The 144,179-nt window shown below is 34.4% G+C and overlaps 1 long non-coding RNA gene, 1 other non-coding gene and 1 pseudogene across 2 annotated transcripts; all 3 read left to right on the forward strand.

The window, feature by feature from the left end:
- Positions 1-65,010: 65,010 nt before the first annotated feature.
- On the forward strand, positions 65,011-65,126 carry LOC123596521. The gene has a single exon (XR_006711698.1). It is a non-coding gene; the product is annotated as a U5 spliceosomal RNA (small nuclear RNA).
- Positions 65,127-75,618: 10,492 nt separating this feature from the next.
- On the forward strand, positions 75,619-76,221 carry LOC123583463 (annotated as a pseudogene).
- Positions 76,222-86,018: 9,797 nt separating this feature from the next.
- On the forward strand, positions 86,019-104,714 carry LOC123583470. Its single transcript, XR_006704885.1, has 3 exons — positions 86,019-86,098; positions 100,220-100,228; positions 104,631-104,714. It is a non-coding gene; the product is annotated as an uncharacterized LOC123583470 (long non-coding RNA).
- The last annotated feature ends 39,465 nt before the right edge of the window (positions 104,715-144,179 follow it).

Genomic DNA, 144,179 nt, shown 5'->3' on the forward strand with positions numbered 1-144,179 from the left:
GCAAGGTAAGGCAGGAAAACAGCTTAAGATTGGCTGGTCTGAATAATGTCTGTGGGCTCTGGGCTAAGTGGTAGTTTCTAGTAGTCTGGTTTCTGGCCATGGGCTGATTTAGGGCAGGGGAAGTATTGGTTTGGTATGAGAGAGTTGAATACAGGAGATGGTAGAAGAAAAGGATATACACTCGGGATTAATTGGTGTGAATATGAAAGGCCTGTCCATAGGAAATTGATAACTTGAGAATTAACTGGCCCTTAGAAGAACAGTTTCTTTCCAGCCAATTAGGCCCATCAAGGTAGCGAAGCATTATAAAACATAGAAAAAAAAATTGTGGTTAATATATTCTAACCAGCTTGGAAAGATTGGCTTGATCAGGTAGCCAAGAGGACATAAATGTACCTCCTGAAGGTTTTTCCTTTGAGCTTTCCCAAAGCTAAGATTCCTGTAACAGATATTGACACAGATATTGACTGAAGCTAGACAGTCTAACCTATTCTAGCCCAGCCCCTTGGGTGCTTGCATGTTGATGTCTCTTAGTTCTCCATTATTGTCCTTTACTCCCTCTTGCTGCATCATATCATTAGCTTTTACTATTTTTTTTAAAGTTTATTTGTTTATTTTGAGAGAGAGGGTGCAAGAGAGTGCACACAAGCTGGGTAGGGGCAAAGAGAGAGGGAAAGGGAGAGAAAATCCCAAGCAGTCTCCATGTTCAGCACAGAACCTGAAGCAGGGCTTGATCTCACGATCCTGAGATCATGACCTGAACTGAAATCAAAAGTCAGACAGTTAACCAACTGAACCATCTAAGCGCCCCTCATTTGCTTTTAAATAAGCCTTATACAAGTATGTTTTGTGGAGTCTAGTGGGTCTTATCAAACATGAGAAATAAAGTCATTGCAGCTCCACAGCACGTTAAATAATGCATAAGATAATATAAGTGAACTTGAAAATATCCAAACTGAGGCTCAAAGAAAAAAAAAATGAGACAATTAAAGACCCTCAGTCACATGGGGGAAAAAAAATCAAGCAATAAATGAAGTGATTGTGTAATTGGAGACCTTGAAAGAGAGAAGAAAGGGGTAGGGGCGTTCAGAAAACAGCAACAAAAACAACTTAAATACTGGTTTAAATTTTTTCAAGTTTAATGAAAAAAAACAACTCAAAACCAAGAGGCTCAGTGAAACTGAAATAGGACAAAGAACAAGACACAATATATTTGAATTAATGGAAAATTGGTAATAGAGAAAATCTTAGAACTCAGAGATAGATTTATATGATCCTGGAAATAAAAGATAAATCTCACAAACTTCTCAGAAACAATCAAAGACGGAAGAAAACAGAATTGTCTTTAAAGAGTAGAACCAAACAGGCAAACAAAACTCAATAGTTAACCTGTAACTGTATATCCAGCCAAATAATCTTTAGAAAATGAGGTACATTAAGAATATTTTATGAAAAAATAAAGCTTATAAAATTCATCGTTAGCTACTTTCACTATAAGAAATAATAAATCTTGTTCTTTAGGTGAATGAAAAATACTACCAGTGGAAAATTAAATATATCCAAAAGAATAACAAGAACTAGCAAACATGTAAATATGTAGGAAAAGATATAAAAGTCATTATTGTAATTTCTGAAATTTTCAAATGGTAATTGACTAAAGAAAACAACATATTATGTGATTTGTAACATAAGTTGAAGTGACACCTCAGGACAGGAAGGGAGATCTGAGGAATATATACTATAGTAATATTAATCTAGAGTCTGTTAAGTTAAAGTTGCATCTTGCTGAGCCCCAGAAGAAAATTCCTATAAAATAATGAAAGAGATACAGTAAATAACTCTCAAATGGAACACTAACTCAGTCCAAACAATGTTAGGGGGAACAAACAAACAACAAAAAAAAAAAACCAAGAAACCAACCAACCAACCAACCAACCAACAAACAAAAGAACAAAGAATGGGTAGAGAAAATTAGAAACATATAGCAAGAGGGTAGACTGGAACCCAAACCCAGAGACAATTAAATTAAATTTAAATGTTCTAAACACTCCAAATAAATGGTAGGTTGTTAAATTGGATAAAAAGCAAGACCTAGCAACCTGCTGTCTAGAGGACACATGTATTAAATATAAACACATAACTATGTGAAAAGTAAAAATATGCAAAAAGTATAAGATGTTAAAAATTATCTTAAAAAGACTTGGGGGGGGAGCTATACTAATGTCAGACATGCATTCTTCAGATCAGAACAAAACATATTTGTAAAGAGAGACATTTTGAGTATAAAAGTGATAACTCACTAAAAAGAATATACTTAAATATGTATGTACTTCTTAAGAGTTTCAAAACTTATAAACCAATGACTGATAGAACAGAAAGGAGATATATTATATCCACAATGATAGTTGAAAGGTGGAACTCCCATCTGAAGTTAGAGAGACTGTAAGTGCACATGGAATATTAATCTATATAGACTGTATGTTGGGCCATAAAACATCTCAATAAATTTCAAAGAAATAAAAAGAAAAGAAACAAAATATAATAAGGTAAAATAAAATAAAATAAATAAAATAAAATAAAATAAAATAAAATAAAATAAAATAAAATAATATTCTCTAACCACCAAAAATTAAATAGCCTAAAATACCCACATAGTGATCAGTTAAATAATAATTACACCTAGATCATGGGCCAAAGAACAAATCACAATAAAAATTATAAATTATTTAAAAAAATTTTTTTAATGTTTATTTATTTTTGAGAGAAAGACAGTGTGAGTGGGAGAGGGGCAGAGAGCAAGGGAGACACAGAATCCAAAGCAGGCTCCAGACTCTGAACTGTCAGTACAGAGCCTGGCATGGGGCTGGAACCGACAAACGGTGAGATCATGATCTGAGCCGAAGTCAGACACTTAACCGACTGAGCCACCCAGTGTCCACAAAATATTTTTAATTGAAAAATAAACATCAAAATTTTTTGCATTCACCTAAAAGCAGTGCTTCAGGGGTAAGGGTGTATGTATGTGTGTGGCGGGGGGGGGGGTGCTTTTTTGTGTGTATGTATAACACTTATAATTTTATTTATTAAAAAAATTTTTAAACATTTATTTATTTTTGAGACAGAGAGAGACAGAGCATGAATGGGGGAGGGTCAGAGAGAGAGGGAGACACAGAATCTGAAGCGGGCTCTAGGCTCTGAGCTGTCAGCACAGAGCCTGACGCAAGGCTCGAACTCACAGACGGTGAGATCATGACCCCAGCCGAAGTCAGACGCTCAATGACTGAGCCACCCAGGCGCCCCAAACATTTATAACTTTAAAAATAAATATATAAAATAAAAATTACTTATATTAGTAAAGAAGAAATATCTAAAATCAATGATCTATATTTTATATTAGGAAGGCAGGATAAAAAGAAAGTCAAATATATGAAAGGGAATAAATAATAAAATAATATGAATAAAAATAGATGACTTGTTAAAATAGATTTTTAAAAATATTAAAATGGATAATTTTCTGATTAGACCATTTCCAGTTACCCAGGATCTTTGCAAAATTTAAGCCTTAATTTTTATATATTTTCTGTAACTGCTCTCATGCCTATTACTTTACCAACTGTATATTATCTTTGGGAGAAGTATTCAATTTTTATAGGCCTTGATTCTCTTAAATACATTTGAGACATTCTGATTTAAATTAATGGCAAAAAAGAATAAAAAGTCACACCAGCAATATCAGAGAAAGGAATCATCTAATTGGTCCTGCAGATCTACTGAACAACTTCTTGCTACTGACTTTACTTAGAGAAATGGACATAGAAATGTAAATTTGTGCAGCCCCTCCTGAAAGAGGGTGGTAATTCCTCACAAAATGAAAAACAGAACTAACATATGAACCAGCAATCCACCTCTGGGTATTTATTCTAGGGAAATGAAGTCCCTATTTTGAGAAGTTATCTGCACCCCTTGATCACTACAGCATTATTTTCAACAGTGATGCCATGGATGCAAACTAATTGTTCATTGATATAGGAATGTATAAAGCAAATGTGATATATATGGTTAATAATTACAGTGGCAATTATGCAGCCATAAAATAGAAGGAAATCCTGATATTTGCAGCAATATGAATAGACCTTGAAGGCATTAGGCTAAGTGAAATAAGTCAGAGAAAGACGAATAGTATATGTTCTCACTTATATGTGGAATTAAAAAATAAAAGCTAAAACAACCTCAACATGCCATAAATAGAAGCCAGTAAATAATTATATGTCTAAAACCTACAGTCATAAAGATCCTAGATATACTATTTAGTGGAAAAAAAGTGCAGAACAGTGTGAAACCATTTGTGTAAAATTTTAAAAGGATATGTATCTTTTTCTTATTTCTTCTTTGGACCCATATATAAGAAAGTACTAACAGTTGCAGGCACACCTATCTGGCTCAGTCAGTGGAGCATGTGACTCTTGATCTCTGGGCTGTGAATTTCAGCCCCATGTTGGGGGTAGAGATTACTTAAGAAAGTACTAATAGTCACCACTTTTGGAGAGAGAGATTGGAGATTTAGGAATCAGCAGATAGAAAGAGTGCATATTGTATTATTCCATTGATCTGAAATTATAGAACAGATGAAATTAATGTAATATGACAAAGTAAAGTAGATGGAGGAGGAATTGGGTGGCAGCTATCTCTAAGGAAATATAAGGGAATTTTGGGGGACGATGAATACGTTCCATATCTTAGGATGGTAGTTACTTAATTATGAGTATTTGTCAAAATATATCAAATTGTAAACCCAAAATATTTGCATTTGACTGTGTGTCACTTATACCCAAATGAAGTTGATATGCAACTTATTAAAGATGTCCTATTTATTTAAGAAATTTGATACTGTTTATAAATGTCATAATGTCACCTTGAAGACTGACCAATTACAGAAAAACCCATAAGATAAACTATTGATTTATCACTTATCTTAGGAAATAAATTGCATTTTTATAATTTCCTAAGGATGTAGGTGTTTTTTGTTTTTTTGTTTTTTTGTATCTACTAATAGATATTTTGATGTTCCTCTGGAAACATAAGAAACACAAGAGCCTATTTGACAATCTCAAGAAAGCCTCCTATAGTAGAGTAGTGCTTATTGCTGTTTTATTTTATTTATTTATTTATTTATTTATTTATTTATTTATTTATTTATTTTTTAAACATTTGTTTTTGAGACAGAGTCAGAGCATGAACAGGGGAGGGGCAGAGAGAGAGAGGGAGACACAGAATCTGAAACAGGCTCCAGGCTCTGAGCTGTCAGCACAGAGCCTGACACGGGACTCAAACTCACGGACCATGAGATCATGACCTGAGCCGAAGTTGGATGCTTAACCGACCGAGCCACCCAGGCTCCCCTTATTGCTGTTTTAGATATAACAGTTACAGTGACACAATAGCAGCTCTTACAATCCATTCAAGTTGCCATCCCTTGAGAGGTTGCTGTCTACTGCTCCATACTCTGGAAACTTTGTCTTCTCTCTTAACCAAGTCCTCTTTTCATCGGCTGCTTTTTCACCACTTTTGTCTTCTAGTACTAACAGCTTCTTCTATGTTTGCTTTTACCTTTTGTTGTGTAGGTCTCGCTTGTAAAATATCCCCAATATGTAATTTGATTGTTTAAAATTATTCTTTAATATGCTTATTTATTATTGTTAACTCCTTACTTATATTTGTTCCAGTCCATAGATTATAAGTCTCAATGCTGAGAGTACTGTTTTCTGTATGAATTATACTTTTGTCAATACATAGGATTTTATAGGTGATATATAATAGATACAAATAAATGTCTACGTAATGAGTAAGTTTAGGAAATAGCATAACCTATTTGTGAAAATTTTCAATTTTGTAACAATGTATATTTTTGAGACAGAGAATAAGCAGGGAAGGGGCAGAGAGGAGGGGGGACAGAAGATCCGGAGTGGGCCCCTTGCTGACCAAATGAACTTGTACTGTCGTGTGGGGCTCGAACTTATGAAACATGAGATCATGACCTGAGCCAAAGTTGGACACTTTGAGTTGAGTCACCCAGATGCCCCGAAAATTTTCAATTTTTATGTAACTATTTGCAAAATATTGAGCTGACTTCACTTTTGAAATTCTCATAAGGTTAACCTTTTTATTTTTAATAAGAACTATAAACTATGCTGTATTTGCACACAAATACAGACAGATACACGTAGATAAAACTTACAAGTTCCCATAATTAAAAATGTTGTCTAGATATTATATCATAGAAATGTTGTATACGTTCATATATAAAATAATAGAAAGAAAATTGAGTTTCTCAACTTAAAATCATACGTAAATATCTCGTAGATAATTTTTCAGTTAGCATATCTTATATTTTCATTTAGAATGGAGTCTCTAGCCTGGAAGGAATCAAAATCTTTTCCAAAATATCTTTGAAAAGGATTTATATTTGTATTAGATAATATAACACCACAGAATCAAACTGCTATTCCTCCCACCTTCTGCAATTTTATTTCAATGTAAATTATTTCTTCATTAGAATGTCATCTCTTTCTGGCTAGTTTCCCATCAGCGGCTGTGAGTTTTGATTATTCATACATTCCCTCCAATCCATGGAGACAATAGAAAAAGAAATTAAACATCAGAAGCAGGCTGAACCCCATATAAAGGGAACATCACTTTTGCTTAAGTAATAGTTCATTATCACTCTTCAAGGTACTTTAAAAACGTGACTCAGTAAACAAGCCATAATTTGTATGAGGAAGGGAAGTATTGCCAAACCCTTAACAAACTGAAAACTAAAGCTAAGAGTTTGAGTCTTTAAAAAAAAATGTAATAAAACTTGATTGTATTAACAGACCTCTCAAAGCTTATATTCTTTCTGGGTATGACACAGAACCCCACAAAATTTTGCATAAGTGGTAGAGCTTTACATAAGTACATAGTCTTTGATTTATTTTATGCCAATTAAACTCAACAAACATTTATTGAGTCATAATATGTGTCAGACACTGTGAAAAGTGCTAGGGATAAAAAGATAAATATGGAGCGCTATTTGTTCTCAAGGGCACACAATCAAGGGATGAAGATAGTGATGTAAATAAATCATTGGAATAAAATGTGATAAGTGCAATTTTGCAAGTTATTTCCAAAATAGAATATTGACACAAATCACAAGTCATCAACTTGAATGCATAAGGTATACTGTCAAAGAAGTAATGTTTTATATGGATCATAAAGTAGGAATAGTTTGTTTTTTTTGTGTTTTTTTTTTTTTTTTCAGATGGGAGCAGAGTGAGATTGGGAGGTTTGTGAGGAAAGAAAAGTATTTCAGGAGGCAGAACAGCATGTGTTAACTAGAAATATATTAGACAATTGAGGGAACTGCAGAGTTTGGTCTTAATTGAAATGTAGACTATATTTATGTAACAAAAACAAATTAGGAAAAGGAAAAATTTTTGAGCATATCTTGTATTCTAATCAGCTCTCAGCAGTGGGATCTACTGAGAACACTGAAAAATAAACACACAGGACTAATATGGTCATATTTATATTCTGGCTCTTGAAGATATGAATAAGGGACAAGAATGAGCTTACATTGGTTCAGGTGGGAGACGATGAAAATCTGACTTAATTTATTAATAGTTAGGCAGGAGTTGATATTTAGAGATACTAACATAGTAAAATCAATAGGCTTCAATGACCTTTGAGGTGTGGTAGGAGAAAGAAAGGAGAGAGGTCTAGGGGTCTCTGGAACTTGTGGGTTAAGTGATTAAATGGTTTATTCAAAATGGGAATATAGAAGGATGAGCAAGTTGCGAAGAAAGATTTTAAGTTTGATTTTGAACATGTTGACATGGAATCTATGCTTTAAAAGCCATTTTGATAATTGGCAGTTAGTGTTTGCTGTGCATTTGTAGATGAGATGCTTGAATGGTTTACTGAATTTGAAAGCTTTAGAGTATTAGCTTCAGTTTCATTAGTTTAAAATATTTCAATTTGATAAAGCAAATTATTTTTAGTTTGAATTATTAGTGCTATTTAATGTAGATATTTAGATGAGTATATTGACCCTACCAAACAAGACTTTTATTGTGTCTACTGTTTGTATTGTTTAATTTTTCTTTTTGATAGATTGTTATAGAAAAAAAAAGTTTAGTGAAGGGAAATAATATCTGTCTTCAACAACTTTGAAGTCACTTGCAGATAAATTATCTCAATTGTATTTAAAACGACAGTAAAATTTTAGAAAGCCTGGAGGGTACCTGGGTGGCTCATTCAGTTGAGCATCTGACTCTTGATTTCAGCTCAGCTGATGATCCCAGTTCATGGGATCAGTCCCTGTATCAGCTCTGTGCTGGGTGTGGAGCCTGCTTAAGACTCTCTTTCCTTTTGCCTCTCTCTCCTGCTTGCAAGCTCTCTCTCTCTCTAAAATAAAATTTAAAAAAAAAAATAGAGATCCTGATGCAAGGGAGAAAAAGGAGGATTTTGTTTCCATTAAAGTCATAAATGCTAGTTTTTAAAGTTTTATATTGGAATTATCTTCTCACTTTCTTCCCAAAAGGCAATTACATTGCATCCTGTGAATGCAGAAAAGTGCTGATTTCATTAAATTAAAATGTGACATTGAAAGACTTTACATGTAAATGCATTGCTGAATATTACTATTTTAAAAAGCAGAACTAAAGAAAGAAGTTGCCTGTATCTAATATGGCCATGGTCCCATTGACCATAATATTAACACCTCATTGAGCTGACAAAGTTAAGGAAAGGCTGAGTTCACTCCATTGCTACTGTTATTCAGCCAGACATGAGTTTCATTAAAATCATTATTGGTGAATTTTATTTATATAAGTCATTGAAAAGTAGGCTTTCTCCCCATGTCCACTGTAATTTCCCTCACCTACCAACACATTACAGGCAAAGAGCAATAATCTCCCTCTTGACCCAACATCTGGAGGTAAAGCACAAATTATTTTATGCAACATTCTTTTCAATTTTTTAATGTTTATTTATTTTTGAGAAGAGGGGAGAGGCAGAGAGAGAGGGAGACACAGAATCCGAAGCAGGCTCCAGGCTCTGAGCTGTTAGCACAGGAACTGACATAGGACTCAAACCCACAAACCTTGAGATCATGACCTGAGCTGATATCAGACACTGAACTGACTGAGCCACCCAGGTGCCCCAATACTAGACTCTTTTAAGATACAAAACTATGTTAGTAATTTGTCCAAAATTCTCAGAATGTCATATTTTCTCTATGATGCATTTTGTTAAGTAATGGATGCTATATTAATAGAAAAACAATCATTTGATTCAATAAAAGTTTTATTTTTATTTATTTTTTTTAAGTTTTAATTTTATTTAAAGTCCAGGTAATGTATAGTGTAACATTAGTTGTAGGTGTACTATTTAGTGATTCAACACTTCCATACAACACCCTGTGGTCATCATAACAAATGCCCGCCTTAATACCTATCACCTATTTAACCCATCTCTCCACTCACCCCTCCACTCCCACTCTGGTAACCAACAGTTTGTTCTCTATAGTGAAGAGTCTGTTTCTTTGGTTTACCTCTATTTTTTCCCTCCATGACGATTTGATATTTTTCTTAAATTCCACATGAGTGAATTCATATAGTATTTGTTTTTCTCTAACTCATTTCACTTAACGTGATACCCTCTAGCTCCACCCACATCATTTCAAACACCAAGATTTCAGTCTTTTTATGGCTGAATAATTTTCCATTATATTATAAATATATGGAATATATAAACATAGGGAATATAAATACATGGAATATAAATAAACACACACATATATCCCACATCTTTCTTATTCATCAGTTGATGGGTAACTGGACAGCAACATGCAAAACAATGAAATTGGACCTTTCTTACACCATGCACAAAAATAAGTTCAAAATGGATGAAAGACCTAATTGTGAGACAGGAAACCATCAAAATCCTACAGAAGAAAACAGCGACCAGTTTGACCTAGGCCATAGCAACTTCTTATTTGACATGGCTCCAGAGGCAAGGGAAACAAAAGGAGAAACAAAATATTGTAACTTGATCAAAATAAAAAAAATCTTCTGCATAGTGAAGGAAAAAAAACTAAAAGGCAACCTATGGAATGGGAGAAGATACTTGCACGTGACATATCCGATAAAGGGTTAGTATCAAATATACATAAGGAACTTAGCAAACTCAATACTCAAAAAAACAAAACAAAACAAAACAAAACAAAACAAAGAAAACAAAAAACAAAAAACAAAAAGCAAGTAATCCAGTTAAAAAATGGCAGAAGATATGGGTAGACATTTCTCCAAAGAATATATCTAGAGGGCTAACAGGCACATGAAAAGATGTTCAACATCACTAATTATCAGGGAAATACAAAACAAAACTACAATGTGATATCACCTCATACCTGTCAGAATGGCTGAAATTAACAACACAGAAAATAAATGACGATGTGGAGAAAGAGGAACTGTTGGTGGTAATGCAAACTGGTGCAGCCACTCTGGGAAACAGGGTGGAGGTTCTTCAAAAAGTCAAAAATGTAGGGGCATCTGGATGGTGCAATCAGTTAAGCATCCAACTCTTGATTTTGGCTCAGGTCAGGATCTCACAGTTTGTGGGATAAAGCCCTGTGTTGGGCTCTGCAATGACAGCACAGAACCTACTTGGGATTCTCTTTCCCCCTCTCTCTCTTTCTATCTCTCTCTCTCTCAAAATAAATAAATAAACAGTTTTTTAAGTTAAAAATAGAATTATCCTAGACCCATCAATTGCAGTAGGTATTATGCAAGGACACAAAAATACTAATTTGGAGGGATATATGCACTTTGATGTTTATAGCAGCATTATCAAGAATAGCCAAATTATGGGAAATAGTTTTTTTTATGTTTATTTATTTTTGAGAGACAGAGACCAAGCATGAACAGGGGAGGGGCAGAGAGAGAGGGAGATGCAGAATCTGAAGCAGGCTCCAGGCTCTGAGATGTCAGCACAGAGCCTGATGTGGGACTCAAACTCATGAACTGTGAGATCGTGACCTGAGCTGAAGTCAGATGCTTAACCAACTGATCTACCCAAGTGCCCTTGGACAATAACTTTAAATCTATGAATTATATGTTATATTACTGGAAAGTTACTTCTGACTAAATGAAAATAAGAATATGAAAAATACCTTGTGGTATCATCATAATGCTATGATTGTGACTGAGTGCCTTTAAGATTAAGAGCTGATTAACACTCTATTTAGATATGTCTGGTACCCTTGAGTCATTGCAGGACACTTAAGACTCAGTTGAAATCTTGTTTACAATAAGGAAACTGGCTTCATTCTCCACAGCCTTCCTTGAGGTGGCACTCATTCTTCTAATTAGAACTAATTTTAACAGTGTTTCCTTTGATTTGTTTTAATATTTTGACCTACCATAAAAACATTGTAACTAGAAATGCAGTGTCTCATTTTTCAAATATCTCTTGTTTCTTATTAACAGGTAAAACTATTATTATTCATAAAACATCATATTCCTCGGATGAAATTAAATAATGGGATAATTATACAACTTTCGCAGATCTTTGAAAAAGAACACAAATAAATCCTTTCTTTTTATGAAAAATATATGAATACATTTAAACTATTCTTGGTTGTAAAAGCCAAAGAAACTCAATCTACACTCACGTCACTATGTGGACATTCTGTTTTGCTTTCCTTCCTAAAACAATGCCTATAGTTTCTTAAGAAATCAGCAAGTAAATCCATAGCATGGAATAGAATCATGAATTGCCTTAGATTTCTTTAACAACCGCTTGCATATTGTCCAAGGCATCCAATCTTCTCTTTAACAAAAGCACAAACAAGCAAACAAAAGTTGATACAGAAATCCAGCAGTCCATTAGAGTTGAAAAAAGCTCATCATGCATTTTTCTAGCTTCAATGATAATTTTCAAAATAGCAGAAGCTAAAGAGGAAACAAAAGTCAAAATTCTAAGATAGATCATCTAAACAGAAAATCAACAAGGAAACAATGGCTTTGAATGACACACTGGACCAGATGGATTTACCAGATATACTCAGAACATTCCATCCTAAAATAACAGAATGTACATTCTTTTTTTTTTTTTAATGTTTATTTTTCAGACAGAGAGAGACAGAGCATGAACGGGGGAGGGTCAGAGAGAGGGAGACACAGAATCTGAAACAGGCTCCAGGCTCTGAGCTGTCAGCACAGAGCCCGACGCAGGGCTCGAACTCAAGGACTGAGAGATCATGACCTGAGCCGAAGTCAGCCGCTTAACCAACTGAGCCACCCACGCGCCCCTGTACATTATTTTCAAGCGCACACAGAATATTCTCCAGAATCGATCACATCACCCACAACACAAACCTCCATAAATTCAGAAGATGGAAGTCATACCATGCAACTTTTATTACCACAACAGTATGAAACTAGAAGTCAACCATAAGAACAAATTTGGAAAGACTACAAATACATGGAGCTTAAATAACATGTTACTAATGTTAACCATAAGAACAAATTTGGAAAGACTACAAATACATGGAGCTTAAATAACATGTTACTAAACAATGGATGGGTCAACCAGGATTAAAAGAAGAAATTAAAACATATACGGAAACAAATGAAAATGAAAACAGTATGGTCCAAGACCTTTGGGATGCAGCAAAAGTGGTTCTAAGGGGGAAGTTTATAGCACTACAGGCCTACATCAAGAAGCAAGAAAAAATATCAAATAAACCTCCTGATTTTATACCTAAAGGAACTAGAAAAAGAACAAAACCTAAAACCAGTAGAAGGAAGGAAATAATAAAGACTAGAGCAGAAATAAACGATACAGAAACAAACAAACAAACAAACAATGGAACAGATCATTGAAACAAAGAGCTGTTTCTTTGGGAGAAAAAAATCAATAAAATTCATAAACCCTTAGCCACACTTATCAGAAAAACAAGAAAAAGGACTCGAATAAATAAGTCACAAATGAGAGAGGATAAATAACAACAAGCACCGTAGAAATAAAAAACAATTAGAATATTAGGGAAAACTACATGCCAAAAAATTGACCACCCTAGAAGAAATGGATAAATCCCTAGAAAAACTTAACCCACCAAAATTGAAACAGGAAGAAATAGAAAATTTGAACAGACTCATTACCAACAAAGAAATTGAATCAGTAATCAAAAACTCCCAGCAAAGAAATGTCCAGGGCCAGATAGCTACAGAAGTGAATTTTACCAAATGTTTAAAGAAATAGTTCCTATTCTTTTCAAACCATTCCGAAAAATATAAAAGGAAGGATAATGTCCAAATTTATTCTGAGGACAACATTATTCTGATTCCAAAACCAGATAAAAATACCACTTGGGGTGCCTGGGTAGCTCAATTGGTTGAACTTCCAACATCAGCTCAGGTCATGATCTGTGGTTTGTGAGTTTGAGCCCCACACTGGTTTTGCTGCTGTCAGCACAAACCCACCTCAAATATTCTGTTCTCTCTCTCTCTGTCCTTCTGGTGTTTGCACACTCACTCTCAAAAATAAATAAAACATTAGAAAAAATACCACACACACACACACACACACACACACACACACACACACAACAAAACAAAACCAGTGCAGTCCAATATCCCTAATAAACATAGATGCAAAAACCCTCAAAAAAATATTCACAAACAAAATCCAGCAATACATTAAAAATCATTCACCATGATGAAGTGTGATTTATTGCAAGGGTGGCCCAATATTTGCAAAATCAATCAACAATATGCATCATATCAATAAGAGAAAGCATAGAAACCATATGATCATTTCAACAGATGCAGAAAACAACATTTGATAAAGTACAACATGAATTCATGATAAAAGCCTTCAACAAATTAGGTTTAGAGGAAAGATCCCTGAGTGTAAAAAGGCTATCTATGAAAAACCTACAGCTAACATCATTCTCAAGGGGAAAAAATGGGGGCTTTCCCCTTGAGGTCAGGAACAAAACAAAGATGTCCCTTTTCATCACTTTTATTCAACATAGTACTGGAAGTTCTGGCCACAGCAATCAGACAACAAATAAAAGGCATCCAAATTGGTAAGGAAGAAGGAAAACTTACACTATTTTTGGATGACAATACTGAATATAGAAAACCCTAAAGACTACCAAAACACTACCACAATTGATTATTGAATTCAGTAAAGTTGCAGGACACAAAAGCAAGGTACAGAAATCTGTTGCATTTTATACACCAGTAATGAAGCAGCAGAAAGAGAAATTAAGAAAACAATCTTATTTACAATTATACCAAAAATCACAAGAGATGTAGGAATAAACCTAACCAAATTGGTTACAGATATGTGCTCTAAATACTATAAAACACTGATGAAAGAAATTGAAGATAGCACAAAGAAATGGAAAGACGTTGCATGCTTGTGGACTGGAGGAACAAATATTGTTAAAATATCTATACTGCCCAAAGCACTGTATGCATTTAATGCAATCCCTATCAAAATACCAACAGCATTTTTTACAGAACTAAAACAAACATTCCTAAAATTTGTAGAGAATCACAAATGACCATGAATAGCCAAAACAACCTAGAAAAAGAAAAGCAAAGCAGGAGGTATCACAATTCTAGATTTAAAATTCTATTACAAAGCTATAGTAATGAAAACAGTATGGTACTGGCACAAAAATTGACACATAGATCAATGGTACAGAATAGAAAACAGAAATAAACTCAGTGTCTGGAGACTGCTTTGGATTCTGTGTCTCCCTTTTTCTTTGCCTGACCCACCCACCCCCACCACTCACAGTCTGTCTCTCTCAAAAATAAAATAAACATTAAAAAAATTAAAAAAAAATAGGCAGTAGACATAAACAGACATTTCTCCAAAGAAGACATACAGATGGCCAGGACACATGAAAAGATACTCATCATCACTTATCATCAGGGAAATGCAAATCAGAACTACAATGAAATATCACCTCACACCTGCAAGAATGGCTAAAATCAACACAAGAAACAACAGGTGTTGGCGAGGATGTGGAGAAAAGGGAGCCCTCTTGCACTGTTGGGAAGATGCAAACTGGTGCAATTACTGTGGAAAACAGGATGGAGTTTCCTCAAAAAGTTAAAAATAGAACTACCCTACCATATAGTGATCACACTTTTGGATTTTTACCCTCCAAAACACAAAAACACTGATTCAAATGGACACATGCACCCCTATGTTTGTTGCAGCATTATTCATAATAGCCACTATATGGAAACAACGCAAGTGTCCATCTGTTAATGAATACATAAAGAAGTGGTATGTGTGCATGTGTGTGTGTGTGTGTAGGAGATATAGATATATATGTGTGTGTGTGTGTGTGTATATATATATATATATATATATATATATATATATATATATATATGCAATTGTGCAATTTTGCAATGGAATATTATTCAGCCATAAAAGAATGAAATCTTGCCATTTGCAACAACATGGATGGAGCTAGATAGTGTTATGAGAAGTGGAATAAGTCAGATAAAGACAAATACCATATGATTTCACTCATGCGGAATTTAAGAAACAAAACAAATTAGCAAAGGGGAAAAAAGAAGAGAGAGGCAAACCAAGAAACAGACTCTCAATGTAGAGAACAAATTGAGAGTTACCAGAAGGGATGTGGGTGGGGGAGATGGGTTAAATAGGTGATGGGGATTAAGGAGTGTACTTGTTGTGATAAGCACAGGGTGATTAAAATAAAAACTAAAAAAAAAAAAAAAAAATCTAAGGTAGTCTCTAGGGATGAGTGGTGTATTTGTAACAATTAGACAGTGTTTTCAACCAAATGTTAATGTATATAAACACAGCAAGTGAAACATTTATTTTCACATAAAAGCAATGAACTGTGGTCAATTGTAAATAGTTCCATCACCTTCCCACTTTTTCCCCCTACATGTCCACAGAAATATATACTTGGGTATTTATTCTGTACTTTTATGTGAATAAATCTCCTTAAAGTCATTTTTTTTACTAATACTTAGTAAAAGTTCTGTGGGATAAGTGTGGTAAGCAAGACTCCCTCCATTCTTTCTCTTTATATATTTATCTCTCTTGAATTGAGTAATTAATCATCAATACAAAAGTACATCGTCTAAACTAAGTCCACAAATACATAAACATTAAAGAATAAAGTTTGAAAGAGGCACCAACACTATTGACACCAATATAAGATGATATACAGGTAAACTATTTGAAAAAAATATATACATGTTTATATTTGTTTTAAGCTGTCCTTAGGCAAGGTATTTAATAACTGAAATATCTGTAACCCAAAACAAGTCCTTACCAGTTGGAAAAGAACAATTGGCTTGTACAACCATTTTCTTGAATATGGAATCTAAAAAGATTTTAATGTGGATAAGAGAAAGCCAAATACACTATTTTATAAATGTGCTCTATTTAATATAGATATAGATATAGATACTCAGTCATTGGGGAAATAGTTGAATCAAAGTGGAAAGCCGAGGAGAACACCTTTAACTTCCGTGTCTCTGAGGAGGAGTTGGGCAGCGTGATACCGGATGCAATTCAGAAAACATTCACCTTTGATCAACAAGGCCAATTCCAGTCAGACTGAAGAGAGATTGGCCAAAAAGTTCCAGAGTGCATGACATCCAGGGACAAAGTACAGTGATCACAAAGTTTCTCATGGAGTGCAGGTTGTATCATAAAGCAAACCAAATGTGAAAAATTTAAGTATACAAATGCAAATAGAATTCAACAATTAAATGAAGTTTGAAACTTCTAGGTAATTATGGTGTGTCAGAAAAAGAAAATAGTTGAACAGTTTAAGCATGGTGAAAGCCAGTGGTTTGGATAAGTAATGAAAATTGACCAGAACTTCTACTTTGCACGACAGCAGCTACTTAGCTATTTTTATGTAGGAGAACTGGATCACATCATAATAAACAATCTAATTTCAACATTATAATCTATTATTGTTTTTAGGTATGGATCCTAGATTTCTGTGTCTCACGCAGAAATGATATAAATTTTACGAGGTAACCAGAGTTGTAGGAGTATTTTTAATTAGAACAATATCATTTTCTTTTTTTCATTTCACATTGTTGTTAATAGAAGGTGGAAGAGGTGACTGGTACTATTTAAGATTTTTCATTTTTATTTTTTATTTTTTTATTAAAAAAATTTTTTAATGTTTTTATTTTTGCGACAGAGAGAGATAGAGCATGAGCAGGGGAGGGGCAGAGAGAGAGGGAGACACAGAATCGGAAGCAGGCTCCAGGCTCTGAGCTGTCAGTACAGAGCCCAATGCGGGGCTTGAACCCACAGACTGTGAGATCATGACCTGAGCCGAAGTTGGACGCTTAACCGACTGAGCCACCCAGGCGCCCCAAGATTTTTCATTTTTAAATATTAAATTATTTAGGATCTTTTACATTTTAAAACATTCCCATTCAGAAGGTGGCCTAATTCATTTGAGCTGCATGAATAGCCTAGGGAAAATGATTCAGATTATCAGGTGGTGGAGTAAGTTCAAAGAAGCGGTTTTACAGAGGTTCTAGATGAATAAGGTCATAGCCATGCAGGGAGGCGGAGTTTAAGTACAGGCTGAAGGTAAGCCTAGAATGCCCCATAGATACAGGCTCATGCTCAGACAGTGGGCTTGCACTATGTGGATGGGACCTGTCATAAGCAGAAAAACGGTGTCTCCCCACCCCTAACCCCTCCCTCCTCACTGCAAGATTTGAAACTGAATTGGAGTAGTTGCTATGGCCTTGTTAGGGTGTCATAATGATGTGCCCCTCATGCAAAGGGGCTTGAAAGCAAGCAAGAGTAGAAGTCGGGGGTTATGTCCATATGGCCTCATAATACAAATTATTAAAATCACATGTAAAAGTCAGATTTGCTAAATTTATACCAATTCCAGGAAGGCTTCACTTCTCAGTCTTTTACCAGAAAACTTTTTGTATGGATGAGATGTAGTTAAGGTCTAATATATTACAAGCAACATGTCTTTCATTCATTTATTCCTTTATAGTTTCCCTTCATGCTTGGAAAAGAACGGACAGGAAGCATATCTCCTTGTGACCAGCATGGAGGCAGTGGTATTTAGTTAGTGCAACTGAGGGAAACATAAACTTTATTGGAAGAAGTTAGTACTAAGACAGCTAACGGATACTCCTCTCAGAGAGCATCCTCTCTCTGTAAGTGACAAAAATAAAGACTTTAATAGACAGAATTGCATTACAGCTTAGTGGTTTTGTATTTGAAAATTTAAAATTCTCTAAACTTATTTAGCAACTAAACAGATTAGTACCATATAAACATTAGTGGTACAATTTAACACTGTCATAGAGATTATGTAATTTAATCCTCAAAATATATTTTTATGATAGGGCAGATGAAGATGTACTCTCAGAGACGATGCAATATGGTTGGGCATTTGAGGTCTTTTTCTCTTAGATCTCAACCAGATGAAATTTCTTTCTTTCTTTTTTAATGTTTATTTATTTGTGAGAGAGAAACAAAGTGTGAAAAGGGAAGGGGCAGAGAGGGGAGACACAGAATCCAAAGCAGGCTCCAGACTCTGAGCTGCCAGCACAGAGCCTGATGCAGGACTCAAATTCACGGACTGTGAGATCATGACCTGAGCCGAAGTCAGACACTCAACTGACTGAAACACCCAGGAGCCCCTAGATGAAATTTTCAAATAGAAAATCCTAGAGAGGAAACTTTTCTAAAAATCAAAATCAAACATGAAAAACAGACAACTCATTTTCTTTGGATTTTTATTTCCAAGCTTATAAAAATGCTCAGTAAATGTCAGTGATGATGATTTCTCATGTATAGTTACCTCAAAAGTAGTCATTTTTCTTATAGATATTACCACATGTAGTTCCTTGTTTTTTGCAGAAGACCCTTTTTTCTACTCCTTATATTTTTATTTGATAATGTCATAGGAATAAAAAAAAACTGTGCTAATTTTAGCTAACATTGCATAGAATACAGGACTCAGTGGGAAATAGATTGTTGAGGGAAGTAGCAATGAACTACCACAATGATACATAAATTGTTCTGACATGATCATCTGTTAAATACTCTGCAGGTAAATTGGGTAGCAATCACTGCAAACTAAATAAAATTTTCAAAATAAAAATACTAAGCAAGACAACAGTTCACTAAAGTATTAATAAACTGAATTAACAAAATGTTATTTGGAAAATTAAGTATGGTATTTTGATTTTCTGGTCTTGATTTAAATTCCAGAAATTAGGCCAAGAGCAACAAACCAAGCTGATCTAATGAAATGTCACTTGGTAAACTTCATACTGAGACTAACATATTATTTTTTAAATGTAAGTTTACTCTAAAGGGAAATTAATTTTCAAGAAAAATGATGCTGCTATTTACAACATATAGACATTTTTTTTTAAAAGAAGGAGGTCTGGGGGTAACTGGTTGGCTCAGTCAGTTGAGCATCTGCCTTCAGTACAGGTCATGATCTCACGGTTTGTGAATTCAAGCCTGGTGTGGGGCTTTGTGCTGACAGCTCAGAACCTGGAGCCTGCTTCAGATTCTGTGTCTCCCTCTCTCTCTCCCTCCCTCACTCATGCTCTGTCTCTCTCAAAAATAAATAAACATTAAAAAAAAATTTTTAAAGGAGAAGGTCTATAGAAAAGTAGCAGAGAAAACTATTAGATAATCCCTTTCTGCCTCAACAATAGTCTCTCCTTTTACTAGTCCCTCCTACCCCCCTCCCAAGAGAGACCTAGTAGTGGCTATTTGATAAAATGTGCTGGAAAATATTTATTTGACCCATAAACTTCAACTATTTCTACATGGGAAACACTGCAATTGTAATAAAATATAGTTGAAATACAAATTTTATCAATCACTGCAAAAAATATGTTTGGATTTTCTAAGATCTGTGTTTAACTTCTCTTAGTAATATGAACTTGGATAGGTATATCCATTTCAGACATGCAAGGTGCAGGCTGCTCTTCAAGTAAGTGATTTATATGAAGTTACTTCTAAAACATTTTAAATTATTTGTCTAAAATAGAATGCACATCTGTTGAAATAGTTCAGGTAATAAAGACATAGCTAAAGAAAAAAAAAACAATCTCAAATTCTATCAGAATTAAGTGCTGATTGCAGTTTGGCTCATTCTGTTCCATTCTTTTACTTATGTCTATATTAACACATTATTTTTTAAAAATTAGGATACATGTAAATAATAGTTCTTACCAAATGTTATTTCATATATTTATTTCTATATAATAATTGCATAGTTATCTCATTACATGATTGTAGGGCTTGACGTTGTATTTTTAATTTTTTTTTTTTAACGTTTACTTATTTTTGGGACAGAGAGAGACAGAGCATGAACGGGGGAGGGGCAGAGAGAGAGGGAAACACAGAATCGGAAACAGGCTCCAGGCTCTGAGCCATCAGCCCAGAGCCTGACGCGGGGCTCGAACTCACGGACCGCGAGATCGTGACCAGGCTGAAGTCGGACGCTTAACCGACTGCGCCACCCAGGTGCCCCGACGTTGTGTTTTTAAAATCTGACCTAATGAAGAATCATATCTCTGGGAATTTCTTCCATTTTATATAATAGGGGAATTTCTTCCATTTTCTGTAATGGTAAGATAAAAAATCTTGTGTGAAATTGTGACAGCGATTGTGATACGCATCTTGGTCACAGTGATAAAGATCACAGGTATTTGGAGGTAGACTACTTGGATTCAAATTCTAGCTTTACCAAATAATTGGTTGGATAACTTGGGTAAGTTCTTTATCATCTGTCAGCTAATAGAGTTTTTCACTAGGTAATATTGAACTGTTAACAATGCTTACTTCATGGGCTTGTTACAAAGATTCAATAAGTTTATATATATACAATTTGTAGAACGTGGCCCAGCACATTATGGATCATATGCGCTTCATATGCACATACACAAGCATTCTGTGTAAACCTTATCCTGTTAACTCTGGTAAAAATCTTGTCCCAAAGACATTTTACACATTCAAAGCATTTTAATATGTATTTTTAATCGCAAAATATTTGATATACATGTCCACCAGCATTGTTGGAGAATGTTCAGAATTCTGTACACATATCAACACATTATTTTTATAAACACTTCTCTATTTGGTATTCTAAACAGATCCTTTTTTTACCCCATTTCCCTGGTTACAAACTAGTTTACCATTGTATCATATATTCCTTTGACATTTGAATTTATTCTCATGTTTTCTAGGTAGGAAAACAACACCTTTGTTAAATTATTCTTTTATGTTTTCTTTAATTTATCATTTACAAAAAGTACTTTATTTCCTTGTCTATAATTTTTTAGAACAATGTAAAAAGTAGATTATATTTTGTCCTTTTTAAAACAGTTTATTTATTTTGAGAGAGAAAGCATACAGACCCATATGTGTAAGTGGGGGAAAGCAGAGAGAGAATCCCAAGCAGGCCCTGCTCTCAGAGCAGAGCCTGACTACAGGGGCTGGAACCCATGAACCTTGAGATCATGACCTGATCAGAAACCAAGAGTCCGACACTTAACGGACTAAGCCACCCAGGTGCCCTCCAAAGCAGACTATATTCTTTAAAAAAATAAATGAAATGTCTCTTGTTTCACAAGGCACCTGTGTGGCTGTCCGTTAAATGTCAGACTCTTGGTTTCATTTCAGGTCATGATCTCATTGTTCATGGGTTTGAGCCCTGCCTTGGGCTCCAAGCTGACAGTGCAGAGCCTGTTTGGGATTCCCTTTTACCCTCTCTCTGCCCCTCCTCCCACTCATGGTCTGTCTCTTCCTTTCTCAAAATAAATAAATAAACTTTTAAAAAAGTCTCTTCTTTCAACTTAGGGATTATTTTTTTGCGTGCTATCAAAATATGCTTCAATTATCCATTTAGTAACTTTCAGAGTTTTTATTTCATAACTGTAGATTCATATGTACTTAATAATATAGAGAGATCTCCCGTACATTTCATCCAGTTTCCTAGTACGATAATATTTTGCAGAATTATAGAATATTATAACAACAACTAGGATACTGATTTGATACAATACACTGATCTTACTCATTTCTCAACTTTAACTGGACTTCCTTGTATGTGTGTATCTAGTTGTATATTATTTTATAATATGTGCATTGCTGTATCCACCACCAGAGTCAGGAAACTGAGCAGTTCCATCATCATAAGGATCCCTGTTGTTCTGCCCTTCCTTAACCACAACCACCTCCTTTGCAGCCCCCTTCCTCCCAACTTCTACAAACCACTAAGCTCTTCTCTATTTCTAAAATCTTGTCTTGTCAAAAATGACTTATAATTGGAATACTGTGGCATGTAAAATTTGGGGTCAGGCTGTCTTATTCATAATTCTTCAAGTGAATCATCATGTATCGATAGTATTTTTTTTATTGTTATGTAGTATCCCATGGTGTTAATACACCAGTTTGCTTAACCAATCATCTGTTGAAGGACATCAGAGCTACTTCCAGTTTTTCATATTACAAATAAATCTGCTATGAACATTTGTGGACAAGTTTTTATGTGCACATAAGTTTTCATTTTTCTGGGATAATGTTTAGAAATGCAATTGTTATGTTGTATGGTAGTTGCAGGTTGACATTAAACTGCAAGACTGTTTTAAAGAGTAGATGTACCATCACACATCATCACCAGTGCTGTCAAAGTGATTATGTTTCTCTGCATCTTCAATATTAAATTTTATTAGAATATTTTCTAATCATTGGAACTTCTGTAATTGCTTAGATTTGTTAATTGAATGAATTTTATTCATTTTCCTTTATTAAATAATCCTGCATTTTTCAGGTAAATATTACTTGATTTGAATATACAATGGGTTTTATTTCCCTCAGTTGTTTATTTTCTAGCACAAATGAACACAGGAGTATAAATCTATGTATGCATTTGCATTGGTAGGTTAGGCTGCTAATAAATTCAACTTATTTTGCTATGCACTTTAGTGTCTCCAAAGTACAAAAACCATCTATTTATTAAACTCAAACTAACTATAAAACTGTCTGGAGTGTTATTTTGGTAGAGACAATATTTCACAATTTTGGGTAATTTTTTAACTTATTTAATGGATATTTGTCTATTTTAGTTGCTATTCTTGGTTATATGTTGGATATATGGCTAAGAAAAATATATTATTTACTATGTTTAATTTATTAAATGTAATTATACTATCCCAGAAAATAATACATTTCATTGAGGTTTGAACCATGAAGATAACTAAATCTTTAATTTTCAGGAATTTATACATACACCGATGTTAAGTGTAATGATGTTAGATGAAAAAATTGTGGTTAGTGTATTTTTTGTGTGTGGAACACATTTTCTCTTATTTAGAATCTTATTACAGTCACAATTAATTTAACCTATAAGTTTCTTCTTGTCATAATTTTTAAATGTCTAAAATAAATTGGAGAGCAATCTTTTTGTTGTCTGCAATAATTTAAATTAAAATTAGATTTACCAGTCCACTATAATCTAGTTGAAAAAACAAGTGTGACTCCATAGAATTCTAATAACTTTTTCAATATTGACCCAGGGAATGGTCTTCTTAGGTTTATTTCTGGAATTTGTATTTTGTCAGAAAATCAACCATTTTCTCTAAGTTTTCAACTTTGTGACTTAGAATTACATGTAGAATTTTCTGTTCTTTCCACTGTCTTTTTCTTTAGTTATGCTATCTGTATGATTGATACTTAACTTTTCCTTAGTCCTGATAAGAGTAATATGTTAATTATTATTTTGATATTTCCAAATGTCAGGTTTTAAATTATTAATTGATTTAAATATTTTTGTATATTGACAATTTATTTTACATATTTTTAAAGGTCTTTCATTTTATTTCTGAGTGACGTGTATAATCCACTTGTTGCATGAAGAAATTATCTTATTTTTCTCACATTGTCATGATTTCAGTATTTACTTTTAAATAATTGGACATTCAGAATTTATTCAATATAAAATAGGTGATATAGTGTATTAGTTCTTCACACTTCTCCCAACTATGGAATTATTAACTGATAATTCATTTCCCCCATTTTAGTAGGTATATATATCATATATTTTATTCCCATAAATATATTTATTACTTCAGGAGTTTTAAATCTCTCCCAAATATCTCTCTACCTATTATTTTGCCAATAATGCAGTTTTAATTATTTAGGCACTTAGACATATTTTCATACTTGTTAGTTATTATTTTTCATTATTCTGTTTATTTTCTACATAAATTCTAGAATATGTAAATTTTAACTTTCTCAGTTTTAAAAAAGAATTCAAATTGATAAAGCTGTTTTTTGAGAAGATAAACAAAATTGATAAATCTAGACCAAGAAAAATAAAGGACTCAAAATAAGAAGAGTAGATATTATAAATGATAATCTAGAAATACAAATGATCATAAGACACAACTTGGCACAATCACACTCCAAATAACTGGATAACCTAGAAGAAATTAATAGTACCCAGAAACACACACCCTACAAAGACTGAACCATGAATCAGCAATCAAAGGGTTCCACACAAAAGCCCAGGACCAGAAACTTTCACAGGTGAATTCTACCAATTATTTGAAGAAGAATTAATACCAATCCTTTTCAACTCTTCCAAAAAGTAGAGATAGGGAACACTACAAGACTCACTTCACCCAGCCAGAATTACCCTAAAGCTAGACAAGGACACTACAAGAAAAAGAAAGCTGAGGACCAATATCCCTGATGAATATAGAAACAAAAATTTTCAACAAAGTACTACCAAACCAAATTCAGCATCACATTAACGGGATCATACACTATGATTAAGTGGAATTCATCCTGGGGATACAAGGATGTTACAGCATAAGCAATTCAATAAATGTGATACAATAAATTAACAGAATGAAAGATGAAAATCATATAGTCATCTCAATAGATGCAAAAAAATTTTGACATATTTCAGCATCCTTTCATAATAAATCAGCGAATTGATACAGAAGGAATGCATTTCAACATAATAAAGGCTAGAAGTGAAAAGGCCATGTTAATACTCAATGAAAAAAAGATTTAAAGCTTTTCTTCTAAGATCAGGAACAAGACAAGAATGCTTACTCTCACCACTTTTTTTTCAACATAGTACTGAAAGTCCTAAGAGCAATTACCAATTAAAAAAAAAAAAGTTGAAAAGAACGAAGTAGTTTCTTTGTTGTTTGCCGGTGTTCTTATTACCTTATCTTTAGAAAATCCTAAAGATTCCACTAAAATAAAAACAAAAAACTGTTAGAACTAATAAAGGAACTCAGCAAAGTTGCAGGATACAAGATCAACATACAAAACTTAATTGTGTTTTATACACTAGCAATGAAATACTCCAAAAAGAAAGAAAATAATTCAATTTACAAAAGCATCAAAAACAATAACATACTTATAAAGTTAATCAAAGAGGTTAAAAAATCTATACACTGATTATTTTAAGACATTGATCAAAGAAATTGAAGAAGACATAAATAGAACTGTCTTATGTTCATGGATTGGAAGAATTAATACTGTTAAAATTGTCCATACTACACAAAGTTATCTACGGATTCCATGAAATCTCTATCAAAATTTTAATGGTATCTTTCACAGATATAGAAAAAAATAATCCTAAAATTCACGTGGAATCTCAAAAGACTTAAAGTAGTCAAAGCAATTCTGAGAAAGAATAAAGCTGAATGCATCACACTACTTCAACCTATATTATTAACCTATGGTAATCAATACAGTATTATAAAAGCAAATGCATAGACCAAAGGAACACAATCAAGAGTCTAAAATTAAACCGACACATATATAATCCACTAATATTTGGCTAAAGAACCAAGAATACTTAATAGGAAAAAAAATCTCTTCAATAAATGGTTTTGGGAAAATTTGATATTTACTAGCAAAACAATGAAATTAGACCCCTGTCTGATACCATTCAGAAAAATCAACTCTAACTAAATAGATTCAAGACTTCAATGTAAGATGTAAAACAATAGAATACCTAGAAGAAAATGTAGGGAAAAATCTCCTTGGCATTTCTCTTGGCAATGATTGCTTTGGATATCACAATAAAAACACACAATTAAAGCATAAATAAACAAGTGGAACTATATCAAACTAAAAGTAAAACAAAACAAAAAACTACTGCACATTAAAATCAGTAATCAAAAAATAAAAATATAACCCATGGGATGGGACAAAATATTTGCAAACCATGTATGTGGTAAGGGGTATTATTCAAAATATAGAAGGAACTCCTACAGCCTAATACCAAAAAAAAAAAAAAAAAAAAAAAAAAAGGATCTGATTTAAAAGTGGACAGATGATCTGAATAGCCATTTTTTTCAAAGAAAATTTTACAAATGGCCAAAAGGTGAAAATATGCTAAGCATCACTAATCATCAGGAAAATGCAAGTCAAAACCACAATGAGCCATTAACTCATACCTGTTATAATCGGTATCATCAAAAATGTTTTCTTGACATAGATAACAACTGTTGGTGATGATGTGGAGAAAAGAGAATCCTTGTGCTGTGTTGCTGTGGCTATAAACTGGTATAGCTGCTATGGACAACAGTATAGAGTTTCCTCAAAAAATTAAAAATAGAAATAACATATGATCCAGCAATCCTATATCTGGGTGTATATTGGCAGGAAATAAAATCACGATCTCAGAGAGATATCTTCAGTCCAATGGTCATTGAATCATAATTTACAATAGTAATTTACAATCATAATTTACAATTGACAATAGTCAAGACATAGAAGCAAACCAAATGTCCATCTATGGATAAATGGACAAAGACAAAGCAAATGTGATGCATATATACACGCTATGGGCTATTATTCAACCTTAAAAAAAAAAAAGAAGGAAATCTTGTCATTTATGACAACATGGATGGACCTTGAGGGCATTATGCTAAGAGAAATAAGTCAGACAGAGAAAGACAAATACTGTATCATCTCTCTTACATGTAGAACCTAAAAAAACAAACTCATGAAAACAGAGAATAGAATCATAGTCATCAAGGGATGGAGGACTGAGGGAAAACATGACATGTCAGTCATAGAATACAAACTTTCAACTATAAAATGAATAAAATCTGGTAATCAATTATACAGAATGATGGCCATAGTTATCTTAAGGATTCTCACTTCACACACATGCACTCACAAAGATAATTATGTGAATATATGGAGATGTTAACTGGCCTTTTTGTGGTAATCATCTCACATATGTACCAAATCATGTTGTGTATCTTCTTTCTAAGTTTATTTATTTATTTTGAGAGAGAGAGAGAGAGAGAGAGCGCAAATGCAAGTGGGGGAGGGGGAGAGAGAGAGAGAGAGAGATCTCAAGCAGGCTCTGTACCATCTGTGCAGAGCCTGATGTGGGGCTCAGACTCAGACTCACCAACCATGAGTCCTGATCTGAGCTGAAATAGGATGCTTAACCCAGGTGCCCCTCATTGTGTTGTGTATTTTAAATACAATGTTACATGTCAATTATATCTCAGTAAAAATGAAAAAAATGAAAAAATAAAAATCAGAATCTTTTAGAAAGAGAAGAGAAATATTCCAGAAACATATAATTATTCCAATTGAAAGCTAAATTTAGTTTCTTGACAGCCAAGGAAATAAGGAAACCATGACAAGTTTTACATTCCTCATTATGTCACAAAGCAAAGCCAACATAGTTTTTGAAGAGAAACATTTTGCTGACAGGAAAACCCATGTAGAAATCCATTAAATTGATTCTTATATATCTTTATAGACAGAAGAGAGAAGAGAGTAGATAAGTCTTGTTTTTCTTTCTTCAATCTGGTTTTTCATTTTAATGAAAATTATAATCTTCTTATAATTGTAAATTTTCTTAAGTATATTGATAAGGTAAATAGCATTAATAATTTTTCTGATTCTGATAATGTATACTGCTATTGGCCATGCATTAATATATTATTTATTTAATGTGCTGCTGAATTTGGTTTCATGATACTATAGTTTATTCTCAGTAATATTCATACATAAAATTGTATTTGTTTTGATTTGTGGATAATAGACTTTTTTTTTACCACAATATTCTTTTTATAACCTCTTCAATATCATTAATGGAACTGGAATAATCCCTTCCCCCCCAAATTTGATAGAACTGTCTTGGTACATTTTTGATGGGTAGTTCTTTGATAATTTGTGTGCCTTACTTAATCATACATAATTGAATTATGTAGGTGTTACAAACGTTTTGCCATTGGAAAATTTTATTTTCCTAGAAAATTATCCATTTGCTCCATATTTCTAAACCCATTTCTATGGGGTGAAACTTTGAGTCATTTTGTATGTATTTATTTTTACCTTATTTTTTTTTTTTGTATTTTCCTCTTTATCTGCTGAGCTAATGATTTCTTTAAAACAAGATACACATACATTTCTGTGTGTGTATTTATATGCATATTCTATTTTACTTCATTCAAATGCATTCATTATTGCTTTTATTTTTATTAAATCATTCTTTTTATCTTTGCTCAAATAATAACTTTTTCATGGAGAACTTTACTAACCTATTGAAACAGCGATTCTATCGTTAGCTTTTTTATAGTACTTAACTATGATATTTTATCTATTTATTAATTTAATGCAAGGAATAAGTCTAAATATCTATTGAGAAGACTTTTGAAACATTAGTGTGAGGAATAAGCATTTTCCATTATTATACATTTATGATTTTATTATGTTAACTATATTTACCTTAAAGGAATACACCCTCAATTAAATTTTTCTTTTTGACTACGAGGTTTTATTTGTTTCTGAAATGTTCGTATGAAAGACTCCTTTTTCTGCGTAGTGAAAGCAAACCATCTTTTATTTCTGAGAATATTAATTAGTATTCTTTTACTGAGATAATTTTACATTAGTTTTAAATATATAGCAAAGTTGATAGGAAAGTATAAAAATTTTCTGTATACCCTCTCTCCCAACTCAGGCATAACATTCCCCACCAGAGTGGTATATTTGTTACAACTGATGAACATACATTAACATATCAGCACATCATAATCACCCTAAGTTCATAGTTTAAATTATGGTTCACTACACTCTATAGGTTTGGACAAACGTATAATGATATGTATCTCTCATTGTGATATCATGCAGAGTATTTTCACTCTCCTAAAAATCCTCGGTGTTATTCCTATTTATTCCTTCTCCCACCTGAAAACCCCTGGAAACCATTATTTGTTGTCTCCATACTTTTTGCCTTATCCAAAATGTCATGTAGTTGGAATCATACACTAAGTAGCTTTTCAAGTTGGCTTCTTTCACTTACCAATATGCATTTAAAGTTCCTTTGTCTATTCATGGCTCGATAACTCATTTCTTTTTAGCACTGGGTAATATTCCATTGTCTCGATGTGCCAGTGTGTTTATTCATTCACCTGCTGGAGGAAATCTTGGTTGCTTTCAAGTTTTGGTAAATACGAAGAAAGCTGCTATAAGCATCCATTTGTATGTTTTTGTGTGGACCTAAATTTTCAAATCCTTTAGGTTAATACCAAGGATGATGATTGCTGGATCACATGGTATATTTAGGTATACTAAATATAAATCATATATTTAGTACCATAAGATGCTACCAAAATATCTCCAAAGTGGCCTGATATTTTGTGTGTTTTTATTTCCTTGGAATTGCATTTCCTTTTTTCTCTTTTCTCTCTTCCTCCCTTTCTGTGTTTCTCTGTCTAGATAGATGATAGATGATAGGTAGGTAGGTAGGTAGGTAGATAGATATAGATAGATACATATATAGATATATGCATCTATGTAGATAGATATACATATATATGCCTACATACATGCCCCCCGCACACATACACAAGAGATTTTCTGCAAATATCTGGTGATTCATGATGACCAAGTAAGAGAGAAGTAATAAAAATTTTATTGAAATCTGTGATCTGTATATGGGGGAGCAGTATGTTTGCCTAGTTTGACTTTAGGGCAATCTAGCTTTGCCCTTTTGTTTGGATAACCTCAACTCTCAATAGCTATAGTTCTTTTCTCTTGGATTGGTGTTTCCCTAGAAAGAAATTTTCTAATCCCCTAAATGGTGTGTTAAAGACTGACAGCCCAGCATTCTAGAGCTGAGTGAGAATAGGCCCCTGATCTTAATTTTCAGTTTGTGAAATTTCATTCCACATTCAGATATTGAGTAGAGTGTCCTATAACCTTAGGTTACATACTAATAAAACAGAACCTAATACAGGAATATAGATGCTTATGACTTAGTCGGGAAGGTTATCTTCAGGAGAAACGTGAATAAAGTGAGAAAGGTGAAGAAGGAAGCAAAATTACTAAGGTCTCAGATAAATTATAGCCTAGGCCTGATCCATGGGAGAGAAATGGGGGTTATCTGGGACACCATAGGATGATTCTGTACCTTTTTATCAGTAATACTTTGCATTCCTTCTTTGGGGTGGGTGTGGGGGCAATATAACTCCCAGGCATCTTTGGGCAAGACTAGGGAAATTCTCCAGAGAAGGGCATAGGCAAAAGCTATCACTGTCTCTGTGGGATGAGAGCATTGCTAAGGAAAAGGACCTGGCTGTCTGGGATTCCCACATGATTGCGTCCTAGTGTGGCAATTCTTTCTGGTTCAGTATCTTCAGGGAGTGAACTGGGTAAGGAATGTTCTAGGGTTTAAATTATGTCTTTTACATTTTAAACCAATAATCCTAGCTTTTTTATATCAATATGTGTTAAATGCAGCTGCGTTTTTTTTTAAAAATCCCGTGCCTCAAATTTCTTAGTCTTTTTAGGATTCTGTAGTGTGATTCACCTTACACATGGAATTCTCCATTGCTGGCTTATGGTTTAATTTTCTCTGCTTTTCTAAGTTGCTTATGACTTACCTGATTTCCAGTTGTAGAAGCATTGCTATCATGCTCTATTTTCTTTATTCTTGTATATTTTACGTGGTTTTGCTCTTTTTATCCATTTTACTTTCAGAGTGCTTTCAGAGGGAGAAGTTGTAAACCTGTGATTTAATCTGTTATATAGAAGCCACAATGGCTTATTTCTGTAGAGTATTCCTATTTAAGAAGAGTGTTGTAAGGAACATGGAAGAAGAATGATAAAGATCAAGGTAATATATATAATGATTAAAATGTACTGAGTGCTAAACTCTATTTAAGAATTTTGGGGGCGCCTGGGTGGCGCAGTTGGTTAAGCGTCCGACTTCAGCCAGGTCACGATCTCGTGGTCCGGGAGTTCGAGCCCCGCGTCGGGCTCTGGGCTGATGGCTCAGAGCCTGGAGCCTGTTTCCGATTCTGTGTCTCCCTCTCTCTCTGCCCCTCCCCCGTTCATGCTCTGTCTCTCTCTGTCCCAAAAATAAATAAAAACGTTGAAAAAAAATTAAAAAAAAATTTAAGAATTTTGTATATATCATTTAATCCTGACACCATCACTATTCTGTAGATGTGATTATTCTGAGGCAATTATTATTATCATTACTATTACAGTTATTATTATATTCAGTTGAATGAGCTGTAATGTGTAGATAATAATACTAAACATATAGGTTCTTGTGAAGATAATCTAGAACTTATATTTGTGAGTTTGAATTCATAAAAGGATATGGAATAGTGCCTGGCATGTAGAATACATACGTGGTTGGCAAAATAGCATGCCTTCACCACCCAAGATATGCACATCCTAATCCTCTAGAAAATTGCAAATATTTTACATTACATTGCAGACAAAATTAATGCTACTTGGGGGCACCTGAGTGGCTCAGTCAATTAAGAGTCCAACTCGATTTCAGCTCATGTTATGATCTCACAAATTCGTGGGATTGAGTTACATGTCGGGCTCTGCACTGACAGCACGGATCTTGCTTAGGATTCTCTTTCTGTCTCTCTGTCTCTCTCTGTCACACACACACACACACACACACACACACTAAATAAATAAATAAATAAACTTAATAATAATCCCAATGTGATTGAGAGGTGGCCTTTGGTATTTAGATGAGGTCATAAGGGTGGACCCTCTCAATGAGAATAGTGCTCTTTTGAAAATATATACCAAACTTTCACACTTCACAGATGACATGATACTCTATATGGAAAACCTGAAAGATGCCACCCAAAAAACTACTAAAGCTGATACATCAATTCAGCAGTCAGAGGATATAATATCAATGTATGGAAGTCAGTTGTATTTCTATGCACCAAAAATCAAGCAACAGAAAAAGTTATCAAAGAATTGATCCCATTTACAATTGCATCAAAAAGCATAAAATACCTAGGAATAAACTAACAAAAGAGGTAAAAAATTTGTATGCTGAAAACAGTAGAAAACTTATGAAAGAAATTGAAGAAGACAGAAAGAAATGGTAAAATATTCCATGCTCATGGATTAGAAGAAAAAATATTCTTAAAATGTCAATAGTACCCAAAGCAATCTACGCATTCAATGCAGCCCTAATCAAAATATCACCAGCATTCTTCACAGAGCTAGAACAATCCTAAAATTTGTGTGGAGCCACAGAAGACCCAGAATAGCCAAAGTAATGTTGAAAAAGAAAACCAAAGCTGGAAGCATCACAATTCTGGACTTTAAGCTGTATTACAAAGTTGTAATCATTAAGACAGTATGGTACCGGAACACAAAAAAGACACATAGATCAATGGAATAGAATAGAGAACCCAGAAATGCACCCACAAGTATATGGCCAACTAATCTTTGACAAAGTAGGAAGAGTATCTAATGGAAAAAAGATAGTCTCTTTAACAAATGTTTCTGGGAGGACCTGGCAGCGATGTGCAGAAGAATGAGACTGGACCATCATAGACAAAAATAAATTTAAAATGGAAAAAATATCTAAATGTCAGATAGAACAGCATCAAAATCCTACAGGAGAAACCAGGCAGCAATCTCTTTGACCTAGACTGCAGCAGCTTCTTACTTGACATGGCTCCAGAGGCAAGGGAAATAAAAGCAAAAATGAATTATTTGGACCTCATCAAGATAAAAAGCTTCTACACTACAAAGGAAACAATCAACAAAATTAAAAGACAACTGACAGAATGGGAGAACATATTTGCCAATAACATATCAGATAAAGGGTTAGTATCCAAAATCTGTAAAGAACTTATCAAACTCCCAAAACACAAATAATCCAATGAAGAAATGGGCAGAATACATGAAGAGACACTTTTCCAAAGAAGACATCCAGATGACCAACAAAGGGATGAGAAGATGCTCCACATCACTCATCATCAGGGAAGTACAAATCAAAACCACAATGAGATACCAACTCATCTTACACCTGTCAGAATGGCTAAAGTTAACAATTCAGGCAACAACAGATGTTGTTGAGGATGTGGAGAAAGGGGGACCCTTTTGCAATGTTGGTGGGAAAGCAACCTGGAGCAGTCACTCTGGAAAACAGTGTGGAGGTTCCTCAAATATTAAAAATACAACTACCATATGACCCAGCCATTGCACTACTAGACATATATCTATCCAAAGGATGCAAAAATGCTGATTTGAAAGGCACATGCACCCCAATGTTTATAATAGTACTATCAATAGTAGCCAAATTATGGAAAGAGAACAAATGTCCATTGATGAATGGATAAAGAAGATGTGGTGTTTGTGTGTGTATACACATAATATATATATATATATATATACACACACACACACACACACACAATAGAATGTTTATACAATATATATACTACATATATACTATATACATATATAGTATATACAATATTTATACAATATATAAATATATATAGTGTATACACACAATGGAATACTATGTGGCAATGAAAAAGAATGAAATTTTGTCAATTGCAGCAATGTGGATGTAACTAGAGGGTATTACCCTAAGCAAAATGTCAGTCAGAGAAAGATATCATCTGATTTCACTCATGTGGAGTTTGAGAAACTCAACAGATGAACATAGGGGAAGGGAAGGAAAAATAAGATAAAAACAGAGAAGGAGGCAAACCATAAGAGACTCTTAAATACAGAGAACAGACTGAAGGTTGTTAGAGGGGAGATGGGTAGGTAGATGGGCTAAATGGGTAATGGGCATCAAGGAGAGCACTTTTCAGGATGAGCACTGGGTGTCATATATAAGAGATAAATCACTGGATTCTACTCTTGCGGCCAAGCCTACACTGTATGTTAACTAACTTGAATATAAATTAAGAAAGAAAAAAGAAGAAAGAAAGACACTAGAGAACTTGCTTTCTTTCTCTTTTCCATGTGAGAAAAAGCCAGAAAGATGTTCTTACCAAAACCCAGCCATGTGGGCAAACTGATGTTTCAGACTTCTATCCTCCAGAACTATGAGAAAAGTGAATTTATCTTGCTTAAGCCACTCGTCTATGGTATTTTGTTACGGCAGCCTGAGCTAAGGTACACTAAGAACTTATGCATTAAAGGATAACATTTATAATTTATGTTAGTAAAATTATTTTATGTACTTGAACTAAGAAAAGATAATATGAATCAGAAAAAATAAATTCCAAGTGAAAGATGTTAGTAATTGAATTTTATTACTATAATAAAATTAACCAATAGAATAATAATGACTATATAGCAGTACATTAAAATTATGTCTAGACATATATCTAAGGGATACACCATCAATGTTCTAGAGATAATATTTGTTGTGATTCAAGCCTATGTTATCTTCCCATTTGTCATAATGTTAAATATGGTTATAACTTTTTTTTTTCAACGTTTATTTATTTTTGGGACAGAGAGAGACAGAGCATGAACGGGGGAGGGGCAGAGAGAGAGGGAGACACAGAATCGGAAACAGGCTCCAGGCTCTGAGCCATCAGCCCAGAGCCCGACGCGGGGCTCGAACTCACGGACCGCGAGATCGTGACCTGGCTGAAGTCGGACGCTTAACCGACTGCGCCACCCAGGCGCCCCAATATGGTTATAACTCAATCTATTTTATGAGCTCTCAAATAATTGTAGCATATTCTGCATTTTCTACCTCTTCACAGACAAAAATGTGTGAAACAAAACATTGAATAACAGTTTGATAAAAAAAAAAATAGGTTTTGGGAAGTTAAGATGGCTGAGTACTAGGAGGATCTTACTCTTGCCTCATCCCTTGAAGCACAGTTAGATAAATATCAAATCATTCTGAGCACCGATGACATTGATCTGAGGACTGAGAGAACAGACTACATAATTAGAGGGAGAAAAAAGACCACATCCCGGAAAGTAGGTGCAGAGCTATGATTTGGGGGAGAAAAGAATTGCCAGTGCTGCGGAGGGGAGGGAGCTCTGATCAGGGAGAAAAGAGAGAGAAGATGCACAGGGCATTGCACAAGAAAAACACTTCCCCAATACCATTGGCGGGGAAAATGAGAGGGCCTCATAATTGAGAATTTTTACAAGCAGCAGAGCTCAAAATCTGAAGTGTTAGAAGTCTGTATCATCACCAAGATGGAGCTTGGTAGGTATAGAGGTGCTCCTGTGCAGAAGGAGGGAAGAGCCCCAGAGCAAACAGTGTGGTCTGAGGATCCCTCGGTTACATCGGGAGAGACAGTTGCTTTTCCTGGAATCTATTTGGTAGATGTGGCATTACCTCTCTGGGACCAAAACAGCCAGTGGGCACCATTGAACAGTCCATTCATTAACATAGAAGCAGAGGCCCATGCTGGGGGCAGCTAAACTGAATCCTGGCTTTTTGCATCACTTTACCATAAACTCCAAGCCCCTACGTGTTCATGCAACTGCCCTTCTGGCACAAACCAACACCAGCCACAGCACAGCGAGACCCTTCCCCAGAGGATCAGCACATGTCCATGCTGCAGTGGCTTGCTAAAATTTGGAGTTTTGAAGCTAGGTGTCACACTTGAGATAAAACACAGGAGAACTGCACCACTGAGTGGGCAGATGGCTTAGACACAGAGGAAGTGAAGGCAGGGATCTGAGAGGAGGCTGGGACAAATGAGAGATTGATTGTTCACTTTTAAGTGAGGATTTTCTGAACAGTAGTGGGAGCGAACTTCTCTGTCCAGGGAGGGAAGAGGGAGCTGATGCCATTGTACCCTTGCCCATCAAAACAGACATACTTCAGTGAGTAGCACAGCACCCTCAGTTGAGGCCTGAGCTTCTTACATGAAGCCCTACCCTGCTGCACTCTGCAAGTGTTGTTGTTGTTGCTGTTGTTGTTGTGCCTGAAAGTCAGAGTAGCAGTGGTTCCCTTGTCCAGAAGACTAGCACATACCCTTCACAACCACCAAATCTACAGACCATAAAGTCCTACAAAGCTTTGGCTCTAGGGGACATAGAATGTAGCCTCTTTCATCAAGCCTACCAAAACGCACCTATTTAAAGATTGCCACATGTTGGTCAAGGTCCAAACACGCCTCACTACAGGCAAGGAGAAACATTGCAAAGGACTGACCTGAGGGAAAGACCAGCCAAAACATAATAGCAAACTACACACAGCATACACCAGAAACACATCTCAAAGTGTCAGGCCCTGGACATTATATGATCTCTTTTATTATAGGCATTACGCCAGGAGCAGAAAAATAACAGACTTTCCTAACACAGAGAAGACAAAGACCTACACAGAATGCCAAGATGGAGGGGAAATTCATCCTAAAAGAAAGAACAAGAAGAGGTCACAACTAATGATCTATTCAAAACAGATATAAATAATGTGCCTGAACCAGAATTTTTAACACAACAATCATAAGGATACTAGCTGGTCTTGAGAAAAGCATAGAAGACATCAGGGCATCCCTTATCCCAAAGACAAAAGACATAAAATCAGGCCGAAATAAAAAAAAATGTTACAACTGAGATGCAAAACTGACTGGATGTACCACAAGGATAGAAGAGGCAGAGAAACAAATAAGTGATATAGAAGATAAAATTATGGAAAATAATGAAGATGAAAAGAAGGAAATAAAAATATTAGATCATAAATGTAAACTTTAGGAACACAGGAACTCTATAAAGTATAATAACATTTGTATAATAGGAGTCCCAGAAGAAGAGAGAGAAAAGGGGGAAGAAACTCTATTTGAGCAAAGTATAGTTGAAAACTTCTCTAATCTGGGGAGGGAAACAAATGTCAAAATCCAGGAGGCACAGAGAACTTTCATCAAAATCAACAAAAGCAGGGCAATACCAAGACATATCATAGTAAAATTTGCAAAACACAAAGATAAGGAAAGAATCCTGAAAACAGCAAGAGAAAAGAAATCTCTGACCTACAAGGGAAGACAAATAAGGTTAGCAGCAGATGTCTCTACAGAAATTTGGCAGGTCAGAAAGGAGTGACATGATATATTCAATGTGCTGAATAGGAAAAATATGCAGCCAGGAAAATTCTCTTCAGCAAGGCTGTCATTCAGAAAAGGAGAGAGAAGAGTTCTCCAGACAAAAACTAAAGGAGTTCATGACCACTAAACCAATCTTGCAAGAAGTATTAAACCAGACTCTTTAAATGGGAACAAAAAACTAAAAGCAACAAAAATCTGTAAAGAAACAGAGAAAAATCTTCAGAAACAGTAATTCTATGGGTAATGCAGTGGCACTAAATTTATATCTATCAATAATCACTCTGAATGTAAATGGACTAAGTGCCCAAATCAAAAGACATAGGGTATCAAAATTGATTTTAAAAGATCCATACATATGCTGCCTTCAGGAGACTCATTTATTATTTTTTAAATAATTTTTTAATGTTTATTTACTTTTGAGAGAGAAACAGAGACAGAGCACAAGTAGGGGAAGAGCAGAAAGAGAGAGGGAGATACAGAATCTGAAGCAGGCTCCAGGCTCTGAGCTGTCAGCACAGAGCCCTATGTGGGTCTTAAACTCATGAATAGTGAGATCATGACCTGAGCTGAAGCTTAACCGACTGAGCTAGCCAGGCACCCCAAGAGACACATTTTAGAACTAAAGATACCTGCAGATTGAAAGTGAGGACATGGAGAACCATTTATCATGCAGATGGATGTCAGAAGAAAGCTATATTTAGATCAACTAGGTTTTAAAACATAGACTATAACAAGCGATAAAGAAGGACACTATAACTTATCTAAAGAGTCTATCCAATTTATAAAATAATAGCAAACATAAAGAAACTCATTGATAATAATACAACCATAGTAGGGGACTTTAACACCCCACTTACATCAATGGACACATCATCTAAGCAGAAAATCAACAAGGAAACAATGCCTTTGAGTGACATACTGAGTCAGATGGACTTAACAGGTATATTGAGAACATTTCATCCTTAAGCAACAGAATACACATTTTTTTCAAGTGCACATGGGACATTTTCCAGAATAGATTACATACTGGCTCATGAATCAGTTCTCAATAAGTACAAAAAGTTGGGATCATACCATGCATATTTTCAGACCATAATGCTATGAAACTTGAAGTCAACCACAAGAAAACATTTGGAAAAACCACAAATACATGGAGACTAAAGAACATCCCACTAGAGAATAAATGGGTCAACCAGAAAATTGAAGAAGAAATAAAAAAAAAGTACATGGAAGCAAATGAAAGAGAAAACCAGACACTCCAAACATTTGGGGTGCAACAAAAGCAGTCTTAAGAGGGAATTATACAGCAATCAAGCCTACGTTATGAAACAAAAAAGTCTCAAATATAAAACCTGCCCTTATACCTAATGGAGTTAGAAAAGGAACAGCAAATAAAGCCTAATACAAGTAGAAGAAGGAAAATAATAAAGATTAGAAAAGAAAAAAAATGATATAGAAACAACAACAACAACAACAACAGTACAACAACAACAACCAACAACAAACAATAGTAGAACAAATCAATGAAACTAGAAGCTGGTTCTTTGAAAGAATTAATAGAACAATCCCCTAGCCAGACTTCTCAAAAATAAAAGAGAAAGGACCCAAATAAATAAAATCATGAATGAAAGAAGAGAGATTACAACCAACATCACAGAAATACAAACAACTATAAGTGAATATTATGAAAAATTACACCAATAAATTGGGCAATGTGGGAGAACTGGTTAAATTCCTGGAAACACATAAACTATCAAAACTAAAACAGGAAGAATTAGAACATTTGAACACTGTTATCAAGCAAAGAAATTGAATCAGTGATCAAAAATCTCCCAACAAACAAAAGTCCAGGGCCATATGCTTCCCGGTGGAATTCTACCAAACATTTAAAGAAGAGTTAATACCTATTCTTCTCAAACTGTTACAAAGAAAGAAAGAAAGAAAGAAAAAGAAATGGAAGGAAAGCTTCCAAACTCATTCCATGAAGCCAGCATTACCTTGATTTCAAAACCAAAGACCCACTAAAAAAGAGGAGAGACAGAACGAGTGAGCAAGAAAGGAGCAGAGAGAAGGGACAGAGAGAATCCCGAGAAGGTTCTGTGCTGTCAGTGCATAGACCGACATGAGGCTCAAGCTCACAAACCTTGAATTCATGACCTGAGCTGAAATCAAGAGTCACACACTCACCTGAGTCACGTAGGTGCCCCCAAAATAAATTTCTAATAAATGTATGTTTAATTTAATCACATGAGTCACTTAAATAATGTTATCTCTTTTGAATAAAGGTAGATACTACGCTAGCTGTCATTTTTTCATACATAAGATTATAATCTTAATTTTCTCCAAGGAAATGCTGAACATAAATATGTTCCTTAAGTTTACAATTTTGTCTTCTTCAGCTTTACAATCAGATTTACAGTTTAAATTTCTCTAGTGGACATAGAAGTGAAATAGATTTACAGAGTTATGTTTATAATTTCTTGAGTTGGAAATGAAAGAATAAATATATGACTTTTTCTGCTTATGATTTTCTGTATCCCCTCATAAGAACAATTCAACAAATTATGGGCCACTATATAGACATTTTATCACAATTTGGGCTATATCTATATAATATATATATACACATATATTATACTTAGATATATATACATATATCTATATAGTATATACTATACTGTATATATACACATATATATTATAGACATATAGCAGTCTCAACAGTGAAAATCTAAAATGGTGCGAACTATGAAAATGTCTGCAGCTTCTGAAGTGTACTGTTAAAGGAAGTGATTATGGAGATGTTGATAACAGGATCAATCTACCTTGCACGTTTTTGGGGAGTCAGCAGACAGTCTGAGATGTTCACATGTTGTGAGAAAAAGATTGATCTCCTATGTAATATTCAGTTTTTAAGTTTTATCATAGTATCACCAGTGTATTATAATTTTAACTTAAAGGGGCACAATAGATTTAACAATAACAGGTTTGTGGACCTAGCAGTCCAGCAGTGTTTTTCTTTAAAACTCCATAATGCTAGGCTGAATAATTGAAGAGAATAAATGCAAAATCACTTTGACAAAACTCTATTGCACCCTTAGTAAGTGTCAGGGACTATGATGGATGCTTTGAATGTCCATTCTCTGCTCTGACATTCTTCTCAATTTTATGGAGGAACTATCAAACAATAGCACATTATAATAACACATAATAACACATTATAGTAACAGCACCAGGACATCATAAACAACAGAAGATATTTTCACACAAAGTTATGGGGATATAGAGAAAAGTACCTCATCTCTCTTGGAGACAAGAGAACAGTTTTTGGAAGCTTACAGGTTTTTGTTACTGTTATAAGGCAAATAATATAATAAAAAGGTAACAGTATGTCTAAACTATAGCGATGTGAAAAAAATCTGGTATATTCAAATAAGTACAAGTGGTTTGGAATGATGAGTTACAAAATATATGTGGGAGGACCGACAGAAGATGAAGTAGAAATAAAAATTTGATGCTTCTCTAAGAGGTTTAGAATTTAATCTCAAGGTGGAAGGTCATCATTTTTAAAAAAAAAAAATTTTAATGTTTATTTTTGACAGAGAGAGAGAGAGAGAGAGAGAATGAGAGAGAGAGAGAGAATGAGTGGGGGAGGGACAGAGAGAGAGGGAGACACAGAATCTGGAACAGGCTCCAGGCTCTGAGCTGTCAGCACAGAGCCCTACATGGGGCTCGAACTCACAGACAGTGAGATCAGGACCTGAGCTGGGACGCTCAACCGACTGAGCCACCCAGGCGCCCCTGGAAGGTCATCATTGATGCAGTTCTCATAAGGAGATGATAGTAAATGTATATTCTGGAAAGATAATCTGGTCATAGTTTTGAAGCATATGGAAGAGGAAAACTGTGGAGAGTTAGAAAGCTTCCGTATTAAACTTTGTGAGTGTTGGAAAATCTAAGGTAAAGGAAAGTACGGTACAGGAAAGACAAAATCATCGTTTAAAAAGGAAGTCTATAAATTATAACTGATAAGAGATGACTAAAAGAATAGATATGAGAAATGATGTAAATGGTAATGTTATGCTTTATGCAGATTGTCTCCTGAGTCCTTAAAATAGCTATAAGAGCACTGTAATTATATTCTAATTTTGTATATGGGAAAAAATACACAGAGCGCTTAACTCACTTGCCCAAGGCCCCCAACGAGTAGATCTTCAAGTTCACGTAATCTGACTTCAAACACCAGCCTCTTTAAATCTCTGATATACTGAAAGGAAACCTATGCTAGAATGTTAGATGGGGCAATGAGATGGATAAAAGTGTCATTCGTTAGAATAAAGATTTATTTTTAAAGAAATGGAGGTGGAAAGGTAGTTCAGTTTAAGATATGCTGAGTTTGACGGTAAGATATGAGTGATAGACTTAATAAGAATGACAGTTGGGGCGCCTGGGTGGCTCAGTCGGTTGAGCATCCGACTTCGGCTCAGGTCAAGATCTCGCGGTCCGTGAGTTCGAGCCCCAAGTTGGGCTCTGTGTGGACAGCTCAGAGCCTGGAGCCTGTTTCAGATTCTGTGTCTCCCTCACTCTCTGAACCTCCCCCATTCATGCTCTGTCTCTCTCTGTCTCAAAAATGAAACGTTAAAAATAATAATAAAAAAAAGAATGACAATTTATAATTACTAACTAACTGCATCTCTGTTTTAATTTACTGTTACCTTTATGTACATACTCAATACTAAAAGGGTCTAATCTTCAAAAAATTTGGTCAGCCTTCACTGAAGTTTTCATTTGGAAACCACCGTTTCGATTTATTTCCTAATTTTATAGCTCACAAATACAGATCTGGAAAACTGAACCTTACAAAACATTTTAAACATTTAACTCTTATTTGAATTTTTGATGCATTAAAAACCATGTGGCTAGCCTTTCCTCTTTTCATATTTATGAACTCATAGCTATGCTGTAAGCATTTCAACATGAAACCGTACTGGTGTTCTTAGCTCATTAGAGTCAGCAGTCTCTGCGATAATTTGAACTTTTTGTATATAGGCAAAAAATGCAGCCAAGCTGTTATTAAGCAAAGTTAAAGATAATCTTTTAAATAATTGCCATCAGGGCACCTGGGTGGCTCGGTAGGTTAAGCAACCGACTTCAGCTCAGGTCATGATCTCACGGTTCGTGGGTTTGAGCCCCTTGTTGGGCTCTGTGCTGACAGCTTAGAGCCTGGAGCCTGCTTCGGATTCTGTGGCTTTCTCTCTGCCCCTCCCCTGCTCAAGCTCTGCCTCTTTCTGTCTCTTAAAAGTAAATAAACATTAAACACATTAAAAAAAAGATGTAAATGATAGAAAATTCAATGTATACACCTGACAACACGAGGAGCCCTGCACTAAAATGTAGTTGGTTTAATGACTTAGAAGACAGGTCATCTTCTGTGGAGAATTCATAATAGAAGACCATGGATGAAATCTTGAGAAACGAAGAAACATTAAAGAAATATACTTCATATAAGGCAATAGCACCATTTATGAAAAGATCTAATTGAAATAAAACTCTTGAGGAGATATTTTGCATGTAAATGTACCCAATAACCATGTCTTTGTCGCAATTCAAAACAGATCTATCCATTTTCTACTATCAAAGATTCATTTAATATTTAAAGACAGCCATCATTTATTACTTAGGCTTTTCCTTTCCAGGGATTTCCCCATTATTAGAATATGAATTCTTAAAATTAGCACCATCAAAAACACTTTTTGGATTATGTTATTGGCTCTAGAATGCACCTGTTAAAACATCTGTTCCTGGCTAGAGAAAATTACATTTACCCTTAGCATATATTAGTTTACTAGGTTAACGTTATCGAAAAAATTCAAATCCCTAAGTAAAATCAACATAAACTAAGGCAGTTTTTACTCTAGAGTCAGAAGACAACCCAGAGAATGGGGGTACTCTCCATAAAGAACACTGTTAGTGAGACACTGAAGGTACCGTCATCATGAACATCCTAGAGCAAATCACTTGGATGAAAATTCAGAACACAGAGAGGAATTAAACGCCTATGTAGTGCTTTATGAAATTTCCCACTGTTGACTTAGTCTACGCAAAGAGTAAAATTAAAGTCAACACAACCTTGTAAAATATCTTATCAGGCTGTATGGCATGTTTTTCATTGAATATTTAGTATTGATGATTAGTACTGTTACACAGTCTTATTTCTCTCACTTCAGATTTATCTCCATATATTCAGTAGAAAATTTCAAGATAGTCACTGTGCTCAAAGCACTATGCTGGCTATTACCAGAGACATAGAAATGGGTAAGATTCATTTCCTTCCTAGGAGGTAGGGAAGTTTTATTGTTCAAATTTTCAAAACTGAGTCACACTTTATGAGATTATTGACAGTTCATATTAATATAAACCAATGATTTTAAATTTATAAAATATAAAACACTAAATAATACTTTAGGTATTGTTCATGAAGTTGAGTATATAGAATAAATTTGGAACTTGTTAGTACATGCTAAAGACAGCAGTTGAGCTATATTTTTAAGTAATTAGAAACTCTTACTAAGATGTTGAAGTGACACAAATTTTAGTGTTTAACTCCACATTTTTTCCAAAGTAGAGAATTGGCACCTTCATCATTTAAATACTGAAAACTCTGAATTAAAAAAAAAAAAAAGATTTATTTTTGTGGATGATAAATACGTTCCTGGCTATGACCCAAACTATGAAACCTATATATATATATAATGGATTTTAACAATTAGTCTATTACTGCTAATATAAAATAACACATTAAAAAGAAACAGTAGCATTACCATTAAAGTTTTGGCACACTTTTGATATTGGACAAAAACAAATTATTCACAAAAGGCAATATATCATGATCAAAACCTTTACTTATTTTGCTCTTCTTTCTGTACCTCAGTGATACCTTTCCCAAATTTGTGCTATCAAAACATTCAATAACTATGCATGATAAGTTTGGAATTGTAAAACAATGCAGTATTTATACTTTAAAAATTATGCCTAAACAGTTATCAAGATTAAAATGAAATTATACAGTCCAATTACACAATCTCCTTTTGTAATGTTAATTTTCTTGCAGAACAACTGTTGCATAATAGCAAAGATTGGTTTTTCCATTGTATTGCTTCAAGATTAATTAAAATACTTGTTCTAGTGCACTGCAAATGGGAATCAAACATGTCGCTGATGAAGGTTGGTTGCATCGGTGATTATAATTATAATTGTTATTCTGTGGCTTTCTCATGATCATAACTATATAATTCACCTTTATTCTCAACAAGCCCTTCCAAAACCCACCAAAAAAACTCCAAAAGTATATGATAAACCCATATCAATGACTACATCATCAAATAAAGTATTTCACCATCACTGTTGCTGAAGAAATATAACAATATATTTTATCTAAACTACTCAAATACGATTCGCTCACAAAAACAAAAATATATTTTGTCAGGTGGATCTATTTAAATCATCTATTATATGAATACAAACTTAGTTTTCTTGACTCATATTTGAAATAATTTTGCTTTAGGTTTGTAAACTATTTTTCAGTTTTTTTTTTTTCTGATACTAGGTTTGGTTGAAGAAGAATCTAACTCCTAGTAGTATCCTCCCATTTTAATGTTCAACTCTTCTTCCTCTTCTATCCTGATTTTATCACCCAGATTTCATTCTTCAACTCTGTGCTCACCTTAGTCTATATATTTTATGGAATACCTATTGCACAAGTGGGTCCAACTACTGTGTATGTTGGTGTCCTGAATAAATCTCTAATCCAGAAATTTGTTGAGTTCCAAACTTTCATATCCAACTACTGTCCATATGTTTTTGCATAGATAACACACAGTGACCACAAAATTAACTTGTTCAGATTTAATTCATCGTCTTTTCCCCAGAGTACTCTTTACTATTTTTCATAATGTACCCCAACAGCCCCACATTCTTTAAGACCACTTAGATTCCATACTTCTCCTTGCTCCTTAAATCTAATCAGTTAATAAGTTGCCCAGATTCTTTCTCCTTAACACCTCTTAAAATTCACTCCATCTTTCCATAGGTGCTCTACAGCCTTTGTTCAGGTTTGTATCATTTGTTCTTGGATTATGAAAATCACCATTTACCTTTTCTTCTCTCTTCTATTAGAATTCTGTAAGATAAGACCTATCCCTCTCCACGTGTTCCCTTCAGGTATAGGATCTCAGATAAAAGAAGTTGATTTGGTGCCATGATCTCAAGTAAAAAGAATGAAAAGGGGAGGGGAAGAACAAATGCACAGGTGAGTTACCCAGCTGGTCACCACCATGGGATCCCCTGAGGGCCTCAGAATTATCTGCTAGGAATATAGAAAGACAGTGTCTATCCACTGGTCCTTATCCTCTGGCCAAGTGTTACTGCATGGAGTATTTATTCTCTTAAATTTCCAGGTGTATGCATGCAAGAGTATTGAGTGGTTTGTCAGATGTCCAAAGACATGGCTTCAGAAAGAGCCTAGGATTGGGGCATGTGGGTGGCTCAGTTGATTAAGCATCTGACTTTGGCTCAGGTCATGATCTCATGGTTCGTGTGTTCAAGCCCTGCATCGGGCTCTGTGCTGACAGCTCAGAGCCTGGATCCTGTTTCAGATTCTGTGTCTCCCTGTCTCTCTGCCCCTCCCCTGCTCACACTCTGTCTTTCTCTCTCTGTGTCTCTCAAAAATAAACAAACATTAAAAAAAATGACCCTAGGATATAAAGCAAGTGGTATAGTGAAACTGAGACAAGGTACTGTCCATTAAACCTAATCTAATTTGTTTACTGTATCAATAACTAGAGGTGAGCTGAGAAGCAGCCATAGACAGGGTCTTATGTTAATGTTCTTTCTATGACATAAATCTGATTATGCAGTGCCCATGCTGATACATTTGCATGGCTTCCTAAACATTAAGTTCCTTAGCGTAGCACCCAAATATTCTCTGGGAAGCTGTATATGTCTTCCAAATCTGAGTCAACTTTCTTCTTAAGTGATGCTGTGTCTATTATAGTATCTGAAATATAAACACATGCAGGAGCTCCTTATTATCAAAGGATGCTTAGTACAGGGAAAAGACACTTAAAGTAAATTCATTTAAAACTGGAATCAAATTGTATAAGGAATAGTGTCAGTAGTGGCAGTGGTGGAGTGGGATGGTGGGGGTGGCTAATAGAGAATTTGCATTACAGTAACTAAGAAATGAAAACACAGCTTACTCCTTGTTTATTTTAACAAGACTGCATATAGGGCAACTGTATTCTGATTCTTAAATGCACTTTAAAAGTGTTACTTTTTGTGCATAGAATTTTTCTAACAACATCTTGCAATAGTGTGAAATTATATCCTTCATCATGATTTCAGTTTTACGAAAGGATAATAAAGAATGTCTTTTTAACTAAAACATAGGAAGTTTTCATTGGTTTCCCCAAAGAGCTACCTTAAATCTTGATTTCTAAAACATTCTTAAAAAATAACTAACATACAGCTTTATCAATATTTCCTTCTTCATTTGTTAACTGCGCTACCTTTTACTTGGCAGTGGCTTTATACGTGACCGGAATAGTCTACAAACATAATTTTATTGACATAATGAAAATGTAATTCTTGCAGGATATGCACTTTCACTTTCTAATTAATTTGCATTGCATTTGCATTGCATGGACTAATGTTTACAGAACACTGTAATAAGTGAACAGAGTTATTGATAAAGAATTTGAGGAGAGGAGCAGTGATACTCAGTAATGTTAAGTGGCTGGCAAGGGAAAGAGGGAGGTATTTTCTAGAGAATAATTTCATAAACTGTCAGTTCCTTAGTGATTACTCTCATGCTATAGTGAATTTTGTTTATCTTCAAGCTCATAACTGGGGATTCAGAGAAGGATAATGAAAATACACTGTATATTTATCTTTTGTTCTTTTATTGTTCTCAGAGGAGACTTCCTGTTCTATTACAATTGTCAGTGTAGTCCTCTTTCTCCAATTAGACTCTAAATTCTCTGAGGTTAGCTGATTTTTAATAATGATAATGCAATAGCAATAATAATTATTGATCATGAGGTTTACTTTTGGAGAATAGTTTTGGTAAGACATTTACTTGACTTTTCATGAGCAACCTAGAAGGCACTGTACATTTGAGTTGTTATTGCTATTCCATTTTACACACAAGAAAACTAAAGCACAAAGAGGTAAGCAAAAAAGTACAAAACAAAAAGACATTTTTTTCAAGTACATACATAAAAGTGGTGAAATGGAATTCAAATCTGTTGGTCATTAGAATCTTTGTATCTGTTATAAAATTGTATTAATATAACATCTAGAGCTTCATTGGATAAAGTGTCTCTAGATTTTTGTTTTTTAAGAATTTGTGATAGGTGATACTGTGTTTTGGAAACACATTGGGAGACACAACACGTCTGGTGGTCTCCTCTTATTGATGTCTGACCAGCTTGTGTGAGTATAGTCAGCTTGATTGTTCTTACAGTGTTTGACCTAATGAGTTGTGCAGCTATTAATGCCAGATCCGCTTTTCCATTAGTGATTACAAAATGGTGAATTTTAAAAATTTGTTTTGCATTTATTAGATAAAATTCTTTCATAAAGAAGAAAATTCCCACATCAACTACAAGAATAACACAACAAATGGGGTGCCTTAGTGGCTCAGTAGGTTAGGTGTCTGAGTCTTGATTTCTGCTCAGGTCATGGTCTTGTGGATTCATGGGATCAAGTCCTGCATCAGGCTCTGTACTGACAGTGTGGAGCCTGCTTGGGATTCTCTCCTTTGCTCTCTGATTCTCCACCCCTTGTGTATGCTCGCTCTCTCTATCTTTATCTCTCTCTCTCTCTCAAATAAACTTAAAAAATTTTAAAAAGGATAATAGAACAAATACCATATTTTCTGCTTATTTAGGGTGTTGTGTCAGTTTAGATACTTTCTTCCTTCTGTTCATCTAATTCCCCTTGGAAGAAAATATTAAGCTAAAGTACTACCTCTTCAGGGAAACTTTCTCTGACTTCTCGCCTAAGCCCCATTTATTATTCCTTCTCTATCTTCCATTTTACCCTTATCCTAACTATGTATTTTTTTCTTAGCCTCCTTTATTAAAGGATACACTCCCTGAAGACAGGAAACAAAAAAACAGAAAAGAAAGATATAATTTCTCAGGTGAGACCTACTTACTAGAGGCAATTCCACTCAATCCTTTCTCTACAGTGCTTTTAGTAATGCATTCACAGGTTAAATATTCCCTATAGCTGTGTAGGATAAAGAGAGTCATCCTTGCAGTTTGTATGTGTGCATCAGTTATGTGCCTAAAGGGAAAGAAGCAGTGCAAAATATGGGAGTTCAGAAGACGAAGGTAAGACGAAAAAAGGTAGCATTTCAATCTATGGTTGGAAATCAAAATCCTGACTTTGGTAATATATGTCATATTTAAGTGGATCCATGGCTTCAATCTTCTTACAAAACAGATGCTAGTTCTACAGTCCGTGGTAATTTTAGGGATAAATACTGAGAAGGCCTCAACTCCTTCATTAAATAAAATCTAACTCTAGTTTATTCATTGGCTCTAGAATATGTTTTTTAAAAAGGGAAAAAAGTCATCCATCATTATAGCACACTTTTTTTTAACATTTGATATTTGATATTATTTATTAGAGTCATTATAGATAAAACTAAAAAAAATATTTATAGAAGGAAAAATCTCCTCTTTATGTTTCCAGTATAAGTGTGTATTTTTTTATGAATTGTAAAACCTACTCTCTTGTTTCACAAGAATAGACACAGAGTTTTAAATTGCATTGCTTTCTTCTCTCTTATTATCCAACTGTGAAAACATGTGTTTGTCTTATCCACAGAATGGAGGATGAAGAAACTTTGTTTAACATATAGTGATTACATAGTAAAACATTCTGCCTCCATTTAAACAAAAGAGTGAAGTTGCCAAGTCATTTCCCAAAGACAACCAGTCATTAAATTAGAAACAGCTGGGGTAGACACAGACTCATCATATGCCACCACTAGAGAAGGAGACAAATGAGGAGATTAGTTCAAAAAAGTGGTTGATCCAAAACAGAAAGAGAATTCCAGAAAGGATAGCTTAGTTTTAAATAGAGAAGGGACAGTTGTTATGAAAACAAGAAAGTATGGGGCCATGTGCATTACAGGTGCCTTGCTTAGGATGGAGGTTTCTCAGGCAGTAAAGTCATTTCTACATTTCAACAATGAAATTTTTATCACTTTTGTTCTGAAATAGGAGTTATAATGGAGCTTCTAACCTTGTCAAAATCTACAAAAAAAAAAAAAAAAACTAAAAATTAGCATATGTTTAGTATATCATTTACATTTATTTTGGTTTCATTCTTTGCCTTGCTTTATATTAGGGGGTTTATACAAATTTGAAAGTGAATTTGTTAGTTTCTATTTTACTTATAATAAATATAAAGTTCTATTTCCTTATATAATTCTGGTAAGCATAATGTGGTATATATTTTGGGTGTTAATTTAATTTTCCATACTCCAAGTAGTTGTTGCTTAAAGTAAATTATATCATCCATCATATCACAACCTAACACCACTCTCAGTCACCTTGTAACAGAAACTAGCTGACAATGGATTTATGAACAGAATATTCTTTGAGATGCACTTTAGGACCTCAGTCTTTGAAAGGGACATCTCATTTCCATCATCTCTGAGATTATTCTAACACTGAACAATTGCAAATTTCTTCAGGTTAATCTCATATTATTTGTTTCCTCAAATATGTACTACATGCTTAAGGATGTGCCAAGTACTATGCTCTGTCTACGTTTCTCATTGTTCTGGAACCTTAACAGTTCCTGAAAAGAAGCCAATCTTATCCAATAGGCAATGTGATAAACACTGGGGAATATATTAAGCTGCATTAATACAAGAAGATAATAACAACAGCTAGCTCTTTTGTTAAGTGCTTACTATGTGCTCCGCATGATTATTAGGCTTAACATCTATTAACCTATTTCATTCTTATAATAGCTATATCAGTTGACTGAAACAGAGTTTAAATAACTTGCCTGCTTATATGGAAAGTGTCAGAACTGGGATTCAGAAGCTGTCAGTTTGGCTTCAGACACGGAGGTCATAAACTATGTTATATTCTATTCATTCCTTAGAAATCAGTCAAAAGCCTTGGTCTACTATTTAGAATTTTACACCAATCTACTACAATGGGCTGTCACTGTACACACACACAAATAGAGTAAGAACTGACAAAAAACATACATCACAACCTTGAAAATATATTTCAATGATAAAAAAAAAATAATCGACGACCTGGGGCTCCTGGCTCCTGGGTGGCTCCATTGGTTGAGTATCTGACTGTTGATTTCAGCTCAGGTCATGATCCCAGGGTGTTGGGATCAAGTCCTGCATCCAGCTGTATGCTGAGCATGGAGCCTGGTTAGGATCCTGTCTCTCTCTCTCTCTCTCTAGGATCCTCTCTCTCTCTCTCTCTCTCTTGCTCGCTCACTTGCTTTCTCTCTCCCTCACCTGCCTCTCCCTCTGCCCATCTCCCCAGCTCACGCTGTCTTTCTCTCTCTCTGAGTCTCAAAAAAAAAAAAAAAAATCAAGGACTTGACTTACTACATAAATTCTTAAAAAACAAATGGAGCAGTGGAGTTAAAAATGTGGCTTACAGCAAGTAAGACACACTCAAGTATTCCTATTATTTCTGATGTCAAAGAATGAAAAGAAAGCACAAGGAAAAAATACAAAGTTTAATAACTCATCTTGAGTGAAGCAATTCTTTGAGAGTTTATTGATAGGAAAAGGCAGTTTTTTTTCTTAATTGCTAGAAAAGGACACTATAGTCAAGTTGTAATGCTAATTAAGGATTGGAAACTCACATTAAGATAGGATAAAATGGGTGCACAGGTCTGTGTTTATTTGATTAAAACAAATTCCACTATTTATTGATCAGGAAAATGTCTCCAGATATGTCCAGTAACAGTATTATATACTGAGTTAACTCAGAGTTTAGTCTTTCAGATACAACTCGTTAGATTCAGGTGTGATGAAATATAACATTTTTATATCATTTAGGCAAATGCTGTTGCAATCATAAAATTTTGTTTCATACTCTCACAGCATTACAGATATAATTTACATATCCTTAATTTGAAGTAATGGTTTTCCATTGTTGGGATGTTTTAATGACGGTTATTTATTTATACAAGCAAATTGTTTTAACTTCTATGTCCTCCTTAAGACCCAGGACTGCTGGCATTTCCTGCAATTGTATAATTGTGTATTTACCCCTAACTTATTAACTCATTTTTCATTTAACCATTCTTTCACTCAACACTTAAAAACATGATGTTAAAAACTGGTGAAAATCCCAATGCATGATCTTGTTTTTGCCTTCTAATTTCATTATTTTATTCCATGCTACTTTCATCCATCCTTTAGAAAGAAGGATAGTAAAACCTGGGGCGGGGGGGAGACACATAATTTCTTCATTTAGTCATTTAAAAAAAAAAGATAAACTAATAGTTTATTTAGGTTGACTAATTAACCCTTCCCACTAGTGGTCTTGAATGTATTTTGGCTTCATTGTAATGACTTAGATATGAAGGGGCAGTAGAGTACTGTCATTGGTAGGACATGAATTTTGTATTCATCTTTGGTAGACCAGTTTTCTTACTTACCTTCTAAAAAACAAAACGAAGCAAAACAAACAAACAAAAAAAACTATTGCCTATTTATCTGAATTGCATCAGATAAAATATAAGTTCATTTTTATGGTAGGATATAGAGATCATAAATGTTAATCCTAGTGAATATCATGAAAAGGAAGACGTACAACATTAATTGACAAAAACAACCACTACCCTACAGAATACAGTTGGTATGTTATAGTGCTAACATTATGAGACCTTGCATGCTGTGCACAGCACAATTGCTGGTTTTAATTTTTTTTAATGTTTATGTATTTTAAAGAGAGACAGAGACAGAGTATGAATGGGGGAGAGGCAGACAGAGAGGGAGACACAGAATTTGAAGGAGGCTTCAGGCTCTGAGATGACAGCCAGCCAGCCCCTGACATGGGGCTCATGGTCATGGACTGCAAGATCATGACCTGATGTGAAATCGGATACTTAACCAACTGAGCCACTCAGGCGCCCTGACAATTGCTGGTTTTATATTGTCATGATCAATCATGTGCCTAGACACTATAGTAGAACATATTGATTCATTCGGAGAATCTAGAGGATTGGCCCAAGAGAACTTCAACAAAAATGTGAAGTAGATATGCAAAATACCTTAAAATTCTCTCATAAGGGGCCCCAAATGCACTGCTTAAAATAAGATGGTGAAGACCTCTGATTCAAGGTGGGCACTGGAGCACTTGTTTAATAGCTCTCTTAAACAAGAATGGTGACAGCAAGGAAAATATTAAGAAACAAGGTGGAAAGAAGAAGGAAATGGAAAGAGAGAAAGGGGAAGTTAAAGAAGAAGAGGAAAGACAGTTGAATACTAAGCTTCACCAAGGAACCTTCACAGCTATGATAGCCAACCCTGAATTACTACCTTACAACTCCTTGAAGAGATGACTTCAGGTTGACATATCCTGATATTTTTTAGAGTATCCAAATGCAGGAAAGATATCTAGAACTGCACAACTGGAGAGGAAAACAAACACTCCAAACTTTTATCCTTTAATATATGTAAGGATAAGATGAACAAGGTCCAATATACATGTAATAGGAGTTCAAAGAGGACTGAATCAAGCTCATGGTAAGGAGAACCAGATAAAAAAAATCCCCTGGCTGGAATAAAATCTTTGCATTTTTGCTTCAAAAGCTTCTGTGAAATACTAAGCAATGAATGTTGTAAAAACTAATATTAAACTAAACACTTAATGTTACAAAAATCAAAAAAAAGTCTTAAAAATTAATAGAGATAAAAGGGAAGTTAATATGACTCAGATACCATCAACACAGATGCTAGAAGGCCATAAAGCAATGTTAATCAAGTTCTGCTGAGTGATTCTGAACCTAGAATGTACAACCAATCAAACTTTAATTACAAAATTTCTGACTCGCAAGTTTTACTGCAATTTACTACTACATTTTCTATGTATTCTTTCAAACATAAATTAATCAGATACACCTTCTTGTAAAATAAACCAGGAATAGTAAAGGTAAAAATACAAGAGCTAGAAAGCAATAAAATGAAATTAGAACAGGATATCAAGGTAGTCTGTGAAGAATGATTTCAGAAGAAATTATAAATCATCTCATCAGCTTAATAGACAATCTGGAAGTACAAATAAGTAATATATTAATGAAATGAGGGTACATAAGTCTTCTGATACATGAAAATGTGTATTTTAAAAAGGAAGTCCAAACTTTGGGAAGAAATGTGGAATAAATAGGTCATGGTGATTGATAGTGATGTTCAAGTCAACTTTATCCTTATTGATATTCTTCCTACTTGATCTATCAATTACTGAAAGAAGGGGGCAGAAGTCTCATTTATAATAATGGATTCATATATTTCTCCTTGAAGTTCTATCAGTTTCACCTCACAGATTTGGACACTGTTGTTAGGTGCATACACATTTAGGTTGTCACGCTTTGAAGAATTGATTTTTTTAAAACCCACATTTGTTCCTGAAATTTTTTTTTCTGAAGTCTGCTTTGTTTGAAACAAATATAACTTACTGTAAGTCATATTTGATTAATGTTAGCATGATATACCTTCTTTTATCTCTTTTCTTTCATTCCATCTGTATCTTGATAATTAAAGTGATTGCTTTTAGACAACACCCGGTTAAGTCTTTTTTATTTTTTAATCCACTGTGACAGTTTGTCTTTATTTGGTATATGTAGACCATTTCTTTTGTTTGTTTCTTTCTCTCCTCTAGTTTTAATTGAGTGTTGTACTAACTTGCTTGGACTACCATAATAAAATACCACAAACTGGGTGGCTTAAGCAACAGATTTGTTTTCTCACAGTTCTAGAGGCTAGAAATGTCAAGATCAAGATATGGGTAGGGTTGGTTTAGTCTCTCCTTTCTAAAAGAGAGGGCTCTCTCCTTTTTAAAACCACTTTTTGCTGTGTTCTCATGTTCTTTCTTCTGTGCACGTGCATCCCTGGTGTCTTTGTCTGTGTCCAAATTCTTTTTTCTTATAAGGACACCATTCATATTGGAAAAGAGCCTATCCTAACAGTGTCATTTTAACTTATTCATCTCTTTAAAGGCCCTTTCTCCAAATTCAGTCACATTTTGAGTTACTGTGGTGTAGACTTCAACATATAAATTTGGGCGATGGTGCATAATTCAGCCTATTGCGAGGATATTATGTTTAATTTTCTCCCCTACTTAGATATAAATTGTTCTTTTAAAACAAGTTAATAGTTGCTCTGGAGTTTAAAATATATTTTTTTAAGTAATCTAAATTTACCTTCAAAAGCACTATACTGCTTCACTTGAGCGCAGGTGACTTCTAACAAAGCATTCCCGATTCTTCCCTCCCACCCATTATGACAATCACATCATTTATGTCACTTGTCCATATGCTATCATAACCTAACACATTGTTATTATTATTACCTTAAATGAACCTTTGTATTTTAGGTAAATTACCAACAGACAAAATAGACTTTATTTTACTTTCATTTCATTTACTTTTATTTCTTCTCTAATATTATTCCTTTCTTAATATAAATAAAGTTTCTGATTTATATAACTTCTTCTTTAAAACATATTTTATCACCGATTGCAGGGAACATCTACTGGTGAAGCGTAATTCAGCTTTTATTTCTCTGAGAAAGTATTTCTCCTTCAGTGTTAAAGAAAAATCCCATTGTAAATAGGATTCTAGGTCAGTAGTGTTTTTCAGCACTTTTAATATTTCACTCTACTTTCTTCTTGCCTGTATAATTTCTGATGAGAAATATACTATAATTCTTATCTTTGTTCATCTATAGATAATCTTGTGTTTTTGTAACATACTTTTAGCTACAACACTAAAGCACTATCCAAAAAATGTTGTACTTACTAAAATTTAAAAGTTCTATGTGAAAGACATGGTTTAGAGAAACAAAAGTTAAGCCATAAAATGGGAGAAAATATTTGAAAAGCACATAGTTAATACTTACATCCACGATATATGAAGAACTTTTATTACTCAATGATGCAGAAGAGCACAATTAGAAAAATGTGCAAAAATATCTGAACATATTACCAAAGAAGATATACAAATAGAAAATAAGCCTATAAAAAGATATCCAACATCATTTATAATTAGAGACTCACAAATCAAAGCAATGTGACATACTAATAAAATGGCTAATACTGAGCAAACGGATAATACCAATTTCTGGTGAGAATTCAGAGTGACAGAAATCTTTATCCATTGATTGTGGTAGTTCTAAATAGTAAAGCCATTTGAAAGACATTAGCAGTTTCTTACAAAACTAAAATTAATTGCTTTCCTATATATTTAACCATTTAAAAATGTATGTACACACGAAAACCTTCACATGAATGTCATTTTCAGCTTTATTCACAGTTACCCCAAATTGGAGCAATCAATAAGCCCTTCAGTAAGTAGATGGATAAGAACATCTGTGGTATATCTGTACAATAGAATATTATTCCTTAATAAATACAAATGAGCTTTTAAGCTACAGGAGACATAGATGCATCTTAAATGTATATTTATAAATAAAATAAACCAATCCGACATGACTATATACTGTTTGATCCCATTTATATGGACATTCTGATAATGGCAAAACTACAGAGATGGTGAACGCGTTAGCGGTTGACAGTGGAAATAGGTAAGGGTTAAATATGTGACGCACAGAACCTTTAGGGTAATAAAATTATTCTGAATGATACTGTAATAGTCAATAAGTGACACTCTATTTGTTAAAACTTACAGAAGTTTAGAGCATAAAGAGTGAACCTTAATGTATGTAAATTTAAAAAAATAATAAATTCAGATTTGGGGTATCCCTGTTTGGCATGAAGAAGGGGACAGCAATCTATTTTAAATGCTGAGCCACACTGGGGCGCCTGGGTGGCGCAGTCGGTTAAGCGTCCGACTTCAGCCAGGTCACGATCTCGCGGTCTGTGAGTTCGAGCCCCGCGTCGGGCTCTGGGCTGATGGCTCAGAGCCTGGAGCCTGTTTCCGATTCTGTGTCTCCCTCTCGCTCTGCCCCTCCCCCGTTCATGCTCTGTCTCTCTCTGTCCCAAAAATAAATAAACGTTGAAAAAAAAAATTAAAAAAAAAAATGCTGAGCCACACTGAAGAGGGTGGGGACAGGGGTGCTACACTAGATAACTTTAGAAATGAGTGAGGTTTTTTGTTTTTTTGTTTTTTTTTTATCTAGCTGATAAAGCGATTTCCTATGATGTATTGGTTCTGATACTGCTATTTCCATATAATGGACACGTGTACTGAAGTTGAACAAGTAAGACATGAATGGCAGATGGTGGGAGTCAGGTTTCTCACTGTTGGATGCGGAGTTTGCAGATAAGGAAAGAGAGGAGGCTAGCATGATGAAATAGAGTTGGCGGTATCAAAGGGAAGCCATGTTTAATCTAATAAATATACAGATGGTTATATATCGAAATATTTGTACACGTGTGCACGCACACAGGGAAGTACACGCACATACATTTCCTTGTTCTGTCACCTGAAAGGGCCTGGATGCCACAGCACTGCAGTAGCAACAAACACACCTAGAGCCCAGCACCTCATTTCTGATATCAGTCTTCAATGAGAGGGAGCAGGACCCTTTGGGAAAATGACTGGTTTTAGGACTAAAGCAGAAAATACACACGATGAGCTTGGAGTATCTTCTACTGCCACAAAGCAGGATAATACTCAACAACAACAAAAACCCCACTACGTTGATGTGGGTATATCAAAGGGAAACAAAAGGCAACTGCAAGAGCCCCCGTGCCAAAGCTGGATCAATCTGAGCATCAAAGTGAATAAAGCAGTATTAAATCATAACTTAAAATTTAAAATAAATATCCATGAGTCCAAACTGATATAAATGCTTGAGTAATTAAATGGGGGGAAATAAAGAAGTCTCCTGTGCAAAAGAATTCCAAAGGACGTATATAGCTATTTTACCCTCAAATTAGATAATATGAGTTCTCTATGAAGTAGAGTCTCCTGGGTCAGAGAATTGGGTCAAGTGTTAGGTACAGAAGAAAACTCAAATGAGAAGCTTCCTAAGGATTCCCACATAAGGAAAGTTTTAGCCTCTAGCTTAGCAGAGGAAATCTCCAGGGAACACTGAGAGTTCTCAGCTCTTAACTCCCCATAGGAACTAGTTCTAAAATGAAAGTTAAAGCATTCTAAATTTAAGAAAGTGTTTTGCTGGTAAATGCTTCACAAGTGGCTCCTCAAGGGAAAACAGTGCATAGAAATTTTACTAATATCAAGACTATGTGAAACTAAGTTTACAAATAAAACTAAAATATGTAACACTCTTGTAATTTCACATAGCCAATGGAGATACATATAACAGTGTCATAGAAGAGTGCCTGGGTGACTCAGTTGGTTAAGCCTTGGACTTTGGCTCAGGTCATAATCTCACGGTTCTTGAGTTCAAGCTCTGCATCAGGCTCTGTGCTGACAGCTCAGAGTCTGGAGTCTGCTTCAGATTCTGTGTCTCCCTCTCTCTCTGCCCCTCCACCATTCGCACTCTGTCTCTCTCAAAAATAAGTAAACATTTAAAAAATAAAAAGTACCGTAGAACACTTTTGTTGATTCTTTGCAATAATCTTCTATCCACAGCTGGCCTGTGGTTGCATATGATGAGTAAGTTTAGTTCTGACATGAATGTTTGTTGATATTTGTGTTTACATAAGCAAAAATGACAAGAGTAAAACAACAAAGGCATATGTTGGAACTTCCCTCATTTGCTACTGCAGTGAGTGCTTAGTTTAGTTGGAATTATACTGGAAATATACTTCTTGGGTGTTCTTTTTTTTTGGCTATTCACAAAGTAATAACTGCAAACAACATACATTTTTTTATGTTTTTATATTTGAGAGAGAAAGAGAGAGTCTGGTAGAGGGGCAGAGAGAGGGAGACAGAGAATCTGAAGTGAGCTCTGTGCTGACAGTAGAGAGCTCAATGAGATGAAGTGCTCAAACTCACAAACCAAACCATGTGATCATGACCCATACCCAAGTCAGACGCTTAACTGACTGAGTCACCCAGGTGCCCTTAAACAACATATTTTTAAGTTTAGCTTACGTTCGTTAATATATTTCATCATTTCTTGGTCTGAACAACAAAACGTTAAACTGAATTTTAAAATTTATGACATTTGCTTATTTCCATGGTTTAAATACTTCTACCATGGCCAAAGAGACATCCTTCATGCAGAACTGGGAAAACATGAGTAGTAACACAGCATCATACAACATTTAAACCATTCTTGTAAAATAGGTGTAGTCTTGAGAACATAGATAGTAATAAAATATATTAAAAATACAGAAGTGAGGAGTTTTGAGTATTTAATATCTTAATGTAATTTATTTAACTATAGGTTTAGATGATTGGATTTCTAATGATTGTGTTATAACTACCACCTTTCAAATTGCCTGAAAAAAATATAACAATTCACTTTTTTAAGCTGGCTCTAGTACCCCACTGGATCCATCAAACAAATGTTAAGACTATTGGATTTGTGTATGTGTGTGTGTGTGTGTGTGTGTGTGTGTGTGTGTGTGTGCGTGTGTGTGTGTGTGAGTGAGTTTAGATCAATATTTTATTTTGTTTGTTTTATATTTTATTTTATTATTTTATTTTATTTATTTTGTTTTATTTTTATTTTTTCCAGAATCCAAGTAAACATTTCCTAAGCATTCTGCTTAAAGTTCTCAATGGAAAAATGAGCCTTCTCTTCATGTCTAATTTTATCGTCTTTTTCTGCCTCTAGCCTTATACAATAAATCAGTAAAGAGTGATTGTTCAAATTAATATTTGGTATTGATAAAATGTTGCTTCTATTTATTTGCCTTTTATTTAATAAAATTAATACAACATAAAATTAACCATTAAACATTTTTAAAATAAATTTATTTACTTATTTTGAGAGAGACAGAGACAGCATGACTGGGGGAGGGCCTGCGAGAGAAGGAGAATGAGAGAATCCCAAGCAGGCTCCATGCTGTCAGCTCAGAGCCCAACGTGGGGCTGGAACTCATGAAACCTTGAGATCACGACTTGAGCAGAAACCAAGAGTCAGACGCTTAACCAACTGACCAACCATTAAGCATTTTAAAGTACATGATTCAGAGTCATTGCGTGCATTCACTATGTTTGCAACCACCACTTTTATATAGTTCCAGAATATTTTTCTCACCCCGCAAAGAAACCCCATACCAGTTAAGCAGACTTACTATTCCTCCTTCCTTCCCCTACCCCTGCACCCCTCCCAGCCGTTAGCAAACACTTATCAGCTTTCTATCTCTATCAATTTACCTACTCAGAATACTTAATATAAATGAAACTATACGATATGTGAAATTTTAGGTCTGATTTCTTTCACTGACTTTAATGTTTTCAAAGTTCATTGACATTGCAGCATGTATCTGTACTTCTTTCTATTATATGGCTCAAGAATATTCCATCGTATGGATTTACAACATTTTTTCCACCCATTCATCTGTCAATGATATTTGGGTTGTTTCCACTTTTTGGCTATTGCAAATAGTGCTGTTATAAACATTTGTGTATAAGTATTTATTTTAACATTTGTTTTCAATTCCTTGAATGTAAACTTAGGAGTGGAATTATTGGGTCATAATGGTAAATCTATGTTTAACTTAAGAAAAAAAAAATGCCAAACTGCTGTCCATAATGGCTATACTATTTTAGATACTCAAAAGCAATGTACAAAAGCTACAGTTTCTCCACATCCTGACCAATATTTATGTTCTTTTAAAAAAATTATAGCCATCCTTGGCATTGGTATCTCACTGAGGTTTTGATTTGCTTTTCCTTAATGACTAAGCTGTGAACATCTTTCATGTGCTTATTGGCAATTTGTAGATCTTCTTTGGGGTATTGTCTACTCAAGTCATTTACCCACATGGGACATTTTTTTTTTGTTATTGAGTTGTAAGACTTCTTTATATGGTTTGGATATTAGACCTTTATTAGATTAATGATTTGCTAACATTTTCTCCCACTCATTGGGTTGTCTTTTCACTGTCTTTAGTGTCATTTGAAGAGCAGTTTTATTTTCAATAATAATTTCATTGTCTTGTTTTTATTTCTCTTTTTCTGCTTGTGATTTTGGTCTCATATAAGAACACTTTACTAAATTCTAGATAATGAAGGTATACTTGTGTATTTTCTTCTAAAGATTGTATAGTTTTAGCTCTCATAGTTATGTCTTGGATCCATTTTAAAATAATTTTGGTATGTGATATGAGGTGGGGTCAGACTTCATTCTTTTGCTAGCTTTGGATTTACCTTGTCTTTCTCTTTATAGTTCCTAAACTGTACAGTTAGGCTATTGATTTGAAATCCTTTTCTATTTTTTTTTCCAGTATAAATGTTTATAGCTTTACATCACCAAATGAACACTGCTTTCACTGTATCCCAAAATTTTGTGTGCTGTATTTTCGTTTTTATTGGTCTTAATGAATGTTCTTATCTCCCTTGTGATTTCTCCTTTGACCCATTAGTTAAGATTGAGTCTCAAGTGTAACCTAAGCTTATTCAAGTGTTATTCTTTGCCCCAGTCTGCTGTAACCAATATGTGTTTCATTAAACGCTTCTGGCAAAAGCCACTGGGGAAGTCATCCCTGTCCTGGAAGTGCTTCAAGTCAGGTGAAACAAATGTTTTGTACTGGTCATTGAGAAAGGTGCCAGATGAACACCCATAAACACTTTTCTTTGAGAATAAGGTCCAAATTGCTTTTTCTAGTTCTACCAATTTGCATGACAAGTGCAGCTACTGATTTTTAAATTTTTGAGGAATCTGAATTCTGATTTCCATGGTGGGTACACCAATTTACATCCCCACCAAGGGTGCTCAAGTGTTGCCTTCTCTCCACATCTTTGCCAGTACTTGTTATCTTTTGTCTTTTGGATGAGAACCATTCTAACAGGTGTGAGATGATACCTCATTGTGTTTTTGGCTTACATTCCCCTGATGATTAAGTAATGTTGAATACTTTTTCATGCATCTGTTGGCCATTTGTATGTCTTTTTTGGAAAAAATGTATATTCAGGTCCTCTACCCATTTTGTAATCGTAGTGGTTTGTTTGCTATTTGGTTGTAGGAGTTCCTTACATACTTGGATATTAACATCTTATTAGATACATGATTTGCAAGTATTATCTCCCACTCCACATGTTGCCTTTCATCTTATTAGTTGCATTGGGGAGAGATGGATGAGATTCCCTACTCCACCATTTTTAGTGATGTCACTCTTAAAATACTACTTTGATAGCAGTACTCAACCCTGAATCTAATTTCTCAGTTTCCTTGCATTTCCATTTGTTTCCTCTCTCTCTCTGTTCCTCTCCTTCAGTGAAGGACCTGACAGCAGAGAAGAACACATTATTTTAGTCTGTTTACAGAGCAACTAGTCAAAAGTCAAAATGCAAAACAGTTGGGAAAGGAATCTTTGATAGCTATATTTATATCCTGAAGAATATGACCTAGACACAAATAAATGGACAGGATAAACTAGATGCAAGGATACAGCCAGAGAGAGAAAGTAAATTACTTCTAAAATTATTCAAACCCAGAAATGTAACTTCAGTCTTCTCTCTTGCAAATGGCAATATAAGATAGTTAATTTTTTGAAGCAAACAAATCACCTTAATTGAACACAGTTTTCATTTTAAAACAAGTTGTAGAGCTTAAGGCTGAAGTCCTCCAGAGAAAATAGCCTTATGATTTATATCAGCACTGCTCGAACTCATAGCAATTTGTGAGGTTGCATATGAATAATGCAGGGTGAGAACAGCACAGGAGGAAACCATTGAAAGAAAGTAAATGAAGTCCCTTTTAAAATGGAATATATAGGAAACTATTTAATTTGAATTATTCACCAACACTTGTGATATTACAGGAATAACCATAGATCAGTGAATATTTCAATTTTTAAGACAGGGTCATGCTGTTCCTTTTATATATTAAAAGAAAAGTCTCAGAGACCAAAAATGGTAAGTGAATGAGAAGTGCATTACAGCCTATGAATATGCATGAATGTGCTAGAGTTTACCTGAAAATAAGGGAAGAATGGCCTCTTGAACTCTGTGGCACACACCTATAGCTGTTGACTCAAGATCCACAGAGGCAGTTTCTGCCAGCGTGAGGGACTGTTCAATGATCAGAAGATAATGCACCTTTTACATATGTTTTAACTATTTTGACTCTAATGAAGAGCTGTATGTTTTGGAGAGATTCCAAATACCTGAGTAGGATCTTAGTTCCTTTACATATGGGGTAAGGATGAATGTTGTTTCTTTTTTCTTTTACATAATCCAAAATGCCATAGTGTAGAGTAGTTTAATATATAATTATTTCAAGGGAGTAAAATGAGAAAGTAAAAGGGTAGATCGTTTAACAATGTGATAATAACTACACAATTAAAATAACATATAATGCACTTGATATTTACTCCATTATAATCAAATAAAAAACCTTACCAAATTTCATATCAATTAATCCTATTTAATGTTGCATATTATTTTTAGCCTTGGAAGTTCCTTAGTAATATACTATATGTATTGACACTGTTTTAGAATCACAGAGTTGAAAAGTCACCTGATCTATAGAAGTTTAAAATCAATAGTCTTTTAAATTTAATACTATAAGTTCTAAATGATCTGGGAAAACAGCCAGCTGACCAATATTAAAGTAAATGACGAGGCTTAGTATTTGTATGGAATGTCTCTAACTAGAACTCAAAGAACCCTGGCTAAAATGATTTAATTCAAAGAGATGCTAGACCATGTTTTGTAAGGAGGTATGGAAACAGCGTAAAACCATCTAGTTTATCCAAATATTTCTGTAAATCAATAGCTGCTGAGAGGCCATAATGTTGCAGGGCTGGAAAAATACAACTGTGAAAAAATTAATATCCTTTCGAGCAATATCATGGATAAGAACATGAATGTGTATAATGCAAGTTAAATGATAGAGAGAAATGAGAAACATTCAAATCATTCACTAGCTAGTGCCTTTATATTCAGGCCAAGCCGATATTTGATTTCAGATTCTGGTGAACACTACTGATCAATAAAAATAAACGAAGTTCTTTCACTTTGAATGTACAAGTCTGGTCTGTTAGGATAAACTAATTTGATTTGGCTGCTTTTAGCATCAACTTTAATTTCAGGCATGCCTTGTAATTGGCTAACGTTTTGTTAGCATTCTGTATGAGAACTTCTTCCTCATGTTCATATTTTAAGATCTCTGTGTATGCTGGGGTACACTCTACCAATTCACTAGAAACTGTATTTTCTTTACGGGGACCTGGACATTTGGAACTGGCAAGGGATAGGAATGGGCAGTGGGGAGAATTTATAGAGGACTAATCCAAAAGGACCGTTATATTTTAGAGCTTCCCCATGCTTTCTAATGACCTGAGAGGATTCTGGATTCTCTTCGACCTAGTTACAAAGACATTCTCAAATGTTATAAAAGTTCTTTAATCACCCATTTTTTTTTCCAAAGGTAACTTCAGTGTTCTGATAATTTCCATTAACATGCATGCCTTTCATCTTTCTTTGTCCCATAATAACTCTTGAATAGGTCACCTACGAGTTATGGAGAAGGTTACAGAGAAGTGATATTTTTACTCAATTCCCATCAGCTTGATATTATCATTAAAACAAAGATCTGGCTAGGTCAATTGGCTTTAGTGTAGCTGTTTAGCCTGGCAATTCCCCATCAGTTCTGTTTCCTATTATGTCAAAGTGAAAGAAGCTGTGTTTAATGATAAGAAACTAAGAATCCACATCTATCTATCTATCTATCTATCTATCTATCTATCTATCCACACACACACACACACACACACACACACACAACTTATTTAGACATAAATTAATATGGATATTTATGTATAACAGATTTAGGCATAGAACAAAAGAGGTTTTTAAATAGGTAAGATTCTTCATATATGGTAGGATATATAATGAAATCATAATCTTTAGTATATATAGTGTGCAGAAGACATCTTTGTTGTTGTATTAGAAAGTGAGAGAGCATGAATGGGGAAGAGGGGCAAAAAGAGAGAATATCAAGCAGGATCCATGCTGAGCCCACTGGGGCTTGATCTCATGACCCTGGGAGCCTGACCTGAGCTAAAATCAAGAGTCGGAAGCTCAACCAACTGAGCCATCCAGACACCCCTGGAGAAGACATATTTGTATACAAAATACTATTTATTATAGTTGCAATTAAGTTTATAAAATAATCATGAAATAATAGAGAATTTGTGATATCTGGATATGCTATAAAAATTAAGAGTTCAATATATTCTGGTTTCTCTTCAAATTGATTACATCTTTAACCTTTTACTAAAAATTTCCATTGAGAGGAACAATTCTATGTCTTAAATCAATTGTTTGAGGCTTTGTTTTACTAGGGCCAAATAAATAAATAAATAGCCCAGGCACTAGAAGCTGATTGTCTGGATTCAAATTCCAACTCCACAACCTATTAGCTGTATGATACTGTGAAAATCACTAAATATCTGTAAAATATGGTAATCATTATACTTAACCTTGGGGTCATTACTGAGATGAAATAAAATAATCAGAGGTCATCACTGTGCCTAGAACATAATAAGTGCTCAAGAAATGGTAGAATGTCAGCATTAGCTTCTATTTCTGGTATTGAATATAAACAATAATATTTTCAATTTTCAACAAGAATACTGATTTCCTAAATACTCTATTGAAAATTTTTGAAAAGTTCTGCCTACATTGTAATCAACTTGCTTTATTTTATTGATTGCAATCATGCTTTATGCATCAGTCAATTATGGCTCAATAGCTACATGCAGAACACCTCCAAACTGAGTGACTTAAAATAGCTGTCATTTGTTCTCTTTCATACATCTGCAGTTCACCTGTGCATCAGGTCATCTTGGCTAGACTTACCTGGGGGCCCTGCTTAACCTGGGGGGCAACTGGCCTTGGCTCCTCCCTCTGCGTTAGCCTCAGGTCTGCTCTGTGGGAGGACATTTTGAGCCCCAAGTTGAAGGGGAAAGTTTTCCCAGGGCCAGGACAGAGTCACAAGGGCCCCACTGCACAAACATAGTTTGAACATTAATTTCAATTACATTTGTTAGTATCCCCTGGCTAATGCCAGCCATGTGGCCAAACCAACATAACAGGGCAAGGAAGCACACTTCTATGAAGGTGAGAAGAACAATGGTATATTTAAACAGTGTTCTAATCTGCTGTACTCTCTTAATTTGAAAACTATATAATGGATCAATTAAAATGTGAACACTTAGAAAATATGTGTTTATAGCTATTAATATTCTAATATTAACCTCTAATTTTTAAATTTTTTTTTCAACGTTTATTTATTTTTGGGACAGAGAGAGACAGAGCATGAACGGGGGAGGGGCAGAGAGAGAGGGAGACACAGAATCGGAAACAGGCTCCAGGCTTTGAGCCATCAGCCCAGAGCCCGACGCGGGGCTCGAACTCCCGGACCGCGAGATCGTGACCTGGCTGAAGTCGGACACTTAACCGACTGCGCCACCCAGGCGCCCCTAACCTCTAATTTTTAAATAATCGTTATCTCATAAATGTTCCCTAAGTTTTTAATAATCAGGATTTCAGAAATGTTCACATCAGTCCTTCCAGGCAAATGAGATAAAATTGTGTACGTTTCCCCACAACATTTAGTAACTATTAGGACAGAAATCTTAGGATCTGTTTTAGCCTGCTCAGGCTTCCATAACAAAATACCACAGCTAGGGGGACTTAAAAAACAAAGATTTCATTTTTCACAGTTCTGAAGGCTGGATGTCCAAGATCAAGGGACTGGCAGAGTTGGTTTCTTCTGGGGCTTCCCTTCTTGGCTTGCAAATGGCCACCTTCATGCTGTGGCTTGACATGGGCATCCCTGTGTGCGCATGTCTAGTGTCTCTGTGTGCGTGCCCAGATTGCTTCTTCTTATACAGATACCAGTCATACTGGATTAAGGCCCACTGCAAAACAAAGCAAAACATAATGTCATTTTATTTTAATCATGTCTTTAAAGACCTTATCTCCAAACATAGTTAACATTCTGAGGTACTAGATGTTAGGCCTTAATTCAACATGTGAGCTTTGAGGAGACACAATTTAGCCCATAACAGGATTTTTTTTTTAAGTGTTTTTTAGATGTTAGGCAACTCAAAATGCTTCTCCTTCAGGGAAAGGTATACATCCCAAGGGTCAGAGCAGTAGAGTGAGAAGAGCAGTGACAGTGCTGAGATTGAGCTTCAGAACTATGCTTCAGTCCAAATACGGGCACTAATTGGCAGAGTTGTATGCACTCACAATCATATTTTTAAAAAGTATAACTAAATGCCACTAAATGATTTGGAAAAAATTGGGGGTGGGTTTCTTATTTGAGCACAGACATTTGTGTCTACTATTCATTAGAAGAAGATCTTGGGGCTACTGGGTGGCTCAGTCAGTTACGCATCCAACTATTGATTCCGCTAGGGTCATGATCTCACGGTTCATGGCATCAAGCCCCCTGATGGGCTCTAAGCTGACAGCACTGAACCTGCTTGAGTCTCTCTCTCTCTCTCTCTCCCCCTTCCCCTCTTATGCTCTCTCTCTCTCTCTCAAAATAAATAAACGATCAAAATAAATAAGGTCTTAATAATTAGGGAAGTTACTTAAATGGCTTTTTGGGGACAGGCCATTTACACTACCAATAATTGTTTTCAAGGTTTATTAATCTAATCTTTCCTAGCTTCCAAAGATTGGACAGCATGATCAGTGGTTGCAATTTTTTAACCAAAAAGAATAAACACAAAGTACAATAGTATTGCTTTCAGGTTTTTTCATTCTTACTTAGGGTAATATTACTTAGGTTTTTTCATTCTTACTTAGGTAATATTTATTTTTTCTTTTTGAGCTTTGTTTCACTTATTCCTTTGCTGAATTTGTTTTAAATGTGTAACTGATTCAGTTCGTGTTCAGACAGTGATCTCTATGACCAAGGCAAAATGTCCCATCATGCAGTGTATGTCCAGCTTTCTGTCATTTTTAATTTCTTCCAATATTTTGCATGTTTTCAAATTTAACCACTGTATTAAACCTGTGGGTTTTCCTCTCTCATTTGCTTTTTCTGAATGGAAAAATGGCTTTCCAAACCTTTCCTATACACAAGTCACATGTCTACCTTCCTCCATCCTTCCTTCTTTCCTCCCTTCCTTTCTCTCTCTCCCTTTCTCTCTGGTTCTTTCTTCCTTCTTTTCTGTCTCTACACATTGTAACAGACAAATCAAGAGGCCTGTGAAATATCAGGAAGAAGATAAGGGAATAAATAAATTTGAGATCAGAAATTAGATGTTAATAATATTACTTATTGAGATTACTAAAGAATTAAATAAGTATGGCACAACTTTCTTCTTTTGTTATAATCCTATCTGAAAGGAAACATTGAAAGGAACATTCTTGTAAAGCCAGTTCAATGAAATATTTTAGATATTTAGGAGTCAACATTAAATATTTTAGCAAATGATTTAAAATATACTTCACCTAAAGTAACCCTGGTTTTAAAGACTCTTTTGGGAAATTATAATAATGAACCATACATTTTTTTTTTCTCTCTCCTGGAGGGATTTCTTATTAGAGTTTAGGAAGTTAAATCTTAAGCGGTAAAATAAAATATGCCAAGCTTTGTAGGATATTTTCTCTTAGAGATAATAAATTATAAGTGTGGTCTCCTCATGTACTACATATTCTCTTCTCAGTGTTATATCATCCATTCAAAACAAAGCAAAACTGAAACTGCAGGGAAAGAAAAGGAGTGTGTGTAGATATACATTTATTTGCCACCCATTGAGACATAAAGACCCTAAATGCTAATTTTTTGCTCAGTTGTCATGTCTACCAAGTGCCTGGTATATATGTTGGGCCTTAGTTGATTATTGAAGGATCTATTGTTAGTCTGAAACTCCTGTTTCTACTCTTCCATTAACAATGGCTCTGCTATGTCTAAGACTCTACAGATTTGTAACTCAGAAAGTCTTATGGGAAAAATTCAGATGAAGATACCATGAATCAATTCTACATACTTTTTTCTTTTTAGACTAAAACAAACATAAATAAAGGGGGGAAAAAAAGAAGGAAGAGATGCTAATTATACAGCCTGACACAAGTCATGTGGCTTTCCTGGGTCATTCCTACATAAGCAGTGATTTAGAAAGCCAGTGGTTTTTCATTTTGTTACTCCATTGCTCCTTAGGGTCTCCAAGCCATACTCTCAGTGATTCCCTAACTTCAGGGTGACTGGAGAACCAAAGAGATCTGCTAGGCCCTTCAGGATGTTTTAAGGGCCAGGCCTGAAAGTAATATAATCCTTTCTCCAAAGTTTTCTTGGCGAGGTGTTAGTCACAGGGCCCAATTTTTTTGCAAGAGAATCTGATAAATGAAAAGCAGTACATCTTTTGGTACAGTCATAATCTCTGCCAGTTTGGGCAAGTAAGAAAACAACAAAAGTGTGTAATGGAGATTGAGGTTAAGAAGATCAATAGTAAGTATTGATTAAATGCTTTAATATATCAATAGAGGCAGAAGTGATTAGCTTTAGGGCTAGGAAGAATCTTACATTCAACTAAACCAAATTCTTTATTATATAAATGAGGAAATTGATGTCCATTTATCCATTTCTTCTTTCTTCCATTTAGCATTCATTTGCTAAATGCTTTGTGTATGTGAGGCTATGCTCTCTGTTTATGTATTGGGAATGAGATAACATTTAAAGAAGTTCAGAGACTTTGGGGGAATATCTGGAATTAACAATGCACTAAATGCTGTATGTACAGGGTGCTGTGGGACCATAACAGTAAGAACACCACACTCTCCATGAAGATTAGGATTTGAGACCTTGGAACTAAAGACGCGTGTTCATGCAGAGTCAGTAGGAAAATTCAGACCAACAAGTTTGGATTGGGCAGGGAGGACGACATACAGGCAAAGGAAAACCCATTTTAAGGTATAGTGAAGCTGGAATAATCAGAGAAAGGCATATCTTTCAAAAAAGGTCACTCTGAGTCAGGAAAAGTGATTTGATTAAGCTCCAGAACTCAGTTTGTTACCTGAAATTCAGTGCAGGTTTCTAGAATTCCAGCCCATTTCTCCTTCCTCTTTGGAAAGACATATACATAGGTAGGTTAAAGGCTTCAAATGTGAAACTGCTATATTTTCTGTGTTCCAGTTTTAACTGTGTAAATGAATTATTTGTTGACCCCTTAGATTCTCATCTAAAAAATGGGGGCATAGTAACAATGATTTCCTCATGTTTTTGTGAGATGTAAATGAAATAGTGACAAAAAGTCACTTAAATAAGTTCTTGGTTTAGAATATGCATTCAATAAATGCTTGCATATATTAATATTATTACCTGTTTAAGTGTATAAGGTACTAAGTATTTATGAGGCTTTAATGACTTAAAGACTAATTCACTGATTCATCAATTCCCTGAAGCTCATTACATGGATAGCTACAGCCAAAGTCATATTACACTGGATTATGTGGTTTATTGGTTAAAACAACTTTGCTCAATCCCACAGGTGCTTTGAGCGTTTATCCAAATGATCAAAACATTGTAAGGCTATTGAGTACAAAGTACTATATTTGCCATAAATATCATGAGGTGGAACATTCCAAAAACATTTATTGAGATTTAGGAGTAGAGAATCAGTATCTTTTTCTTAGTAATCATGAGTTAAGGATATGTTAAAATCTATTATTTGGTTACACCAGGGTCTCCATCTATTATGGCAAACAGGCTATTAAATAAGTCATGAGAGCCAATTCTAGAAGGAAACAGGAATAGGACATCATCATTATATTACATTACAAGTTACAATTAATTCATAAGAAGTGGAAATCTGTAGGGAGAAGATGGTCCATAAAGCTAGACAAATTTGATTCTGAACTCTGTGCTATATGTGAGTTGTGTCCTCTTATGGTTGTTCCTTAGAGTTCTGTACTAATTTTCCCCATTTGAGGAATGGAACTGAAAATTCATTCCATATGATATTTTTGTAGAAATTAGACTGATTTCTACATTTGTTCTAGGTACATACATTTAACATTACGATATCTCTAAAATTAGCATCATTTCTAGCATAGGTAGCATGCCGTAGTTTAATTGGTAATGTTTTTCTTTCTTAGGGACACGTGAATTAATGATGTGTCTTGCAATTGATGGATTTGCTGAAGTAAAAAATACACAGTTTACCCAAGTACTTAATGGTGACATCAGTTTTATTTTCCTTTTTTTTTCTGGTGTCTCCATGCCACAAATTATTCGTTCATATAGAAACATATCAAATAGAGTAAATGAGCATTCAGGAGAACTACCCAGATATTTAATACTAAGAATAAAATGTTAGAAAATTAAAAAAAAAATAGAAAATAGCAGATGTTTGGAGTTGAATTACGGAGACAAAAAGTCAGTTTGTATTATGTAATCATTTACATAAAGGAAATAGTAACAGATATCACTTTGAGGGATGTAACAGAAATGGTAACAGGTTAGTACTAAAGACTCCTCGACCTTCTCAGGGAAGATTCATACGTGCTGCCACGAGTGGACTTAACTTCTTTTCTCAGCTGGGGTGTGTGTGTGTGTGTGTGTGTGTGTGTGTGTGTGTGTGTGTGTGAGACACCATACATCTGTATGCTTAAATCATATTTCCCAACACCCTACATATTGTATTCCCCATGATTTTAAGAGAATTCTTGAACCTATAAAGTAATTATACTATAAGGTGAAAAGTCACCTTATAAAGTTAAAAGTAAAAGCGGGGGTGCCTGGGTTGTTTAGTCAGGTAAGGATTTGACTCTTGATTTTGGCTTAGATCATAATCTCATGATTCATGAGATTAAGCCTTGTGTTGGGCTTTATACTGGCAGCATAGAGCATGCTTGGGATTCTCCCTCTCTCTCTCTCTCTCTCTCTCTCCCTCCCTCCCTCCCTCTTTGCTCCTCTCTCTCAAAATAAATAAACAACAACAAAAACTTTAAAGCTCATTGGATACTCTAGTGGCATTATTTTTCCAACTCCATTAAAATGTTTTAATCAGAGAACATTGTATTTAAAGAAAATTTACTCAGAAGTCTAATATTTAACGCAGTTGAAAGCAGAGCTACTCACAAAAAAGAGATGGCATGATCCAATGTCATCTTTCTGGCTCTTCCCTTACAACCTTTCTCCCAGGAGGCACTCAGAGGGAGCTGGCTATTTGCAACAGCCAGGACACAATTTGCAAACTACTGCCACAAAGTATGGGTGTGTAAAGTGTGAGACTGCATGCTAGCCTGTAGAGGTAGAACTCTGTATCGGAATTTGGGAACAAAGTGAGAACTGTTCTAATATTTTATTCTTTTTTTATGATGATTTCATCTATTTCTAATTTCAATAAAGATTCAATTGCTGTATGCATTCAGAAAAAAGATAAGATGTGAAAATGTTTTAGAATATTGTGGCAGTTAAAAAATTATTATTGATTGCTCATTCACTATAAACACAGAAATACTCTATTTTGATAATTCAGAAGAAAATATGTTGGCTTCACAGGTCAGTAACAAAATAAATAGCAAAGAACAAGAAAAATCATTCATTGTCAGACTATACTTTCATAAAGTTGATGATGCTAAAACTCTGCTCTTGAACTTAAGGATGGTATTAATTCTTTGAAGCCTTGAAGGCAATAACTATTTTACACGGAGTAGATAGTGATACTCTCTCTTAAGTGTTAGCTACCATTCCTCAATATCCAGGAAACGTTAAAAAAATATGGCTTTATTTTAGTGGTGAGATTTCTTTGTAAACCAATAACCAATACACATTACACCCTAATAGAAAATAAACCTTTTTCCTGGATTTTTATTTTGTATTGGTACATGCCATGCTACACACAATTAGTTCTTTTCCTTCTGTCTGCAATTCGGGATTACTAACAGAGTATCATTTTGTAACTTATCTTGTAGGTGTTTACTAACATTATTCAATATATACCTTTATGCATTATTCATTATTCAATATATAATGTGTAAAAGAACGTATTTCTACTTAACAGCTCTTTTGTAACAGTAAGCATACAAATAACATAAAAGAAACTGAATTGATCATGTGGTAGAAACTACACTAGTGACAGCCAGAATAATGAAAGTTTTTATAGTTTGTATAATACACATGATCCAGAAAGTTTTATGAAAGTCAAATGTAAAGTATTGATTTTTTGAAAGTAGGGTTTGACCTATATTAAACAATACGGTGTGGTATACATATATAAATATAAGCATATATAAACATATATAAATAAATGTCAATAATTCAAAGCCATAAACACTATCTGGAGATATTCCAAATTAGAAAATTAATTTCCTGTTACCTTCACATTTTAGAATAAAAGCAATTTTTTTTCTTTTACTGAAATATATCTGACATAAAACTTGTGTAACATTTGATTTGATTTCTTTACATATTGTAATACAAATGTAGTTGCAGCATTAGCACTCTATCATGGCACACAATTATCATTTCTTTTTTTTTAGTGGGAATAATTCAGAACTAATCTCTTAGCAGGTTTGATTGCTAGAATACAATACTATTGTCTGTATTCACTGTACTGGACCTTAGATCTCCAGGATTCGTCTACTAGTTGCAAGTTTGTACCCTGAAGCAACATCTCTCCTATTCTTCCACCCCCAAGCTCCTGGTAGCCATTTTGCTTTGTTTTTTACAAGTTTGGCTTTTTTAGATTCTGCACTTAACTGATACCATGCAGTATCTGTCTTTGTCTGATTTATCCCTCTTAGCATATGTCAAGATTGTCCTATGTTTTCACAAATGGCAGAATTTTCTTCTTCCTCGTGGCTGAATAATATTACACACACACACACACACACACACACACACACACGCACGTGCATTTTTTCATCCATTTGTACTTTGATAAACAGGTTGTTTCCATTTCTTGGCTATTGTGAAAAATGCTGCAATAGACATGGGAGTGCAGTTACTCTTTGAGAGTGATTTCACTTCCATCAGATTCCATCAGATATATATCTAGAAGTGAGACAGCTGAATTATATGAGAGGTATTCCTTTAATTTTCTTCATTATAGTAAAAGTAGACAAACATACACATGCATGTACACATATAGCCAAAGAAATACTTTTTCTTTTTTTTAATTCTTAATCTTAGAAATTCCCAGATACATAATCATAGGTGGCTGTGGGTAATAGACTTAGTAATATGTTTCTATATTACATCAGTGAAAACTTATTTATAAAAATTATGTGAAATAAAAGTAACATCTTTATATTTAGTACTGTTGAACTGACTGCCATTAAAATCAATAATTTAAGTATTCACATGCATATTTACATATAGATAAATAAGGCAGAGACACAAGAGAAAGGCATTAACAATTTAGAAAGAATAATTATGCATACACATACATAGTCAGCAGGAATTTTTTAATGGATTTCAGAGTTTATAACTATAGTGATTATTTGGGGTTATAAAAGAGGCATTGAAATAGAATATTACAAAAGATAAAATCTATGAGGAAATATTTAGAGATCTCTCAAATCATGGGATATGATAAAGTTGCTTTCTTCTCTTTATATCTGGTGTACATTAGCAATGTGAATTCTCACTTGGTAAGCATAGATCTTTTTCCTTCTTTGTCCTCCGAACTACAAAACTTAAATACAACTGGTTTGATATGAATGTGTGGTCCTGTATTCCCAGGGATTTTTTTATTTATTTCTCTTACTATTTGAAATCTCTTAAAGAATTTAAATCTAAACAATATTTATTGTGGAATATGTTGCTCTAAAATTAGATGAGAATTTTTCAGACATCAAAATGACAATCCCTTTATTTTTGGAAAAATGCTATGCTATTTAAAAAATCAACATAAAAAAAAGTCAACATGAATCAGTTCTAAATATTGTGTTACTTAAAGGCAATAGCTTCAAATATTATTTTCCTGGGGTGAAAAACAAGGCAGCTTTTTTCTGTTGTTAAGATATTTATTGTCCCTACGTGCCATAAGCGATTCCTCTCTGATGCAACCACATTCTTTTTTTTTTTTTTAATAAAATGTCCACTTTAATATTTATCATACAAATTTTTCCTTACACTTACCTGAAAATTATAAGAAGACAATTTGTACATGTCACAATCATATTACTATCCATATAAGAACAACTACACATAATTGTTTACTCAACTATATCAGGATAATACACAAGATTTTTGTTTGTTTTAGACTTCTTAGTTAAAAGGAAACACCAAATAAGGAAAATGAGTTTCCAAAGATTAAGTTAATAACAATACAAATACACATTCTTGTGGAGAAGCTGACCTAAGTTAAGGCACAACAGTCTTTGTTATACCTCATTTACTTTAGCTAAGAAAGTGTCAGTAGCAACTTCCTCTTCTTGGAATACATGTGAAGAGGTCATTAAAATGAATTATGCTGAATTTTCCTGAAGAGGGCAGAGAAACCTTAAGGGTAGTATGCTGCCTACCTAATTCTTGACCAAGAATAACTACTTTATGTGTTTTCCAAGTAGTATCTATTGATACATGGGATTTTGGGGGTAAAAATGCACCACACTGACACCTGATGGTAGACTTCCAGCTTTCAGAACTTCCAGAAAATACATTTCTGTTGTTAAGACACCCAGCCTATGGTATTTTGTTATGGCAGCCTTAGCAGACTAAGACATACAGCATACTAGACAAAAAGTAGACTAACACAATAATTAAGACAATTATATGTTCAGTTAAGAACTTACTTGCTATCCCCAGAGGAAGAGAGCACAATAGTGGTCAGTGGAGATTCCAGTGTCCCAGACTCAGCTAGAGGTGAGTATGGCGGAGCAGGAGCCCACAGCTGAGCAGCTAGTGCAAAGTGTAGCCGAAAATGAGAAGGATGAGCATTGGGTCACCTATAAGCCAGCGGCCCAGAAGAGCATCCAGGAGATCCAGGAGCAGGACAAGATTGATGAGAATCTGTGCAAGAACAAGGAGGCACTGTGGGGCTGTGTAGCTCTGTCTGCTGACCCTGCCATCCCCAAGGTTGTTGTGACCTGTTGTGACCTTGGTGTGTAGCCTGGCCCTAGGCCCCCTGGACCTGGACCTGGAGAACTTTCAAGAAGCAGTCCTCTGTGTGGAAGTAGGGCATGGAATGCCAGATAAAAATCTCTTTCCCAATCAACCGGGAGATTATGTCCAGCATGAAGTACATCCAGCACATGTAGAGAGAAGGCATCAAGATTGACAAGACCAATACCTGGTGGGGAACTACAGGCCTAGGCAGAGGAGTACACGTTCCAGTCCCCCGTGGAGAGGATGCCCAAGGGTAGGCTGACTCGTGGCATCTACAACATCAAGTCCTGCTTCACAGACAATGACAAGACTGACCACCTGTCCTGGGAGTGGAATCTTACCATCAAAAAGGAACAGAAGGACTGAGCCCTGGCCCCTGGGCCGGGAGGCAGGCAGGCCTTCAACAGAAGGATGGACCTGTCTGATGTACCCCACCTCTCCCACCACCACTACCCATCCCACACCCTCACCAAAGTGCTGATGGGTCTGCCCCTGGCCAGCTCTAGCCATCCCTCCCAGCCCTGCCCGCAGGCTCCAGCTTCCTTGGTGGTCTGGCCTTGCTGCTTCTGCCTTTACTGGGTAGAGGGGAAGAGGGAGACTCTAGCTCATGCCCCCACCTCCCCTGCTGTACCCCATCGGGGTCCACCACCCGTCCTGAGGCTCTGGCTTTTCCAAGGAAATCTGATGGGGTGCTTAGCCCTCTGTGCGCCTTTGCAGTTGCCTTGGATCTTGTTTCTTCTCTTTTCCTGGGGTGGGGGTGGGGAAGGATGCATGATTCTAGGCCTCTTGGGGACCAGCCACCTGTCTCTGGTCAGTCCATCGCTGCCAGTAACCGCCTAACTGTGATGTCTTCATGTGTGGAAAGTGTGGTGTGGGGCTATCACTAACCTTTAACCCCTCCTTTTCACCCCCCCATGTCTGCATGAGCACATGGTCTCTCTCTGGATCCCTGCCCCATAAGTAATCCCCGTGGCCCAGGTACGTGTGTGTAACAAGCCCCCTCCCCAGGCCAGGGCTGTGGGGAAGGCCCCAGGGGCTTGGGAAAGCCAAATTGCCAGAACTGAAGTAGCCTCCCTTCCCATCTGGGAGGCCACGTGTCCTCATTCCTTTGCCTTCTTTGTCCCAGTGGGCAGCGCTGGAGCCCACGACCCTCCCCCCCACCCCGCCCCGGCAGACAGCCCCCTTCCCGTGAAGCCCGCAGCTGAGCCTTATTTGTCTCATCTGGGCCTGCCGGCTTGGAACGTGTGCCTGCCCTGTCAGTGTTAATTGCCTCCATAAGTGCAGTCTCTGGGCCCCCTGGCCTGCTACCTCTGCCCTCAGGCTTGAGTCTGTCTTCTCTTGCAGACACTCCTCAGATCCAGCCAGGACAACTATGGGACCAAGCAAGCACAGCCAGAGCTGTCCCCTGTGCCTCCCCTCTCCTTCCCACTTCTCCCCTCCCCGCTTCTTCCCTCCACTTGCCTCTACTTGTCTATAATGCTCAGGAGCCTGATCCTGCTTCTTTTCTGACCAAGAAATTAACTACCGTGAAGGAAAAAGAAAAGAAGGAGGAGGAGGACAGGAGGAGGAGGAGGAGGAGGAGGAGGAGGAGGAGGAGGAGGAAAGAAAAAAGGCCAGGGAAGGGGAAGGGAAGCAGGAGAAAGAAAAATAATTTACTTACTCTAACATCAGAATAATGGTTGTCCCAAATGTATGTTATGTATATTTACACCAAAGAACTTGTAACAGAACTGATTTAGATCAATGTAAACACACTCATGCATGCACACACTTTTTTTTTTCTTTTCCCAAATTTTTATTTCGACTCCAGTTAGTTAAAATACAGTGTAATATTAGTTTCAAGAGTAGAATTTAATGATTCATCTATTACATTAGAGCACCCAGTATTCATCACAAATGCCCTCCTTAATACCTATCACCTGCCCACTTTCCATCCAGTAGCCTTCAGTTTATTCTCTGTATATAAGAGTCTGTTTCTTGATTTCTTTCTCTTTTTTTTTATTCTCTCTGTGTTCATTTGTTTCTTAAAGTCAACAAGTGGGTGAAATCATATGGTATTTGTTTTTCTCTTGACTATTTCTCTTCCCATAATACTTTCTGACTAAATCCACTTTGTTACAAATGGCAAGAATTCGTACTTTTTGATGGCTGAGTAATATTTGTGTGTGTGTGTGTGTGTGTGTGTGTGTGTGTGTACATATCTATACATACACATACATACCACATCTTGTTTATCTGACATTTGGGCTTTTTCCATAAATTGGCTATTGTTGATAATGCCCCTATAAACGTTGGATGCATGTGTCACTCTGAATCAGTATTTTTTTTTTACCCTTGGGGTAAATACCTGGTAGTGTAATTTCTGGGCCATAGAGTAGTTCTATTTTTAACTTTTAGAACTTGGGGTGCCTGGGTGGCTGAGTAGGTTAAGCATCCAACTTTAGCTCAGGTCATTGTTTCATAGTTCTTAAGTTCGAGCCCCATACTGAGCTCTCTGCTGTCAGTGCACAGCCCGCTTTGGATCATCTGCCCCATGTCTCTCTGCCCCTCCCCTGCTTGCACTCTCTCTCAAAAATAAATAAACATTAAAAGAAGGAGGAGGAGGAGGAGGAGGAGGAGGAGGAGGAGGAGGAGGAGGAGGAGGAATTCCATCCTGTTTTCCAGAGTGACTGTACCAGGTTGCAATCCCACCAATAGTGTAAAAGGGTTCCTTTTAGTCTAGTCCTTGCCAATACTTGTTTCCTGTGCTGTTAATTTTAGCCCTTCTCGCAGGTGTAAGATGAGATCCCATTGTAGTTTTGATTTGTAGTTCCCTGATGATGAGTGATGTTGAGCTCTTCTCATGTGTCTGTTAGCCATCTCTAAGTCTTGTTTGGGAAAATATCTATTCATGTCTTCTACCCATTTTTTAACTGGATTATTTGGTTTTTTGGGGGTATTGAGTTTAATAAGTTCTTTTTAGATCTTGGGTACTAGTCCTTTATCAGACATGTCATTTTCAAATATATTCTCCCACTCTGTAGGTTGCCTTTTAGTTTTGTTGAGTGTTTTCTTTTGCTGTGCAGAAGCTTTTTATCTTGATGAAGTTCCAATAGTTGATATTTACTTTTGTTTACCTTGCCTCAGGGGACATATCTAGTAAGAAGTTACTACAAACTGTGTCAAAAAGGTTGCTGCCTGTGTTCTCTAGGATTGTGATGGTTTCCTGTCTCACACGTAGTTCTTTCAACCAGTTAGAATTTATTTTTGTGTATGGTGTAAGAAAGTGTTCCAGTTTCATTCTTCTGCATGTTGCTGTCCAATTTTCCTGGTACCATTTGTTGAAGAGACTTTTTTCATTGGATATTCTTTCCTGCTTTGATGAAGATTAGTTGACCTTATAGTGGTGGGTCCGTTTCTTTTTTTTTTATTTTTTATTTTTTAATATTTATTTTTGAGGGAGGGAGAGAGTGCAAGCGGGGGAGGAGCAGAGAGAGAAGGGAGGAGGCACAAAATGGGAAGCAGGCTCCAGGCTTTGAGCTGTCAGCACAGAGCCTGATGAGGGGCTGGAACTCATGAGCCATGAGATCATGACCTGAGCTGAAGTTGGATGCTTAGCCATATGAGACATCCCAAAGCCCTGTTGTGGGTTCATTTCTAGGTTTTCTATCCTGTCTTATTGATGTATGTTATTGTGCTAGTACCATACTGTTTTTTGATCACTACAGCTTTGCCATAAAGCTAGAAAGTCTGGAATTGTTATGCCTCCAGGTTTGCTTTTCTTTTTCAGGATTTTTAAGATTGTTTTGGCTATTTGGGGTCTTTTTTGGTTCCATACAAGTTGGATTGTTCTAGATCTGTGCAAATTGTTGGTGGTATTTTGATAGAGTTTGCTTTAAATGTGTAGAGTGCTTTGGGTAACAGACATTTTAATAGTATGTGTTCTTCCAATCCATGAGCATGGAATGTTTTCCCATTTGTTTGTGTTCTCTTCAATATATTTCATAAGTGTTCTATGATTTTCAGAGTACAGATTTTTTACCCCTTTGGTGAGTTTATTCCTAGGTATCTTATTATTTTTGGTGCAATTGTAAATGGAATCGATTCCTTGATTTCTCTTTCTGCTGATTTATTATTTGTGTACAGAAATGCAACAGATTTCTCTATGTTGATTTTGTGTCTTATAATTTTGTTGAATTCATGTATTGGTCCTAGCAAATTTTTGGTGGAAACTTGGCTTTTCTACGTAGAGTACCATGTTGTCTTCACATAGTGAACGTTTGACTTCTTTGCTTGTTTGGATGCCTTTTATTTCTTTTTGTTGTCTGATCGCTGAAGGTAGGACTTCTAGTACTATGTTAAATAACAATGGTGGAGTGTACATCCCTGTCTCATTCCTGACCATAGAAGTCAAGCTCTTGTTTTTTCCCCATTGAGGATGATATTAGCTGTGTGATTTCCCTGTATGGCCTTTATTATGTTGAAGTATGTTCCCTCTGTCTGTACTTTGTTGAGGGTTTTTATCGTGAATTGAGGCTGTACTTTGCAAATGCTTTTTTTTTTTTTTTGCATCTATTAGAAGGATCATATGGATCATATCCATATGATGAAGGATATGATGAAGGATAAAGTTCTTATCCTTCATTTTATTAACGTTGTGTATCACATTGATTGATTTGCGAATGTTGAACCATGCTTCCAGCCCAGGAATAAATCCCACTTGATCACAATGAACGGTTCTTTTAATGTACTGTTGGATTCGATTTGCTAGTATTTTGTTGAGAAGTTTTGCATCCATGTTCATCAGAAATATTGGTCTCTAGTTCTATTTTTTAGTGGAGTCTTTGTTTTTCGAATCAGGGTAATGTTGGCCTCAATGAATTTGGAAGTTTCCTTACATTTCTATCTTTTGGAATAGTTTGGAACACATAGGTATTAACTCTTCTGTAAATGTTTGGTAGAATTCCCTTGTGAAACCATCTGGCCCTGGACTTTTGTTTGTTGGGAGATTTTTGATTGCTGGTTGCATTTCTTTACTGGTTATTGATCTGCTCAAATTTTCTATTTCTTGCTGTTTCAATTTGGTATTTTATATGTTTCCAGAAATTTATCCATTTCTTCCAAGCTGTCCAGTTTGTTGGCCTATAATTTTTCATAATATTCTCTTATAGTTGCTTATATTTCTGTGGTGTTGGTTGTTATTTTTCCTCTCTCATTTGTGATTTTATTTATTCAGGTCTCTTTTCAAGTATGGTTAGGGGATAATCAATTTTAGGGGTTTATTAACTTATGAATTTAAAGGTTTATTAATTTTTTCAAAGAATAAACTTCTGGTTTCATTGATCTGTTTTTTAGTTTCTAGTTTATTTATTTGTTTGTTTCTATTCTAATGTTTATAATTTTCCTTCTCCTGCTGGCTTTAGATTTGCTTTTTGTTCTTTTTCTAGCTCCTTTAGATGTAAGGTTAGGTTGCTTATTTGAGATTTTTCTTGCTTCTTGAGGTAGGCCTATTTTCCTGTATACTTTCCTCTATGAGTGCTCTTGTTTCCCCAAAATTTTGGACCATTGTGTTATAATTTTCATCTGTTTTCATGTATTTTTTAAAAATGTCTTCTTTAATATCTTGGTTGACTCATTCATTTTTTAGCAGTATGTTGTTTAACCTGCATGTATTTGTGGTCTTTTCAAGTTTTTTTCTTATAGTTGACTTCAAGTTTCATAGCATTGTGTTCTGGAAATATTCATGGTATGTACTTGTTAAGTCTGATTTTTGACCTAGTTTGTGATCTGTGCTGGAGAATGTCCCATGTGCATTTGAAAAGAATGTGTGTTCTGCTGTTTTAGAATGAACATTGGATGAAATGTTCTGAATATATCTGTTAAGCTCATCTGGTCCAGTGTGTCATTCAAGTCATTTTTTTTTTCTTGTTCATTTTCTGCTTAGATGATCTGTCTATTGCTGTAAGTGGGGTGTTAAAATTCCCTACTATTATTGTATTGTTATCAATGAATTCCTTTATGGTGGTCATTATTTTTTTTATATATATTTTTGGTGCTCCGTTTTGGGGGAATAAATATTTGTTGTTTTTTTTTTTTCAACGTTTATTTATTTTTGGGACAGAGAGAGACAGAGCATGAACGAGGGAGGGACAGAGAGACAGGGAGACACAGAATCGGAAACAGGCTCCAGGCTCTGAGCCATCAGCCCAGAGCCTGACGCGGGGCTCGAACTCACGGACTGCGAGATAGTGACCTGGCTGAAGTCGGACGCTTAACCGACTGCGCCACCCAGGCGCCCCTGGGGGAATAAATATTTGTAACAGATCTTCCTATTGGATAGTCCCCTTTATCTTGACATGGTGCCCTTTTGATCTCTTGTTATAGACTTTGGTTTAAAATCTAGTTTGTCTGACATATGTATGGCCACTCTGGCTGTTTTTTGATTTCCACCTGCATGATAAGTATTTCTCCACCCTCTCTCTTTGAATATGCAAGTGTCTTTAGGTATAAAATAAGTCTATAGTAGGCAGCATACAGATGGGTCTTTGTTTGTTTGTTTTTATCTATTCTGACACCTTATGTCTTTGATACCTTATGTCTTTGGATTGGAGTATTATTTAGTTCATTTCCATTCAAAGTAATTTTTGATACATATGTATTTTATGTCATTATTATTTATTTTGTCATTGTGTCTGGAAATTTTTTCTGTTCCTTTCTAGTGTTTGTCAGTTTTGGTATTTTTTCCCCCTCAAAGAATCACCTTTAATCTTTTTTACAGGGCTGATTTAGTGGTTATGGACACGTTTAGTTTTTGTTTGTTTGGGAGACTTTTTCTCTCTTTCTGTTCTGAATGATAATCTTGCTAGAAAGAGTATTCTTGGTTGCAGATTTTTCCCATTGGGTATATTGAATATATCACATATAGCACCCTTTTGGCTTGACAAGTTTCTGTGGAGAGCTAGCCTTATGGGTCTTCCCTTATAAGTTAGAGACTTCCCTTGTCTTGCTGTTTTTGTGTTGTTGTTGTTGTTGTTGTTGTTGTTGTTGTTTATCACTATAGTTTGCAAATTTAACTACAATATGCCTTGGTGTTGGCCTGCTTTTGTTGGTTTTGATGGGTGTTCTCTGTGCCTCCTGGATTTTTATATCTATTTCCTTCCCCAGATTAGGGACATTTTCAGCTATTGTTTCCTCAAACAAACCTTCTACCCTCTTTCTCTTCTTGTAGGACTTCTATGATACAAATGTTATGGTGTTTCATGAAGTCACTGAACTCCTTAAGTCTACTCTCATGATCCATAATTATTCTTTCTCTTTTTTGTTCAGCTTCATTATTTTCCATTATTCTAGCTTATGTATCACTAATTTGTTCCTCTTTCATCCCTGTGGTAATTATATTCAGTCAGTTTTGAATCTCGGTTATCGCATTTTTCATTTCTGACTGTTTTTTTTTAACTCTGTGGTAAGGGTCTCCCTGATGTCTGCTATGTTGTTCTCAAGCCCAGTGATTATCCTTGATTGTTGCTTTAAATTTTCCATCAGGCACATAACTTCTATATGTTTTGATTAGATCTCTGGCTGTGACCTTTTCTTGTTCTTTCTTTGGGGATGCATTGCTCCATCTTAGCATTCTGTCTGAGTCTCTTCTTCTATGGATTAGAAAAGCCTGTTATGTTTTCTGCTCCAAAGAGCAACGGCTTATGAAGAAGAGGTCAGATATTGTCCAGGTTCTGGCACTTCAGGGAGTGCCTCTGCTGTGTTCTGTGTACACTCTGCTGCTGTGTTTTGACTACTCTAACTCTCAGACCAGTCATATGCAGAATCTCTCCTTGCCTGTAATGGGCAGTGTTTGGACCTTGGCCAGAGTGTGGCAAGTTTTAACTAGGTGTGCTCTGGTCTGCTTGTTAAATGAGACCTGATGCTACTTCCACTAGAAATGAAGCCTTGCAGAACTCCCTGGTCAATAGATGTAGTGTATGAGCGTTTGTTATGATTTTCTGAGGTAGGGGCCCACTGCACTGTTCCTTAGGCACACTTGCCCAAGAGAAGCAGTACCAGTAGAAGGCAGGGGGGCAGGACTTGTTGTAAGCAGTTTAGTCAACCAGTGTTGGTACTGTACTGTTTACTGAAGTTGGTTTCTACCAAAAGATGGGAGGGAAATGGTGCCAGCCAGTTCCTTTGTCCCTGGAGAGGGGTCTCCATGCTTGCTGCTCTCAGGGAAGGAGTCTCAGAAGAGTGAATAATCATCCCTTGTGTGTCCCAGACATTTTTCAGATCACTGTTTTCATCCTGTCTGCCTCTGGGTTCCTTGGAGGCCTGGAGCAACACTGTGTACTTTGGGCCAAACCTGCTGACTTCTAAAACTCAAAACTTTAGGGACCTGGTGTGGCAGGACCTGCAAAGGTCCTCTGGAGGAGGGTCTCACCACACTGAGACTGATGAAGGTTTGACTGAAAATGGCAGTTGTGCCAGAGTGCAAAGGCATGGGATTTGGAGCAAAACAAGCTAAACAACCAGTGTCCAGGTTAGCTTCTCTGAGCAGGTGTTTCTGTGCCTATGCTGATGGGCAGGGGAGGGAAATGGCACCTGCAGCCTCTCTTATTGCTGGAGAGGCATCTCTGAAAATGCCACCTCTCCAGGAATAGGGAACAGTCTCTCCCTGTGTGCCTTAAGTGATACTTAAGGATACTTATCTGCCTCAGGATTGCTTGCCTGTTTTCTTTCCAGGAGTAGGGCAGTACCCTCAGGGCTCTGTCCTAGAATCACCCACCTACCTTTGACCCCCACTGGTTGCCAAAGCTCACAAAAATCAGCTCCCGTCATTTTACCAGTCAGTGGCTTTAGGGAAGTATCCTCCTTTTGCATTCCCCTGTGCCTTCCATCACCCCCCCCACACACACACACACTCTTGCACACAATAATTTTATGTTACAGCCTAGCAAAGATAAGGCTCTGAGTAAAATTTCAAAATGTGCATTGAAATAGAAAATTCTGATCATATTGAGTTTATATGAACTTATAATACAGATTATCTTTGTATTCATATCTTTAAAAAGCAATTTAATACCATACTGTCTTGATGACGACAGCTTTGTAGTAAAGGCTAAAGTCTGGGATTGTGATGCCTCCCACTTTGGTTTTCTTTTTCAATATTACTTTGGCTATACGGGGGCTTTGTGGTTCCATACAAATTTTAAGGTTGTATGTTCTAGCTTTGAGAAGAATGCCGGTGCAATTTTGATTGGGATTGTATTGAATGTGTACATTGCTTTGGGTGGTACTGACATTTTAACAATATTTATTCTTCTAATCCATGAGCATGGAATGCTTTTTCATTTCTTTGCATCTTCAATTTCCTTCATAAGTTTTCTATAGTTTTCAGCATACAAATTTTTTACCTCTTTGGTTAACTTTATTCCTACGTATTTTATGGTTCTTGGTGCAATTGTAAATGGGATCAATTTCCTGATCTCTCTTTCTGTGCTTCATTGTTGGTACATAGAAATGCAACTGATTACTGTACATTGATTTTGTACCCTGCGACTTTGCTGAATTCATGTATCAGTTCTAGCAGTCTTTGGTGGCATCTTTTGGGTTTTCCATGTAGAGTATCATGTCCTCAGCCAAAAATGAAAGTTTGACTTCTTCTTTGCCAATTTTGATGCCTTTTATTTAATTTTGTTGTCTTATTGCTGATGTTAGAACTTCTAACACTATGTTAAACAACAGTGTTGAAAGTGGACATACCTGTCGTGTTCCTAATCTTAGGGGGAAAGCTCTGTTTTTCCCATTGAGGATATTAGCTGTGGGCCTTTCATATATGGCTTTTATAATGTTTAGTTATGTTCCTTCTATCCCGACTTTCTGGAAGGTTTTTATTAAAAAAGGATGCTGTGTTTTGTGAAATGCTTTTTCTTCATCTATTTACAGGATCAAATGGTTCTTATCCTTTTATTAATGTGATGTATCACACTGATTGATTTGTGGATATTGAACCAGTCCTTTAGCCCAGGAATGAATCCCTCTTGATCATGGTGGATAATTCTTTTAATACGCTATTGAATTCGATTTACTAGTATCTTATTGAGGATTTTTGCATCTATGTTCATCAGGGATGTTGGCCTGTAATTCTCCTTTGTTTTGGGTCTCTGTCTGGTTTGGGAATCAAGGTAATGTGGCTTCATAGAATGACTCTGGAAGCTTTCCTTCCATTTCTATTTTTTGGAACAGATTGAGAAGGATAGGCATTAACTCTTCTTTAAATGTCTGGTAGAACTGCCCTGGGAAGCTATCTGACCAAGGATTCTTATTTGTTGGGAGATTTTTGATAACTGATTCAAGTTCTTCACTAGTTATGGGTCTGTTAAAATCTATTTTGTTCTATTTGAGTTTTGGTAGTGTGTGGGTGTTGAGGAATTTGTCCATTTCTTCCAGATTGTCCAGTTTGTTGGCATATAATTTTTCATAGTATTCTCTGATAAATTGTTTGTATTTATGAGGGATTGGTTGTGATAAATCCATTTTCATTTGTGATTTTATGTATTTGGGTCCTCTCTATTTTCTTTTTGACAAGTCTGGCTAGGGGTTTATCAATTTTGTTCATTAAAAAAACAGGTTTTAGTTTCATTGATCTGTTCTACTTTTTTTTGGATTCTATATTGTGTATTTCTGCTCTGACATTTATTATTTCTATTCTTCTGCTGACATTCAGGTTTCTTTGCTGTTATGCTTCTAGTTCCTTTAGGTGTACTGTTAGATTTTGTATTCGAGATTTCTCTTATTTCTTGAAGTAGGGCTGGATTGCACACAGACCAATGGAATAGAATAGAGAACCCAGAATTGGACCCACAAATGTATGGCCAACTAATCTTTGACAAAGCAGGAAAGAGTATCCAATGGGGGGAAAACAGTCTAGCAAATGGTGGTGGGAGAACTGGACAGCAACATGCAGAAGGATGAAACTTGACGACTTTCTTACACCATACACAAAAATAAACTCAAAATGGATGAAAGACCTAAATGTGAGACAGAAAACAATCAAAACCCTAGAGGAGAAAGCAGGCAACAACCTCTTTGACCTCAATTACAGCAATTTCTTGCTCGACACATATCCAAAGGCAAGGGAATTAAAAGCAAATCTTATCAAGATAAAAAACTTCTGTGCTGCAAAGGAAACAATCAACAAAACTAAAAGGCAACTGATGGAATGGGAAAACATATTTGCAAATGACATATCAGATAGAGGATTAGTATACAAAATCTGTAAAGAACTTATTAAACTCAACACCCGAAAAACAAATAATCCAGTGAAGAAATGGGCAAAAGACATGAATAGACAGTTTTCTAAAGAAGACATCCAGATGGCCAACATATGCATGAAAAGATGCTTAATGTCACTCATCACCAGGGAAATACAAATCAAAACGACACTGAGATACCACTTCACACTAGTCAGAGTGGCTAAAATAAACAACTCAGGTAACAACAGATGTGGTGAGGATGTGGAGAAATAGGAACACTCTTGGACTGTTGGTGGGAATGCAAACTGGTGCAGATGCTCTGGAAAAGAGTGTGGAGGTTCCTCAAAAAATTAAAAATACAACTACTCTATGACCCAACATAGCACTACTAGGAATTTATCCAAAGGATACAGGAGTGCTGATTCGTAGGGGCATATGTACCCTAGTGTTTATAGCAACAATTTCAACAATAGCCAAATTTTGGAAAGAGCCTAAATGCCCATCAACTGATGAATGGATAAAGAAGATGTGGTTTATATATACAATGGAATACTACTTGCCAATGGGAAAGAATGAAATCATGCCACTTTGCAGCAACATGGAAGGAAATGGAAGGTATTATGCTGTGTGAAATAAGTAAGTCAGAGAAAGACAGATATCATATATTTTCCCTCACATGTGGAACTTGGGAAACTTAAAACCATGGGGGAAGGGATGGGAAAAAGATAGTTACAAACAGAGAGGGAGGGAGGCAAACCATAAGAAACTCTTAAATGCAGAGAACAAACTGAGGGTTGATGGGGGTGGAGAAGGGGAGGGGAAAATGGGTGATAGGCATTGACGAGGGAACTTGCTGGGATGAGCACTGGGTGTTGTATGTAAGCGATGAACCACGGAAATCTACCCCCAAAACCAAGAGCACACTGTACACACTGTATGCTAGCCAATTTGGTAATAAATTATATTTTAAAAAGTAAATTAAAAAAGATAAAGAAGGAACTCAAAACATAGAATTTTTCTGAAACTTACATTGAAGTAAGGCATCAATTTAATTGAACCTATAAATATAACTTAAATTCCTATTTAGAAATAATTAGGGAATATTTATGTATTTATTTATTTAACATAATTTTATTTTTATATTAAAATACCAATTTAAACATCAGGGAAGAAATATTTTTCCCAAAATAATGCATGAGTTAAGCATATTTTTTATGTAATTGGCTTATATGTGATATCTTGCTGGAAATATGGTAGCCATGAAATTGATTAATCTTTAAGACATAGATTAAAAAACTTTACCAGATGAGTTTCCCTTCTCAATGGCAGCAATATAAGGGAAACAAGAGTGGGGGAAAAAAGTGTAAGAACAACTTAGGAAATTAGAAATTAGATATAGCCATTGTGTACTCCACATATTCAAACTTTGATCTTTATAATAAATTTGATAAACAGTATAGATCTGATCAATGTGGAAGTTACAAAGTAGCCTTTTAGGGAAGTAGGATCCATTTAGTAATCCACTGTAATTATGGATTGCCTAAAAGGTACAAATCCAGTAGTACTCAGTGGTCCAGTAACATCCAAAGGTAGCTTCAGGTTCAGGACTGATCTAGCCACAAAGGCCTGTAATTATTAGAAAGGACAAGTTTTTATTCTAGGTGTTATCTAATGTATTTGGAAAAGTGTATTTATAGTCTTGAGAAATAGAGATTCTAGTTTATAGGCAATTAAGTTCTTCAGCTAATACACAGCATAAAAAGGCTAGTTTCAAACTAAGTATTAGTTCTTTGACTTTGTATTATGTGAATGGGAATTATCTAATGAAACAGGATTTAGTATCTCTTGAAATTACCTTTGAGTTGCTGCACCCCAGTAGGGGATCTCTTTTTGAGAAATTATTTCTTCTAGTAAAAACAAACAATATACATATTTATTAATTTGTTGATGATAATTTATCCTAAAAGAGTCAAATGTGTTCTAACATGGTCCTTTTGTTAATTTATGGGTAAACTAATATATTCACTTTCTATTTCTGTATAACAACTTACCCCAAAAATTTATCAGCTTAAAAAACACACGTATATTATTTCACAGTTTCTGGGATCAAATTTCTAGGCACACCTTAACTGAATTCTCTTCTTCGGGGATTCTTATGGATTGCAATAAAAAAATTGGCTAGGCCAAAGTCATCTCAATGTTTAACTGGACAGAATATTAGCAGAAATCAGTTCCTAGTAATCTTGTGGACTGATTCTGCCCTCAGCTCTTTGCCAAGTGGGCCTCTCCAATATGGCAGTTTACTCATTAAAGCATGTAAGCCAAGAAGCCAATAAAGCGGGTCTGCTAGCAAGAGATAAAAGCCACAATCATACCTAAACTAATCATGAAAGTTATGGCTTATAGCAATAGTGGTAGTCTATTTGTTAGAAGTAGCTATGTCTGACCCACACTTAAGGAGAGTGTAGTACACAAATGGGTGAATATCAAGAGGTGGGCATTACTGAGGACCATTTTTGAAATCTAGCTACCATAATATAATTTAGTTTATTGATTTTCTTTCACATGTTGATCATTTTATAGCATTTATAGACATTAAAATAATCCTACTTCATCATTCAGATTGTTATTGAAAGAGTCATTGAAATTAAATTAAATATTTTGGGTGAAATTTACATCCAAAATGAATTTAGTATAGAATTTTTTTCAGAAAAATAATATATTAGCAGTTGTACAAAGTTCTTTAAACTAAGAAACTGTCTATAGCAAAGGAAAATAAATGAAATAGTTATTTTTTATTTGCTTCTTAGATTGCAAACTATGGAAATAAGGATGTCTAAAAGCCTCGAGGACTAAACTTGTGGTTTATGTGAATTTAGAAGGACTATTTTCAGATAGCTTACTCTAAAGTAACATGGGTTCTGCTGAGTGACTGTTAATACAGTTAGCTGAGCTGGCCACAGGTGAGGAAAGGAATGCAAAAGCATATATTGGCCTGTGATTAATGATTTTATTATTACTGTTCTTATTATTACTATTTAATGTAAGAACTACATACTATTTTCCATGTGATTTTATTCAGACAATAATCCCCCATGAGATAGATAGTATTACTTTTTGCATTTTATAGAAAGGGAAACTGATGCAAAGAAAGGTTAACTCATTCATTAAGTGACAAAACTGGACTTGAACTCAAGCAACCAGACTCATTTCTAGAAAATGACAAATACTGCCTCTATTTAATAACAAATAGCAGTAACTTCTTATGTATTCATTTGTGTTTCTGGTTAATCACAGTATCCATATGATATAGGAGTTATTACTGTATCAATAAAACTGATGCAGGGAGAGAACAAAGAACATTCCAAAGCCAAACAGCCAGTAAAATGTAGTAGAGGAACACAGAAATATCTAAGATTAGAAGATCTATACAACTGAATTAAAAATGAAATTATTATAATTATTTTAACTAAGCAGTTAGGTAATAAAAACAATAGATGTGATAGATTGGATTATTCTGTTTTTAAAACATAACTTTTCTAGCGGCATATGGGTGTCTCAGTTGGTTGAGTGTCTGACTCTTGATTTTGGCTCATGTCATGATCTAGGTTCATGGGGATCTGTGTTGAGCATGGAGCCTGCCTAAGGTTCTCTCTCTCTCCCTTTGCCCCTCTCCCCCCATCCCCCACTCTTCTCTCTCTAAAAGAAATAAAATGATAAAAATAATACAACTGTATCTGGAATGTTAACATAAATATTCAAATAAGACAAAAATCGATACATATAACTTAACCTGATTCAATAATACCAAAATAGGTTACGAGTAATTAACAGTTTATTTAAAATTTTTTTTGAAGGAGAGAGAGACAGAGCATGAGGGGGGAGGGGCAGAGAGAGAGGGAGACACAGAATCTGAAGGAGGCTCCAAGTTCTGAGCTGTCAGCACAGAGCCCAACGCGGGGCTTGAATTTGTAAACCACGAGATCATGACCTGAGCCAAAGACGGAGGCTTAACCGACTGAGCCACCTAGGCACCCTGAATAATTAACACTTTAAATCAGTAGAAGCCACTGTTAATCTATTTTCATTGTGCCTACAGAATTTTCTAAGATAAAGTATATTTTATATACTTAAGTAAAATCTTTAAGTTAGGAACTAAAAGTAATTCAAAACTAGCATTTCATGATTTTTATAGTATTTTGCAACCTTTAATTTTATTATAATTTGAATACACAGAAATCAGTTATGCACTGCTTGATACCTGGAGATATTATTTTCCTTTACCACTTAAAACCACAGAGCACATTTTCTAATAACAAGTGTATTTTCTTATGTAAATTTAAAGATTTAATATTTATAGAATTCTGTTTTCTACCCATGACTTACTCAAATGAATTGTAAATTATCAGTTATGTCAACACTATAATTTACAGTTTGTTTTACCTTTGTCCCACATGTACTCTAGGGTGACATAATGTGTTTACCGATTCTTCATCTTTATTCTCCTTTAATCTGAAACATTTTTGTTTCATAGACTTTAAAGACTATGTCCAATTAGTCTTACAAAGTTATTTTGTGGAATGCCCTGCAATTTGGCTTTGTCTTGTGTTTCTTCATTGTTAGATTTGAGCTTTGCATTTTTATCAGAAATACTACAAAATTGATGTGTATCTCTCAGTGCATGATATCAGTATGTACACGTTGATGACATCCCGACATTGGTGGTGTTAAATACCCCACACGTAAAGTAATAAATGCTAGGAAACTTACTTTTTTCTTATTTTTCCACTGTAACTTCCACTGTAAACTTATTTTTTCTTCATATTTAATAATTTCCCACATCCTTACACATTGGTTTCTGGGTTGTCTATCATTTGATGAGGGAATAGTCTTTAGAGTTTCAAAATAATATTATTGAATTTGTCTACTTCACCCTTCTGTCAATTATTGCTTAATATATATATATTTACTTTTTTAATGGTAATTTTTAAGTGAAGTATAGTTATCACATTTATGATTTCTGTATATATCTTAAAAACTGCCCTTCTGTCATTATGAAATATTAGTCTTTAGCTATTATATACTCTTCGTCCTCAAAGATTTTTTGCCTGCTCTTAGTATAGCCATTCCAGAACACTTCTTTGTAATGTGGGTATAGTATTTCTCTTTCTATTCTCTTACTTTATACTGTCTGTGTTTTTTATATTTAAAGTATGCTACTAGGACAAAATTAATAGGTTTTTTTTTAATTTTATCCTGTTAAAAATTACTTCATTACAATTAACTCATTCCATTTATATTTCATTTAAATATGTTTGGGTATGTTGATCATTTTTCAAGATGTTTTCTATTTGTTTTGTTGGCTTTTGTTCCTTTTTACTTGTCTTCCTTTTGTTCCTTTTACTTGTCTCCAGAACTTTTGGGTATTTGGGGATTTTTTTTTTCCTACTCCCATTTTAATTCTTATATTCACTTTTTATCTATACGTCTTTGCATTAATTTTTCTAGTTTCTTTAGAATTACACCACATATCCTTAACTGTCATATTCTACTTCCAGTCAGTGTTTTATTTCCTCACTTAAAATCTAAGGACCTTATAACAATATTGTTCCACTCTCCTGATCTTTGTGCTATCATTACTATGTATATAGTGAATCTACCTACATTAAAGGCCCACACTATATAATTGTTTTCTTATCATTATATATTTTAAGCTATTAAGATACAAATTTATGATTCTAGAGAGTTTCATGTCATTAGTACATGTGACTCCTATCATCCATTCCATTTGTCTTCAGAATGGACCATCAGATTCATAAGACAATGTTCTGAGATCTTTCTTAGTATATTGGTCCCTACTGGTTATATTTAAAACCATAATAATTTATGAATTTTAGGTCTTTGTAAGAAAGCATTGATTCAAAAAATATAGCTTCCAAGCATACAACACATCCCCTTGTCTACTTTGACATATGATTAGAATGTTAGATTTCCTAGCCCTTTAGTATCACTGCTAAGCCATTTTCTTGACAGTGGTCAACACAAAGTATGTTGAGACTCAAATTGAAAGTTTCAATTCTTTTTACATATAGTTATTTGAAGCCCTTTTTCTCTAACAGTGGTTGTCAAATATTTTAGACAAAGAATCCTTTTTATTTAAAATAACATCTTATGAACTACAAATATATAAAAAGCACTATTGTATTCTACACTATTATGAGTGAAAACATAATACAATGATTATTTAACATCATGCATTGAGAATAATAAAGCTGTTTTGATATATGTAAAACTGATATCATGAGTCTAGATAAAAATGCTAGTTATGTCTCCTTTGTCTAATTTATTGAAATATACCAATAAAATGTTTATATCCACAAACTAAGCAACAGACTGTTTTTAAATATTTTACTTTGACATCTCATTCTGTAGTGGATTGTTATTTTCAGAAAGCAGCCACAGCAACAGTTCTAGTCCCAAACAACTCCTCCCCCCCAAAGTAGTAGAATTAATTTCCCATTCCCTTGAAAATAAACAAGGCTTGATGGCTGCCTCAATGACTACAATGTAGTGGAGGTGACACTATATAATTCTGGATTTAGGTCGGAAAAAGTGGGATGGCTTCCAGCTGGTGTTCACTGTGTTTCTGGAATATTGGTCTTGAAACCCAGTCGCCATTCTGTAAGGAACCCATGCCCCACTTAGTCTATACAGAGCCCTACAGAAAACAGATGGCCAGTTTACAACCAGCGTCTACTATCATTTTGAGTGAACAAAGCTGCAGTTGAATTTAGCCCATGGGTTTCAATTCTTTTTTCTGAGGCCCACAGATTATGAATCCAAGTCATTCTTGCTGTTTCTTGTCTTAATTCCTGGATCACAGAAGTTATTGAAACAACAAAAAGGTGTGTGTGTGTGTGTGTGTGTGTGTGTGTGTGTGTGTGTGTGTGTTTTACTAAGTTGGGGATGATTTGGTACTGTGTTATGCAGTCAGAAAAACTTAAATAGGTTTTGGTTCCCAGAGGAGACAGTGCCATAACAAAAAACTAAAAACATGTCAGGGGTTTTCAAACCATGCTTCTGAAGAGATTATTAAGTGAAATGTGATAACCCTTGAGGAAATTGTCAGTGAGTACTTAAATGAAAGTGAAAAACATATCACTGGAGATAAAGAAAAAGTGTTCCATGTATGTAATGGCTAAAATTTTAACAATACTGTTAACTGTGGTAACATGGAAAGTAAAAAAAAAAAAAAAGAAAAAAGAAAAGAAAAAAGAAAAATAATTAAATAAAACCTAAAACCTAATAATCTAACCAACAAGAAGACACAGCAGGTGAGAACTGTTGCTTGCCTTTTTCTTGCTATTGACAAGGATAGTAGGAGAGGGATCAGATAAGTTAAAGAAAGATCTATTAAATACAATGGATCCAAGAAATGATAGGTTTGAAAACAAAACTGTGTCCTTCCCAGTCTCTTCAGTATTTCCAGATTAAGAAAAGACTTCAGTGCTAACATCAAATTCAGGATAGGACCTCGTTAGGATCCTAGAAAGAAATTGGGAGGTAGTGTTTCAGAATATCATTCATTGAGGCAAAGAAAGGCCCTCTAAAAATCTTAAAGGCATGACTCTCAGTTAAATAAAATCCCTGTAGAATTGAATTTTGGGGCACCTCGGTAGCTCAGTCAGTTAAGTGTCCAACTTCGACTCAGGTCATAATCTCATGAGTTCATGAATCAGAGCCCCACATCAGCCTCTCTGCTGTCAGCAAAGAACCCTCTTTGGATCTTGATCTCCCCCATCCAACCACCCAAAATAAATAAATATTAAATGTTTTTACAAGAAAAAAGAAAAAAAAAAGGATTTAAGTTTGAAATCCCAGAGCATCTGTAGAGGAGACCAAAATAAAAAAGAGATTATCTTGATAAGACTTGTAGGTGTAGGAATTCTACCTACTGGTTATGAATCAATTAATAAGAAATCCCAAATATTTTTTAAATAATTTTGTTAAAGAGAGTACAATGGGAATAGATATTTGATTTATCTATATAAATAAACTTCAAAGAATGAGAAACAAATTGGGAAAACAGCTTAGTTGCAAAATGACCTCTTTTGTTATGGAAAAGGAAATAAGACTCAGATGATAAACCTTAAACCCCGGGAGGAAGGAGCCAAGAGCTATGATGCATCATTTGCAGGCAAGAGGACTGATCATTAGTTTAGAAACTGTCAACATATGTCCACCTGAGTGTCCCATGCATATGAAAGAGAGTTCATTGTTGTTGTCAAAGGGTGCAACATGGAAGATGGTATTTTCTGAAAAGGGTCACAGCAATATTTCTGGCTCCTCTTGTAGAAAATTGATATCCTTCATTAAGAAATGGAATCTATTTCTCCTCTCCTTGAAACTAGGAAGGACTTTGTAACTGTCCAATGAAGATATTGTGGTGAAACTGTGTTACTTTAGGCTAGTCTAACAAAGGCAGTACAATTTCCAGTTGGCCACCCAATTCTCTCTTTGGGACATCTGCCTTGGGAACCCAGTTACCATGCTATGAAGAAACCCAAATTAGCCAATGTGAAGACATCACATGATAATGTCCATGTGCAGAGTAACTATGACTCTCAGCTCATAGCCATTATCAACCATTAGACTTGTGAGGAGATAAGACATTATATGATTCTAGCCCCTAATTTTCACGTTGTGTACCTGAAACTCCAGACATTATGAGTGAGAGACAGGCGAGGCTGTCCCTGCTGTGCCTTGTAGAAATTCATGACTCCACAGAATGTTTTAGCATAATAAATTCATTTTACACAGCTTGGTTATTGGATAATTTGTGACTTGGCAAAAGTAACCAATTCCTTTGAAAGCATGATCCAGAAACCTGGAAGAGAGATTGTGAAAAGTTTTTTCCCCCCAGCTTTGTTGATACATCATTGGCATATAATATTGGGTAAATTATAGTATATATCATGTTGATTTGATAAATTTATATGTTACAAAATGTTTACCACCATAGTATTCGCTAATAACTTCATCCCGTCACATAATTACCTTTTTTGGTGTGGATGATGAGAACACTTAAGATCTATTCTCTTAGCAACTTTAAAGTATATAATGCAGTATTATTAGCTGTAATCATAATGCATACATTAGATCTCGGGAATTTGTTAATCCAATAACTGGAAGTTTGTATTCTTTCACCAATATCTACCCATTTTTTCACATCCCCCAACTCCTGGGAACCACCTCTCTATTCTTTCTCTGAATTTGGCTTTTTAACGATTCCGCACGTAAGTGTTATTATGTGGTGTTTGTCTTTCTCTGTCAGACTTATTTCACTTCGCATATGTCCTCAACTTTTAATCTAAGATGCAAGTGGCAGGATTTCCTTCCTTCTTCAGGACCTAATATCTCAGTGTGTATTTCCGCAAGTGTGTATGTATCTCATATATATATCTCACCTCTTTATACCTTCATCCCCTGGCAGACACTTAGGTTGTCTTCATATCTTGTTTATTGTGAGGGATGTTGCAGCGAACATGAAGGTGCATACAACTCTTCAAATCAATTGATAGCAATGTATAAAACTGCTTACGTTTCTTATTTAAGTGGTTAATTGAAACAAGTAAACAGTACCACCAGGCAGTTGAAACTTTTATTGTAAAAACTTTGTCTTAAACTATATATTACCCATTTCTAGCATTTCAGAGTTTCAAAAGCATTTTTTTCTATAATTACTAGTTCAAAATTAATTTTAAAATCGATCTATGGACCAGTACCTGTAGTTGTAAGCATGGTAATATTATTAAAATTCATTGTATCAAAAAATAACAATTAGATAAGTAAATATAATAACTATTATATTTAGAAATTATTACTTATATTTATATTAACAATTAAAAGTGGAATTTTGTTGCATTTCAAATATTTATCTCTTATATTAAGAGAACCAGCAATTTTAGATGTGAAATGGTAAATTCTGCCGCTCATTTCACATATAATAACAAAAGAATTGAGAATTTACAAATAAAAGCTGATGTCTGAAAGAGTGTCAAATTCTACTGAATTATTAAATGTTCTTTGGAAGGTACTAACAATATTCTCAAAAACCATTACAGTACTTGAAATGTGTCTTAATTGATTAACTATATTTTGGTCCGAGATTTCCCATAGAACTCACATTTTGTTCCATTTTTTTATTGCTTTTGCATGAGCACCATCATTCAAGACAGAGCTCCCAGCTTGCTGAAATCTGATGTAAATAGTAGAACATTTCTTCTCTTATGTGTGTCCCACTTCTTTTATACTGTAATGTCTCTGCCTTATTTACCTGTGTGAATATAAAACATAAAATCAAGCAATCTGGAAAGATTCATACTGCTGTCCCATATAAGACCTAGGTCACATAATCTTGTTCTATAAAAAAATAAGATTTTATATTTGTATTTATCCCCTGGTTGTATTTTGAGACTATGATAATGGTATGTTCTTAGCAGCCAGGAATCCTAATCTTTATCTTCAAATTTCAGCAAATCTGGGTTTGATAAAATATTCTTCTAGTTGTATAGCTTTCTCTTACATATTCTATTATTTCATGCAATATAAAGTTGTTCAATAACTGCAACTGCTAGAATAAAATTGTATGAGTCACCACTTAAGATATTTTTAGAAATATAAGTTACATAAAAAGAAACTTTAATAATGCACTTAATGTATTTAATTTACTGTATTTACACACATGCATATTCACATATGTCCACATACAAAATGACTTAGTGACTTATATTAAGAATTTATCAGGTGTCTGGTGGCTCAGTCAGTTAAGCGTCCAGCTTCGGCTCAGAGCATGGTTCCTGTGTTCGAGCCCTGCATTAGGCTCCATGCTGACAGCTTGGAGGCAGAGCCTGCTTCAGATTCTGTCTTCCTCTCTCTGCCCCTCTCCTGCTTGAACTCTCTCTCTCTCTCTCACTCGCTCAAAAATAAATAAACATTAAAAGAAATTTAAAAAAGAATTTATTAGAATACAAATGCATTAAGAATATTCATTTTTTGGGGCGCCTGGGTGACTCAGTCTGTTAAGCGGCCGACTTCCGCTCAGGTCATGATCTCGCAGTTTGTGAGTTCAAGCCCCGCGACGGGTTCTGTGCTGACAGCTCAGAGCCTGGAGCCTGCTTCAGATTCTGTGTCTCCCTCTCTCTCTGCCCCTCCCCTGCTCATGCTCTGTCTATCTCTGTCTCAAAAAAAATAAAACATTAAATTAAAAAAAATAAAATAAAAAGAATATTTATTTTTCCACCAAAATGTGGTAAAATTAAGAAGCAGGGAAGTTATAATGTAGAATGTAGAATGGAAGTGTTCAGAATTTTCAAGAGGTGTAAAAAAATATAAAGCATTCCAATAAAGCAATATTTTATCTTGTTTATTACACAAGAATTAATACATGCTCTGAACATATGAACCAAGGGGGTATACCTAAGCTTTGGCCAGCATTTGGGTATGATGTGTGCACATACAAATACACATGTACTTGGGTAATAATTGTATATGTTTACATAAATTAGCATGTGACAGTTATACTAAAAAATTACAGGGCAAAAAGTCACATTATTCTTAAAGTTCACATTTATAAGAATTTCAAACGAATATATATATATATATATATATATATATATATATATAGCAAGTTACCTTATATTTTAATATATGAAAAAAGAAAAATAGTCCTCTAAAGGCATTGTATGAAGAATTTGGTGGTCTCTAAGATTTTAGTGTTTATTCTTTAAGTAAGTACTAATGTTTAGAAAAATGCAAGAACCATTAAAGCAATTCTGGTGGTATTTTCACATCATTTAAAATTTTATGCCTGAAATCAGGCTTTCTTATTGTTTTCAGTGCTTATTATTTCAAAAAACATAAGGGAAACTGAACATATGTGGGAAGACAGAATATGTTTGAAGATGTCGTCCCCATTTCTTATCGATCTATTAATTTATAATTTTCTATAAAGAATGAACATCCGTGTGTTTCAAAATCCAAAATTATACCAAGAACTGTGATGGATAGTTTCAGTTAGTGCATTATCCCCTATCCCTTATCCTCTCTCTATCCCCTATCCATTATCTGGTTCTCTTGTCAAGCTGCTTCGTGTCTACATACCTATCCCCTCATCACCGTAGTGAAACATTTTTATGTTTTGATTGCCTTCTTCCTTGGATTTTTATACACATCTAACTTCACCCTCTCCCTCCACAAAAGCTTGCTTAATATACATTGTTCTGTCTTTTTTCAAAACAGTGCATCTTAGAGACCTTCCCATATCTGTATATAGCCAGCTGCTTCCTTCTTTTCACTTCTCCTTGATATTTCTTTGGTTGCTTGTATTGTAATTTATCAACAGGTCTCTTTGTTGATGGCTATTTGTAAGAGTGTCAGTTGAGTGTTCTGGCAAATAATGCTGCAGTGATTGGCTTTGTACATATTCCCTGAAGTATTTTTTTTTTTTTTGCAGTTTGATAAACCATTATAGTTAGTTTTATGTTTCAACTTACCTAAACTATGATGTCTATTGGTTTGTTCAAACACCAAACAGGGTGTTGCTGTGAAAATATTTTTTAGGTGTGATTAACATTTTAATAAGTAGACTCTGATTAAAGCAATTACTCTTAATAATATGGGTGGGCCTCTTCCATTCAGTGGAAAGCCTTAAGAGCAAATAAGGAGGTTCCCCAGAGAAAAAGAAATTCTGTCTCTAGACTACCTTCAGACTCAAGATAGCAAATACAAATTTTTTCTGGAATTGCCAGCCTGCTCTGAAGATTTAAGAATCAGTTGCACAACTGCATGAGTAAATTCCTTGAAACAAATTTCTCCATCTCTCTCTCTCTCTCTCTCTCTCTTTCTCTCTGTCCTTCTCCCTCACCCTCCCTCCCTCTCCCTCCCTATCCTCTTCCCTATCTCTCTCTGTGTCTGTCTATATTTATACCTATACCATCTATCTATCATCTATCATCTATCTATCTATCTATCTATCTATCTATCCATCTATGTATCTATCATCTATCTACCTACATATCTATCCATCCTATTGGTTTAGTTTCTCTGGAGAATCTTGATAAATACAACCATTCAGTCAAATTTAGGATTGGTAAGTTCTCTTTAACTGTTAAGGTTTTCATTCAAGTTAAAACATCAAGATTTTTTTTCACTTCAGGACTACTAGGTTAATTGAATTAAAAAAAAACAAAAACAATGATGCTTGTGTAATAGGAGACTGAATGATGATTTTATTTCCCAGTCGGCTTGGGTTTAACGGACTGCATTACCAATATGCCCTCACAAACCCTGTAACTTCCTGAAAGAAACACATGAGCTACTATCTGTGTTATAACATCTGTACTTGATTATTCGGGTGGATTCTAAGTCATAGAAATGATATTCCCAAAGAGAAACTGATATACAGGTGCTTAAGAAATTGCTTGAGTGAAGTCACTTCCTCATCTTTGTTCAAACTCTACCCAAAAACCCTAACATGTCTAATTCAATATGATTTTTGGAAGATCATTTGAAGATTTTGTGAATCTGTTTATCTGATACAGATTATAATAGGGCCTCCTGGTGTCATTTTATGGTAGTTCCAGCTTTGGTCTTAAGTGGAGGGGGAAATTACAAGCAGGCTCATTTTCTAATTATAATCATTTCTAATTTATTCTTCTGTTTCACAGCTGGTGTACATCCCAAGAGTATCTGAAAAGGGGATAATACAATAGACAGGATGTTTCTTTCCAAGGAAAATAATAATACATTTTAAAGACAAGTGATACAATTTAAAGTACAGTCATAAAGAACAAGAAAAGAGTATGAAGGGGAAGCCTTGTTTATCTACTAATCATTTAAATCAAATTTACAATGTTAAAATATTTTTATGAATGTTTGACACTGAAATACAAAGAGAAAAAGTATTAGTCACAATGGACACACTGTTAATCCAAGATCATATTGTTTTGGGCAGCTATGAAGAAATAAATTATGAAAGCTTAGAATGGCATACAAGTACCATTTTAGGACTCATCTGTCACTTGTATTAAAACAATTTCAACTATATATGCTCATTCCCAGACAGCAGTTTGTATTGTTTGGAGTATACAAGGTTCAAGTATACCTCTAATTGCTGGGATTAAACTGGATTCTTTGAGACCTGGATTTCAAATGAAGAATATTACTGTTTTATAATTTTAATCAAAATTATTGGAAAGGTTATACAATTTCAGCGATGACCTGAAGTAAAAATATTCACTGCTTCTCTATGTGCTTATAACTGCAAAGGAATAATATCCAACTAGTTTGTATTTAGAATTTTAAATTCTTATATAAAAATAGAAATCAAGTGAAATAGTTTTCTAGAGTTCATAATATAATAGTAATAATACAATAATAATTGTATTTGAAAAAAATATATTTGCCACTCATAGCATTTTTCACTTACATAATTCAGTTGTGTTTTCCAAAACCCTTTTTGATATATTTCATGATCTAATTGGCTTTTGAATAAGATACTTAAATTATTTGGATCCCAAAAGATTTACCAACTTAGTTGGTAACAACCCACTAATAGTATAAATTTCTTTCAAAAAGTAGTATAAATTTCCTTTTTTCTCTATATGTCTTTCTTAATGTTATTGTTGTTAAAAATGGAAGCCAAAATCTTATTCTGCCTAACCACAACTTCTGTGTGAAGAAATTATTATTCAGTCAAAATTACAAGTGGAAATTTGGAAATTATATCACATTGAGAGAAACAACACTATTACTTCAGGTATTACAAATTAAATTGTACACACGTAACCAGTTACCAGACAAGAAACGTAAGCCAACTGCACACAATAGGCTTAGTGGTAAACTGTTTTTGTTTTGTTTTGTTTTGTTTTGTTTTGTTTGTTTGTTTTTCAATATATGAAGTTTATTGTCAAATTGGTTTCCATACAACACCCAGTGCTCATCCCAAAAGGTGCCCTCCTCAATACCCATCACCAACCCTCCCCTCCCTCCCACCCCCCATCAACCCTCAGTTTGTTTTCAGTTTTTAGAGTCTCTTATGCTTTGGCTCTCTCCCACTCTAACCTCTTTTTTTTTTTTCCTTCCCCTCCCCCAAGGGTTTCTGTTAAGTTTCTTAGGATCCACATAAGAGTGAAAACATATGGTATCTGTCTTTCTCTGTATGGCTTATTTCACTTAGCATCACACTCTCCAGTTCCATCCATGTTGCTACAAAGGGCCATATTTCATTCTTTCTCATTGCCAGGTAGTACTCCATTGTGTATATAAACCACAATTTCTTTATCCATTCATCAGTTGATGGACATTTAGGCTCTTTCCATAATTTGGCTATTGTTGAGAGTGCTGCTATAAACATTGGGGTACAAGTGCCCCTATGCATCAGTACTCCTGTATCCCTTGGGTAAATTCCTAGCAGTGCTACTGCTGGGTCATAGGGTAGGTCTATTTTTAATTTTCTGAGGAACCTCCACACTGCTTTCCAGAGCGGCTGCACCAATTTGCATTCCCACCAACAGTGCAAGAGGGTTCCTGTTTCTCCACATCCTCTCCAGCATCTATAGTCTCCTGATTTGTTCATTTTGGCCACTCTGACTGGCGTGAGGTGATACCTGAGTGTGGTTTTGATTGTATTTCCCTGATGAGGAGCGACGTTAAGCATCTTTTCATGTGCCTGTTGGCCACCCAGATGTCTTCTTTGGAGAAGTGTCTATTCATGTTTTCTGCCCATTTCTTCAGTGGGTTATTTGTTTTTCGGGTGTGGAGTTTGGTGAGCTCTTTATAGATTTTGGATACTAGCCCTTTGTCCTATATGTCATTTGTAAATATCTTTTCCCATTCCGTTGGTTGCCTTTTAGTTTTGTTGGTTGTTCCTTTGCTGTGCAGAAGCTTTTTATCTTCATAAGGTCCCAGTAGTTCATTTTTGCTTTTAATTCCCTTGCCTTTGGGGATGTGTCAAGTAAGAAATTGCTGAGGCTCAGGTCAGAGAGGTCTTTTCCTGCTTTCTCCTCGAGGGTTTTGATGGTTTCCTGTCTCACATTCAGGTCCTTTATCCATTTTGAGTTTATTTTTGTGAATGGTGTGAGAAAGTGGTCTAGTTTCAATCTTCGGCATGTTGCTGTCCAGTTCTCCCAGCACCATTGGTTAAAGAGACTGTCTTTTATCCATTGGATGTTCTTTCCTGCTTTGTCAAAGATGAGTTGGCCATACGTTTGTGGGTCTAGTTCTGGGGTTTCTATTCTATTCCATTTGTCTATGTGTCTGTTTTTGTGCCAATACCATGCTGTCTCAATGGTGACAGCTTTGTAGTAGAGGCTAAGTCTGGGATTGTGATGCCTCCTGCTTTGGTGGTCTTCTTCAAAATTACTTTGGCTATTCGGGGCCTTTTGTGGTTCCATATGAATTTTAGGATTGCTTGTTCTAGCTTCGAGAAGAATGCTGGTGCAATTTTGATTGGGATTGCATTGAATGTGTAGATAGCTTTGGGTAGTATTGACATTTTGACAATATTTATTCTTCCAATCCATGAGCAGGGAATGTTTTTCCATGTGTTTATATCTTCTTCAATTTCCTTCATAAGCTTTCTATAATTTTCAGCATACAGATCTTTTACATCTTTGGTTAGGTTTATTCCTAGGTATTTTATGCTTCTTGGTGCAATTGTGAATGGGATCAGTTTCTTTATTTGTCTTTCTGTTGCTTCATCGTTAGTGTATAAAAATGCAACTGATTTCTGTACATTGATTTTGTATCCTGAAACTTTGCTGAATTCATGTATCAGTTCTAGCAGACTTTTAGTGGAGTCTATCGGATTTTCCATGTATAATATCATGTGATCTGCAAAAAGCGAAAGCTTAACTTCATCTTTGCCAATTTTGATGCCTTTGATTTCCTTTTGTTGTCTGATTGCTGATGCTAGAACTTCCGACACTATGTTAAACAACAGCAGTGAGAGTGGACATCCCTGTCGTGTTCCTGATCTCAGGGAAAAAGCTCTCAGTTTTTCCCTTTGAGGATGATGTTAGCTGTGGGCTTTTCATAAATGGCTTTTATGATCTTAAGTATGTTCCTTCTATCCCGACTTTCTCGAGGGTTTTTATTAAGAAATGGTGCTGAATTTTGTCAAAGACCTTTTCTGCATCGATTGACAGGATCATATGGTTCTTATCTTTTCATTTATTAATGTGATGTATCATGTTCATTGATTTGTGAATGTTGAACCAGCCCTGCATCCCAGGAAGGAATCCTACTTGATCATGGTGAATAATTCTTTTTATATGCTGTTGAATTCGATTTGCTAGTATCTTATTGAGAATTTTTGCATCTATATTCATCAGGGATATTGGCCTGTAGTTCTCTTTTTTTACTGGGTCTCTCTCTGGTTTAGGAATGAAAGTAATACTGGCTTCATAGAATGAGTCTGGAAGTTTTCCTTCCCTTTCTATTTCTTGGAATAGCTTGAGAAGGATAGGTATTATCTCTGCTTTAAACGTCTGGTAGAACTCCCCTGGGAAGCCATCTGGTCCTGGACTCTTGTTTGTTGGGAGATTTTTGATAACCGATTCAATTTCTTCGCTGGTTATGGGTCTGTTCAAGCTTTCTATTTCCTCCTGATTGAGTTTTGGAAGAGTGTGGGTGTTTAGGAATTTGTCCATTTCTTCCAGGTTGTCCATTTTCTTGGCATATATGTTTTCATAGTATTCCCTGATAATTGTTTGTATCTCTGAGGGATTGGTTGTAATCATTCCATTTTCATTCATGATTTTATCTATTTGGGTCATCTCCCTTTTCTTTTTGAGTAGCCTGGCTAGAGGTTTATCAATTTTGTTTATTTTTTCAAAAAAACAACTCTTAGTTTCATTAATCTGCTCTACAGTTTTTTAGATTCTATATTGTTTATTTCTGTTCTGATCTTTATTATTTCTCTTCTTCTGCTTGGTTTAGGCTGTCTTTGCTGTTCTGCTTCTAGTTCCTTTAGGTGTGCTGTTAGATTTTGTATTTGGGATTTTTCTTGTTTCTTGAGATAGGCCTGGATTGCAATGAATTTTCCTCTCAGGACTGCCCTCACTGCATCCCAAAGCGTTTGGGTTGTTGTATTTCATTTTCAATTGTTTCCATATATTTTTAAATTTCTTCTCTAATTGCCTGGTTGACCCACTCATTCTTTAGTAAGGTGTTCTTTAACCTCCATGCTTTTGGAGGTTTTCCGGACTTTTTCCTGTGGTTGATTTCAAGCTTCATAGCATTGTGGTCTGAAAGTATGCATGGTACAATTTCAATTCTTGTATACTTATGAAGGGCTGTTTTGTGACCCAGTATGTCTTGGAGAATGTTTGTGACCCTCTATCTTGGAGAATGTTCCATGTGCACTCGAGAAGAAAGTATATTCTGTTGCTCTGGAATGCAGAGTTCTAAATATATCTGTCAAGTCCATTGATCCAATGTATCCCTCAGGGCCCTTGTTTCTTTATTGACCGTGTGTCTAGATGATCTATCCATTTCTGTAAGTGGAGTGTTAAAGTCCCCTGCAATGACCACATTCTTATCAATAAGGTTGCTTATGTTTGTGAGTAATTGTTTTGTACATTTGGGGGCTCCCGTATTCGGCACATAGACATTTATAATTGTTAGCTCTTCCTGATGGATAGACCCTGTGATTATTATATAATGCCCTTCTTCATCTCTTGTTACAGCCTTTAATTTAAAGTCTAGTTTGTCTGATATAAGTATGGCTACTCCAGCTTTCTTTTGACTTCCAGTGGCATGATAAATAGTTCTCCATCCCCTCACTCTCATTCTGAAGGTGTCCTCAGGTCTAAAATGAGTCTCTTGTAGAAAGCAAATAGATGGGTCCTGTTTTTTTTATCCATTCTGATATCCTATGTTTTGGTTGGTGCCTTTAGTCCATTTACATTCAATGTTATTATAGAAAGATACGGTTTAGAGTTATTGTGATGTCTGTAGTTTTCGTGCTTGTAGCGATGTCTCTGGTACTTTGTCTCACAGGATCCCCCTTAGGATCTCTTGTAGGGCTGGTTTAGTGGTGACAAATTCCTTCAGTTTTGGTTTGTTTGGGAAGACTTTTATCTCTCTTTCTATCCTAAATGACAGACTTGGTGGATAAAGGATTCTCGGCTGCATATTTTTTCTGTTCATCACATTGAAGATCTCCTGCCATTCCTTTCCGGTCTGCCAAGTTTCAGTAGAGAGATCGGTCACGAGTCTTATAGGTCTCCCTTTATATGTTAGAGCATGTTTATCTCTAGCTGCTTTCAGAATTTTCTCTTTATCCTTGTATTTTGCCAGTTTCACTATGATATGTCGTGCAGAAGATCGATTCAAGTTACGTCTGAAGGGAGTTCTCTGTGCCTCTAGGATTCCAATGCCTTTTTCCTTCCCCAGATCCGGGAAGTTCTCAGCTATTATTTCTTCAAGTACACCTTCAGCACCTTTCCCTCTCTCTTCCTCCTCTGGAATACCAATTATGCGTAGATTATTTCTCTTTAGCGCATCACTTAGTTCTCTAATTTTCCCCTCATACTCCTGGATTTTTTTATCTCTCTGTTTCTCAGCTTCTTCTTTTTCCATAATTTTATCTTCTAGTTCGCCTATTCTCTCCTCTGCCTCTTCAATCCGAGCCGTGGTTGTCTCCATTTTATTTTGCAGTTATTGATAGCATTTTTTAGCTCCTGGTGGCTGTTCCTTAGTCCCTTGATCTCTGTAGCAAGAGATTCTCTGCTGTCCTTTATACTGTTTTCAAGCCCAGCGATTAATTTTATGACTATTATTCTAAATTCACTTTCTGTTATATTGTTTAAATCATTTTTGATCAGTTCGTTAGCTGTTGTTATTTCCTGGACATTTTTCTGAGGGGAATTCTTTCGTTTTGTCATTTTGGAGAGTCCCAGTGGTAATCTATTTTTGAATCAAGTTTGCCATTCCTTTAGAATCAGAATAGCAATATTTTCTGCAATCTACTCTTTAGTGAAACACATTATTTCCACAACTCATGAGGAGTAAAGGAGTGAGAGAGAATAGAAAGCACTTCAAACTTGCACTAAATTTTAAGTCAGTATTTTAATATACACAATTTTATAATGTATTTTTGTCTTTTGCTTACTTTAATTAAAGACTAATTTTTCATTCGTACTCTGAGGCAACATAGTTGTGAAAGTTCTAGTTTTATTACTCAAATAAGTAAAATTAGATGTAAGATTAACTTACCTTATTGTTCCTCAGCTTTCCAAATTATTTTTAGTTTGAATATAATAAGAGAATTGTAAAATACTTTAGTTATTAAAATATATAGAACATGACAAATTAGTGCATTTAGACACACAAAAGAATTTTGCCAAAATACAAAATGCTTAAAACCAATATACTGTGTTTTAAATATATACATTGATTAAGGTATGTAGAAAATATTAAAGCCTTGTGATTAAAAAGTTAATAAATGTAAACTAACTCACTTTATTTATAATTTACTATCTCAGACAAATTTTCTATCCCAATTATTTTGTTTTATATTGTATCATCACAATACTAATAAGAGACTTTTCAAACTAAGACTTTATTGTTTTAGAGCAGTTTTAGGTTTATGGCAAAATTGAGAGGGAGGTACAAAGATTTCCCTTTTACTCTCAACCACCACCCCTGCATAGTCTTCCCTATTGTTAACATCCGCCACCAGATTGGTACATTTTTCACAATTGATGAACTTGCATTGACGCATCATAATCTTCCAAATTCACAGTTTACTTTAGGGTTTCACTGTTGTATCTTCTATGGGTTTGGACACATGTATAAAATAACATGTATCTATCATTATTGTATCATACAGAGTATTTTTACAGTCCTAAAAATCATCCTTCCTACAACCTCCCCATCTTCCACCCCACCAACCCTTAGATACTACTGATCTTTTTAGGATCTTCATAGTTATGCCTTTTCCAGAATGTCATATAGTTGGAATTATATATTATGTATCCTTTTCAGACTGACTTCTTTTACTTACTTAATATGTACTTAAATTTCCCTCATGTTTTGTCATGTCTTAAATCCTCATTTCTTGTTATTACTGAATAATATTCCATTGTCTGGCTGGACCACAATGTATTTATCCAGTCCTCTAGTGAAAGACATCTGTATTGCTTCCAAGTTTGGGTGCTGCTACATACACCCATGCACGTTCTTGTATGCACATACATTTTCAACTCCTTTGGATAAATACCAAGGAGCAAAATAGCTATACATATGCACAAAGTATGTTTAGTTTTATAGGAAAGCACCAAAACGTCTTCCAAAGTGACTGTACAATTTTCCATTCCCACCAACTATGAACAAGTGTTCCTCTTGCCAACATCCTGACCAACATTTGGTGTTGTCAGTGTTTTGGATTTCAACCATTCTAATAGGTATGGAATGCTATCTTTTTATTGTTTTAATTTGCATTTTCCTGACGACAGATGATGTGGAGCATCTTTTCATATGCTTATTTGCCATCTTTATATCTTTTTCACTGAGGTGTGTGTTAAGTTTTTGGCCCATTTTAAAAAATATGGATATTTTCTTATTAATGATTTTTAAGAATTTTTATATATTTTGGATGAGTTATTTATCAGATGTGTCTTCACAGAAATGACTTTGCATCTTTGTCAAAAATCAATTGACTGTATTTATGTGACTCTATTCCTGGGCTCTCTATTCTATTGCATTCATCTCTGTCTATCTTCTCCCCAAAAACACACTGTCCTGATTACTGCATCTCCATGGTAATTCTCAAAACAAGGCAATGTGAGTCTTCTGACTTTGTTCTTTCTCTCAGAATTGATTTCACTATTATAGTACTTTGGCCTTTCCACGTAAATTTTAGAATCAACTTGTTCAATGGTGAGATTTTTTGTTGGGTGTACATTGACTCTTTTTTTTAATGTTTATTTATTTTTAAGAGAGACAGGAGACAGAGTACAAGCAGGGTAGGGGCAGAGAGAGAGAGAGAGAGAGAGAGAGAGAGAGAGAATGTGAAGCAGGCTTCAGGCTCTGAGCTCTCAGCACCGAGCCTGATGTGGGGCTTGAAACCACAAACCACAAGATCATAACCTGAGCTGATGTCAGATGCTTAACCAGCTGAGCCACCCAGGTGTCCCCTGCATTGAATCTGTAAATAAAAGTGGGCTGGGGCGCCTGGGTTGTTCAGTCGGTTGAACATCCGACTTTAGCTCACGTCATGATCTTGCAGTTCATGGCTTCAAGCCAGGCGTCAGGTTCTGTGCTCACTGGGGGACAGCTTGGAGCCTGGAGCCTGCTTCAGATTCTGTGTCTCCCTTGCTCTCTGCCCCTCCCCCGCTCATGCTCTGTCTCTCTCACTCTCAAAAATAAACATTTAAAAAAAAAAGAAAAAAATTATTTTTGCTCCCTGGTTATCTTTACTCTTTTATAAAAGATCAGTTGACTCTATTTTGTGGGCCTATTTCTGGTCATTCTGTTGGTTCCATCAATCTTTTTGTCTATTTTTTATTGTTGCTAATTCCACACTGTCCTGATTATCGTAGCTTTATAATAAGTTTTGAAGTCAGGCAGTGTCGAAGTCCTCCAATTTTGTTCTTCTCCTTCAATATTGTGTTGGCTAGTCAGGTTCTTTTTTTTTCTTCTCCATATAAACCTCAGAATCAGTGTGTCAATGTCCACAAAATATCTTCTTGGGATTTGGATTGGGATTGCACTGACTCTATAGATCAGTTTGATAAGAACTGACAACTTGGCAATACTGTGTCTTCTTATCCACGAACATGGAGTATTTCTCCATTTATAGAGGACTTTTTTTTTTCATTCACCACAGTGTTATACTTTATCTCATATAGATCTTGCACATATTTTGTTGGATAAATACCTAAGTATTTCATTAGAGAGGGTGCTAATGTAAATGGCATTATGTTGTTAAATAATATATTTTTATAACAATTGAATAAAATTAACTTTAGATATATGTTTTAAATATATGAAATGGGAGAAATGAGAGAGAGGAAATGGGAGAGAGAGAGAGCAGCAGCAGAGAGAAATTTAAGTCTATTTATGTATGTTCGAGATCATTCAGCCAGTATGTGGTATCATGAAATTTCAAATTCAAAACTCATTTGTTCTAGAGAATATACAGTGAAATAGTTCATAACCATACTTAAATGCTTAAAAATAACAACAACAACAACTTAGGATTCATTATACTATGAGTTGGTATCACTATAGAGGCCATTACTGTTACTGTATCACACAGGAGGATTTAAAATTCTCTAAAATTTCAAAAATTAGGATTGGTTTGACTCCACCAAATAAGTAGCAATCATTTATATAAAATGTGAAAGCACATGTCTCTATGAAGAAAGTCATAGGGCTCTACAGAATTGTCATTTACTGAGTTTCTGTATTTACTATTCATTTGCTTATTTTGCATTAATTTTGCTAGCTCTCTATTTTGAAAGCTGGGGTAAAGAGTTATATTGTGACCATTCTGGCCATTAAACCAATGCTGTCTAAAAATTAGAAAAAATGTCTATCTTTAATTATAGAAACAAACTACTTTTTTTTTCTTTTTTACCTTGTAGAATAATGATTTTAGAAAATATAGATTTCTGAGAATAAGTACAACTTACATGCGTTTATCTATAAACATAGAGGAAGGATATAAATGTTTCCTGTTTTTCTCTATTAGCTGTAAATTGTTTTATCTTTAAAACTAACTGTATAATTGACAGAAACCTACATTCTACCACATTGGATATATACATATGGCACTTAGTGAGAATTCTTATGTTAGTGCTAGAGAATTCTTATGTTAGTTTCTTGTTAAAAAACATTAAGTCAGATTTGAAGAAGGCAAATAGCACTTCTAAAACTGGAATCAATATTAATTAATATTTGGAATTGAATATATCAGACGAAAGATAAGTAATAACTGAAGAGACAATTGGTAAATAAGACCAAATTAAATAAATTATCTAGAAGGTATCATAAAACATTAGAAATCAAAACTGAAAAGAAAGTAAAATGAGGGAAAAGTAAGAATATATAAAATGCAAGAAAGATATAAAGAACATAAAGTACAAGGAATATTTAATTACAAAATGACTAGAATTATCCAAATATGATGAAAGCTATGAATCCACACATAGAAGACACACAGTATGTACTAGACAGGTGAAATAAAAGGTAATTAATATCTAGGAACACTTAGGTAAATTAATAGAGTGCCAAAGACAGAAAAAAAAGTATTCTAAAAGACCCTAGGCAAAAAAAAAATAATAATAAAAAAAATAAATAAAAACAAACAAGTATTTACAAAGAACAGTAAGAACATCAACTAAATTCTTTCTAAAATTACCACCCACAGCAGCAGCCAAAAAAAAAAAATTATATATATAATAAAACAAAATTAAATTAAATTTCTGGATGAAAATGGCCATTAGCATGGATATCTGAATAAAATCAAGCTTTGATAACAGTATGAATTTGTGATCAAATAAAATACTTTAGGAAAAAAAATTGAGTAATGTTTCTAGTAACTGAATTTTACTGAAGGAATACATATAGAATATGCTTTAGATAATTGGAAAGTAATCCATGATGGAAGGTCTACGCTGCAAGAAATATTAATGATTACATAAAATAGCAAAGATATGAGTACATTTAAACAAAGCTCCAAACTATGTATTTTTTTTAAAGGACAAAAAACATTGAAAAGAAGGTCGTCGGATTTTAAGCATTTACAGGTCTGTATTTTGTATGCTTACATATTATATAATAGAGGGAAATTTCTAGCCTAACCTGTAAAATAGAAATAAATACACATTAGGTAAGCTAGTAGAAAGAAATAAATGGAATGAGGGGAGAGAACAAAAAATACTTTACCCCAAAGACATTAAAGAGTGAATGTTACACACATAGAATGCACAAACAAAATAAGACATTTTAAATATTGTAAGAAAGAGTGGAAGGAAAGGATGTAAAGATACCTGGTCTATCTATACTAATAACATGAGAATTTCAACACTGCTAGAAAGAGTATACATCACCACTTACTGTTAAAAGCTTTTATCAACTAACTAGAATGTGAAAACTCATTTTATTCACCAAAAGTTTCAGTGCAATAAAGCAAAAATTGTCATTTCTCCAAAGGAAAGGTAAATAACCAATGCTTCCGCAAAATAAGAGACTTAAGTTTTTCCACAGATATCTAGATCAAATCAATTAAAAAAAACAGTAACAATATCACAAACTTACATAGCACGTTAAACTGCTTAATATAATGGATATAGTGCACAAGTGAATGGAGATTACATGTCTTTCAGAACGTAGACTGAGCATTAAAAAAAGAATGAGTATTAAAGTATGATGTAAACTTCAAGCAAGTTTTAAAAATGCAATTGTATCTAACACTGAATATATTATTTATAAATCATATACATAAATATAAATTAAAACTAAAAGTACGGGTATATTTTTTAACTTTCTAAATATTTCACATATTAATGAATAAACAGAAGGTAAAAATTTTAAACTGAAATGGAAATATGAATTATCAAACATAGTGTTTCAACTAATTTCAAAGTAACATTACGTAAAAACCTACAGACCAACAGACTAGAAGTCAAAATGGAATTACTCTTATATGACAAGATCATGACTATTGAAAATCCTAAAGAATCAGTAAAAAATGATACTAACACTAATAAGTTAATTAATCAAGATCACATGGGAAATGTTCAACATACAAAATCAGTTTTGTTTCTCTGCTTTTAATGGACAACTGGAAACAGAAATTTAAAATGCTAATTTTAATAGCACCAAAACCCAAGAAATATCAAGGACAACATTCACAAAATATGTGTGAAAGTTACTAAATATCATTAAAAGAAACAAAACAAGATCTAAATAAATAGACGTACATTCATGCATACATATATACATACATACATGCATACATACATACACACATATATCATGTCTCTGGACTAAAATGCTCAACGTTGTTGAAGAGCCAATCCTCCCCAAAGGGATAAGTAGATTTATAGATTCTACACAGACCCTTTCAAAATTCTAGCGGCTATTTAATTTAAATTGACAACTGTTTCTAAAATATATGTCAGTAGACAAAGAACCTATAATATTCCAAACAGATTTGAGTAAGAATAAAGCTAGAGAATTCACACTAATATATTTAGATTCACTATGAAGCTACAACGATGAGGACAGTATGGTATTTCATAAGGCGATATGATAGATATATCTCATATTTTATACACACATATTATATACTAATAGAGTAGAATAAAAATAAAAAGTATATATATATACACATATGTGTATATATATATATGTGTGTGTGTATATATGTGTGTGTGTGTGTGTGTATCCATCTGATTTTTTATTAAGGTGCAAATGCAATTAAGTGGTCAAGGATGACCCTCTCAATAAATGATACTAAAGAAATTGGACATACAAAGACAAAAAAAAATAAATGTTGACCTTAAAAATTACATATTATAGAAATAGTCACTCAAAATGGATTAGTGACTTGAATACAACATGTAAAAAAATAAAATATTTAGGGGGAAAAAAGGAGAAAATAATCAGAATCTAGAATTACACAAAGAGTTGTTAGTCTTGACACCAAAAGAACAATCCATAAAATGAAACAATTGCAATTTGAACTTCATTAAAATTAAAAAATTTTTGCTCTATGAATAGACTCAAAAAAACTTACAAATTTGAAAACTTGCTTGCAAATAACATACCTGACAAAGGAGTAGATGCCAGAATATATATAAAACTCCCCGCAAATCAACAGTAAAATTAAACAATAAACAAAACCTATCCAATTAGGAAATAGAAAAAAATGTGTGAGAAGACTTTTCACTGAAGATGGTAAATAAGCATTTGAGAAAATGTTCAGCATTATTAATCACTAGAGAAATTCGAAACAAAACCACAATGAGATAACATTCTATAGAAAACCAAATAGCTATTTTTTTTTAAATAGGGGGAGAAAGTAACAATAGAAAATTCTGGTAAAAATATAGAGAAACTGAATCACTCATACATTGCTGGTGGGAATGTAAAATGGTACAATGACTCTGGAAAATATTTTGGCAGTTTTTTTATAAACTGCACCTGAAACTGCCATATGTCACAGTATTTGCATTCTTGGGCATTTATCCAGATAAGCGGAAACATAGGTTCACAAAAGCTGTACACAAATAGGCAAAGCAGATTTATTCCTAATAAGCAAAAAATGGGAATACGTTCAGATGTCTTTCAAAAGGTGAATGGTTAAGCAAATCTTGGAACATCCATACCATGACATGCTATTCAGCAGTAAAAGGGAACAAACCATTGTGATGGACAGCAACTTGGATAACTTTATGTTGAGAGAAGAAATCTGTAAAGATTAAATACCGTATGATTTCCTTAATATAACATTGTTGAAATGACAAAATTATAAAAATGGAGAAGCAATTAGTGATGTCTAGGGATTAAGGAAATGGGGGTAGGATACTTGGAGCGGGGGGCGGCAAGCACAATATGAAGAATCCTTGTGGAGACGTAAGTGTATCTTAGCTCTATCAATGTCAGTATACTGTTGTGATATTTTATCACAGTTTTACAAAATGGAACCATTGGGGAAACTGGATAAAGCATACAGGGAACCTCTCTGAATTATTTCCTATAATTGCATATGAATTTATAATTTTCTCCAAATACAATTTACCTTAAAAATAAATGTAGCAAGGTTGTAGAATACAATATCAATATATGAAAATCAGTTAAATTTTTGTATATTAGCAGCAAACATTTAGAAAATATGTTTTTAAAATCTGTTTTCAAAAATAATAAAATCCACTTTCTATAATATAAAAAAGACTATGCTCAGGAAAAGAAAAACAGATCAGGAGGGGCATATGGGTCTTTAATGACTCTACAGTTTTGTGTTTTGAGACAGATTATGGGTTCATAGCGTATATTTACTAATATTCTTTAAACAGTATTATAATTTGCTTTATAGGATATATGTCCAAAAATAATATATTGATGCCACTGATGGTGAATATCAGAATCCTAGTTTTCTATTTTATTCATGCTAACATTTAACTTTCTATCTTACATAAGTCCTTAGGAAATAACTTCTCTACTTTTGAAACAAAAATAAAAAATTTTTTCAAAGATACTTTTGCCACTTTCTACCTGCCTTGTTTTTCTGCTTTTTTTTAAAATCTAGAATACACAAATAAACACAAGTCATTGATCATTTTAGAGTGAATTTAGTTCTTGGTTTTTGTTTTTAATAAAAAGACAGATGTACTCTCACATTCCAGTGTCCCTCATCTAGAAATGGCAAGAGACATAATCTTGAAATACTTAATTTTGTCCTCTTTTGAAAACACATTTGAAAGATTTTATCAATATTTCACTTATATAAAAAATATACTATAAATGCTATATTTGAGATCCGTAGTTCTTAAAATTAGTATGCGTATTATCAGTTGGAAGCCTTATTAAAAGATAATTGGACCAATCCTTACAGTTTCTGATTTAGTAGATCAGATGTGGGTAGGAACTGATAATTTTTATTTGTAACGTGTTTCCAGAAGAACGACTATCCATGATCATTGGTGTGAGCGATACATGATCACTGGTGAAAAAGTCTACTAAAATTTATTTATACATGTATATTTATTTAGATATATATGTATTTGTATTATATGTATACATATATGCATAATTATATGTATTTACATGTAAGTGTCTATATGCAAATATACATAAAGATACATATATAGAGATACATACACTGGCATATGTACATACATGTGTGAACCACACATATATATGTACACAGACACAAACACGTTCATGTACCACACACACATATAAATGCTGACTCATCTAATAAGTTATATCCCTTTTTGGTTAATTTTCAGCCAAACTAACTTAATTTTTTTCTTTTCCTGGTCACTAAATAGGACATCATTAGGATTTATTGAACTGTTCAATGTATTTACCAGGAGTCAGGAACTAAATAAATGATATGAATGACTTCTTTATAAATCCTAAAATCTTATTTTACATATATGTAATGCATTTACAATATATACAGAACATGTAAATCTATTTGAGTTTTACAATATGGTCCCTGTCTTTCTAGTCTTTCCCTTATGTGCCCTTTAACTGTAATAATATGAATAGATCCTATTCTCTTATATCATTAAGCTTTTGTAAAGAGTCTTTGCTATAACTAGATGTTATCACTCACCCTCTACTTCTCCAAGCCTCATTCAACTTATTTTTTTTTTAAGTTTCAGCTTTTCATTGAACATCTTACAGATAATCTTACTAATTATCTACTTATAATTAGTAGGTGATCCATAAATCTGAAACAAATCAACATTCCTGCCTAAAAGCAAATGAAGTGTCCTTAATTTTACCCCAAATAGATGCCTCGTGTTTCAAAATTGTATGAAGTACATCATCTAGAAAATTAAGAAAGATTTGCCCTATTAATTATTGAATTATATAACCTGTAAAATTGCACTTGCTGCTTCCAATACATTCATTCAGAGACACCAACTCCCATAGAATGGCAATGTCATAAGTAGAATATGGCTAGCATTTATGCATATAATCCAAGGAAATATAGAATCACAAGATACACAATGCATGGGGATGGGGAAGGTTTGAGAAACTCTTGGGCCCAGGCACAGAGCTGATAACTTGCATGATAAATGTTTAGACTGCCAGAGAGATAAGCTGCATAAACAGAAAAATGTCCCCTCCCAAAAAAGCTGAGCAATAGCATACTAAAACAAAGAAACAAACAACCCAAAAAACAGAAATAAACATGGTTGAGAGCTGGTATGAAATGGGATGAAATAAAGATGTGAAAACCAGCAGCTAAAATCATGGAAACCATCTTCAAATTCTTCCTGCCACTCAAACTAAGGAAACTTGGTATTATTTTATTTATGTATTTAGTTAGTTTATTTTTATTTATTTTAAGAGAGAGCAAGTGGGGGAGGGGCCGGGGGTGGAGAAAGAGAATCCCAAGCAGGCTCCATGCTATCAATGCAGGGCCCAATCCAGAGCTCAAACTCACAAACCATGAGATCACGACTTAAGCTGAAATCAAGAATCAGACGCTTAACCCACTGAGTCACCCAGGCGCCCCAGCTGGCACTGATTTCTGATTTACCTTACAGTGAACTTTAGTATAACTGGGAGAGAGTATACAGTTTCTGCTTTCCACTGAAGATATTCCCCCAACCCCTGTTATATAACCATATACATGTGTAATACAGTCCTCCCTAGTCACACATATCTACACGATAAATGGAACTCTAAGAAAAATATCACACATCAAATTTTGCTGTAGTACATACGTGAAAGTCCTTGCCAAAATATGTACACAATTTTAAAGGCAAAAATTTGTTTGGAATTTCATACCTGACACAGAATTGGTGTCTTTGTTGAGAACAAAAAAAAAAAAATAGTCTCAGACATGTAATGAGTCAGAATAACAACATTTGAAAAGCCAAAAGGAATTTAAAAAGCAATCTTGATAAACAAAGGATAATTAAAATCAATAACTAAACAACAGGAAAGAAGAATAATAAATGAAATCAATAAAGTAAAAGTGTTTAAATGTCCTTTATTTAATATGGTTACAAGCAAATAAACTAAAAAAAAAATATTGAGCAAGGATACACAGAATTTAAAATTAATTATCTGCTTCTAAAATCCAATTATGTCCATTAAAATTTGCAGTAAAGAACAGCAGAAACATATTAAGGAATAAGTGAGGTAATGCTTTGAATTTTCAGAGTTTGAAAACATTATTTACTTTTTATCTTGCAAAATCTTTTTCTTTTGTTGCAAAACATTAATGCTTTTAACCATAAACATTCACATATATGATATTAAACAAAAACATTTCAGCATTTAAATGCTTTTCACAGACATAGTCCTCCCCACTTCCAGATCAGTTTCCAATATCCTTATCATTATAAATTCTTCCAATTATTTTCCCACCTGGTTTTCCAATGACCAAATATATACATGATTAAACTATTTTTTAAGTCATTGGTGTGTCCTACATAAGTGCTAAATAATGAGAAATTAAGTATGAATATGATAGATTTAATTTTCATGGGTGAAACATCACTGTCACAATTCTCATCATTAAGAATAAAATTGATGAATGTCCTATAATATAACAAATTAAGTTTCAGATATATAAAATTAGTAGCATCACAAAATAACTTAGAAGAGTTGTTTTTAATACCAACCAAATATACAAGCATTTGGAAAAAGTAAAGTAAATGTAAAAACACAGCATAAATAACATGAATAGAAATACACACTAACAATGTTGTATTTTTAAAAATAGTGAATATAAGATACAATTTAGATCTATAAAATTGAAAGATTACAAAATACATGCTTTCATAAGCATATCTAATTAACATTGACTCACAAAAGGGTAGATAACTTCTTATGGGAAAAATGGCAGAAATCATCTTCCAAAAATATGCAGTGTAATCAGTTATAAAGCAGTCAAGCATTGTTAAAGAGTATAATAAGCCTCTTGTACTAGACCCATTCATATAGCTAACATAATAGCAGTAACAAACTTTAAAAACATCAGAAACTGCACAACTGAATGCACTCCAACAGGCACAAACACAAATACAGGCAAACTTATTCATACTTGGAATATCCATACAAAGTGACCTAAAATGTTTGAATGTAAATAATTATATCATTTCAAATTTAACATCATAGTTAGGGTGATAAATAGGAAACAGAGGAAGAGAAAGGAAATTACCATTCCAATAGACACTAATCATTAAGAGCATAACGTGCTTGGGGCACCTAGGTGGCTCAGTCAGTTAACGTCTGACTTTGACTCAGGTCATGATTTCACAGTTTGTGGGTTCAAGCCCTGCTTCCAGCTCTGCACTGACAGTGTACAACCTGCTTGGGATTCTCTCTCTCCTTCTCTCCCTGCGCCTCTCTCTCTCTCTCTCTCTCTCTCTCTCTCAAAATAAATAAATAAATACACTTAAAAAGAAGTGTGATGTTCTTGACAAAAATACTCTTTGACTTAAGAATAGAACTACATTTTCTTTGTGTATTTAGTGAAATTAATCACCAAAGTGTAATCAATCCATAATCAAGCAATATTTGATCAATTCCATAAAATTCATAAACAAAACATGTCTGACTGCTATAACCATTATCACTCTACATTGTTTGGGACATTTTTAGTCACTTTGATAACATTGGAATAGCAAATGAGATACAATTATGGGTATTTTAGGTATGACTACCTATAAATAAATTTTACAAAAGCCACACATCTCAAACATTTTAGAACTAAAATGATAATTATGTTAAATGGACAAGGAGATGACTGGAAGAGTGTCCACTTTTTTTTTAATAAAAAAAATTGATACGCTGATATTTGTATGAATGAAATGTTGAAAAACAACCTAAATTTCTGACAGAAGGAAACAGTTGACTGAATTATCACAATTCATTCCATGTAACACTATGCAGCGATTAAAACCATATCATTATATATTTATCGATGTGGAAAGATATGCACCAAAGAGAGCAAGCTGCAATGTATATATGATGGCTGAATTATTGAAATAAATTTATTTTGTATATGTTTCTGAGGTCTTTAAGATGAGAAATCTTAAAGAATTAGCGAAGTGTAGTAATGTGTCTTAAAAATACTATGAGGAATGGAGAAAAAAAATTAATGTGAAAGAAAAGAGAGCCAGTTTTTAAAATGACCAAAAAGGTCATTTTATGTCATTAGAATAAGTTCAAATTATCAATAAATAATGGTACCACTGACTGGGCATTTAACAATAGAATAAATTTTCACTACATGTCATACATTAAAAAGATAGTCTAGCAAGATTATGGATATATATTTTTTTAAGTTTCAGTTAAAAATAGGAAAATGTGAGTTAGACATATTGTTGATATTAACGTAAAGAAAATTCTCACAAAATTAAATATCCATTAACCAGTCACTAAATACCTGACTACATAAAATGAAAAGCATCTATATAGCAAAGATATGTATATGAGATTAACAAAGCAAACAACAAAATAAATGTGCTTGCAATGCTAATCATAAAGTGCCTTGATGCAAAAAGTCTACACATTTTAATTTAAAATTGGCAAATATGGAGCATCTGGGTGGCTCGGTCAGTTAAGTGGCGACTCTTGGTTTTGGCTCAGGTCATGGTCATGAGGTTTCATGAGTTCAAGCCCCAAAACGGGTTGTGTGCTGCCAGCACAGAACCTGCTTTGGATTCTCTCTTTCCCTCTCACTCTGACCCTCCTCCCTTCATGCTCTCTCCGTCTCTCTCAAAATAAATAAATAAATTTAAAAATGTTTTAAAATGAACAAGTATTCTAATTTAAACAATTTTTTAAAAGAGATGTGAAGACATAAAGATATAATATGTGATAAAGTTTTCTAGTACTTAAAAGCAAATAGATGTGATAGAAAGTGTTTGAATGGTGATGCGGGGAGCCAGCAAATCCTCTTACCAAAAAGGAATGATGAAATCTGGACAAACATCAAAATCCACCAGTTCACAACTCTGGAAATTAACCTATACAATAAATAAATTAAAAAAAAACCCAGTTATTCAATAAAAACTACTAAACCTTGCTCAGAGCAATGGGTGTCTACAGCATTTTTACACAAAAATCTTCCCATGCCCTATCACACTCTACCGATTCTGTGACAGTAGCCAAAAGGACCAGCAGCCTCACTGCCACCAGAAAGGGCTGACTTTTCTGATATAGAACTCCAAGGAAAAGTCTCATGCTCAGAGTCATTACTGAAAGTAATTGGAATATCAGTGGTAATTGGGGAAGGCCAACAGCATAGCCATCTGAATGTTCAAAAGACTCCGTACTATTCAGGAACACTGAAAAGTGTCCTCGTTATATACTCATCCTTAGCTGAATATGAAATCCTGCACAAGCAGAAAGTAAAAGCTGGGTCACACTTGTAAACTGTCTGAAATATAAATGCATGCTTCAAACCCAAGACTTGCTGGCTCAAAGTGTTTAAGTCCAACTACTGACCAGTCACTGACTAACCACTAGCCAGTCAAGGCAGCTACTCTAAACATTAAAAAAAAAAAAAAGGAATTCAATGAGCAAAAACATTAATGACTGTACATTGTAAAGTACATGATTTCTGCAGAATTCATTCAGAAAAGTCACTAAACAAATAAAAAACAAACAACAATTTTGGGAAGGGGAAATGAGAATCCAATGTTGCTACATTATATTATCTAAAATACCTGGTTATCATCAATACCACCAACAAAATAACTACATGCAGAGAAACAGGAGAGTGTGGTCATACATAGGAAAAAAAAAAAACAGTGAATCATAAGAATAAGAGCATACAGTTACTCAAAACTGTACAGTTATTAAAACTTTAAAACAGCTACCATATATATGTTCAAATAATCAAAGGAAACTATGTTTAAAGAATTAGAGCATACGTGGCAATGCCCCATCAAATACAAAACATAAATAAAGAGGCAGAAAGTTTAAAAAAGAAAAGGAAAATAGAAATAATGGAGTGGAGAAGCACAATAACTATGATAAAAAAAATTCACTAGAGAGGTTCAGTACAAGATTCAGTGCAAAAGAAAGAAAGAATTAACAATCTTGAAACCAGATCATTAGACATTATTCAGCTTGATAAAAAAAGAAAAGAAAAGAAAGAAAGGAAAAAAAGAAACAAGAAAAAGTAAAGAAAAACAGAATAGAGGCTCAGATACTTAGGAGAAACTATGAAACTGGGATGCTTGTTTCCAGAAGGAAACAAAGAGAGGAAAGGGGGCAGATGATATCTTTGAAGAAATAATGGCCAAAAGCTCCCCAAATTTGATAACAAAAAGTCATCTACACATCTGAAAACCTCAGTGAGTTAGACTCAAAGAGATTCACCCCTAGACACACCAAAATGAAATTGAGAGAAAAAGAAAAATCATGAAATTATCAAGACTGAAAGGTCTCATTCAGGATTCATCAGGTACAAGTAAACCCCAGTAAGATCACAGCTCATTTCTAATCAGAAACAATGCGCACCAGAAGGCAGATAATAAAAATAATAAAGGGAGATTATGGATAAACTTCAAGTAATGCCCCAACAGTTAGAAATGAATAGGTTTTTCACAGTTGTTCTGTGAGAAGTCCTAGTTCTTTGGCTGAAATTTCGGATTTTTTCACACTTCAGTATGGATATTCTCTCTTCCACATCTACTTTACTTTTTAAAAAGGATTAATGCTAAAATATCTATTTAGATATAAATATATACCTAGTATTATATTTCTTATTTTCATTGAATTTTCTTGTTAGCTAAATGTCATCAGAACATACTACTTTGACTTTGCCATGACTTTGTACCTATTCACCTACATACCTTTCAAAGCTTTGCACTGGCTTGATGTCTATTTTAACAATTACCAAGACTAGGCTGATAATATCACCATGTAAAGAGCTAAAACATAAAAGAAATAACAAAGAACATGGATGTTATGCCTGAATATATGTTAAAAAAGAATATATTTTTATATAAGTAGGTATAAAAATAACATTTCCCTTTATTTTTCTGCAGTCATGATAGAATGACCTAGTACTCTATATTAACCATGGATCAAAGTGGGAAAAATAATTGCCTTATAGATTGCATATAGAACATATATACTTGGCCTACACTTGCAGCTTTCTTTTTCTTTTCTTTTTCTTTTTTGTATTTGTTTTGTTTCATACAGATTCTTCCATTGTTTTTCCCTGTTTTCCTATTTCAAAATGTTGATGGAACTTGGGTTCAGTTTGACCTATTCTTCATTCTTGATAAACTCTCCAAATAAAGCAATAAAATAATTTCATATTGAAATGAGGCATACTGACAAATGAGTTTCACTGCAACTGAGATTTATTTTTTTGCATTATGTAGAGATTGCAATAGGATTTATGGGTAAAATCCTTTAATCTGTATCTACTTTCACCACATTCATGAGTTAAATTTGCCTTTTTTTAAAGCTTTAGAGTACCATTAAATGAAAATATATCATATGATATAAAACATTATAAAATATAGAATGTTAATAGCAAACATTTCCTGTTAATTTTCAATAAAAGTTTAACAATTTAACTATATTTTAAGTGAATAATGGTTTCTGGCCTGGCCTGTAAACATACTAAAGTAACATGTTAACAAAAGTACTGAAAAACATTTAAAGAGAAAGCAACACAATAAACAAAACTTTTTTTTTTTTTTTAGTTTTATTTATTTTGAGAGAAAGTGAGTGCACACCAGTAGGGGAGGGGCAGGGAGAGAGTGAGAGAGAATCCCGAGCAGGCTCTGTGCTATCAGCATGGAACCCAAGAGGGGCTTGATCTTACCATGAGACCATGACCTGAGCTGAAATCAAGAGTTGGCCAGTTAACCAACTGAGCCAACCAGGCTCCCCTCAACAAAAACTTTTTTCAAGTTACCTTACTATATATAAAATTTGGTGTTAGGTTCTGGGATATTTAGGATAACTTTTGTTTTTTCTCAATATCTGATATAACTTTTTACACCACCGATATAACTTTTCACATATCTGTATATAACTACCCATAAATTTAGTATGTCAAATGTTAAGATTAAACAGATAATCAACTTTTCAATTATTTTCAAAATATATCCCCTTCCTATGAGAATAGAGAGGTGATGTCAGCCCTAAGTCTTGATATTTTTAAATTCATGTGCAAGAGAAAATTTGTATTCAATTTAAATGAATAGAACATTTTCTTCAGCAGAGAGACTAGATTGTCAGGTGGGAAATGTCACTGCAGGAATGTTTCACAGAGATAAATGAATTCCACAAAATCCCTACACTATAGTACTTCTCTGGGAATAGGTTCACAGATTCTGCAGAATACAGGATGATCACAAAACAGCACATGTCTCAAGTCTGGTTGAAGTGAGGCTAAGTTTAGAATTTGTTCTTTCCTCTCTCAGACATCGATATACCCAATATATCCTAGAACCATGTTGCAGATATTTACACCTCCAAACTTGGGTAAAGGAGATTTATCATTTTTATATGATTGGGTTAAAAGTTTCCCCAGCACTAGTGAGATCAACTTGATATTTAGTAGTGTATTTTCAGTTTCAGATCAATGGGGTTTACTTACTATTTTTTTTTTTACATTTCTGTGCTGCTTGAAAATTTCAGTACCCTAAAACAAATCTAATATTAAAGGTCATACATATTATGAATACATGTTGCTTTCAGTTCAGATATAAGCTTTGTCTTTTTCACAAAAAAGAGTCCGTGCCTAGCTGGCAAGTTGGTGGGGAAGGATAAGCAGAAGTCCATTTCTGTGGAGGTTTGAGGCTCTCATAAGAGAACTTACAAGAAGAAAAAAGGGGGAAAAAAAAGAATGTCTGAATACACAAAGGGAAAAGAGAAAACATGAATTTGAAGAGATTAGTCATTTGGACATCTTCCCTCTAAATCCAAAGAAAGGGAAGACCGCCATTAGCAAATAGAGAAATGTGTTTCCACAAAATGCTACATTTCAGGACCTGAGAACAACAATTTGGTAGTTTATGAACAGACTCTGACTCTGAAGAAATAGTAAGACACTCACTCTCTCATGTGTTGTACCAAAGAGCTTATGGGTACTTCTGGTGCATCCATGGTGTGGACTGGGAGACTATGAATGGAGTAGCGTCCACTGAAAGAAACAGCATGTTCAGCAGGCAGAAGTGCCTCTGGAGGGCTTCTATGCTGTGAACTGAAACTCACTGAGTGACAGAAGGAACAGTACCCAACGAAAGTGGCAGTAGCAGGCAGAGAATGCGATCGTCTGGACTTATTTCACCGGTGAGACAACTTGGGAAATCCAAGAAATTTAGGTGGAAAGAGCAGGGACCAGAAGGAAGGCTGATGTTCTACATTAGCCCATGCAGAAAGAGCCTGAGAAATATAAATTATTTCTGTTAATGGTACCCTATAGGCTGGTAAGGCCTGTGGAACCTCTATTCATGGCAGTGGTGCTATTCTTAATCTGTTTTGACAGAAATATGAATAGATACATATACTTCCCGTCCTCTGAGAATTACACACTGTGTGTGGATACTTTGTATCCATAACTATTTTTCTTTTCTTTTTTTTTTTGGTCACACATCTGTATTTTATCAGTTTACACATACTAAGCAGGCCTTATTCCATGTACCTGTTTAATCTCTTCCTTCACATTCCCATGTTATGTTTCTGTCAACAGTAAAGCCTTTTTTTTTACTCCAAAAAATATAACCTCTAAACTGCACATTGTACCTCTTGTATTCATTTCTTCCTAATTGAAATCACTTTCAGGTTGGTTTTAACTAAATAATTATCCTCAAATGGACACAATAATACTGACATAGATAATAGGCATATTTCTAAATATGACATTTTATAACGTAGGTAGTAAGTAATAGATCCAAGTGTTAGGTTTAATCTATAGTTGCATGTTAAAAAAACAATTTAGGTGCTCAGATATTTTCTAAAATGACTTTCAGAGCATACGTATAATCTTATATTAATAAAATCATTTTGAAATAAAAGATTATTTTCACATGCAGTTATTTCTATGAAGTAAACTTGCTTTTTCTGAATTCCAACTAGATTGGTCTAAACTGCATATATTTGGTGCAAAACAACCAAATAGGATATGAACTTTCAGATATTTCCAAAAGATCTATTAAAATGTGTCTCTTTAATCATATATATATATACATATATAATATGTATACCTATGTATATACATATATAATATGTATATATATATATATAATATGTAATATGAAAGTTAAGATATCACAGCTGAAATTTTCTCTGCATAGGAAATTTTATCATTGTTATTCTTACTCTCAGCAGATGTGGTAGAATAACAGGAACCGAAAAATGTGCATTTATTAATTTCCAGAACTTGAGATTATGTTTCTTTACTTGGCAAAGGACTTTATAAATGAGATTATGTGTATGGGCTTTATGATGGGGACATTATCCTTGATTTTATAGGTGAAACCAATGTTATCACACAAAGTGGAAGAGAGAGGCAGAATAGACAGAGATGAGACTGTTAGAAAAAAACAGTCACAGAGAAATGTAAAATTGTTGGCTTTAAAGACAGATGAATGCTGGGGTACCTGGGTGGCCTAGTAGGTTAAGCTTCCAACTTTGGCTTAAGTCATCATGTCACTGTTCTTGAGATGGGGCCCCGGGGTGGACTCTGTGCTGACAGCTCAGAGCCTGTAGCTTGCTTGGAGTTCTGTGTCTCCTTCTCTCTCTGCTCCTTCCACACCAATTCTCTCTCTCTCTCTCTCTCTCTCTCTCTCTCTCTCTTTCATACACATAATTAAACATTAAAAAAAAAAGATGAATGACACCAAAGAATTCTGGAATTCTCTAGATGTTAGGAACCTCCAGAAAGGAACATAGCCCTGATTTCACCTTCATCTGCAGTGTTTGACTTCTAACTTACAAAAACTGTAAGACAGTAGATGCATTTGATGTTGAGCCCCTGAATTGTGATAAATTGCTATAGCAGCAGCAGAAAAAATATTATCATTATTACCATTATTATCATATAGTAAATATCTAATAAAAATATGCTCCCCATACTTCCATGAATGTCACTACCTTCCAAGTTTAAAAAGGTGGACTTTGGGAAATGGTCTTAATAATGAGTGGTCTCAGTTTGACTTTTCATTTTCACATGACCAATTGCTGCTGGTCTCAAAATACATGAGTATTGAGTATTGAGTATTTGTCTCTATCAAACTCTTAACAGTCCTTTAGGATTCACCGTCCCTATTTTAACTTCTCTTTGCCAGATTTACTCAATTTCTTTTTCTTTTTAAGTTTATTTATTTATTTTGAGAGAAACAGAGGACAAGCAGGGAGAGACAGAGTAAGAAGGCAAGAGAGAGAGACAATCCCAAGCAGGCTCTGTGTGGTTAGTGCCACAGAGCCCTACGTGGGTCTCAAACTCATGAAAACCAAGATGATGACTGGACCCGAAATCAAGAACCAGATGCTTAGCCAACCCAGGCACCCAGGTGCCCCCAACTTCTTTTTTAAATGTCCCCCCTCACACACACACTGGGATAATTGTTCTTCCTGACAGAACCCTGTAAGGTTGGGAATATATATGTTTTTATGGGGTAAATATTAATATAGTATCCTGTTACATTATATTTAGGATCTATTTTATTCCCTATGCAAAGATTATACTGGTTATAGGTAAATCATATTAGGCTTTCAATCTAATATCTTAATGTAAACCTTCATTTACTGTAAGGTTGAAATTGAAAACCTACATTTCCCAGACTCTTTTAGCTAAGATTCTGAATGCAAATTAGATTCCACCATTTGAATGCTGTGTAGTTGTAGTGATATGTGAAAGGCAAGAATTAAGCAGAAACTACTCCTTTTGTGGCTTTTGACTGTTACTACTCAGGAGAAGTAAGGGTTCCCAACAATAATGTTGCAGGGTCCAAACCCTGGCTTTCTTCCTTGTTAACAAGCAGAGGGGTGCAGTGCCTTAATCTGGTGTCTCATTCCAGGACAGCAGCCCCAGGAATACATTTTCCAGCTTCCTGAGTGTTGGGCTGTGTTGGCAAAAGGCAAAGGTTCTTGCTTCTGGCATATTTTCATTTGCGGCCTCAGAGTTAGTGCTCTAGGAGTAGATCAGTTCTGTAGCTCCAGGAGTTATTCTGGGACACCCCAGCTTAGGAACTGTTCCTTCAGCCCTGGCAATGCTTTGGTAACCACATAATTTCCTGTATGAAATTTCTTCATGTTTAAAACTGCCTACAGTGGTTTCTGTTTCCTGCATGGATCTTTGGTAGAAAAGTCCATTCAGGAGATCTAAAGATATATTATCCATAGAAAATTGTTATGTTATTTGTGACAAAAAGTTGAAGTCTTCTCTGTTATTAAATGGATAATTAATTGTAAGGCAATTACAGCACCTTAATTACCAGACATCTGCATCTATAAATTCATGAACGTAATTTTTCCTAGAATTTGAATATGTATATTCATTTCTGGGGCAAAGATTATACATATGCCTGTCATCATTCTAAAGAATATATTAAATGAAAAAATGATAATTATTCAACAATGCATAAAGTGTCATCTGTTTATATACCGGGGAGAAAAATCACAAAATGGATACATATACATGTATATAGGAATAAGGCATATTATATATTATGTAGTGATATATATATATATATATATATATATATGTATATATATCCATCTTTATATCAAGTTATCAATGTAGATATATAAAATATTGATATAATTATAGAATAATATAGCTATAGTAACATAATATAGAATAATATATATAGATTTAATATATAATACAGATGTACAGACTGATAGAGCTAAAGATGTATAGATAATGGGTATACCTAAAGTAAAATGACAATTGAATCTGCATCTTTCTGAGTTATGGGCCAAATAATATAATAGCTATCTTTCTAAATATCAAGAAAAAAAATACTAAAAGGGGATGTGCATGAATATTCTGGTTCAGTCCATTTATAATCAGTTCTGCCAGCACTTTCCAACTTTAATGGCACTTTCTTCCAGGAGTTAGTCTTTTATTTCAGTGGAGATTTATGAAACCTCTTGCAGGTAGTCATTAAAACGGAGACCACCTCTCACCACAGCCCTGCCACTTAGTTTGCTTGCATTATTAGCTGGGCAAGGCACTGTATATGGTAATTATGTTCTCAATAATGGAACCTACTCAGCACACATTAAGTTTCCATTCAGAGTCACTCTTTTTGAATTTTAACCTGAAGGAGTTTGCAAATAGGTAGGCACAGCAATTTGAATCTGCAAAATGAAGCTTTTATTGCATTGATGATATTTTTAGATCTGAAAAACATTGTGCACTTAGGTAATCTCACTTTTTTATACATCGTCTTCAGTCATATGTATTTTTTACTTGAGCTTTCAAATCAGGGACAAAACTTTTTAATTTATGAGAGAGATATTTTTTACTCTCTGAATCCATTTCCTAACCTTGAGGTATTTTACAAACCTGTCTCTCTAGGTTTTGAGTAATATATTTTTCTGCTAAATACTGGAGAAATTTCAACAACATGAATCCTTGCAATATTAAGAAATCCTAACAATAAGTAGACAAAAATTTTCTCTGATATAGTTAGGCTCAGGAAAGGTGATTTTCATTTTTGAACTCTGTTATGGTTTTTTAAAAAAAATCTTTGGTGAGTAAAAGTTGTAAATTTAAAGCACAATGTATTGATTCATTCATTTGCCTGAACATAAGTTTTATGATATCCTTTCCCCAACCTACCCTATATATACTACAAGTTTTAATTGTTAATAGCCAATAATTCTGCATAACAATTTTTTTCTGTGACCACACATACATTTACAACCAGACAACCTTCTGGAATAATTAGAAAGTTTTATTTTTCCAAGAGAGATTTTATTAATGTATTTACACATATAATTTTTGTGTGAAATGAGTGTTTGCTGTCATCTATTTTTTTAATTTTAAAAACAATTGTTTTTATTTTAAAAACAAAAGTTACAAAAAATTCTTCAAGATAAACTTATGATTTCCTGTGACTATTTCACCCATTCACTTCTCAGAGAAGTTGATGTGAACTTCGATTAAGTCACAAGCCCTCATTGGATCAATTTTGTAAGAGAATGCCAAAGTCTTTGTCAGTTTAGTTCATTTTCAAGGCACATAGTAATAATATTTATTAGCAACTGATATTATCTGAACTTCAAGAATCTGTCAGAATACAATCTCAAATTTACTGCCACTTTGTACAATAGAAATTTCAAGTAAGAGAAACAATATAGGTTTTTTGTTTTTTTGGTTTTGTTTTTGTTTTTTTTTTTAAGTTTATTTATTTATTTTGAGAGAGAGTGAGGGAGGGAGTATGAGGAGGGGAAAGGCAGAGAGATAGGGAGAGAAAATCCCAGCCAGGCTCTGCGATGAATTGGAACTCAGGGTTGGAACTCAGGAACCATGAAATTAGGACCTGAGTGGAAACCAAGAGACAGAGGCTCAAATGACTGAGCTACCCAGGTGGCCCAACAATATCAATTTTCTAATTAAGTATCTGTGATTCCGGACAGTCTAAAATATCTCTATAGATGATTCAGATTGTCATAAAGATTAGAATCAGATCTACTTTTTTGGCATCTTCCATTAAACCATGGCTTACACTTAGGAGTTGATTAAGAATTAACCTTTTGTGACTATTTGTTATATTTATTTTAATGATGCTTATTGAGACTACCATTTCTATTAGATTTTTCACAAGAATCATTCTGGTATCCACACAAGGAACGATTGTATGTGTTAACAACTGCTTATTTTCAGCTTATGTAACCGAACTATTTCCTACTTTGCAGTGGCTATTCATGAACTTAGAACCAAATTTATGATCCATTACTCTTTGCCATATTTTTTTGTTCTAATGTCATTTCTGGCTTCTATTTTCCCTTTACCTTACTTCCTACATTATGTTTTTGCTTTTTGTTTTTTTTTTTTCCTTTTTGTGCACATGTTCTTGCAAACTGTCCTAAACTGTTTTTGGATCAATGAATATTATGAATAAATACATATGTAGGACGTCAAAAATAGTACTAATTTAAAATTTAAATGTACCCTATATTCATTATATTTAATATAGAGTTATTAAAGTCATAAATATGACTATGTTTAAAATATAAGATATTTCAATTTTATCTTTACAATATCTTAATTCTTCATTTCACTGAATCTAATTCAGTGTTAGTGCCATAAAGAATTAAAAGTTTAGAAGCATTTAAATGATTGAGATTTTTTTTAAGTTTATTTGTTTATTTTGAGAGAGAGAGAAAAAGAAAGCACAAGTGGGGGAGGGGCGGGGAGAGAGGGAGAAAGAGAGAATCCCAAGCTGACTCTGCCACACTGTCAGCGCAAAGCCCAACTCAGGGCTCTGATTCACAAACCATGAGATCATGACCCAAGCCGAAATCAAGAGTGGAACACATTAACCGACTGAGCTCTCCAGGCATCCCAAATGATTAAGTTTTGATAGTATTGCATAGCATATGACTGTACATTCTTGAATACAGTCCTTTGGGAGCAAGGGTTCTTTTCTGTTTTGTAGATGGAGAAATGAGGTATTGAAAGGTTATGTGTGTCTTCCAAAGCCAAAACAACTGAAAGTCATATATGGAAATTGAAATAAAAAGGTCATAAGGTTTTATTTTTGCTTATATGAGTAAATCTCTGTGCTTATTTTTTAAATAATTTATATAAAACCAAGAGCATGCACATTCTTCTATTAAACTTAGAAACCAAAAAAAGTTTCTCCTACATTATCAGTAAGATTATATAAGAAGTTATGAAACATTTTCCCTCTACTATATGTATTTTCTAAAATAATAACAATAGCGAATAGTGTTAGATTTAAGAACACCTGATTAGGGTATAAGAAACTTCAGATATAAGTTTAAATTTAGCTACTAATAAGTAATGCCTTTTCATGTGGTCACTTGATCATATTTATGGTTTAATTTTTTTCTTCTATAATATGAATGAGATCAACTCTCTTTCAGCCCTAATATTCTGTGATTTTTTTATTGTGTTTGAGATCTTCCAATAATTCATACCCAGGTAGTTTTCAAGCTCCACCATAAGAATAATTTTGTGTAGATTTCATTTCCTTTCATATCACCTTTTAGGGGTACATTAACATAAAGTTGTATATTTTGATCCATAGGAAAAAATATATAACTATATTAGAACAAAACAGAATGGCAAGTAAAAACACTAAATGCCAATGAGAAAAAAACTATCCATTATCCTATAATACGTTTTCCATTCTCGTCCCTCAGCATGCATAGTTAGTATAGATATTTATTGTCTTCCTCCCTTCAGTTATGAGGTTATTCAACGTTGTCACCCAGTTGGTTATGTGATTTTCATATTTTTCATTACACAATATTTGATTGAGTAAATGCATCATAGCTGTATGCACTGCATACTTTAACATATGATGGTTATTAGTGTTATAACAAACATCTTTATGCATGTAATTGTCACTTTTTCCAGTTTTGTTATTTTTATAACTAAGTAAGTCAAGTAAAATGATAGTTTCTTGCAAATGATTCACACCTTTTAACAAATTGCTTAGAATTATGATATTAGCCTAATGAATTAACATATAGAACACTGCATTGAGAAAGTTATTTAGGAATAGTGTTTATTCCAAAAGACCTAATAGTAAAATTAAATAATTCATAGTTCTTAGGAAGAACCTGGGAGAGTTTGGCAAAACTTAGCTTTTAAATATTATCTCAACAGGTAGCTAGCATGTACTATAAGGGTCAAAAAACTTTTTTTGTAAGAGATCATATAATAAATATTCCTGATTTTGAGGGAAAGACAGGCTCTGTTGCAGCTACCATTGAAAGCAGCTTTAGATAATAAGTGAACACATGGGCACAGTTCTTTTCCAATAAAACTTTGTATACAAACATAGACAGCAGAGTGTATTTTGCCAGCTCCCAATAAAGGAATATCCAGTTGGAAGAGATCTGTTACTTTTGAACATTTTTATGAGATGAAGGGGAAAATAGATTTTAATTTATTATAAATGGAAAATATTTTGTCATAAAAAAGCATTCATAATTTTAGTTATTTTCCCTGAAATTATTTTCTCTTTTTCTTATTGAATGTGATTTCTATAGATTCATGTATTCACTTGTTCATTCATTCAACAAACATTTACCAAGCTTTCAATTTGTTTTAAGCCCTCTGTTGAACATTGAGATCTGTGAATAACCCATTCACAGTCTCTACCCACATAGAGCTGTATAGTCTAGGGAGATATAAATACACATTTAGAAATTAACAAATATAATTTATTAACAGTTGATATCCATGAACTATGAAGACGTACAAAATTGTATGGGAATAAGTAACAAGGGCCCTATTTAGTTTAGGAATCAGTGTGAGTTAATAATGACATAATTATGTGAAACCCTGGGCTCTTGTTTCATATAAACTATATTTATATACAGACTTTTCTATAGCATAGATGATTAGGAAATGTATACAGACTTTTCTATAGCATAAATGGTTAGGAAATAGAAGTAATATGATATATCCATTGTTTTATTTATGCTACCATTCATTAGAATGACATCCTTCACTCATTACCTAATTTTATACCACTCATTACATCATACATTTTGAGAAATTATAAAAGACAGGAAAAATGTATACCCATATTTAAATGTATAGTTACACTTCCAATCTCCTTGGTATTTCAAGCTCCTTTAGATGGTCTTTAAGTAGTGGGATTAGTATATCTAAGCTCCCTTTAAGCTTGTGATGTAGTCTGACTCCTTTAACTTTGAGTAGACATTGTTGAGGTGTTACCCTTCGCGGAGTGATGAGTATAAAAGCTGATGACAGAAAGTAACTCATGAAAAAAGCATTTGCAGTTGTCATTTAACTATGAATGTGTCAATGGAAAATGAATTTATTCACTGTTCTATAAAATACAGTTCTCTGTCCACAGAAGAAAAAAAATCTGCACTATAATACACTGAAATTCTTATTGCTGTAAATCCACAAGTCATGCTCACTTGGTGAGAGGAGACTTTTTCATTTGTAAGATGTTCTATATTGTTTTTTCTTTTAGTTACAATTCTTGAATCCATATCATGTAATACAACATGTATATAAGAATTGTTGGAGAATTACATTATTTTTCATTCCCAATTTAAAATGAATAATTATAGTGTTGGTGGTCCACTTATAATAGTGTCCCTGTAACCGCTATTAATTTCCTTAAACTCCAATGGATCAAAAGTAAAATTTACATGTGATAGAACAAGAACAACAACAATAAAAACTCCTTTAACTTCAGGCAAGGAGTGGCAACTTCAGGCAAAGTAGAATGAGAGGCGCCCCTTACGGTAATACAGTATTTCTAAGCTTTAGCAAACTCAATTATTGTTCAGTCACATGAGACAAAAGGGAAAAGTAATGGTAGACTCTGTTAAAAATGATTACTCGTAGCTTAGGAGTCCAACTAAATAATGATTTGTATCTTAAATACTCAAACACGTTTCCCCTCTCAAGAGTAAATAAGACATTTTTTTTTTTCTGTAAGTTTCAAGTCAAGTTTGAGAGTTGCATTTACCTGGTTTGCTAAATAGCCAGAGACATTAGAAAGAAGCAACATGATGTGATAAAAAGGTCCATATCAACAAGGTAAAAATTTTTTGATCAAGTCTTAGATTTGCCATTTATTAGTTAAGGGGCATTAACATAAGTCATTTAATCTTTCTTTATCTTAGTTTCTTCAAATGTAAGGAATGAATCTAAATATATTACAAATTTTTGTAGAGACCAAATGATATGATGGAAATAAAGCAGCTGTTATTGTAACAGTAATCAACAGTGAAATTTATAATAAAAATACTCATAAATTTTATATGTGTAGCAAATATCCTTATATCTTAAAATTTTGGCTTATTAAATAATTTTAGGTGGTGAAAACAATTTATTTTCATAATAATTTACTCTTCCAGCCATATGAGAAAATAACTAATGATTAATTTAGTAATTATTTTTTGTTCATTGAATATTTACTGAGAACCTACTGTGTTTCAGACACTATAGTAGGCAGTGAGATAGATTAGTCATTATTAGAAACAAAATTGAAGTCTTAGATTTTTCATGATGGCTTTTCCCAATATTTTATTAATTTTTTTATAATGTACACAAAATTACAACCAGTGCTCATTTGTCCTCCATCTTGCATAAAAATGTGTTAGCATTATTCCATAGCTGATTTATATACACATATACATACACATACGTACACATGTACACGTATATCTGAATCACTTTGAAAGTAGCTTACAGATAGACTTGTCACTCATTTTTTCCATATTCATTACCTAAAACTTCAGCAACATACCAATGTCTAAAAAGTTAACAAGAATTCCATAATATTTTAATAGAATTAATATTTAATATAATTTAATAGTTTTAATACATTCAAATTTTCTCTGATGTCCTCAAACTGCCTTTCTATATTGCATTTTTAAAAACAAGGATCAAAATTGCTAGAAACTAAAAAAAACTGGGTATAGAGGAAACATACCTCAGCACAATAAAGCCACCTATCACAAGATACTGCTTGCTATTTTCAAAATCAATAAAAAAAGCTTTATACTCTATATATCTGAAAACTATCTTGCAGAAGTTTCACTACTTGTTTATTCTCTCAACTTACCAAAAGTGCCTCTTCTGTCTTTTCAAATTGCCCTATGAATACTTTTTTTCTTCATGGTGAAAAGTCATTCATCAGGGGATTAATACTTTCTCATATGATAGGATAACTAGTAAAAAACTATTCATAGTGTCATAAACAGCTATAATCTTGAATAAAATGCATATGGGGCTCTGTTTTTAGACTTTGAACATCTAACAGGGTAAGACAATGATTCCTGAGAGAATAGCACTTATGAGGTAAAACCCATATTGTCACAGCCCTTGACCTGGGGATAATTACCCAAGCACAATGGAAAGCATGAAATGTTTTAAAGTCAATAATAATATCAAAAATTAAATATATCAAAATTATAGTATGCAGCTAAAGCAGAGCTTAAAGGAAGTGTTTTACTTCAAACAATGACTATATACAAAATGGACTAAGGTGTATTATCAATGACCTAAGTTTCTACCTGTAGAAGCTAGAAAATATATGAAAAATGAAGCCAAAATAAATACAAAAAATGACCCAAAGCAATCTACAGGTTCAATGTAATTTATATCGAAACACTATTGGTGTTTTTCGCAGAACTGGAAGAAATAATCCCAAAGTTTGTATGGAACTAAAAAAGACTCCAAATAGGGGTGCCTGGGTGGCTTCATCAGTTAAGCTTCTGACTCTTGATTTCAGCTCAGGTCATGATCTCACAGTTTACGAGTTTGAGCCTCGTATCAGGTTCTGCACTCTTAGTGCAGAGCCCTCTTGGGGTTCTCTCTCTCCTTCTCTCTCTGCCCCTCCCTTGTTTCCTTGCTCTCTCTCTCTCAAAACAAATAAACTTAAAAAAAAATAACCCCAAATAGCCAAAGAAATCTTGAGAAAGGAGAACAAAGCCGGAGGTATCATGCTCCCTGATTTCCAACAAAGTTACAGTAATCAAAACAGTATGGCACTGACACAAAACGAGATGCATATATCAATGGAACAGAATACAGTCCAGAAATAAACCATGCTTATATGCAAATTAATCTTCAAGAAAGTAGGCCACAGCATGAAATGTGAAAACAGTCTCTTCAACAAATGGTGTTGGGAAAATTGGACAACTGCATGAAAAAGAATGAAACTAGACCATTTTCTTACACCATACAAAACAAACTCAAAATAGATTAAAGACTTACATGTGAGGCCATAAACCATGACATTACTAGCCGGAAACATAGACAGTAAGCTCTTAGATATTGGTTTCAGCAATAGTTTTTGGATCTGTCTCCTCAGGTGAGGCAATAAAAGCAAAAATAAGCAAATGGGACTACATCAAACTGAAAAAAAAAAAAACAAAAACAGAAACTTTTGTATAACATGACAGAAGCCATTAACAAAACAAAAGACAATGTATTTAATGGGAGAAGATATTTGCAAATAATATAACCAATAAGATGTTTATATCTAAAATATATAAAAACACTTACAACTAAATATCAGAAAATAAGCAATCTAATTTAAAATGAACAGAGGACCTGAATAGACATGTCTCCAAAGAAGACATAAAGATAGCCAAGAGGTACATGGAAAGACACTCAACATCACTGATCATTAGGGAAATACAAATCAAAACCACAATGAAACATCTCCACACACCAATCACAATGGTAGTATCAGAAATACAGAAAATAACATGTGTTATTGTAATGTAGAGAAAAGGAAACTTGGTTCACTGTAAGTGGAAATGCAAAATGGTACAGCCACTATGGACAGCAATACTGAGTGTCCTCAAAAAGTTAAAAATAGAAGTACCACATGATCCAGCCATTCAATGTTTGGATATTTATATGAAACAAACAAAACAAAACACTAGTCTGAAAGATATACACACCCTTCTGTTTATAGCAACATTATTTACAATAGCCAAAAAAATTCAGACTCAGCTGTTACACATCAACAAAGTGAGCCAGCAGATTAGCAACAACATGTACAAATTAGAATAGCATCTGGTACCCTATATCAACCCTCAGTGCGTTATGGCCTTGGTCAACTTAGCTAACTTTAATCCAGAAGCCTATAGGGACAGGCATTCTGGAAAATGGAGCTCAAGTTTATGAGTATTGGCACAGAACAAAGCCAATACTGTCCACCTCTTGGCAATCTGAAATTCATAACCATCACTTCTAATTTTACTTACAAATAAAGAAAATAGCAAAACCCTGCTTCTGCATAATGTCATGTAGTGATCCCAAATAAAATGAAAATACAGTTTCCCCCAAATAAACACATAGTCTTTTTATCCATATTTAGTAATAATCAATCTTCTTTTACCTGAGTTACATTCTCCTTCAATATATTGTACCAAAAATACTCAGATATAAGGCTGACTACTATTTTTTTTTAACGTTTATTTATTTTTGAGACAGAGAGAGACAGAGCATGAACAGGGGAGGGGCAGAGAGAGAGGGAGACACAGAATCGGAAACAGGCTCCAGGCTCTGAGCTGTCAGCACAGAGCCCGACGCGGGGCTGGAACTCACGGACCATGAGATCATGACCTGAGCCGAAGTCAGACGCTTAACCAACCAAGCCACCCAGGCGCCCCAAGGTTGACTACTATTAATACCTTATGTTAGCAGGCAAGGAAAGGAGATTTTTAAAAAGTGATAAAGGAATTATTTAATAAATACTCAAATGTTTTCAGGTCCTCTACACTGAAAAAATCATAAAACATTTCTGAACAAAGCTAAATGAACCCTTCTTTCACCTACTTTAGGCTTTTCACTTCCGGGTTTTACTCCCACATGACTGTAAGGGCTCTTGACATGACAGTTGACTTGACTGACTGACTTCTCAAATTTTGGGACTATGAAAAATATCGTTCTTCTAAAATATCCTTTTTAAGCACAGATTTAAATATCCTGCCACTCAAATTCATACTTTCTTATTAAACTCTGTCTTTACATTTATCCTAAGTTGTAATTGCATCTATTTCTAAATCTTCTTGTATATATTTTCTCAAAGTTTAATATAGTTTTCATGGAGTTAAAAACAATTTTTTTCTGGTTAATTACAAATCTAGAGTTATATACAATGACGGAAATACATTCTATTTGCAAATATTTGCTGAAAGAATGAATGCATCCAAACTCTTCTCAACCTTATTTTTTTTCTTCATATACTGTAAACTTAGAATCTATCCACTTGATGAAGCCATAAGTTCCATGACCTCTCCTTACTTACCTTCTGATTTTAGGACTTTAAGACTTACTGATTCATTATTCTTACTGTCCTTTATATGTTTCATTTCTCACCTTCTCTCTGTCATTGTCTTAGTTCAGACCTCATTACTTTACTTTCACTTTACTAAGTACACTAAGTATCAAGAAATGCTTCACATACTTTTCACCTAGTATTCCATTATCCAATAGGTAAGCTGTGGGTACCACAGAAAGGCAACAGGCAATATCAAAGTTTTTTGAAAGGAATGAAAACATTTCCTATATTTCTTATTTGATCTGTTTGTATATTAGTCTTCAAGATGTTTAATTTGGGGGAAATCAAGATTAATTTATTCTCATCAATTTTCTAATGTGATATAATAATTCAGAGCATATTGCCAGTAGTTACATTGTCTTAAGTTGAGGTCCTGACTATGCCTCCTATTAACTGTCTGTAACTGTCCTTTACATCTTTATAAATGAATTCATGTAAAACATATAGTGCTCAGTGTACATAGTAAATGTTAAATGAGTATTGCCTATATTTATTTATAGTTACCAGACACCATTTCTTTTTCTTTTCTTTCTTTCTTTCTTTTTCTTTCTTTCTTTTTTTTTTTTTTTTTTTTTTAGTTCCCAGTGTTTTACTTCAACCTTGTGTATCTTGGCCATGTCTTATAAAATAGTCCCTGATAGGCTCTCACAACACTCAGAAATTACATTTTTCATGCTCCATTGCAGTTATCTGTTTATTTATCAGATTCCCCACTAGATATGAAAAACCTTGAAGGTAGAAAGTCTGACTTCAACCAGTTCAGTTGCATAGCTTTGCAGTTTTGTAACACATATAACTAGCAACTTCATTGATAGGCCCATCAGGCAGGACCGGAGAAATCCTGACAGGTAGGATGAAAAAAGTTAAAGAGATAAATGGCATTCAGAATAGGTCCAATTTAGAAAAAAAGTATCAATTTTGAAATTGAAGACCATATTAATAAATACTTAATTCTGAAAAGAAGTTAAGCAAAAGGTCAGGAAGGAGAGATACAGTGAGGAAAGTCCTCATATAATCTTCTAAATAAGAATGTGTTGTTTCAGTTCTATTATATCAGTCTGAACTCTCCACTCCTGGGCTTACCATGATTGCTATTGATGTTCTATCCAGCTTTGGATACCCTGAAATATTGATAAGTATACCAAATGTGCAGTAGACGTTCATTAAATTTTGGGAATTGTATTAGTAAGCAGAATTGTTTTTTCTCCAGTTATTAATTCCTATCCATAATAAAATAGAAATTGAATTGAAACCTTTTAAAGGTGTGGATCTCATATGTGTACTAAATTCTACAGCCCACCATTAATTCTTTCACATTTACTCTGCTGCTTTTTCATGTAAGTTGCCATCTGCAGTTATTGCATTTGATAATAAGTATTCATGTCAAAATTTATAAACAAATCTGAATGCAATAAAAAAATATATTGGCAGCATTTTTGAGCAGATTTTTTTCATAGAAAATGTAAACTCATATAAGCCACATGAATTAATTTAACATTTTTAAAATAACAAAATGAGCTATAACATATTGAGTAATATGTTGACATCATTTATATAAATATTTTATGTTAGTAAATTTAGTTTTGAAAAAATAAATATTAACCATAGTTATAGTTTTTTTAAAAAATTTATTCAGAGTATGCTATCTTTTGACAAATTTAGGACATTACACATTTCTTCTCATTTTTTTTTCTTCAGCTAGCAAGGAAGTGTAGTGTTATTATCTATAGCTTACTACTGGCAGTGTTTAAACAGTTTCATGACTTAGCCAGAATTACAGAATATTTCATTAAAGGAATATGATTAAAATACCAGGCTTTCATACATGGAAGGCTGTGCTTAATGTTTACCTTAAAGTATACCTAATCTAAATAGAGTGTACACCCACATATCCTTAAGAAGAGAAAAATATTATCCAGATATTTTCAGAGTAAATTACAGAGTTTTATAATTTACAGAATGCTCAATAATTAAGTCCAGATGACTGTCCTGTATTCATTTTCAATAGTCATCCCTAATGTAAAACCACTTTCACTGTCTACACATTGTGGGGCACAGCGTTTAAACCCTAGGAACACAATTTCGAGAGACACATGGTTCCTTCTCTCAAAATCTGAGCAGAAAAATGAACAAAAAGAAACAGATTATGTGCATTAAATAAACCAAAATGATCCATATAGATGTGCCTCTGCTAAGCATAAGTGAAAACAGTAATGAGCTTGCCATGATGCTGGTGGTCTAGGTGATATCAATGATGAGTTTTTCTGCTCTGTTAGAAAAGGAGATGTAAAAAAAAAAAACAGGGAAGAATTTATTTTAGGCTAGAAGAATGACATGATAAAACCCACAAAGATAATTATGTACCGTTTCTCAGTATATACTGACAAAAGTATGAATATCAATTTTGATATAATAAACTTCGGAGTAGTATATAGAGAGAGATAAGATTGGAAAGGTAAATAAGGAAAATTAAAAATATATGCATATTAAAAAATACTTTGTAATGTTTGAAAAAAATTAAGTCAAAGATTGACATGAGTTGGGGCACCTGGGTAGCTCAGTTGGTTGAGCATCTGACTCTTGATTTAGGCTCAGGTCATGATCTCAGGGTTATGAGATTGAGCCCCATGTCATGTCCTCACAGAGTGTGGAGCCTGCTTAATATTCTCTCTCTCTCTCTCTCTCTCTCTCTCTCTCTCTCTTTCTCTCTCTCTCTCTCTCCCTCTCCCCCCTCTCTCCCTCTGCTCCTCTCCCTTGCTCATGCTCTCTCCCTCTCTCTCTCTCTAAAATAAACAAACAAATATACATTAAATAATTGACATGAGTCAAGTAATGTCTTAGGGAAAATACTTTTTTAAAAGGGTGTTATATGAGAAAACTTTTCTAAAATTAATGTGTATAAGAAAAGGATGATAGATGAATTGGATGGGAAAAGTTGGAGTCAGGACTAAGTCATTAAAGTAGGCTTATAGATGATGACAGAAGTCTTTGGCAATGAGGAAGACAAAGTAATTCATAGATTCATTGAATGAGAGATGATGCCTTATTGTGTATTAGGGTGTGGTAAATAAAAATAATTTATCCTTTTAAGGCTGAGTAATTAGTAATGGTCATATCAGCATAGAATTTGAATTATGGAAGATGACAATTTGTTGGGTGATCCTAAGGTATCCAGGTAAAATATAAAACTGGGGAATGGCATAAAGCTATCTCTAAAGAAGAAAGATTTCAAGTCATATGAATCAATCAGCTTCATGAGCACAATAGTGCAAGGAGAGTAACGTGTGTCTGTTACCATTTGTTGAGTTCTACATTGTCAGTACTAAGTTGAGTGATTTTTTTTGGATTATTGACAAATATGAGCACTCATTACAGTCCTTGCATCATAATTTCCCTTCATGCTAACTCACAAAATTTGCTAGATGATATCAATAGGCTCTGCAAAGTTAATTAAGTTTTATATCTATTTTAACATTAGATAAATTAGGACTCTACTCTTATTGATGGTATATATTTTCTCAGCTACACAAAAGACTGTAGTAGGTAGAAATCATTTTACAGTGTCCAAGTACTTCAAATATTAATTATATTACAGGTTAGTGAGATCAAGCACAAATAATGCTAGAAACCTAAAATAGACACGACTTACTGCTACAGTGCTCATCTTTAACTTCATAAATATGTCCTAATTATTACATTTCTCTTCGTGTATTCTGAATCTCCTTTACATAATTGTAATGAATCGTTCCTTGAGGGCTTGTATCAAGTATTATTGTTAGTAAGTTTAAATTTATTACCACAATGCCTTTCAAAGAGTGGTTGATCCCATTTCTTTTCTTTTCCTCTTTCTTTGTTTTTTTCTTTTCTTTTTGAGAGCTAAATTATGAAGGACAGGGTGGTTATTACAAAAATGAGAGTAATATTTTAGGGCCCTCACATAAACAATGGTGGTTGAGGAAGACATTGTTTTTACTACTATCATGCTGCTTTAAGGTTTCCAGCTTAATTTTCCTTGAACCACACCTCTCCCCAATGCTAAGTGATTTTCTCCTTGATTCAAAATATTGTTTATCTTTTTACTTGCCTCTCCATGTTCCTAATACCATTCTGGACTAGTGAGAGGAATCCATGCACCAGAATCTTGAGTGCTTTTCAGCCATTTCTAAAGATAGTAAACTGCCAATAAAGCTGACAAGGCTAAAATGAGAGACTCTTTTGTAGGACAAAAAAACAAAACAAAACAAAACAAAACAAAAAAAACACAAAAAACAAAAAGAAAAGCATCAACAACAACAACAACAACAACAGCAATGACAAGAAACAAAACTCACACACACAGTTGAGACAAGTGTAGAACCCTGGATTGCCTATGTTCTCTGAAGGTCTATTGCTGTAGAAGGAAAAGAAAACCATCTACATTAACAAATGCCAGGTTGGGTTTAATTGTAATGTGTTTATAAATTTAAAATGGCCACGATTAAAAAATAAAGTGACAATGTGTCTGTTACCAAGAATCATAAATATTGATAGAGTGGATAGATAAATGATGTGCAGGTATATGAGGAGGGTGGTGTTATATTACAATTAAATAATCTGATATCTAAATTCATCAGTGCTTCAAAATTATTGCATGGAAAAAACAACTTTTTCTTGACCTATCTTTATGGCTGTACATACATTTAAGCTAAAACATTTAAAGTACTCCAACTGGTAAAAAAAGAGAAATGAATTAATTCATACTTCTGCCATATACTGAATTATTTAGACATTTGATAGCATCATGTAACAAGTAACTCAAAAACATGTAAATTACATAATTTTTATGATTACCAATATATCAGCTACATCTCCACCACATTAATTTAGGAATAACAATATCATCCAGTAAATTTCACTTAAATAATCCCATCAATGGAGATTCCATTATAGAATTTTTTAATCATTGTAGTTCTTTGATAATTTATAAAATAGTAATGTAGAGGCTTTCAGAATCCTGGACTAAATTTAAGTTACTAAAAATTACGGAATCTTCTGAAGCATTTTAACTACTTTATAAAATTTATATTAAAGCAATAGCAGTTGGAAAGACATTCCCTGCTCATGGATTGGAAGAATAAATATTGTCAAAATGTCAATACTACCCAAAGCTATCTACACATTCAATGCAATCCCAATCAAAATTGCACCAGCATTCTTCTCGAAACTAGAACAAGCAATCCTAAAATTCATATGGAACCACGAAAGGCCCCGAATAGCCAAAGTAATTTTGAAGAAGACCAAAGCAGGAGGCCTCACAATCCCAGACTTTAGCCTCTACTACAAAGCTGTAATCATCAAGACAGCATGGTATTGGCACAAAAAC

This window comes from Leopardus geoffroyi, chromosome B1 (genome assembly GCF_018350155.1).
Source record: "Leopardus geoffroyi isolate Oge1 chromosome B1, O.geoffroyi_Oge1_pat1.0, whole genome shotgun sequence".
In the NCBI taxonomy this organism is placed as follows: domain Eukaryota; kingdom Metazoa; phylum Chordata; class Mammalia; order Carnivora; family Felidae; genus Leopardus; species Leopardus geoffroyi.